General features: G+C 38.8%; 5 protein-coding genes and 1 long non-coding RNA gene across 7 annotated transcripts; 4 read left to right on the top strand and 2 right to left on the bottom strand.

The window, feature by feature from the left end:
* Nucleotides 1–798: 798 nt before the first annotated feature.
* Nucleotides 799–2,491, bottom strand: LOC134330845 (proteinase-activated receptor 3). Its single transcript, XM_063012114.1, has 2 exons — nucleotides 2,404–2,491; nucleotides 799–1,871 (listed from the first exon to the last, which is right to left on the bottom strand). The coding sequence occupies exons 1-2, from the start codon at nucleotides 2,489–2,491 to the stop codon at nucleotides 799–801; spliced, it is 1,161 nt and encodes a 386-aa protein (XP_062868184.1).
* A 12,294-nt stretch (nucleotides 2,492–14,785) lies between these two features.
* On the bottom strand, nucleotides 14,786–84,629 carry rpl35 (ribosomal protein L35). 2 transcript variants are annotated; one of them, XM_063011262.1, is made up of 4 exons: nucleotides 84,625–84,629; nucleotides 18,972–19,108; nucleotides 18,185–18,266; nucleotides 14,786–14,987 (listed from the first exon to the last, which is right to left on the bottom strand). In XM_063011262.1, exons 1-4 carry the CDS (start codon nucleotides 84,625–84,627, stop codon nucleotides 14,838–14,840), a joined length of 372 nt encoding a protein of 123 aa, XP_062867332.1. In that variant the 5' UTR covers nucleotides 84,628–84,629; the 3' UTR covers nucleotides 14,786–14,837. The 2 variants fall into 2 exon arrangements, with proteins under 2 accessions (XP_062867332.1, XP_062867331.1); XM_063011261.1 differs by lacking the exon at nucleotides 84,625–84,629 and adding an exon at nucleotides 20,633–20,696.
* On the top strand, nucleotides 22,276–26,282 carry LOC134330478 (cytochrome b-c1 complex subunit 9). The gene is made up of 2 exons (XM_063011630.1): nucleotides 22,276–22,445; nucleotides 25,994–26,282. Exons 1-2 carry the CDS (start codon nucleotides 22,305–22,307, stop codon nucleotides 26,036–26,038), a joined length of 186 nt encoding a protein of 61 aa, XP_062867700.1. The 5' UTR covers nucleotides 22,276–22,304; the 3' UTR covers nucleotides 26,039–26,282.
* Nucleotides 26,994–27,875, top strand: LOC134330315 (uncharacterized). The gene is made up of 3 exons (XR_010014995.1): nucleotides 26,994–27,125; nucleotides 27,287–27,331; nucleotides 27,791–27,875. It is a non-coding gene; the product is annotated as an uncharacterized LOC134330315 (long non-coding RNA).
* prodha (proline dehydrogenase (oxidase) 1a) lies at nucleotides 56,094–84,089 on the top strand. Its single transcript, XM_063011385.1, has 14 exons — nucleotides 56,094–56,474; nucleotides 59,855–60,063; nucleotides 63,518–63,552; nucleotides 64,503–64,652; nucleotides 65,912–65,976; nucleotides 66,073–66,189; nucleotides 67,245–67,324; nucleotides 67,413–67,494; nucleotides 67,876–67,968; nucleotides 72,181–72,327; nucleotides 74,031–74,206; nucleotides 75,155–75,253; nucleotides 78,474–78,562; nucleotides 82,370–84,089. The coding sequence occupies exons 1-14, from the start codon at nucleotides 56,136–56,138 to the stop codon at nucleotides 82,558–82,560; spliced, it is 1,872 nt and encodes a 623-aa protein (XP_062867455.1). The 5' UTR covers nucleotides 56,094–56,135; the 3' UTR covers nucleotides 82,561–84,089.
* Nucleotides 84,630–87,552: 2,923 nt separating the features above from the next.
* Nucleotides 87,553–96,280, top strand: rexo4 (REX4 homolog, 3'-5' exonuclease). Its single transcript, XM_063011548.1, has 8 exons — nucleotides 87,553–88,018; nucleotides 89,523–89,833; nucleotides 91,485–91,631; nucleotides 91,759–91,952; nucleotides 95,382–95,470; nucleotides 95,565–95,639; nucleotides 95,714–95,788; nucleotides 95,875–96,280. Exons 1-8 carry the CDS (start codon nucleotides 87,776–87,778, stop codon nucleotides 96,016–96,018), a joined length of 1,278 nt encoding a protein of 425 aa, XP_062867618.1. The 5' UTR covers nucleotides 87,553–87,775; the 3' UTR covers nucleotides 96,019–96,280.
* The last annotated feature ends 7,218 nt before the right edge of the window (nucleotides 96,281–103,498 follow it).

The following is a 103,498-nucleotide window of genomic DNA, read 5'->3' on the forward strand; positions in this document are numbered from 1 at the left end:
GCTGGAAACTGGTTTTCCTGGAGTCCCATAAAAGCAAGTTGACTTGCTTACTGCTAAAACATGTTAACTTGCATTAGGCTGCTCAGGTGGCGCAGTGGTAAAAACACACACTAGCGCACCATAGCTGGGATTTCGAATACATCGTATCGAATCTCAGCTCTGCTATCCGGCTGGGCTGAGCAGCCACATGAACAACGATTGGCCTGTTGTTCACATAGGGGAGGGATATTAAAGCCGGATAGGCACTCTCTCACAACTAATGATAGCTGGCTGATTGATAGCGCCTGCACAGAGATGGAAAACGCTGTCAGGGTGTGTCTCTCCGTACACAACGCTGAGCTGCACTGCACTCGTAAAAGTGTAGGTGACAAAATGCATACGGCTTGTTGGAGGAGGCATGGGTTAGCTTTGTGCTCCTCAATCAGAGCGGGGATTGGCATTATTGGAGAGGAAGCATGACACAATCGGGCAACTGGACGCGCTAAATAGGAGAAAACGCATAAACAAAAAATTTTAGTGGCAGTTAGATAACTGCTAAAACATGATAAAATACTAATTACTTTTATCATTTAAGGCAGACACTCCAAAGTGACTTAATAATTGTGAAGAATACATTCCAAACTATTGAGCATTAAAGGTTTTGCATAAAGGCCCAATTGTGGCAACCTCGTAGTTACTAGTCCAGTATCTTAACCACTGAGCTACCACTACTCAAATTAGTCAATACATACCCTATCTATGTAACAAAATTCCACAATTTCAAAGGAGTTACCAATTAAAAAATGCCTCCGGCGACTTTTAGGTGGAAATGCTGATTGTCTTTTCTTGATTTTCTTTTCGGGTTATGAAGTAAAGCTTGGAGCCTGCAGTCCTGGAGAGGAGGAGAAACAGAAATGGATCCAGACAGCAGTGGAGGCAGCAGAGACATGCGGCTATATTGAAGTAGACGTAGAAATTCTCCTCTCCACTTGAATAAAGCCGTATATAGTGCAGAAACTGGATGCAGCTGCTTGGGCCGAAACAGACCACGAAGATGAAGAAAACTACAGTGCTGGCCTTGATGTAGACACTCCAGTCGTGGTGCGAGCGGTTTAAATGCCAGACAATGGAGACGTAACACACCGCGGACACCAGCAGGGGGAGGAGGAAGCCTAATAACGTTAACCCTATGTTATAATATACCAGGAAGTCATACTTGTTAACATCGACAGGAAGGACGTCGTGGCACGTTGTTATCCCCAGCTGAGTAATGCGGTAGCTCTGACGGACCAGAAGCTCTGGCACCATTGCTAATGAAAACACGACCCACACAGCTAAGCCAGCCCAGGCGGTGCAGGAGCGCTTGGGAAGGCTCTTGTACAAGAATGGATGCACCACAGCTAGATAGCGCTTGATGCTCACGCAAGCAATTGTGTGGGCTGAGCAGTAGAGGTTGCCATAAAAGCAGGCGGTAGTGATGCGGCACATGGCCTCACCAAATGCCCAGTCATTTCCTGAGAAGTGGTAATGTGCTTTAAATAGCAGGCTCAGCAGGAGAAGCAGGTCTGACACTGCTAGGCTGCAACACAAAATAGCAGATGATACCATGCGCACTTTGGCTCCTACTGAGACCAGTATGGCCACATTAGCCGGAATTCCAATAACGATAGCCACTACATAGATAGCTGGAATGGCTTGTGTGCTCAGCGGACAACTGAGGTACCACACGGTGTTATTGGATAAGAGCCTTAGCACTGGACCAGGCACTCCAAATGTTTGCGTATCCGTCGAGTTTGAAGGAAGAGGAAGGTGAACAGTAACTCCTTCGCCACGGAAAAATCTTGGATTTATGCCGTTAGTGACATTATCCATGTTTTTCTTCAACTTCTTCCCTACAGTAAAGAAGAGAATATAAAACAATAATGAATATGCAAGATACATCATATGTACATTTACTTTATTTACACTGTTTTTGTTGTGCATTTGATTTTGAATGGATATAATTACAACTTTTACACATCCATCCACACTTAATCAATGCTCATTTCATTTTCATGAACCATTTTAGGTTCATGGTGGGTCCAGTTCCACACTGTGAGCAAGCATCAGTCCGTTCCAGGGTTTCGGCTATTCATGTTGTTTACAAGACCAATGACAGCCCAAGTGGCGTGCAATGTACTCCGGTAATGCAGGAAAAGTGATTCTCTGGTCTAATGAGATAAAGATTGAACTCTTTGGGCAGAAAAGCAAGCACTATGGTGAAAAACAAGCCCTGCAAATTAGCTGGCCAATACCATCCCTACTGTGAAACATGGTGGTAGCAGCATCAGTGGAACAGATGAATGTAGCCAAATACAGCAAAATCCTTGAATTCATGGGTTGTGATTTTGGGCTGCAAGTTATCTTGGCCAGTGAGCTTTGCACATCTGAACTTGGGCATTTGATCCCATTCTTTTTGGAAGTTCCTCACAAGCTTTGTAAGACTGGATGACAAGCATTTGTGCACTGCCATCGTCACATCTCTCTATAGATGTTTGATGGGGTCTGCTTAAAAACATTCAGAGACTTGCCCTGAAGCCACTCCAGTGTTGTTTTGGCTGTATGCATTGGGTCATTTCTGTGTAGAAAGGTTAAATGTCACCAATGACAGTTTACTTTAAGGCAGTTCTGTATTTGGCTGCACTCATCCATCCTCTTATTTGAACCAGTTTTTCTGTCCCTGTCACTTAGAAGCAACCCAGAACATGTTGCTTCCACCACTATATCTCATGTTCCATGTTGCACCGTGTTCCGCTCTCAGTTCTGCTCAAATTCTTCTTAGCATGTAACTAACTTTAACGACAAGCATCATTACATTGGCTTCCCACTTGGCTTCCTATTGTCTTGCCCTCTGGCATAAATGCCCAATTTAAGGAGTGCTTTAGAGATGGTTGTCCAGCAAACATATTCTCTTGTTCCAAACTATGTCCAATCAATTCCAGTTTTAGACCCATCTCCAGAATAATAAAAGCAAATTAGACCAGCAGCCTTGCAGATAAAGCCTGATAATAAACCTGTGCTGTCTTTACTTGAAAAAACAGGTCTGGAACATTCCTCTGGCAAGGGTCAGATATTCTATATATATATATAATATTTTAAATAATAATTGTAAAGAATCTTCAGAGAAGAAAAAAATAGCTTGGCAGACAGACCTGAAGGTAGATATTGCTGATAAAGAATGGAAAAGGTTGTGTCATGATTTACAATGTCACTCCATAAATTCTAGACTCAGACTGATACAGTACAAGTGGATTATGCGAGTATATTATTGTCCTTCTCTGTTGCACAAGTTTAAAGACAATAACCCGGATACATGAAGTAAGTGTGATGTGGAGGTAGGAACATTATTTTACTGTATGTGGAAATGTAGTTATATTAATAATTTTTGGAAGAGTGTAAAAGAAATTATATAAGTAATTACTTCCATTAAGTTGCCTCTCTGCCCAAAACTATGTATTCTGGGTTTATACACAGAAAATACAACAATATCGAGTGTGAACAAAAAACTGATCAATATATGCTTCCTCCATGCTAAACACAGTATATCTTGTAAGTGGAAAAACATGAAACCACCAACAGTGGGTCAGTGGTTGAAATCTCTCTCTTAGTGTATGGCCATGGAAAAAATTAGATGAAGTTGAGCAGATAAAACATGAAATATCTTGGGTTCAAACTGTCTGCATTGAAATAAAAGTCAAAGTAAATGTAAAAAACTCTGTGTTTTTTATTATTTGCATTTGATTTGGGGTTGTAATTAATAAAGACACTTTAAAAAACAAAGAGTAACATTAAAAAGTGCCTTTGTTGTATATTAACAACTAAAGAAAAAGTGCCTTTGTTGTATATTAACAACTAAAGAAAATCAGCTTTACTGGAAATGACATTTGTCTGTTATGAGTGTTTGAAACTGACAGTTACAAACTGTAGATATCACACTGTGATGTTGTATAATTAAGGTGAAAATGTCTTTTATAATCTGACTCCAGAATCCTTCTTCCTAAAGGATGGAATTTCCCTAAAGATTTAATTACACTTAAACACCTACTCATGCAATTAAACTGTGCTTATAAGTTGGGTTTACATTTGCATGTATTTGCATTAGTTGCCCATATTTAGAACAAGATTAACATAAAATGATATGCTTACATGGACAATAAAACGATTTGTGTAACTACAGGCATTTCAAATGATCTTTTAACTGTTTGTTAATTTTGTCAGCAGCAGTTCTGGTACGATAATCATTTCAAGATTAATGATTCAAGATTCATCTGTCACATACACATTTATATACAATATACACTGATCAGCCATAACATTAAAACCACCTCCTTGTTTCCACTTGCCATATAGAAGCACTTTGTAGTTCTACAATTACTGACTGTAGTCTATCTGTTTCTCTACATCTTTTTTAGCCCTGTTTAACCCTGTTCTTCAATGGTCAGGACCCCACAGGACCACTACAGAGTAGGTATTATTTGGGTGGTGGATCATTCTCAGCACTGCAGTGACACTGGCATGGTGGTGGTGCGTTAGTGTGTGTTGTGCTGGTATGAGCAATGCTGATAGAGTTTTAAACACCTCACTGTCACTGCTGGACTGAGAATAGTCCACCAACCAAAAATATCAAGCCAACAGCGCCCTGTGGGCAGCGTTCTGTGACCACTGATGAAGTCTAAAAGATGACCAACTCAAACAGCAGCAATAGATGAGCGATAGTCTCTGACTTTACATCTACAAGGTGGACCATCCAGGTAGGAGTGTATAATAGAGTGGACAATGAGCGGACACGGTATTTAAAAACTCCAGCAGCGCTGCTGTGTGTGATCCACCCACCACCTAAATAATACCTGCTCTGTGGGGGTCCTGACCATTAAAGAACAGGGTGAAAGCAGGCTAAAAAGGTATGTAGAGAAATAGATGGACTACAGTCAGTAATTGTAGAAATTTAAAGTGCTTCTATATGGTAAGTGGAGTGTAGAAACAAAGAGGTGGTTTTAATGTTATGGCTGATCAGTGTACAGCCTGCAGTGAAATGGAAAACCTGACCCAAGTCCTCAGACTGCAAAGTACAATGTAAATTATGAACAATGTAATACATGTTTTATTAAAGATATATATTTAATTAATTCAAAGTTTGATATGTTATCAATCAACACTATAAAATAGAATGTACTTACATATTGAATCATTTTTACGAAGACACTATAAGACATACAAAGTGTAATATGGCTTTAAAAATCATTTTTACCTTGTGTTGCACCCACAAAAAGTAAAGTCAGCAAAAAAAGCCAATGTATTTTTTGCATGGTTGTTAAGAGTTCGATCAGTTGTTAGAGACAAAACAGTCTTGTTGGCACTAGAGCTCCTAATCTTCAAGAAAGAGGAAGAAGAAAGAGGAAAAGCCCGACTCTCACTTATCAGCATGAGCATGCTCTGGTCCTAGACTGTGGGTCTAACGTCTGTTTTTTTCTTCTCTTTCTGTCTCTCAGACTCTGTAGTTCTCTTTCTCTCTTTACGTGCCCCCTCCCACACACACATACACATACACATACACACACACACACACACACACACACACACACACACACACACACACACACACACACACACACACATACATACGGAATTGTACTTCTAGCTGAATTCTTTAGCACTTACGTCATTCTGTCCCCCCCACATCCATCATGGCCTTTTTAGGCTTTTCTTTTTTAGGCTGTTACTTCTAAAGCTACTTTCCTTTGTACAACCCCAAATCAGAAAAGGTTAGGACATTATGGAAAATGCAAATAAAATAATAATGCAGTGTTCCTTACATTTACTTTGACTTTTATTTGATTGCAGACAGTTTGAACCTGAGATATTTCTTGTTTTGTCTGCTTAACTTGATTTTATTTATTAATATACCTCCATTTATACCTGCATTTTAGGCCTGCAACACATTCCAAAAAAAGTTGGGACGGGGGCAATTTAGGGCTAGTCCGCTGATCCCGCTCTGTCATTTTACGTGGCCTACCACTTCAAGGCTGAGTTGCTGACGTTCCCAGTTCGCTTCCACTTTGTTATAATACCACTGACAGTTGACTGTGGAATATTTAGTGGCAAGGAAATTTCATGAGTGGAGTTGTTGCACAGGTGGCATCCTATCACGGTACCACGCTGGAATTCACTGAGCTCCTAAGAGTGACCCATTCTTTCACAAATGTTTGTAGAAGCAGTCTGCATGCCTAGGTGCTTGGTTCTATACACCTGAGGCCATGGACGTGATTGGAACACCTGAATTCAATGATTTGGATGGGTGAGTGAATACTTTTGCCAGTATAGTGTGTATATATATATATATATATATACAGTATATACAGTGTATCACAAAAGTGAGTACACCCCTCACATTTCTGCAGATATTTAAGTATATCTTTTCATGGGACAACACTGACAAAATGACACTTTGACACAATGAAAAGTAGTCTGTGTGCAGCTTATATAACAGTGTAAATTTATTCTTCCCTCAAAATAACTCAATATACAGCCATTAATGTCTAAACCACCGGCAACAAAAGTGAGTACACCCCTAAGAGACTACACCCCTAAATGTCCAAATTGAGCACTGCTTGTCATTTTCCCTCCAAAATGTCATGTGATTTGTTAGTGTTACTAGGTCTCAGGTGTGCATAGGGAGCAGGTGTGTTCAATTTAGTAGTACTGCTCTCACACTCTCTCATACTGGTCACTGAAAGTTCCAACATGGCACCTCATGGCAAAGAACTCTCTGAGGATCTTAAAAGACGAATTGTTGCGCTACATGAAGATGGCCAAGGCTACAAGAAGATTGCCAACACCCTGAAACTGAGCTGCAGCACAGTGGCTAAGATCATCCAGCGTTTTAAAAGAGCAGGGTCCACTCAGAACAGACCTCGCGTTGACCTCGTCCAAAGAAGCTGAGTGCACGTGCTCAGCGTCACATCCAACTGCTGTCTTTGAAAGTTAGGCGCAGGAGTGCTGTCAGCATTGCTGCAGAGATTGAAAAGGTGGGGGGTCAGCCTGTCAGTGCTCAGACCATACACCGCACACTACATCAAATTGGTCTGCATGGCTGTCACCCCAGAAGGAAGCCTCTTCTGAAGTCTCTACACAAGAAAGCCCGCAAACAGTTTGCTGAAGACATGTCAACAAAGGACATGGATTACTGGAACCATGTCCTATGGTCTGATGGGACCAAGATTCATTTGTTTGGTTCAGATGGTCTCAAGCATGTGTGGCGGCAATCAGGTGAGGAGTACAAAGATAAGTGTGTCATGCCTACAGTCAAGCATTGTGGTGGGAATGCCATGGTCTGGGGCTGCATGAGTGCAGCAGGTGTTGGGGAGTTACATTTCATTGAGGATCACATGAACTCCAATATGTACTGTGAAATACTGAAGCAGAGCATGATCCCCTCCCTCCGGAAACTGGGTCGCAGGGCAGTGTTCCAGCATGATAATGACCCCAAACACACCTCTAAGACGACCACTGCTTTATTGAAGAGGCTGAGGGTAAAGGTGATGGACTGGCCAAGCATGTCTCCAGACCTAAACCCAATAGAACATCTTTGGGGCATCCTCAAGCGGAAGGTGGAGGAGCGCAAAGTCTCGAATATCCGCCAGCTCCGTGATGTCGTCATGGAGGAGTGGAAAAGCATTCCAGTGGCAACCTGTGAAGCTCTGGTAAACTCCATGCCCAGGAGAGTTAAGGCAGTTCTGGGAAATAATGGTGGCCACACAAAATATTGACACTTCAGGAACTTTCACTAAGGGGTGTACTCACTTTTGTTGCCGGTGGTTTAGACATAAATGGCTGTATATTGAGTTATTTTGAGGGAAGAATAAATTTACACTGTTATATAAGCTGCACACAGACTACTTTTCATTGTGTCAAAGTGTCATTTTGTCAGTGTTGTCCCATGAAAAGATATACTTAAATATCTGCAGAAATGTGAGGGGTGTACTCACTTTTGTGATACACTGTATATGTATATATATATAAAGTAAATGTAGGGAACACTGCATGTGTTTTACATTACTATGCATTTTACAATCTATGTCATGACCTTCAAACTTCCCAGAAGAGTGGAGGCTGTTAAAGCAGCAAAGGAAAAATAACCTTAAATTATTAGTCATGACTTTAAGGATGTAATGTTTAGGTGTCGACTTACTTCTTTAACTCTATTTTGTAGATTAATTTTCTTCCAATAACCACCCGTACTGGATTATATTTTAGAATTTGGTCTCTAAATGGCACATTCCCACAATCCCCTCTCCAAAAAAACAAGCCTGTGACTGAAAGCCACACGGACTTTAGGTCACTCATTTAGGAATAATAAACAAGAACCATATGGTGGCTCGGTTGATCTATCCAACCCCCACACACACAAACATTAAACGCATTCCTTCACAGCTGACTAATTCAGATCAAGTTTAAACAAATTTTTTAGGTTTTAAGGGTTATTGAATGTTTACTCTTTATTTTACATACAGAAAAAAAAAAAAAAACATAACCCATGTGGTGGTACGCTTTCCAGCCTTGTATCCACTTAAACAGACACACACACACTTTTAAACTCATTCTTTCACAGCTTAGATTCAAGTCTAAACAGGAATCTTTACTGTGATCTTGTAGTACTGAGGGTTTTATTACAGGTATGTTTTTTGCCCTTAAGGTAAGGTGCATTGGTTACTCAAACAATTTAAGTACCCTGAAATGTAACACATGAAAACAAACGAGCGTAGTTCATTACAACTTAATTTACTTGCTAATTTTAAGGGTTAAAAAGTAAATTCAGAAGCATTTCAGACTGTGTTAAGTAACAACAGTTTTCTGAAGTACTACCAAGCCCATGTGGCTATATTTATAACAGTAGCATGTTGGGTTCTCATCCAATGCCGTTTGAGGGCTTGAAGGTCACCCACATTGACCTCCATGGACTGATATTTTCTCCAGATTCTTTGAATATTCTGACAACATTATGTACAGTAGATGATAAATTATTTGCAATCTGATTCAGCTGGTTGTCAGAAAGAAAAAAACTGCTGTCCAGTTATCCATCCGTCTAAAATGATCTAGACTGTTATCTGCAAAAGGTGCAAAAACCAACCTCGGTTAATGGCATGGTGACTTGCATACGTGTGAAGGTGCCGTTGACGCTGAGACAGATATTGGGATTTTAGAGAAACACATGCTGGCACACAAAGGTGATGTATTTTTCTTAAAGTCCATGGTTATTTTAGCATGACAGTGTCATGCCTTATTCCCCATGCCCAACAACAACAAAACTACATAGACACAGAGTGTGTGTGCCTGACTGGCCTGCCTGCAGCCCAGATCTGTCTCATATAGAAAATGTATGGTGTGCGTAATGAAGAGAAGAGTTAGACACTGGCAATTATGGACTGAAAGATGTATGATTGTCTTAAAATACATTGTAAAATCGTACATAAACTACATCTCCCACAATGACTATCAATTTGTGACTCGTGAAGTGACCGCATTCTGCCACTAGATCGCGGTGTTTCCACATCAGCGTCTAACAAAGACGGGTTTCAATCAACTGATGTTGAGAAATATCTACAAATAATCCCAAAATGTCCAGGAAGAGAAAATTGAAGCAGAAGGAAGGTAATTTAATGAAAGGTTGGAAAGCAAATACAAGTTTGTGCTTCAAGAAGAAAAACCGATATGTCTTTTGTGTTATGAAGCCATGTCGGTGGTAAAGGAGTACAATACAGAAATAAAAATACCAAATAAACACGGAACTAAGTGTGCTAAATTTAGCCTCTAAGAAAAACAGCAAATTGTCCAAGAATTACAAAGCAGACTTCAATCGCAGCAGGATACGTTACGAACGGCCCTTTGAGGGCCATCATAATGCTGATGTGGTCGTCGGTGAAAATGAGTTTGACACCCCTGCTCTACACAGACAAGCCAAGTGTTGAGATGGAGAGAGGTGGATGGCAGAAGCCCTGCAATACATTGTCTCCTTGTCCAGGGTATTAATGCCATGCACCCAGTGTTGCCTGGTGAAACCTGAGATGCACAAACAAACACACACACACAGCATAGATGGAGGTACAGTGTATCACAAAAGTGAGTACACCCCTCACATTTCTGCAAATATTTCATTATATCTTTTCATGGGACAACACTATAGACATGAAACTTGGATATAACTTAGAGTAGTCAGTGTACAGCTTGTATAGCAGTGTAGATTTACTGTCTTCTGAAAATAACTCAACACACAGCCATTAATGTCTAAATGGCTGGCAACATAAGTGAATACACCCCACAGTGAACATGTCCAAATTGTGCCCAAAGTGTCAATATTTTGTGTGACCACCATTATTATCCAGCACTGCCTTAACCCTCCTGGGCATGGAATTCACCAGAGCTGCACAGGTTGCTACTGGAATCCTCTTCCACTCCTCCATGATGACATCACGGAGCTGGTGGATGTTAGACACCTTGAACTCCTCCACCTTCCACTTGAGGATGCGCCACAGGTGCTCAATTGGGTTTAGTCCATCACCTTTACCTTCAGCTTCCTCAGCAAGGCAGTTGTCATCTTGGAGGTTGTGTTTGGGGTTGTTATCCTGTTGGAAAACTGCCATGAGGCCCAGTTTTCGAAGGGAGGGGATCATGCTCTGTTTCAGAATGTCACAGTACATGTTGTAATTCATGTTTCCCTCAATGAACTGCAGCTCCCCAGTGCCAGCAACACTCATGCAGCCCAAGACCATGATGCTACCACCACCATGCTTGACTGTAGGGAAGATACAGTTGTCTTGGTACTTCTCACCAGGGCGCCGCCACACATGCTGGACACCATCTGAGCCAAACAAGTTTATCTTGGCCTCGTCAGACCACAGGGCATTCCAGTAATCCATGTTCTTGGACTGCTTGTCTTCAGCGAACTGTTTGCGGGCTTTCTTGTGCGTCAGCTTCCTTCTGGGATGACGACCATGCAGACCAAGTTGATGCAGTGTGCGGCGTATGGTCTGAGCACTGACAGGCTGACCTCCCACGTCTTCAACCTCTGCAGCAATGCTGGCAGCACTCATGTGTCTATTTTTTAAAGCCAACCTCTGGATATGACGCCGAACACATGGACTCAACTTCTTTGGTCGACCCTGGCGAAGCCTGTTCCGAGTGGAACCTGTCCTGGAAAACCGCTGTATGACCTTGGCCACCATGCTGTAGCTCAGTTTCAGGGTGTTAGCAATCTTCTTATAGCCCAGGCCATCTTTGTGGAGAGCAACAATTCTATTTCTCACATCCTCAGAGAGTTCTTTGCCATGAGGTGCCATGTTGAATATCCAGTGGCCAGTATGAGAGAATTGTACCCAAAACACCAAATTTAACAGCCCTGCTCCCCATTTACACCTGGGACCTTGACACATGACACCAGGGAGGGACAACGACACATTTGGGCACAATTTGGACATGTTCACTGTGGGGTGTACTCACTTATGTTGCCAGCTATTTAGACATTAATGGCTGTGTGTTGAGTTATTTTCAGAAGAGAGTAAATCTACACTGCTATACAAGCTGTACACTGACTACTCTAAGTTATATCCAAGTTTCATGTCTATAGTGTTGTCCCATGAAAAGATATAATGAAATATTTGCAGAAATGTGAGGGGTGTACTCACTTTTGTGATACACTGTACATGATATGAATTGTTAATGAGCTCTGCTGGGTTTAAACATGTTGTTAATGACTAACATGGCAAGACCACCCAGCCTGCGAGACCACCATCATGGATACATAAAAAAACAACACGGCAAATTTGTTTATAACAATTCCAATTCACCTCACTTGCAAGTCTTTGGACTGTGGGAGGAAACCGGAGCTCCCGGAGAAAACCCACACAGACACGTGGAGAACGTGGAAACTCCGCACAGAAAAGACCTGGACTGCTCCACCTGGGAATCAAACCCAGGACCTTCTTGCTGTGAGGCGACAGTGCTACCCACTGAGCCACCATGCTGTCCCACAAATGCTAATAGTTTAATGTAATTTAGGCCTACCTGATTATTGTGTCTTAACAGTGATTACAAAGACAATCACAAAACATTTTACAAAAGCTTTTACTAAGATGTATTTGTAATTTATTTGACTCCATCATAATTTTGTTAATCTTAAATCTTTATTGTCATTTTAATCAATATACACTGATCAGCCATAACATTAAAACCACCTCCTTGTTTCTACATTTTATCAGCTCCACTTGCCATATAGAAGCACTTTGTAGTTCTACAATTACTGACTGTAGTCCATTTGTTTCTCTGCATACCTTTTAGCCTGCTTTCACCCTGTTTTTAATGGTCAGGATCCCCACAGGACCCCCACATGACCACCACAGAGCAGGTATTATTTATGGTGTATGTTAGTGTGTGTTGTGCTGGTATGAGTGGATCACACAGCAGCGCTGCTGGAGTTTTTAAATATGTGTACTCACTGTCCACTCAGACACTCCTACCTAGTTGGTCCACCTTGTAGATGTAAACACAGAGACGATCGCTCATCTATTGCTGCTGTTTGAGTTGGTCATCTTCTAGACCTTCATCAGTGGTCACAGGATGCTGCCCACGGGGTGCTGTTGGCTGGATATATTTTTGGTTGGTGGACTATTCTCAGTCCAGCAGTGACGGTGAGGTGTTTAAAAACTCCATCAGTGCTGCTGTGTCTGATCCACTCATACCAGCACAACACACACTAACACACCATCACCATGTCAGTGTCACTGCAGTGCTGAGAATGATCCACCACCTAAATAATACCTGCTCTGTGGTGGTCCTGGGAGAGTCCTGACCATTGAAAAACAGGGTGAAAGGGGGCTAACAAAGCATGCAGAGAAACAGATGGACTACAGTCAGTAATTGTAGAACTACAAAGTGCTTCTATATGGTAAGTGGAGCTAAAAATGGACAATGAGTGTAGAAACAAGGTGGTTTTAATGTTATGGCTAATCAGTGTATAGGAATATCTACATCTCTATAAAGCCATTGTTTTTTAAGAAGAATTGATCTTAGTTATAAAATAATCAACTCTTTTTTTAACTTAAACAACACTTACAGTTAGAAGTGATACCATTCATCTTTAGCATCTCAGCTAGACTGAAAACATTCACATAAATATTAACATCAAGTGCATCCATGCTCTTACAGGTTTGTTCACGCTTATTTATTATTATGCACTCGCTCCATGTTCAGGACAGTTTTTAAAAGTACTATATGGTAAAACCATCTTAAAAGCAATATTAGCATTTTAATCAAAGTGTCAACCTCACCATGAAATGATTTTGAGACAAGAAAACTATAAAGAATATAATCTATACACAAGGATGACATTACTAAAGCAATAAGCCACGAGAGACCGTGCGTTACTGCGATTTTATCACGAGGAAGGTTGTTTTGGCACGACGCGAAGCGATACATAAATGTTTTTATTTACAAAAAAACGTACAAAAAGCATTCTTCCGCGAAATCACGTAGTCCGTTAACAGTGTTGCTAAGCAACTAAAAGTTTTATAAACAGTGAATAAAAGACTCGTCTTTTCAGGGTGGCTGCACCATTATAGGACCTGCAGTTCTGCCTTTTCCACTCTGTATCAGTTAATTCATGTTGCTTTGTAATCTCACTGTTTAAATAGGATATTGTAAGAGCTTTTTTTAACAAGCTGATAATTAAGAGCCAACCTGATGTAACTTATCTGTATAGGACTTTAGTACGGTCTCTCCAATTAACCTGACTGTATGCCTTTGGACTGTGGGAGGAAACCGGGAGAACATACAAACTGCACACAGAAATGACCTGGAACACTCCACCAAAGAACTGAACCCAGAACCTTCTTGCTGAGGCAACAGTGCAAGCCAGCAAATATATCGTGATGAAAGTTTTTTTTTGTTTTTAGTGCGATACAGCTAATCCACCAAATGGTGAATATCTTATAACCCTTTTCTACGTCTTAACCAGAGGCATCAAGAATTATGGTCATGCTTCCTCCTTCTTTGGTGGCTCTGTACACGATTTGAGGTCTGTAGTGAAACCAAGTTTGATTTGTAGTTATTCTAGAAACCTGCAAAAGATCTGAATAAACACCAGTGTTGAATAGGCGCACTAATTATGTGCCAGACCTTTTAAATGATCATTTCCCACTAACACACTTTAAATTTGTCATATGAATACACAGGGTTCGTGTTTAGGTGTCCACATACTTCTTACCAATTGCTTACATATTATACTGATAATGTCTTAAATTGTTTATGTTTGAGATTTAAAATTTATAGTTTATTAATTTAACAGTTTGTCATTGTAAAAATGCATCTACAGTATATCCTCATTACTAAATATGATTAACCACAGCTCCGACAATCGAAAGTAATCTATTAAAAAAAAAAAATTACTTCAACAATTTACTGAGCACAGTAGTTCTCTTATTAATCATCTCCCATTTACAAAAGGTGATAGTCACGAAAATCCTTCTAACCTTACACAATAAAGCCTGGGTTCACTTATAGCCAATCTGCTATTATACTATTAATCTGACCAGTCACCTGGTATTTGTTAAGCTTACATTGTAATATAGGGTGTCAAACTCCCTTTCAGGAGGGCAGCAGCACAAAAGATGGGCAGTTTCCTCTTCTAAAAAGAGCACTTGCTACCCTACAAAGCACTGTGGCCCTCCAGGAATAAATCTTGAAAACCCAGCATTGAACGAAACACACAGGACTCAACTTTTGACCAGGGATGGGGTGTTTTATTCAATAGAAAAAACAGCAACACAGCCTCAGGCCTTGACAGCGAATTTGCGAATGGAGTAGAGACGAGACCTCTTCTGCATCTTCTTGGTCATGAGGCTCTCCTCATGCTTGGTGAGTTGCCGGCGAATAGCACGAGTCTTTCTGGGCCTCAAGTCCAAAGGCTTGTACTTCTTGCCCTGAAAAGAACAATGGAGAGAAGGTACATATTAAGCAAATGCCATTATATCTTCAATGAGAATTGAGTAAAAATGAGAATTTTTACTGCAGTGTTCAGACAATTAGACAACACCTATGTTGTGAATCTGTGATACACTTTCTACAAAAAAATTAACAGCAGTTCTGACCAGTGCTCTTCAAAAACAGATATTCTCAATACTCTTTGGGCTTCTGTGCATGTTGTCAGGACTAAAATACACAGTGAATCAGATTGTAATTAATTAAAGTCCAACCTATTGCAGCATTCCCACTGATATCAGTTACCTAATATCAAGCTGGGGCTTCACTAATCATTTTAACCCAACAGCAACAGTTTAAATAAACAAATTCAACAAAGGAATACTGAGCTCTGTACAAATGTCATTTTTTTATTTAAAATAATTCAAGAACAAATACTAATTCTATGAAACAGAACTGTAGGCCAATCACTGCAGATAAATGTCACAGGGACTCTGCAGTGACTGGCCAGAATTACTGTAGCAAGAGAGTATTCACACCGTCTCCACCGATGCAGGAGCAATGCTGGGTGATCGTCTTGCGTTTGGTAAAGCCAAGGGTGTACTTAAATTAAGATCACTGTATTTTAACAAGTCAAGTGATAAAAGGCCATGTAAACACACACAAAAATATTAAATTAACTACAAATACTTCCCATTACCTAGGGCTGTCATTAATCGCATTAATTAACGGGGTAAAATTTTAATCGCAATTAAAAAATTTATCGAGATTAAAATTTTAATCAAACGATTCTTATTGGGCTATGTTTGTGCTACTTTAAACATACATCACTGTGGTAATTTGCGCTGCTTTAACACTGTTTATACTGTATAATGATAACACTGGTCTTTTTCCAATTTGCAGTCATGAGTTACAAATGACTCGAGCTGCTGCTGCTACATATTGCGAAATATAGGGTGTTTTAAATAATAATTTTTGTTTTCAAAAAGAGTTAGAAATCACTACAAGACAAAATTAGTTATTAATTAATGCCTTAATATCATCGTTGGTCAAAGCACGCCTTTGTCTCGTCAGGCATCTACGCGCACGAATAGGCATTACAAGCGAAATGAGCTCAGACTCGGTCTAACTATTTCAGATGAATTTGGATGGAAAGCCTATGAACTGTACAGGTCGTGGGAACATTACAAACACTGGTGTGTTAAATGGATCGCAATGACTAGACACTTTAACGTAGTTAACGATGTGGGTCGACATGACGTTATACGTACATGTTGCATCTAGAAATGGTTCATTGTAGTACCCTGAGCGCCTGTTTTCAGTGGCAGGATTATAAACAGGAAAAGATCCTCACTGTTGCCAGATAATGTGAACAGACTTGTCATTTTACATTTCTGAAAGATGGGTAGCTGTTAACAACTCTATATAGGTATTGGCTGGCTTTCTTAAAATAATTAGTATTTAATAATTGTATCATAATTTTATAAAAAAAAATTGGTAAACATGTTCTTGCAATAAAAATGTGCATAACTTCAAATTTTGCTTAGTTTTTTTTGCAGTCGATTAATTTTGGTTCTTTAATCGCAATTAATCTTGATTAAAACTTTTAATCGCACAGCCCTAATTTAAACTGTATATTTCATTAGTTTAATACATTTCATACTTATATTGATTGTGATCTAGTCGGTCAAATCATCTGGACACTTCTATTTCTGAAGGTCATGTTTTATTTTTTAACAGTGAACGCAATAAATGTATCTGCCCTTATACTTTAAGAAGTATAAGTAATGCATACTAATGTATACAAATACTACTGAGTTTAGGTTGTTAGGGATAAATCATTAGCCAAGGGTTAATCATCTTAAAGTAATCAAAAATAGCTTAATAGCCAATGTAGAACCATTGCAAAAAAAACCTTTGGTTAGCTCATTTAGCTGTATCAGACAGCAAGCTATTAAATGTTTTAGAGCTGTGGTGGGTTCTCAAAACTATTGCAAAGAAACAGTAATTAGAAAATGATCAGAATCCATCTTTACACTGGTGCATTATAACACATACCCAAATCAATGTCAACGTTGGCAGTTTAATAGAGATTAAAATTACTAAATTTAGTTTAGCTACATTTGAAGTGTTTACCTGTAAATCTAATGATGAATAATAGGATTTTCTATTGTCTAATAAAATGTGCAACATTTCTTATTAGGCATAAATACACAGCAGGTTTTCCTGTTCTCTTTAGGGGTGCATTTGACTAGGAGTAGTTTGTAGAACATCAGTGTTGAGTTACAAGGTAAACTTGAGCATGCACAACTGATGGCAAATCTCTGAGGTCAAATGAGTATGTTAGGGGTGCTTGTTCGCTGGCACTAACGTTTAAATTGAGGTCTGAGCTGCCGGTATCACTTGTTTAACAGCAGTTTATTTATAATTAAATTTATCGAACAATGACCTTTTTGTCAGTTAGTGGTTAATCAACCCTAGTTTACACCAACTCATTCAAAATTATTATTATAAGGACACTAGTGCAAGTAACTTGGGACTTAAAAAAGCAGTAAAAGCTTCTAACTTCAAATGTACCCTAACGCACAGCTGTTTTGAATGTAAATTATGCAGCTGCTAGCCACTTATGAATAGAGCAGTGATTATCAAGCTGCACATTTAGGCTGTGATCATCTAGTTCTACCTCTCAAATCACCACAATTTAGCTTATATTGCAAAAGAAATACTGCAGTACCAGGTTGGGCCTCTAGGTCGGTTATACACATACATGTGCATGCCATCATTATAAAAAATAGAATCGCAGCAAATTCTTCAAATTAAGACACTTGTTTTCTAATGAAGCAACATGCGTTATAAACAGGTCACTTTCTGAAATAAGAACCCATTAAGTACAAGTATGCTGTACTTCATTGGGTTAGATCTATTACTTTTACCAAGACAATACAGAACAACTACAGGCTGCGTGATTAAGAATGAGAAAATGCAATTCAAGACCAAGGTCCCATAGACACACTGTATACAGTGTATAAATAAATCTAATTACTAGAATTAATAGCCCAGTCCAGAAAGACTTAACCCTAACTGTTGAATTTTAATTCAAATACAAACAAACCAACACAAAATGGTGAAATCAAACAGGATGTAGATTTGACATCTCAGCCCTGTATTAAGTGCACTTCAACCAGACAATAGAACTTACCTTGTAGAATTTCCTCAGATTTTCTTTCTGTGTCTGGTTGATGACTGTAAGAACTCTGGCAATGGACTTGCGCACAACGCGGCTAAAGAAAGACAAGAAATATCAACGGTCAAATATCACAACCAAGATAACACCATCAAAAAGCAGAAAAGCTTTTGTATTGACAAAGATTCATACTAATTCATACATTTTATGATATGGTACATATTTGCCAGCTAAATTAATGACACTACCAACATGTCTGGAAATAAGTGTAGTACAGAAGGTTACAATTAAGGCCCTGGTACTAACCAACTAAAAGTTTACCCACCTATTAATTATTTACCTCATTAGATCCATGCAACTTGCAATTCAAATCAGTTTTACATGTAGCCTAAATATTTTGCTGTGCAGGACATAGTATAACCCATCCTTACTAACAAGGCTCACTTTACCAACAGCTGAAGTTTGGCTCTAGTGAGTAACTATAGAATTAAACACTGTATTAAGAACTTCTTTAATATAATGCACATTATAGATAAGCTAAAATGTAAGTAACTTCATTATTTAAGAGCAGTGCAATTCTCCAGCCTACTTTATGATACCAATCATAATGGTTAGATTATTAGCAGGTGTGTTACACTATCACTGTGGCCCCCGCTCCCTTCACAATGGTACAAATCCACCTGCAAAATGCAATTACTTTTCTTTCTATTGGAAAGTTAGCCAACAAGCATACAAATATAGAAACCTTATCCATCTTCTTACAGCACTAATTGACATGCATATTTACTGACTAAATACATACATCTTAGAGAGCTTGGAGGCAGCACCACCGGTGACCTTAGCTACTCGGAGCTGGGAAAGTTCCACTTTCAGGTCATCCAGCTGTTTGAGCAGCTCCTCCTTCTTCTTACCGCGCAGATCTCTGGCCTTGATTTTTGCCTGGAAAGAAGACAAGGTTATATCACTGCTCACTGTAAACTAGGAGGCACTGTTATATTTTAGCTGGGGTTTAACGAGTTTTGGGTGAATATGGAAATTACAAAAAGTGCCAAAATTGTGGATTGTGAATAATTTTGCATAAGAACAGTAAAAAAAAATAAAATAAAAAAAAGCTCCTTTAAGTGACCTAAACAATGTGGCAGCCATACATTAAGCTTACGTTTATTACTTGTCTAGCAAAAAAGCTCTGACATTTAAGCAGCAATTTAGATCTGCTTACTGGTCCAGCCACTTTCACATGGGACTGCAAAAACTGCTTTTAAAAGCAGACTTAAAAAAAAAAAAAAGATAGTCAAACAATATGACCATTATGCCACACAAACATGAGTACGCAATAGCAACATGGGGAGAGCAGATACTGATATTTTTCGAAAACTTGACATCCGCAAGGTTGATTTACATTTACGGCATTTAGTAGACGCTTTTATCCAAAGCGACTTACTAATGTGACAGTATACAGTCTAAGCAATTGAGGGTTACGGGCCTTGCTCAAGGGCCCAACAGTGGCAACCTGGCAGTGGTGTGGCTTGAACCGGCAACCTTCTGATTACTGGACCAGTACCTTAACCACTTGGCTACAGCTGTCCATACACTACCACCACACTGTGATATACTGGTCAGCAATGGCTCACACCTGAAGGTCTCAATCATACTGATCAGAAGGTTGAGTGTTAAGTTCAACCAATACCAAGCTACCACATCTGAGCAACTATAACCATGCTTGCATAGAAGTGTTAGTACTTTTGTAAAAATACATCACTTAAACTATACACGTTCCAAGACCACAAATCATTACAGTTGATTTAGATATAAACCATAAAGGGACATAAATCAAAAGGTTGCAGGTTCAAATCCTTGCTGCACTAATCTGCCACTGTTGGACCCTTGAGCATAGACTCCAATGAGCAAGTGCTCAACTATATGTAATAATCATATACAGTATACATACAGTATATGCCAAATAATTAAAATTAAATGCAAGTTGACTTTACACGTGTCGGGATACACACAGAGAAATAATAAACCTGTGCTATAAGCGTAAATTAGTATCAGAAACGCCAAATACAGGGATATGATTTTTCAAGCCTTATGAATCAGTTAAGTTTACTCCACTAAAACCCGAATAATTCTAATAAACAGGACACGTGTAGCAAATGTTCTATATTATTTCTTCTAACAGTGCTAGAATTTAATACAATTCGGGACGACATACCATCAACTGTACATACAAGTTAACGATAAATGTCTATTTGTTCAAACCAAGCTAAAGCTAATGCTAGCAGGGGTACAAGCATCCGGGGGGGAAAACATCAAAATACAACAAATTAAGTATCCGAGCTCAAAAATATCCTTGCGTACGTCTAAACACTATAATGATGTGTGTCTAAATCCATATAGTGAAGTGATTTCATGTTTTAATCGACAGGATTACTTTAGATTAAAGGTGTTGGTCAAAACTCTCACCATTTTTCTCGACGGCCTCTACAGGAAAGGAAGCAGTAGAGGTCACGCGCCAACATCTACCGGGTTATGGGTGGAACATACCATTCATTTAATCGAGAGGGGTGGATGGAGGAAACCAATAACGAACAAGCAATTTAATTAAATGTTTTAATTAAAAACGATTGTTAATTAGCAAGTTAATTACAATTCATAATATGATTGGCGGAATAGAAATTTATCAACATGTCTGAATTGTTTAAAAACAACCTTAAGGGACTTTCGTTCATCCATTCATTCATCTATTAATTCACTCAGATTTTATACATTTAGTTTATAGTCCAAATCACACCTAATTAAGCTTCTACACTAATGAATAAATCCTTCAGTGTTTAAATAGGAAAAGCTTGAACACTGGTAATCCCTTCATAAACCAGGGAGAACATGTAAAAGTGCAATGACTGTTTAAGCGTTTGTCAGCAAATGTATTTTTGTCTTAAAAGTGTCATTATTAAAAACTATGCTTATGCTTAAAGTACCTTTTAATAAAGAAGTAATACATGTAAGAATCAGCATAGTTACACACCGATCAGCCATAACATTAAAACCACTACACTCACTGTCCATTTTATCAGCTCCTCTCATTATAGAAGCATTTTGTAGTTCTACAATTACTGACTGTAGTCCATCTGTTTCTGTACATCTTTTTAAACCTGCGTTCACCCTGTTCTTCAATGGTCAGGACCCCACAGGACCACTACAGAGCAGGTGTTATTTAGGTGGTGGATCATTCTCAGCATCGCAGTAACAATGACATGGTGGTGGTGTGTTAGTGTGTGTTGTGCTGGTATGAGTGGATCAGACACAGCAGCACTGCTGGAGTTTTTAAATACCTTGTCCACTCATTGGCCAGTCTATTAGATACTCCTATCTAGTTGGTCCACTTTGTAGATGTAAAGTCAGAGACAATCGCTCATCTATAGCTGCTGTTTGAGTTGGTCATCTTCTAGACCTTCATCAGTGGTCACAGGACGCTGCCCACAGCGCACTGTTGGCTGGATATTTTTGGTTGTTGGACTATTTTCAACTCGATCAGCGCTGCTGTGTCTGATCCACTTATACCAGCACAACACACGCTAACACACCACCACCATGTCATCGTCAGTGCAGTGCTGAGAATGATCTACCACCCAAATAATACCTACTCTGTGGTTGTCCTGTGGGGGTCCTGACCATTGAAGAACAGCAGGAAATGGGGCTAACAAAGCATGCAGAGAAACAGATGGACTACAGTCAGTAATTGTAGAACTACAAAGTGATTCTATATGGTAAGTGGAGCTGATAAAATTGACAGTGAGTGTAGAAACAAGGAGGTGGTTTTAATGTTGATGTATTATATATAATACATATAATATATAGTATTATTCTGCAATATTTTTGTGTTATTCATAAATAAATAAATAAATAAATTTTAATTAATCACATCTCTATTTGTAAAGTAACTGGCACATTGACGAGTTTGAGACCCTGAAAGAGTCGGCTCCTGATAAGCTGAGCCGACTCATATGATTCCCCAATAGAAGCCAGAAGTGACGCATTCCTACAGTACCCGTATGAACCGGTCACTTTTTACCTGATTGGCTGAAACATTTAGGAGTTCCCGCCTCTTTCATCTTCACGGAACACATCGATCAACATGGCGCTGGCAGGAAGTGTCTACAACCTCCTGTTCCGAAGGACCTCCACCTTCACCATCACCATCATGGTGGGAGCTGTGTTGTTCGAGCGACTTTTCGACCAAGGAGGAGATGCGTTATTTGATAATCTAAATCGGGGGGTAAGTCTTGTTTTCTAGGAGGGTAGATTGAATCAATGCTGACCCGTGGAGCTAAAGCTAACGCTAGCACTGACCTTAATGTACTGTCAAAGGACGAGCTCGGGTTCTGTCCCAAATCGCTATCTAATAAATAAAATACACGTGTAATCATATTGTTTAAAGGAGTTAAAGATTCAGCTTAATCCTTAATTGATCTTTCTTTTAAACGCAGGGTGTCATAGTGAATGCATGATCTCTGTGATCAACTTATTCAGTACTGACTTAAAGTACGTACTTGGCTACATATCACCATATTCACACAGTACATGATCTGTATCACGATATTTAGGCTTGTTAACACAGCATCAGCTTTAACTAAGCACCACATTTAACTCCCTTAGTTTAAGAGATGGAGGTAAAAGAGGAGGAGGACGGACAGCAACACGATAGATCTATACAATTAGAGGAATAATGAATGATCCACTTAGAGCCAGGGTGTTTTGGAGAAACCTAATGTAAATGCTTGCCAGGAATCTGAACTGTACAAAAGGTTTTGAACTGAACTCCTTCACTTTACTGTAGATAGTCAGAATTGGCCAGTGTTTTGAATGTGATTCTTAGAGAGAGAGAGAGAGATGGATGGATGGATGGATGGATGGATGGATACGTTATTAATCCAGGAGGAAATTAAGGCCTCAGTAGCAAGTTACATGAATCAAAAGTAATAGTACACACAACATACAGGGGTTGGACAATGAAACTGAAACACCTGTCATTTTAGTGTGTGAGGTTTCATGGCTAAATTGGACCAGTCTGGTGGCCAATCTTCATTAATTGCACATTGCACCAGTAAGAGCAGAGTGTGAAGGTTCAATTAGCAGGGTAAGAGCACAGTTTTGCTCAAAATATTGCAATGCACACAACATTATGGGTGACATACCAGAGTTCAAAAGAGGACAAATTGTTGGTGCACGTCTTGCTGGCGCATCTGTGACCAAGACAGCAAGTCTTTGTGATGTATTAAGAGCCACGGTATCCAGGGTAATGTCAGCATACCACCAAGAAGGACAAACCACATCCAACAGGATTAACTGTGGACGCAAGAGGAAGCTGTCTGAAAGGGATGTTCGGGTGCTAACCCGGATTGTATCCAAAAAACATAAAACCACGGCTGCCCAAATCACGGCAGAATTAAATGTGCACCTCAACTCTCCTGTTTCCACCAGAACTGTCCGTCGGGAGCTCCACAGGGTCAATATACACGGCCGGGCTGCTACAGCCAAACCTTTGGTCACTCGTGCCAATGCCAAACGTCGGTTTCAATGGTGCAAGGAGTGCAAATCTTGGGCTGTGGACAATGTGAAACATGTATTGTTCTCTGATGAGTCCACCTTTACTGTTTTCCCCACATCCGGGAGAGTTACGGTGTGGAGAAGCCCCAAAGAAGCGTACCACCCAGACTGTTGCATGCCCAGAGTGAAGCATGGGGGTGGATCAGTGATGGTTTGGGCTGCCATATCATGGCATTCCCTTGGCCCAATACTTGTGCTAGATGGGCGCGTCACTGCCAAGGACTACCGAACCATTCTGGAGGACCATGTGCATCCAGTGGCGGTGCCGTGTATCAGGATGACAATGGACCAATACACACAGCAAGACTGGTGAAAGATTGGTTTGATGAACATGAAAGTGAAGTTGAACATCTCCCATGGCCTGCACAGTCACCAGATCTAAATATTATTGAGCCACTTTGGGGTGTTTTGGAGAAGCGAGTCAGGAAACGTTTTCCTCCACCAGTATCACGTAGTGACCTGGCCACTATCCTGCAAGAAGAATGGCTTAAAATCCCTCTGACCACTGTGCAGGACTTGTATATGTCATTTCCAAGACGAATTGACGCTGTATTGGCCGCAAAAGGAGGCCCTACACCATACTAATAAATTATTGTGGTCTAAAACCAGGTGTTTCAGTTTCATTGTCCAACCCCTGTAGCTTCACAATATAAGTAATAGTACACACAGAGATTCACATTATATTATGATTACAATTAAACTGATATGCTGTCATATTGTCAGATACTGTCAAACATGTTAACTGGCAGTAACAGCTTTGGCTGTTTTCAGGTTTTTACATGTTTCAGCAGGACTATATTACAGCTTAAGGCTGGGCCCAATAATAAAAGCTATAACTAGTCAATATACAACCCACCTTTCCCTACTTCACATACAGCTTATGTATAACTTAAAATATACATTTATATATATTTTAACTGGTTTTATTTGAAAGGGTATTGCAAAAATAGAACTTTTACAAAAGCATTGATGCCAATGCATCAGTAAGTCATAACATTAATATTGCAAAGGGGCAACATCGCTGTAATATGACTTTTCTTTTAATCAGGGAAAAATTTGTGAATGTCCTCAAGAAAAGGTCATGTCCTCAAATGCTTTTTACCTGGGTGGTTAGCAAACATGTTCATTATGTTGTACTATTAACAATATAGAATTGTGCTTATTCTGATGTAAACAATATCCTAAAAATGGGTAAAAGTCTGTGTCTTTAAAGTAGACAGTGTGGTGAAAGCTAACATTTTCACAGTATGATCTGTCACATTTGTTATTAATGTGTGGAGGTCCTGACTAAATTGGCAATAAACAGATTTATTATTAATAGTTTTAAATACAAACATTATGAAATTGTTAAAAACGATATTTTAAGACTTAAGTGACTACAAAGCAGTGAAGTGCACACAGACTGCATGATCTGAAAGCAATGGCTTGTATTCCATTTTTTGCAGTACAAATACTAAAATGGGGCGGCACGGTGGCTAAGTGGGTAGCACTGTGTTCGAGGTTCGATACCCAGGTGGGGTGGTCCGGGTCCTTTCTGTGTGCAGTTTGCATGTTCTCCCTCTGTCTGCGTGGGTTTCCTCCCACAGTCCAAAGACGTGCAAGTGAGGTTAATTGGAGACACTGAATTGTCCAAGACTGTGTTGGATATAACCTTGTGTGAACTGATGAACCTTGTGTAATGAGTAACTACAGTTTCTGTCATGAATGTAACCAAAGTGTAAAACATGACGTTAAAATCCTAATAAACAAACAAACACTAAATTGCAGTTTAAAAATAGTGCACAGTATAGGGTGTAATGGGTGGCATAGTGGTCTAATATGCTAGCATAAATCACCACAGAAAGCAGTATACTGTAGTGTTTGGAAGTTCTGTGAATCAACCATCCTTTGTGCTGGCACCCTAACCAGCCAGCGGAGGCTGCAATTGTATCTCAGTGTTGGTTGGCTACCGTATTAGATCACTGCATCACCTGAGCATTTCTGCCTCTGTACTAAAGAGAGTATGTATTTTTATAGATGCAGGGCAGTGGCAGCTTAATGGTTTAAGGTACTTTACTAGTAATCAAAAGATTTTAAGCCTCACCACTGCCAAGTTGTCACTATTGGGCTTTTGAGCAAGGCCTTAACCCTTAAATGTTTGAATTGACATTACGATATGATTGTAATGTTCTCATTGTAATATTGATAGCATTTATGACTGTCTTCTTTTTTCTTTAGAAATTGTGGAGTCAAATTAAACACAACTACGAGAAGGAAGAGTGACCTGGGAATGTGGTGTCGTCTCTTAACGGCGTGCCCAGTCATCACAATCAGTTCCTAAGGAAATAAACCAACTCTGATGGCACCCTTTGCTTCACCAGTTATGTCTTTGGAGTCAACACAGACTTTGATATCCTGGAGTACTGAAAAGCATCATCCTTCTCTTTACAACAGTTGTCTGTCATGCATTGTATTCCTCACATTTTGTAAATGTGTGCTTAAATTAAACCTATGTTAATGAATCTGATGTAAAGTGGCATCTGTGTTTCCTTTGGTTTTAATTCATGAGTATCTTTGAGTTTAAGACCTTTGTTTCAATCTACGGCACAATAATGTTTTGCCATTTTATTAAGTACATGTTGCGTATAGTTGTGTTCTGTAGGTACACTTACTCACTCTAGCCCAGCTGATTCTAGATACCATGTTCCGCCTGCCATTATGTCCTTAATAGAAAGTAACCACTATTGCACACTTCCAGCAACCAAAAAGAAACAAAAATCTAGTCAATAGCATCCTATGCTTTTATAATGAGTCATTTTGTAGCTGTAAGATAAAGCATATGTGAAATGTATTTGTATTTTTGTCTGTGTATGTTTTTTTTCTTCTTTAGACTGCTCCCATATTTAGGGAAGCCACAGTGGATCATTCTGGTCAGTATATGGTAGTTATAATGCCAGATGCCCTTCCTATTTTTCTGCATGACCTTGGGACCTGTACTGACTAGAGTATGTTGTCAGATTAGTGCCAAAAGTCGAGAGCACATTTTATTTGTGCGCGAGCAGGATTTTCTCTGCTCTCGCACAAATTCACCCTGCTCGTTCACGAATAAGTTGTGCTCGCGCACGAATTTGCATGCGCGCGCTCGAAACGCTGCTCTCGCGCTCAGATCGTATGCGCGCACTCAAAGCAAACTGCGCTCGCGCTCAAATATTTCTTGCTCGCTCTCAGAACTGCACTTGCCCTCGCGCTCGGAGTTTGCACGTTAAAACAGTGCCAAAAGTCGTCGACCAATCAGAATGTGTTTTCGGCCTCGACCAATGAGCTCCAACTTCCCGTTGTAAAGAGAGTAATGGACAATCAACAACCTCAGGTAAGATTATTAATTATTTTAATTTTAGACTTAGTTTAGAGTACATAAAATCATAATTTTAAAAAGTTAGAATTTGTTAAAGCTTTAACAATCAGGCATATTCTGACTATACTCATCTTTTAACCTGTATGTCTAATTATCTTAAATTTCTTGTTGTCTAGGCCTTACTAAGACAAAGCTTTGGAGGGGTAGCAGCATAAATAGCAGTATGTAGTAAGCAATCTGGCTTATGTATTAATCTGAATTATTTACATTTCATTAGCACACATGAAATGATTATTATTGATTAATTAGCGGAAAAAATTAATATTCCCGAAGATATATTAAATGCCAATCATGCAAATTAACATGTTGGTGAGTGAACATGTGGAAACCAGAATGTCATCCATCAGGGTACAGACAGTTCCACAAGTGACTGGACGCCCTAAATTAGTGAATGAAATTAAATCCATGCTAGGATTCCCACTGGCCAAATTTGGGCATACTGGCACAAATGTCCTTGATTGTCTAAGTTATACATTTCTTCAACATATATTTCCCTACACTGTTTATTGTTTCTGCATTTTAAGGCTATTGTCCTTGAATTCTATACAGCTACCACTTTTTCACAGATGTTATTCAGTCAACAAAGTATTACATTTTAAATCATTTATTTTGTCTTACAGAATTGAAAGGCTGTTGGTTGATGTGTGGACAGCTGTGACCTCCACATTTTATGATATCCTGCACAATCTTGAACAAGATGGGATGCTGGACATTGCAAATACCCTGCACCTCTTTCTGGTACATTTTGTGTTTCTTCCCCGACCTTCAGATCTTTGTTGAAGGCTGGAACCAACATCCCCTTTCATGACCCTGGAACAAATGTGGCAAATGTAACTTTTGTACTGACACTCTTCTCATAGATATTATATATAAATAAATAACAGTACACAGTTTGTTTTACTTATTTATTGAATGGGCACAAATATCCACAGACAAACCGGTCTGATGTGTTCTTGTCCTGTGAGCCATTGAAAGAATGTTCTTGGACAAAGAGAGGGCGAACCAGCTGTCTTAACCATATAGGTGGTAAAGTCTGCATTAGCCTGTTCAGAAAGAAACACCAAAAAGCAAAATAAGCATTGACTTTTGTATAGATTACTATACAAAATATTGTATAATATTGTTTCTTGTTATATACAGTGTATCACAAAAGTGAGTACACCCCTCACATTTCTGCAGATATTTAAGTATATCTTTTCATGGGACAACACTGACAAAATGACACTTTGACACAATGAAAAGTAGTCTGTGTGCAGCTTATATAACAGTGTAAATTTATTCTTCCCTCAAAATAACTCAATATACAGCCATTAATGTCTAAACAGCCGGCAACAAAAGTGAGTACACCCCTAAGAGACTACACCCCTAAATGTCCAAATTGAGCACTGCTTGTCATTTTCCCTCCAAAATGTCATGTGATTTGTTAGTGTTACTAGGTCTCAGGTGTGCATAGGGAGCAGGTGTGTTCAATTTAGTAGTACAGCTCTCAAACTCTCTCATACTGGTCACTGAAAGTTCCAACATGGCACCTCATGGCAAAAAACTCTCTGAGGATCTTAAAAGACGAATTGTTGTGCTACATGAAGATGGCCAAGGCTACAAGAAGATTGCCAACACCCTGAAACTGAGCTGCAGCACAGTGGCCAAGATCATCCAGCGTTTTAAAAGAGCAGGGTCCACTCAAAACAGACCTCGCGTTGGTTGTCCAAAGAAGCTGAGTGCACGTGCTCAGCGTCACATCCAACTGCTGTCTTTGAAAGATAGGCGCAGGAGTGCTGTCAGCATTGCTGCAGAGATTGAAAAGGTGGGGGGTCAGCCTGTCAGTGCTCAGACCATACGCCGCACACTACATCAAATTGGTCTGCATGGCTATCACCCCAGAAGGAAGCCTCTTCTGAAGTCTCTACACAAAAAAGCCCGCAAACAGTTTGCTGAAGACATGTCAACAAAGGACATGGATTACTGGAACCATGTCCTATGGTCTGATGAGACCAAGATTAATTTATTTGGTTCAGATGGTCTCAAGCATGTGTGGCGGCAATCAGGTGAGGAGTACAAAGATAAGTGTGTCATGCCTACAGTCAAGCATGGTGGTGGGAATGCCATGGTCTGGGGCTGCATGAGTGCAGCAGGTGTTGGGGAGTTACATTTCATTGAGGGACACATGAACTCCGATATGTACTGTGAAATACTGAAGCAGAGCATGATCCCCTCCCTCCGGAAACTGGGTCGCAGGGCAGTGTTCCAGCATGATAATGACCCCAAACACACCTCTAAGACGACCACTGCTTTATTGAAGAGGCTGAGGGTAAAGGTGATGGACTGGCCAAGCATGTCTCCAGACCTAAACCCAATAGAACATCTTTGGGGCATCCTCAAGCGGAAGGTGGAGGAGCGCAAAGTCTCGAATATCCGCCAGCTCCGTGATGTCGTCATGGAGGAGTGGAAAAGCATTCCAGTGGCAACCTGTGAAGCTCTGGTAAACTCCATGCCCAGGAGAGTTAAGGCAGTTCTGGGAAATAATGGTGGCCACACAAAATATTGACACTTCAGGAACTTTCACTAAGGGGTGTACTCACTTTTGTTGCCGGTGGTTTAGACATTAATGGCTGTATATTGAGTTATTTTGAGGGAAGAATAAATTTACACTGTTATATAAGCTGCACACAGACTACTTTTCATTGTGTCAAAGTGTCATTTTGTCAGTGTTGTCCCATGAAAAGATATACTTAAATATCTGCAGAAATGTGAGGGGTGTACTCACTTTTGTGATACACTGTACATACCACTCTGCAAATGTATTTAGAGAAGTGTAGTCAATCATATTTTTACAACAGCTTAAACACACACACGCTGGTGTTATTATAGCAGGTGAACGAAGCAGAATTGGAATTAAGGGCCATATTTAATGCATTAACTCAATAATTATAACGGTGTCCTAATATGATAGTATTGTCCTTATAATTTAATTATAGGAGTAATAAAAATGAAGATAATATCAAATACATTGTTATCTTTCTCCACACTAGCTGGCAAGAATTTCTATACAATCCAATAGAAAATATTTTTGACACTGAACATTAAGCCTAAATAAAAACATTAGTGTTAACAATATCAATGCACAATAAGTGCACCATATTAAATGCAGACTGGTTGGTGCTATGATATTGTTGATATTGCAGATGTTTTTACCTTACTGCTTGGTGTTCTAACACTACTTGCTTCCTTGCTGGATTCTGGTGGGGGGAGGGGAACGCTGTCATTGTATGTGGCTTTTTCTTGAACACTGCAAATGATTCAGAAACCTACATTTAAAACATTACATTATGCATGGTACATATGCAATGTTCACACTTTATATAATAGTAAATAAAGCAAAAGCCTGACATACTGTAAGGCAGGGGTGCACAACTTTTTTTTTTACCAAGGGCCGATTTCACATAAACACCTAAACCAGAGGGCCACACATTTCATTTTTACAGATCTGTCCACAAACAGTTCTTTACAGGTTTTTTTAAAAGGAACTCGAGCCTGTTTACTGTTTCCACCATATAAGTGAGTCTGTATCAGTATCTACACTGGGGGACATCGAATAAGCACTCAGCTCAGCTTTGTCCTCTTGTGATTGGGGGGTGGATGGAGGGGGCACATTGCACGTCTAACCATATGGACTACAATTCCCATGAGCCCCTGGACTGTCACGTGACTATCACATGTCCCCGGTCAGCCAATCCTGATCGCGCTCACCGTCTCCAGAGTTTTGATTCAGTTCAGCTGTGTTCGGTTCCATAAATCTTATTTAAACTCTTCTGTTTGTGTGTCTCGTTGTGAAGTTTTGCTGATCGTGTTTGTCTCCTTATTTCTGAATATAACCATTACCGTGTATAATCCTTGCTGTCTTCCGTTTCCTGCCTGTCTGTTTATCCTCTGGTTTTGGACTCTGCAGGGTTTTGTACACAGTTTTTGCCCATTTAATATTAAACTTTCCCTGATTCATATTCCGCGAGCGTCTGGTCAGTTTCTGCCTCGTGACATGTTGGTATTTTAATTAAAAGATAAAGTATGTAAACAATCGCGATTGTCACATTTCTAACATCATGTGAAAACGTTCATTCTAATTAACCGAATTAATCATGAAAATCGCCCAGCACTAAATACAGTTACATAACATCAGGTAGTTACAAGAAATGTGTTGGTCAGTGGAAGATACTGCAGCTTCTTTCTGACACCAACTGATTAATACTGCGGTAAAGTTAGTTTTATATTCGACATTCGTTTAACATTCGCCATTCCGATCTATATAAATGGTTCAAAAAACACTTAACACCTACTTATTTTACGATTTCTTGCACAGATTTAAGTATACTACATACTACAAAAATTATTTTATAATAATTTTAAGGTTAAATGTATTTATTTAAAGAAAGATTAAAATGAAACCGCTGATGAAGCTCCCACTTCAGCTAAAGCGTTAGGGAGCGTCATCAAACTAACAGAAAAACGTAGGAAACATTTACTCTGCACTTATTACAGAGAAAAAAATCCATTAAAGTCTTGTAATGTATTAATGGATTCATGTCAATCTATTTTTTATGAACACAAAATAATGTATCTCACAACCTACAAACCTTGTTTTATAGATGATACCTTTATTTTTATTTATACTTGAATGAATCAATGAATACGTAATACTTTTATATTGGAACTAAATAAATCTATTAAACTCTTGATGATTTAATATACTAAACCCAAACTATTTTTAATATACACATATTAATGTCCCTCACATCCTACAAGAGTTGTTTTTTAAATAAGACTTTTATTTTTATTTTATTTTTATTTATAATTAGAATCAGTAAACCCATAATACTTTTATATTGGAAATAAATAAATCTATTAAACTCTGAAATTATATAATATAATAAACTCAAACTATTTTTAATATACACATATTAATGTCCCTCACATCCTACAAAACTTGTTTTTTAAATAATACTTTTATTTTTAATGTATTTTAATTTATAGTTAAGAACAATGAATCTATAATACTTTTATATTGGAACTAAACAAATCCATTAAACTCATTCATGATTTAATATAATAAAACCAAACTATTTTTAGTATACACATACTAATGTCCCTTACATCCTACAAAACTTGTTTTATAGATACTACTTTTATTTTTAATTAATTTTAATTTATACTTAGGATCAATTAATTCATAATACTTTTATATTGGAACTAAATAAATCTATTAAACTCTTACATGATTTAATATACTAAACCCAAACTATTTTTAATATACACATATTAATGTCCCTCACATCCTACAAAAGTTGTTTTATAGATACTACTTTTATTTTTAATTTATTTTAATTTATACTTAGGATCAATTAATTCATAATACTTTTATATTGGAACTAAAGAAATCTATTAAACTCTTACATGATTTAATATACTAAACCCAAACTATTTTTAATATACACATAATAATGTCCCTCACAACCTACAAAAGTTGTTTTTTAAATAATACTTTTATTTTTAGTTTATTTTAATTAATAGTTAAAATCAATGAATATGTAATGTGTGTATAAGAGATAAATCTATTAAACTCTTACATGATTTAATATAATAAACCCAAACTATTTTTAACATACACATATTAATTTCCCTCACATCCTACAAAAGTTGTTTTATAGATACTACTTTTATTTTTAATTCATTTAAATTTACACTTAGGTTCAATGAATCCATAATACTTTTATATTGGAACTAAAGAAATCTATTAAACTCTGAAATCATTTAATATACTAAACCCAAACTATTTTTATTATACACATACTAATGTCCCTCACATCCTACAAGAGTTGTTTTTTTAAATAACACTTTTATTTTTATTTTTATTATAGTTAAGATCAATGAATATGTAATGTGTGTATAAGAGACAAATCTATTAAACTCTTACATGATTTAATATACTAAACTCAAACTATTTTTAATATACACATATTAATGTCCCTCAAATCCTACAAAACTTGTTTTTTAAATAATACTTTTATTTTTAGTTTATTTTAATTAATAGTTAAAATCAATGAATACGTAATGTGTGTATAAGAGATAAATCTATTAAACTCTTACATGATTTAATATAATAAACCCAAACTATTTTTATTATACACATTCTAATGTCCCTCACATCCTACAAAACTTGTTTTTTAAATAATACTTTTATTTTTAATTTATTTTAATTTATAGTTAAAATCAGTAAACCCATAATACTTTTATATTGGAACTAAAAAATCTATTAAACTCTTACATGATTTAATATAATAAACCCAAATTATTTTTAATATACACATACTAATGTCCCTCACATCCTACAAACCTTGTTTTATAGATACTGCTTTTATTTTTATTTTATTTTTGTTTATAGTTAGGATCAATGAATCCATAATACTTTTATATTGAAGATAAATAAATCTGTTAAACTCTGAAATCATTTAATATAATAAACCCAAAGTTTTTTTAATATACGCATATTAATGTCCTTCACATCCTACAAACCTTGTTTTATAATTACTGCTTTTTTTTTTTTGTAATTAATACTTAAGATCAATAAATCCATAATAAGTGGTTATCAGAGATAAATCTATTAAACTGTGTTATGATTTAATATAATAAACCCAAATTATAAACCAAAAATGAAATTATTATTTAAAAAAAACATTTTTTGTAGGATGTGAGGGACATTAGTATGTGTATAATAAAAATAGTTTGGGTTTAGTATATTAAATGATTTCAGAGTTTAATAGATTTGTATTTTTTATTTATTTATACTTATATATATATATATATATATATATATATAATGTCTAAATAGCTGGCAACATAAGTGAGTACACCCCACAGTGAACATGTCCAAATTGTGCCCAAAGTGTCAATATTTTGTGTGACCACCATTATTATCCAGCACTGCCTTAACCCTCCTGGGCATGGAATTCACCAGAGCTGCACAGGTTGCTACTGGAATCCTCTTCCACTCCTCCATGATGACATCACGGAGCTGGTGGATGTTAGACACCTTGAACTCCTCCACCTTCCACTTGAGGATGCGCCACAGGTGCTCAATTGGGTTTAGTCCATCACCTTTACCTTCAGCTTCCTCAGCAAGGCAGTTGTCATCTTGGAGGTTGTGTTTGGGGTCGTTATCCTGTTGGAAAAAGGGTTTTCGAAGGGAGGGGATCATGCTCTGTTTCAGAATGTCACAGTACATGTTGGAATTCATGTTTCCCTCAATGAACTGCAGCTCCCCAGTGCCAGCAACACTCATGCAGCCCAAGACCATGATGCTACCACCACCATGATGGGACCTTGACACATGACACCAGGGAGGGACAACGACACATTTGGGCACAATTTGGACATGTTCACTGTGGGGTGTACTCACTTATGTTGCCAGCTATTTAGACATTAATGGCTGTGTGTTGAGTTATTTTCAGAAGACAGTAAATCTACACTGCTATACAAGCTGTACACTGACTACTCTAAGTTATATCCAAGTTTCATGTCTATAGTGTTGTCCCATGAAAAGATATAATGAAATATTTGCAGAAATGTGAGGGGTGTACTCACTTTTGTGATACACTGTACTTTTATACTGGAACTAAATAAATCTATTAAACTCTGATATGATGTAATATAATAAACCCAAACTATTTTTTAAATACACATATTAATGTCCCCCACAACCTACAAACCTTGTTTTATAGATAATGCTCATATTTTTATTTTATTTTAATTTATAGTTAAAATCCATAATAATAAATCCATAATCAGTGTGTATAAGAGTTAAATTTATTAAACTCTGATATAATTTAAAATATTAAAGTCAAACTATTTTTTATTAATTACATATTAATGTCTCTCACATCCTACAAACCTTGTTTTATAGATACTGTTTTTATTGTTATTTTATTTTAATTTATAATCATGATCAAAATATCCATAATACTTTTATACTGGAAATAAATAAATCTTATGAACAATGTTTGTAGGATGTGAAGGACATTAATATGTGTATATAAAAAATAGTTTTACTTTATTATAGTAGATTATTTCAGAGTTTAATAGATTTATCTCTGATATACAATTATTATGTATTTACAGATATTAACTTTAATTTAAAATAAATTAAAAATAAAAGCAGTAATTACAAAACAAGGTTTGTAGGATATAAGGGACATTAATATGTGTTTTTAAAAAATAGTTTTATTTTATTATATTAAATCAAATCTGAGTTTAATAGATTTATCTATGATACACACTTATTATGGTTTTTTTATTATGGATTTGAACCATAAAATTAAATAAAATCTAAATAAAAGAAGTATCTACAAAACAACTGTTGGATGTTATGGACATCAATATGTGTATATAAAAAATAGTGTGGGTTAATTATATTTAATTATATCAGAACTTAATAGATTTATCTCTTGTACACACTTATTTTGGATTTAATGATCTTAACTATAAATTAAAATAAAAAAAATTAAAGCAGTATCTATAAAACAATGTTTGTAGGATGTGAGGGACAATAATGTGTGTATATAAAAATAGTTTGGTTTTATTATATTAAATCTTATCAGAGTTTAATAAATGTATTTAGTTCCAATATAAAGGTATTATGAATGTACTAATTTTAACTATAAATAAAAATAAAATAAAAATAAAAGCAGTAATTATAAAACAAGGTTTGTAGGTTGTGAGGAACATTAATATGTTTATATTAAAAATAGTTTGACTTCATTATATTAAATTATATTAGAGTTTAATAGATTTATTTGTGTCCAATGTAAAAGTGTTGAGGATTCAGTGGTCTAAAGTATAAATTAAAATAATAAAAAAAATAAAAGCAGTATCTATAAACCAATGTTTTTAGAATGTGAGGGACATTAATATGTGTTTATCAAAAAAAGCTTGCCTTTATTATATTAAATCATTTTAGAGTTTAATAGATTTATCTCTGATATACACAAATTATGTATCAATTGATCTTAACTATAAATAAAAATAAAATAAAAATAAAAGCAGTATCTACAAAACAAGGTTTGCAGGATGTGAGGGACATTAATATGTGTATATTAAAAATAGTTTGGGTTTATTATATAAAATTATATCAGAGTTTAATAGATTTATTTAATTCCAATATAAAAGTATTATGTATATAAAAATTTTAACTATAAATGAAAAAAAAAAAGAAGTATTTTTAAAACAACATTTGTAGGATGTGAGGGACATTGATATGTGTTTACTAAAAATAGTTTGACATTATTATATTAAATCATATCATAGTTTAATAGATTTATTTAGTTTCAATATAAAAGTTTTATAGGTTTATTGATCTTCATTATAAATAAAAAAAAAAAAAAATAAAAGCAGTATTTTTAAAACAACTTTTGTAGGATGTGAGGGAACTTAATATGTGTATTTTAAAAATAGTTTGGTTTTATTATATTAAATGATATCAGAGTTTAATAGATTTCTTTAGTTCCAATATAAAAGTATTATAGATTCATTGATCCTAACTATAAATAAAAATAAAATAAAAATAAAAGTATTATTTAAAAAACAATGTTTGTAGGATGTGAGGGACATTAATATGTGTAGATTAAAAATAAATTGGGTTTATTAAATTAAATCAGGTAAGAGTTTAATAGATTTTTTAGTTCCAATATAAAAGTATTATGGGTTTACTAATTTTACCTATAAAATAAAATAAAATAAAAATAAAAGTATTATTTAAAAAACAAGTTTTGTAGGATGTGAGGGACATTAGTATGTGTATAATAAAAATAGTTTGGGTTTATTATATTAAATTATATCAGAGTTAAATAGATTTATCTCTTGTACACATTTATTACGTATTCATTGATCTTAACTGTAAATTAAAATAGAGTAGAAATAAAAGTAGTATCTAAAAAACAAGTTTTGTAGGATGTGAGGGACATTAGTATGTGCATAATAAAAATAGTTTGGGTTTAGTATATTAAATCATGTAAGAGTTTAATAGATTTGTCTCTTATACACACATTACGTATTCATTGATTTTAACTATTAATTAAAATAAATTAAAAATAAAAGTATTATTTAAAAAACAACTTTTGTAGGATGTAAGGGACATTAATATGTGTATATTAAAAAAAGTTTGGGTTTAGTATATTAAATCATGTAAGAGTTTAATAGATTTCTTTAGTTCCAATATAAAAGTATTATGGATTCACTGATTCTAACTATTAATTAAAATAAATGAAAAATAAAAGTCTTATTTAAAAAACAAGTTTTGTAGGATGTGAGGGACATTAATATGTGTATAATAAAAATAGTTTGGGTTTATTATATTAAATCATGTATGAGTTTAATAGATTTGTTTAGTTCCAATATAAAAGTATTATAGATTCATTGTTCTTAACTATAAATTAAAATAAATGAAAAATAAAAGTCTTATTTAAAAAACAAGTTTTGTAGGATGTGAGGGACATTAATATGTGTATAATAAAAATAGTTTGGGTTTATTATATTAAATCATGAATGAGTTTAATAGATTTGTTTAGTTCCAATATAAAAGTATTATAGATTCATTGTTCTTAACTATAAATTAAAATAAATGAAAAATAAAAGTCTTATTTAAAAAGCAAGTTTTGTAGGATGTGAGGGACATTAATATGTGTATATTAAAAATAGTTTGAGTTTATTATATTAAATGATATCAGAGTTTAATAGATTTCTTTAGTTCCAATATAAAAGTATTATGGATTAATTGATCCTAATTATAAATTAAAATAAATTAAAAATAAAAGTAGTATCTATAAAACAACTTTTGTAGGATGTGAGGGACATTAATATGTGTATGTTAAAAATAGTTTGGTTTTATTATATTAAATCATATAAGAGTTAAATAGATTTATCTCTTATACACACTTATTACGTATGCATTGATATAAACTATAAATTAAAATAAATTTAAAATAAAAGTATTATTTAAAAAAGAAGGTTTGTAGGATGTGAGGGACAATAATATGTGTATATTAAAAATAGTTTGGGTTTCTTTTATTAAATCATGTAAGAGTTAAATAGATGTATCTCTTATAAACACTTATTACGTATTCATTGATATAAACTATAAATTTTAATAAATTTAAAATAAAAGTATTATTTAAAAAACAAGGTTTGTAGGATGTGAGGGACATTAATATGTGTATATTAAAAATAGTTTGGGTTTATTATATTAAAGCATATCATAGTTGAATAGATTTATTTGTCTCCAATATCAAAATATCATGGATTTTTTTATCTTAATTTTAAATTAAAATAACTGACATATAAAAACAGTATCTATAAAACAAGGTTTGTAGGTTGTGAGATACAATAATTTGTGTTCATAAAAAATAGATTGACATGAATCCATTAATACATTACAAGACTTTAATGGATTTTTTTCTCTGTAATAAGTGCAGAGTAAATGTTTCCTACGTTTTTCTGTTAGTTTGATGACGCTCCCTAACGCTTTAGCTGAAGTGGGAGCTTCATCAGCGGTTTCATTTTAATCTTTCTTTAAATAAATACATTTAACCTTAAAATTATTATAAAATAGCTTTTGTAGTATGTTGCCCACTTAAATCTGTGCAAGAATTCGTAAAATAAGTAGGTGTTAAGTGTTTTTTGAACCATTTATATAGATCGGAATGGCGAATGTTAAACTAACTTTACCGCAGTCTGATTAATGTGGTCGCAAGCACAGCAGACATGATGCTCGAGATCCACTTTTCTTTTTTTACTCGTACTTGGTTTGGACAAACACATGGTACCACTGAAGTAACTTGTATTTACATCATTTACTTTTCAGTCGCAAGTTCATGGAATTACCCGGTGAATTTAAAGTGACAGCATCATTTATTTAAAACTGCATCAGCACTTCATTTGGCGGGCCGGATCGAGTGTTTTGCCGGGCCGGATCTGGCCCGCGGGCCGTATGTTGTGCAGCCCTGCTGTAAGGTATCAAAAACTATCAAATTGCTGTAATAATAAAAAAGCAGCAAAACATTCAATTGTAAAACATTTTATTTAATGTGTCATGTTTGATATTCTAGTCTTGGTTGGGAAAGTGAACATAATGTTCACTATCGTGTTAGAGATAGTTCATCATATCATTTAGGTGGCTATAGCTTCCAGATCTACCCACTTTGATTTACTAAAATAGTCAATTTTTGTACTGTGGCACTAAACTCGTGAACACATTAACTTTACTGTATAAAGGCTTTACTTTATTAATTAACATGTACAATACACAAAAGCTATTTTATCAAGTTAGGGGTACCGCTTTAGTTTATATTCACATAATGACACAAAGCTAACTTTACATTCTCTTTAACACTTTTTTATTTATTAAAAAATAGTCTAAAATAAAATAATTATTAATCTTACCTGAGGTCGTTGATTGTCCATTTGTCTTCACAACGGTTCACTCTCTCCGACCAATGAAAATGCAGGGGAAGTTGGAGCTCATTGGTCGAAGCCGAAAACACATTCTGATTGGTCGACGACTTTTGGCACTGTTTTAACGTGCAAACTCCGAGCGCGAGGGCAAGTGCAGTTCTGAGAGCGAGCAAGAAATATTTGAGCGCGAGCGCAGTTTGCTTTGAGTGCGCGCATACGATCTGAGCGCGAGAGCAGCGTTTCGAGCGCGCGCATGCAAATTCGTGCGCGAGCACAACTTATTCGTGAACGAGCAGGGTGAATTTGTGCGAGAGTAGAGAAAATCCTGCTCGCGCACAAATAAAATGTGCTCTCGACTTTTGGCACTAATCTGACGCCATACAAGAGCACCTTTCATGGCTGGGCTGTTTGGTCACCATTGTTAAACTACCCATCAGTTAAATTAACAGTAAAAGTCTTAAGAGCAGTGGACCCTCATGACCATAGTTAAGAAACCTTTGTGATATCAAATAGGCATTTATCACCTTAGAGCCTATCCCAGATACACTTACTTATACTTAAGTCTAAGTAGCTATGTGTTGATTAAGAATAGAACACCTTTGTTTGTCATATATACAGATACACATGTACAGTACAATGAAAATCTTTTTCCGAGTGCAGGGCCAGCCATTGTGTGGCGCCCGTGGAGCAGACAGGGTTAGGGGCCTTGCTCAAGGGCCCAACAGTGGCTGAATGGCCAAGCTGGGAGTCAAACTCTCTTTTTAAAAAGTTTACCTGAACAGTTAGGAATGTGTTATTGGTGTGTTTGACTTCTTGGTTCTTTGTGGTATTAATATAAGGTGATGCACAGGCCTTACTCAATTACTTCAATTACAAAATGGCAATGGTGTGTATCAAACATTTGTACTCAACAGTTAAAAAATGGCACTGTAGCTGTTAAATCTGTCTTAAAGGGGTAAGTATACATCGATCAACCAAAACATTAAAACCACCTCCTTGTTTCTACACTCACTGTCCATTTTATCAGCTCCACTTACCAAATAGAAGCACTTTGTAGTTCTACAATTACTAACTGTAGTCCATCTGTTTCTTAATATACTTTTTTTAGCCTGCTTTCACTCTTTCTTAATGGTACAGAGTAGGTATTATTTAGGTGGTGGATCATTCTCAGCACTGCAGTGACACTGACATGGTGCTGGTATGAGTGGGGCAAACACAGCAGCACTGCTGGAGTTTTTAAATACTATGTCCACTCACTGTCCACTCTATTAGACACTCCTACCTAGTTGGTCCACCTTGCAGATGTAAAGTCAGAGACGATCACTCATCTATTGCTGCTGTTTGAGTTGGTCATCTTCTAGACCTTCGTGAGTGGTCACCGGACGCTGCCGCTCAGTATAGCCAGCAGTCCATTTCAGCCTGTGTGGAACATTATTACGTCACAGTAAGATGCTCTGATTACAACACTTGAACTTCAGACCAAACCCAGTAACGTTTATCGAGCAGCACTAACAACAGCAGCAGCACCTAAAAACCAGAGAGACAAACAGCGAGAGAGAAAGAGACAGAGAGAGAGAGAGAGACAGACATAGAGAGAGATGGAGAAATTAACACCTCTTCTCCCCAAGAGGAAACCAAAACAGACTCACCAGACTAGTGAAAGTCATCGCTTCTTGCCCCCCATTGTCAGTTCAAGACAATGGCTAGTCGAAAGTAACAACACTATAGAACAAATCAGGATGACTCAGGAGCCATTCAGAAGCGTTCGACAGCCACCAGTGAAGCGAATGTCTGGTGTGGACAGAGCTCACCTTCTAAAGCCATTCCAGGTCGAGCAGCCACCCAATAGCAAAGCTTATTTCAGCTTCGGCTTCACCGGACAAAGAGCAATAAAGGAACGGAAGGTCAGAGACTCTAAAACCGAGGCTCATCAGTACCAGAAGATCCACAATGCAGAGAGGAGCATAGAAAGTGTGCAGAATGGTGTTACATTTTATACATCCGATGATGAAGAGAGGGTTAATTCAGCTGGAAGCCTGGGCTCTGTGGATGAGTGTACACCTGTGTCGCTACAAGCTCTACCTTCCCTGAGAACCCCAACTACTGAGCCTCCTGCTGCTCCACCTCAACCGAGAATAAATAGAAGCAGGATGAGAAACCAGGAGACCCACAATGCAAAGAAGAGCATAAGAAATGTGCAGACTGTTGATGAAGAGAGGGTTAATTTAGCTGGAAGCCTGGGCTCTGTGGATGAATGTATACCTGTGTCGCTACAAGCTCTACCTTCCCTGAGAACCCCAACAACTGAGCCTCCTGCTACTCCACCTCAACCGAGGATAAAAAGAAACAGGTTGAGGAACCAGAAGACCCACAATGAAGTGGGGAGCATAAAAAGTGTGCAGAACGGCATTACATTTTATTTATCCGATGATGAAGAGAGGGTTAATTCAGCTGGAAGCCTGGGCTCTGTGGATGAGTGTATACCTGAGTCGCCACAAGCTCTACCTTCCATGAGAACTCCAACACCTGAGCCTCCTGCTACTCCACCTCAACCGAGGATAAAAAGAAACAGGATGAGAAACCAGGAGACCCTCAATGAAGTGGGGAGCATCAAAAGTGTGCAGAATGGCATTACATTTCATATACATGATGAAGAGAGGGTTAATTCAGCTGGAAGCCTGGGCTCTGTGGATGAGTGTACACCTGTGTGGCCACAAGCTCTACCATTCCTGAGAACCCCAACACCTGAGCCTCTGGCTACTTCACCTCAACAGAGGATAAAAAGAAACAGGATGAGACTCCAGGAGACCCACAATGCAAAGAAGAGTATTAGCTCAACTGGAAGCCTGGGCTCTGTGGATGAGTGTACACCTGAGTCGCCACACGCTCTACCTTCCCTGAGAACCCCAACACCTGAGCCTCTGACTGCTTCACCTTAACCAAGGATTAGACGAAGCAGGATGGGAAACCTGCCTGGCCTTACCAAGGGACATACTGTAGCTGTCAACACTAGAGGTCAGTGTCTTAATACTTAATACTGTGTAGTCCGTATGTAATTAAACTGTCACTGAGGTTGAGATGGATGGATGGATGGATGGATGGATGGATGGATAGATACTTTATTAATCTCGAAGGAAATTAAGGCCTCAGTAGTAAGTCACATTTATCAAAAAGTCAAAAGTAATAGTACACACTACAGAGATTCACATTATACAAACAAGCAAGTATCTGTATAACAACAACGGGACCTGGGGGTACATATGGGGATGTTAATGGTTTACATCGTAGGGTTGTTATAGATTATAAGTAATTAACAGCTGTAATATATAAATTATAAAAAGTAAAACTACAGTGCAAATTTAAGAAAATGTGCAGATTAATGTTTGTACTTAAGTTATAAATACACAACTAAATAAAGACCTCGACTTTAATTTGAGGAAAACTGTAGTAATTGAACCATGAAGAAAGTATAGGATATAATAATATAACTTTAGTGTATATTTTAGGGAACATGGCTTTTTATGCAATGTGTAGGCCTAATAAACAGTAATAAATGTAATATTGGTGGTTGCATTTGGAACTGGGTAGATTAGACAGACAGAAAATTACATGAATTCAGTGTAAACTAATAAAATAGTTATTTTTAGTTATTTATTTATAGTAATCAGGTCTATACTGATGTTTTCCTTCACCCTGTAGTCAATAAGACTTCAGTAGAACAGCCCAGAGAACAGCAGATGGAGCAGCTTAAAGAACAGCCACTGATCCAAGAGCAGCCTGAAAGGGTTCTTGCTCGAGCCTTCCAGCTTCTCAGTGCTGATGAATGGTAAGCAGCTCGAGTAGCCTAGTACAACCCCAAATAGTAGTACAACCCCAAATCAGGAAAAAGTTGGGACAGCATGGAAAATGCAAATAATAAAAAACACAGATTTTCTTACATTTACTTCGACTTTTATTTGATAGCAGACAGGATGAACCTGAGATATTTCATAGTAGATAGTTTTATCTGCTCATTCATGTATTAATAAACATCCATTTCTATATTTCAGGCCTGCAACACATTCCGAAAAAAGTTGGGACAGTAAAGCATTTACCACTTTGTAATGTTGCCATTGTCTGGTTTGGCTCGGCGTCTCTGCACACCAAACGTAAGCTACAGCGTACAGAAGATCTACACTCCTCTAGGATGAAAAAGAGGGCAAGGAAGCTTATGGCAGACTCTTCTCACCCCGGTCACTCATTTTTTCAGAGGTTCTCATCTCAGCGGAGACAGAGAGTGAGAGCATTAAAGACTCATACAAACCGCCACCTCCACAGCTTCTTTCCCCAGGCAATCAGCTTACTCAACAAGGACTACTCCCACATGCTTCCGTTTTAATAAATGCTCGTGGGTTTCACACAAGCTTCCCGCATTTTAATAGTTAATGCACATATGCACCTTATGTGTAAATAATCTCTATTGCACAATTTTTTTATCACTACTATATTGTTTATTTTATTCTATGTATATATATACCATTGTTTATTGTTTATTATATGTTTAGATATAGTGTACCTTTTACTATTTAACTTGTATGTACAGTGTATCACAAAAGTGAGTACACCCCTCACATTTCTGCAGATATTTAAGTATATCTTTTCATGGGACAACACTGACAAAATGACACTTTGACACAATGAAAAGTAGTCTGTGTGCAGCTTATATAACAGTGTAAATTTATTTTTCCCTCAAAATAACTCAATTTACAGCCATTAATGTCTAAACCACCGGCAACAAAAGTGAGTACACCCCTAAGAGACTACACCCCTAAATGTCCAAATTGAGCACTGCTTGTCATTTTCCCTCCAAAATGTCATGTGATTTGTTAGTGTTACTAGGTCTCAGGTGTGCATAGGGAGCAGGTGTGTTCAATTTAGTAGTACAGCTCTCACACTCTCTCATACTGGTCACTGAAAGTTCCAACATGGCACCTCATGGCAAAGAACTCTCTGAGGATCTTAAAAGACGAATTGTTGCGCTACATGTAGACGGCCAAGGCTACAAGAAGATTGCCAACACCCTGAAACTGAGCTGCAGCACAGTGGCCAAGATCATCCAGCGTTTTAAAAGAGCAGGGTCCACTCAGAACAGACCTCGCGTTGGTCGTCCAAAGAAGCTGAGTGCACGTGCTCAGCGTCACATCCAACTGCTGTCTTTGAAAGATAGGCGCAGGAGTGCTGTCAGCATTGCTGCAGAGATTGAAAAGGTGGGGGGTCAGCCTGTCAGTGCTCAGACCATACGCCGCACACTACATCAAATTGGTCTGCATGGCTGTCACCCCAGAAGGAAGCCTCTTCTGAAGTCTCTACACAAGAAAGCCCGCAAACAGTTTGCTGAAGACATGTCAACAAAGGACATGGATTACTGGAACCATGTCCTATGGTCTGATGAGACCAAGATTAATTTATTTGGTTCAGATGGTCTCAAGCATGTGTGGCGGCAATCAGGTGAGGAGTACAAAGATAAGTGTGTCATGCCTACAGTCAAGCATGGTGGTGGGAATGCCATGGTCTGGGGCTGCATGAGTGCAGCAGGTGTTGGGGAGTTACATTTCATTGAGGGACACATGAACTCCAATATGTACCGTGAAATACTGAAGCAGAGCATGATCCCCTCCCTCCGGAAACTGGGTCGCAGGGCAGTGTTCCAGCATGATAATGACCCCAAACACACCTCTAAGACGACCACTGCTTTATTGAAGAGGCTGAGGGTAAAGGTGATGGACTGGCCAAGCATGTCTCCAGACCTAAACCCAATAGAACATCTTTGGGGCATCCTCAAGCGGAAGGTGGAGGAGCGCAAAGTCTCGAATATCCGCCAGCTCCGTGATGTCGTCATGGAGGGGTGGAAAAGCATTCCAGTGGCAACCTGTGAAGCTCTGGTAAACTCCATGCCCAGGAGAGTTAAGGCAGTTCTGGGAAATAATGGTGGCCACACAAAATATTGACACTTCAGGAACTTTCACTAAGGGGTGTACTCACTTCTGTTGCCGGTGGTTTAGACATTAATGGCTGTATATTGAGTTATTTTGAGGGAAGAATAAATTTACACTGTTATATAAGCTGCACACAGACTACTTTTCATTGTGTCAAAGTGTCATTTTGTCAGTGTTGTCCCATGAAAAGATATACTTAAATATCTGCAGAAATGTGAGGGGTGTACTCACTTTTGTGATACACTGTATGTTGACACCTGCACCTAAAGAAATTCCTTGTACATCTGCTACTTGGCGAATAAAAAGATTCTGATTCTGATTCTGATTTCTTTTCACCACACCTAAAAGACGTTTTGGCACCGAGGATACCAAGCGATTTAGTGTTTTAGCTTTTATTTTGTCCCCTTCTTCCTGCAAACACGTCTTAAGATGTGCAACAGTACGGGGTCGTCACTGTTGCGTTTTTCATTTTAAAATTCTCCACACATTCTCTATTGGGGACAGGTCAGGACTGCAGGCAGGCCAGTCCAGTACCCGTACCCTCTTCTTCCGCAGCCATGCCTTTGTAATGTGTGCAGCATGTGGTTTTGCATTGTCTTGTTGACATATGATATGTTGCTCTAAGATCTCAATGTACTTTTCTGCATTAATGCTGCCATCACAGAAGTGTAAATGACCTTTGCCAAGGGCATTGACACAACCCCATACCATGACAGACCCTGGCTTTTGGACTTGTTGCTGATCACAGTCTGGATGGTCCTTTTCGTCTTTGGTCTGGAGCACACGGCGTCCATTTTTTCCCAAAAAAGACCTGGAATGCTGATTCATCTGACCACAATACACGTTTCCACTCTGTGATGGTCCATCCTAGATGCCTCAGAGCCCTGAGAAGTCAACGCCACTTCTGGACATGGTTAACATAAGGCTTCTTTTTTGCACAGTAAAGTTTTAAGTGGAATTTGTGCATGTAACTCTGTATTGTAGTGCTTGACAAAGGTTTGCCAAAGTAATCCCTCACCCATGTGGTTATATCAGCTATTGTTGAGTGGCGGTTCTTGATGCAGTGCCGCCTGAGAAATGAAAGATCACGAGCATTCAGCTTAAGCTTGTGCTCTTCGTCTTTACGCACTGAAATTCCTCCTGATTCCTTAAATGGTTTAATGATATTATGCACTGTAGAGGGAGAAATATGCAAATCCCTTCCAATCTTTCTTTGAGGTACATTGAGGTACTCACACATTAGTTGACAAACTGGAGATCCTCTGATCATCTTTGCTCATCAAAGACTCAGCCTTTCCTGGATGCTGATTTTGTACCAAACCATGATTACAATCACCTTTTGACATCACCTGTTTGGAATCACATCATTATTTAGTTTTTTCACCTCATTACTAGCCCTAAATTGCCCCTGTCCAAACTTTTGGAATGTGTTGCAGGCCTGAAATGCAGCAATGGACATTTATTAATAAATGAAATGAACTTGAGCAAATAAAACATGAAATATCTCAGGTTCAAACTGTCTGCAATCAAATGAAAGTCAAAGTAAATGTAAGAAACACTAGAGTCTATCTAGAGTCATACTGATCGGTCTGCAGCGGGTATTAAATAAACCCGCTAGTCTTTGATGTAATGCATGTTTGTACTGTTCTTCAAACAGGGAGCAGAAAATAGAGGGGCTCCAGTGTGTCCGCACTCTGGCTGAACACCACAAGGACATTTTGATGCCCCAACTGCATGACATCACAACAAAATAGGTAATGAGTCCCACATGAGCTTTGTCTATTTATTCTGACCAAGATAGACATACTTAATCTTATTTAAATCTGTCTCTCTCTCACTGGTGCTTAGGTGAAAAACCTGAGATCTGCTGTGTCATGTGCAGCAATGGTTGCTTTAGGCCACCTTTACGTCCACCTAAATAAGAGCATGGACCAGTATGTGAAGCGCACAAGTTCATCCGAGAAGAAGCTGAACTGGCACTGGAGAACATGGTGCAAAACTGCAGTCCCGGCCCTGTCCATAATGCCCTGCTGGACACAGGACTGACGTGAGAACACAGCCTTTAAAGGTTCATTAATATCTTTATGAGGTTTGATTTAATATCACTGCATGTGTTTTATCAGTCATCACAATGTAGCAGTAAGAAGATGTGCAGCACTGAGCTTGGAAAAACTAGCAGAGCTGATGGGACCAGCTCAAATTCTGACTGGCAAATCAGAACTGACTGGAAAGTTCCTGTCTGGCATTAGCAAGTTAGCACTCGACTCTGCCCAGGAAGTCAGGTAGCATCTTCTTCTTTAATGTTTCAGTATACAGTAGACCCTTGACTTACGAATTTAATTGGTTCCGAGGGGCTGTTCTTAAGTCAAAATGTTCGTTAGTTGAACCTATTTTTTCCATAAGAAATAATGTGAATAGAATTAATTAATGCCCCCCTTACCTAACCTTTCTAATGTCTTAAATATATATTTTCCCTTAAATCTTAAATTATAGAATAGACATTACTGTAATAAACAATAATAAACAACAATACACAGTAGTACTGTACATAAAACAACACACATCACATTTCAGTACAGTACGTGTACTGTACTATACACCATAATACATTTCCTTCTTTTTATATAAAATGTATCTACCAGAAACAACAATAACTCTCATATTTCTCTATTATTTCCTTCTTTATTTCAGTAGTGTTGTATTTTGTAGGTGTAACTGCACGAAAGAAAGAATACTTTACTGAGCCGAATTCCTTCTTCTCCCTCACTCACTGTCCCCTCTGTCTGATACACAGTGACAGCTACTGGCAGGAGTAATTATACAACAACAAAGTAATAGATTTGTTCATTTTCTCACCACTTAGCTTTCTCTGCACATTCTTTAAGGCCATTTTAATATTGAATTTACAAAATATAAAGAAAACACCGAAAAAACACTGTCCGCTGTCCGCTCAGTGTGTATTTATATAGAGAGAGACGGTCGGAGTCAACTTGTTCATGACGCCACGTGTTTCGCAAATTTTGGTTCGTAATCTGAAATTTGTTTATACGTTAAGTTGAAAAAGATCGCTCGTAACCCGAAATGTTCGTATGGTAAACCGTTCGTAACTCAAGGGTCTACTGTAATTGTTGTTTCCATTTCAAATCTTGGAACCAGGTCCATCATGAGCACACAGATGATTAGTACCGTTCTCCTTGTTTTAAAAGACACCATGCACGACATGTTCTGAAGCTTCTGGCCACACAAAAAAACTTCATGAAAATGGTGAATTTTGGAGAAATTTGTCCCACAGAGAGATAAAGCCTCCGTTAAAGACATTGTCAGCAAATAAAAAGCATCCCGTCTACTAATCAGCCAATAGAGGTAAAAGAAAAGCATGTTGATAAGACATATAATATTGCTGGTGTCCATGTAATTCAACCATTAATAACAGTTTAACTCTGTTTCATGACTTCACCCAGGACACCCAAGACCACCAGGGCCACGCTTTTTCCCAGTGGACGTCTAATTAACCATCTTTTCTCTAAAGAAATAGAAGATGACTAAAATCCTGCATTGCAGGATGGGAAAACAACAAATGTTCAATTATTTCTGTGAATAAAACATGATTTTCTGCATTATAATTGATGTGAATTTTTTATTATTTTAAGAGAACATATTTAATTAATGATTTGCTCTCAATCTCTGCTCTCAGGAGCGGTATGATGAAAGTACAACCCCTTCAAATCTGAAAAAGTTGGAACAGTATGGAAAATGCTAATAAAATAAAAATGCAGGGTTCCTTATATTTACTTTGACTTTTATTTGATTGCAGACTGATTGAACCAGTGATATTTCATGTTTTGTCTGCTCAACTTCATTTCATTTGTTAATATACTATACCTCCATTCCTGCATTTCAGGCCTGCAACACATTCAAAAAGTTTGGACAGGGGCAATTTAGAGCTAGTAATGAGGTGAAAAAACTAAATATTTATGTGATTCCAAACAGGTGATTGTAATCATGGTTCGGTACAAAAGCAGCATCCAGGAAAGGATGAGTCTTTGGCACTGCATCAAGAACTGCCACTTAACAATAGCTGATATAACCACATGGGTGAGGGATTACTTTGGCAAACCTTTGTCAAGCACTACAATACAGAGTTACATGCACAAATGCCACTTAAAACTTTACTGTGCAAAAAAGAAGCCTTATGTTAACCATGTCCAGAAGCGGCGTCGATTTCTCTAGGCTCAGAGGCATCTAGGATGGACCATAACACAGTGGAAACGTGTATTGTGGTCAGAGGAATCAGCATTCCAAGTCTTTTTTGGAAAAAAAATGGACGCCGTGTGCTCCAGACCAAAGACGAAAAGGACCATCCAGACTGTTATCAGCAACAAGTCCTAAAGTCAGGGTCTGTAATGGTACAGGGCGGTGTCAGTGCCCTTGGTAAAGGTCATTTACACTTCTGTGATGGCAGCATTAATGCAGAAAAGTACATTGAGATCTTAGAGCAACATATGCTGCCTTCAAGACGTCATCTTTTCCAGGGACGTCCATGCATTTTTCAACAAGATAATGCAAAACCACATACTGCACACATTACAAAGGCATGACTGTGGAAGAAGAGGGTACGGGTACTGGACTGGCCTGCCTGCAGTCCTGACCTGTCCCCAATACAGAATGTGTGGAGAATTTTGAAACGAAAAATGTGACAACGACGACCCCGTACTGTTGTACATCTTAAGACGTGTTTGCAGGAAGAATGGGACAAAATAAAAGCTGAAACACTAAATCACTTGGTATCCTCGGTGCCAAAACGTCTTTTGAGTGTGGTGAAAAGGAATGGCAACATTACAAAGTGGAATGTGTTGCAGACCTGAAATACAGGAATGGATGTTTATTAATAAATGAAATGTGGTTGAGCATGAAATATCTCAGGTTCATCCTGTCTGCAATCAAATGAAAGTCAAAGTAAATGTAAGAAACTGTGTTTTTTTTATTATTTGCAATTTTCATGCTGTCCCAACTTTTTCTGATTTGGGGTTGTATCAAAGCTATAAAACCTAAACACCTGATCAAATTTGTTGACACAGTTGCATAAAGATAAAACTACTTGGGCTAGAAGACATTTAGATGTGTGTGCCTGCACAGTACATACACACAAACTTGTTTAACTTGTATTGCAGGTATTATAGTAAGTAGTAAAGCCTTCAAGAAACAGTGTTGTGTAGGCAAATGTGAAATTCAAAATTGCTCATAATAAAAGCTGACATCCCTTAGAGCAACTGTCTGGCTGTATCTGTAATCTGTAGTAAAGTGAATCGTAATTTAGCTCCAAGTAATGGCTTAATAACACAGCTGCACAAATTCTAGAAACACTGTAATATAAAATATACACTGATCAGCTATAACATTAAAACCACCCTGTGGGCAGCGTCCTGAGACCACTGATGAAGATCTTAAAGATGACCAACTCAAACAGCAGCAATAGATGAGCGATCGTCTCTGACTTAATTTACAAGGTGGACCAACTAGGTAGGAGTGTCTAATAGTCTAATAGAGTGGATAGAGAGTGGACACGGTATTTAAGAACTCCAGTAGCGCTGCTGTGTCTAATCCACTCATACCAGCACAACACACACTAACACACCACCACCATGTCATTGTCACTGCAGTGCTGAGAATGATCCACCACCTAAATAATATCTGCTCTGTAGTGGTCCTGGGAGAGTCCTGACCATTAAAGAACAGCATGAAAGGGGGCTAACAAAGCATGCAGAGAAACAGATGGACTACAGTCAGTAATTGTAGAACTACAAAGTGCTTTTATATGGTAAGTGGAGCTGATAAAGTGGACAGTGAGGTGGTTTTAATGTTATGGCTGATCGGTGTATAGACCAGTTCTGCTTATCCTGGATGTTGATTATTCTTGACATCACCTTGAAATCAATGGCATGTAATTCACCCACATTTACATTTAGATCCACATCAAATATTTAGTATAAACAGCTACAGGTAAGGTCATTATTTAACTCAGTGAGACAAATATAAGCTGATGACTAGTTAGCTACTTTGTCATTTACTGTTTATATAAAAATCTTAAGTCTATTTATACTTTAATGCTGTCACTCCCTACCTGCTATGCCTACTTTAACCACCGGAGCAAGGCACAATTCACTTCAGCAGTTTTAAGAGACTAAACTTTATTGAATATTCAGAGAAAAAGTGGGACACAAAGAACAATAACACAGGGAAAAATATTTGGCCTGCTCTTGGGTTGTGATATGCTGGTGGACTGAGTAGCTGGCGTGTCCCTACATCATTGAGATTTCTCTGGATTTAATGAATCTTTTTTTTTACATTATTATGTACGGTACATGTTGAAAGACCTAAATGATCTGCAGTTTGCCCTGAGAATTATTTAAAGTTTGTTTATATTTAGTTAGTCAACCAAAACTTTAAAAGTTATTTCTTTGTATCTTTGTCACTTAATTAACAAATTGCTGATTCTTGTTTTATTACAAAATGTCAACTTTTTAAAAAAATAGGGTTTGTACTTGTAGTGTTGCTTGCAAGGAACATGATTTGCATGAAAGATTCATTATAAAAACATTGCAAATCAACATTTAAATCATAATCAATCAACACAGATGTGTTTTGGTAATGTGCAGACTACTAGGGTTAAAAATTTTTTTTCATTAAAGGCATTTCATTAAAAGCATTTAACATAACATTTAACATATTCATAAATGTAAAAGGTTACTTACAGTTTAATGATCATTTGCTATTTCTCAACAGGAAAACTATGAATCACAGTAAAAAAAAAAGAAAGAAGGAATCAGATTATCTGAACACTGCATCTTAAAACCCTGGAATTCAGCTTTAGTCCTAATCCAACAGAGCTGATTAATATAATAAGAAGCACATGCAAATATAACATTTATTTAGAAGTTTTCTGACATCAGGAAGAAAACCATGCAGGTTATACCAACATACTTTTTCAAGAAAGGTATATTAATCATATCTAAGAAATAAGCTAAATAAACATTTGCTATAAAGCTGTGCAGGTGGCTAGAGACAAAGTAACCTCTTTAGCTCAGATATCCTTTATGCCTTGTGCTTTGTGTTTGGAAATATTTTAGAATAAAGCCATAATGCAACACAAGCATGCACAGCATTGTTGTAACAAAGGGGTATGGGAGTATGCATTAGCTAAGCTGTTTTCTTCTATAACCAGTGAACCGGTCTTAAGGACTAAGACTTCGGACCACTACGACAACAAAAGAACACACATTGTAAAATTACAGTAAGACTGTGTGTTTATTTTCTCATTAAACATACACTATATGGAACTATACTATAGGGCAGTTGTAGGTTAGTGGTTAGGGTACTGGACTAGTGCTGCTCAGGTGGCGCAGTGGTAAAAGTATACTAGCACACCAGAGTTGGGGTTTCGAATACATCGTATCGAATCTCAGCTCTGCCTTCTGACTGGGCTGGGCTGCTGCATGAACAATGATTGGCTTTTGTTTATAGGGTTAGGGGTAAAAAGTTGGATCATAGGTCCTCATAACTGGTGCAACTGCCGCCCCTGCTGGCTGACTGATGGTGCCTGCACAGGGCTGAGGAATAATGCTAATGGGGGTGTGACCCTCCATACACAGTGCCCGTCGGTGTATGAACTTGACTCGTGCAGGTGAAAAATGCAGTCTGTACTGACTGTTTGTGTCGGAGGGGGCGTATGTCAGTTGAGAGGCGTCCTCAGTCAGCGGTGAAGGGTCGAATCAGTATAGAGGATGCAATCAGGGTAATTGAACACGACTAGATTAGGGGAGAAAATTGAGGGGGGAAAAGTGGGAAAAATAGAAAATTACAACAACAAAAAAAGTAATCGGAAGGTTGCCAGTTCAAGCCCCACCACTGCCAGATTGCCACTGTTGGGCCCTTGAGAAAGACCCTTAACCCTCAATTGCTTAGACTGTATACTGTCACAACTGTAAGTCGCTTTGGATAAAAGCATCCACTAAATGCTGAAAATGTAAATATGGCCAAATGTATGTGAACACCTGACCATGAGCTTGTTATTTGTATTCTAAAACTTAGGCATTAATATAGACCCCCCCTTTCCAACAGCTACAACAGTGGCTAGGGCAGTAGGCTCAGTGATTAAGGTACTGGACAAGTAATGGAAGGGTTGCTAGTTCAAACCCCACTACAGCCAAGTTGCCAGCAAGGCTGTTAACTCTCAATTGCTCAAGTTGTATTCGGTCATATGGTCTTCTGTATGGCCGCCTTTAAAAGATGCAGCATCAGGCATGACAGAAATTCTTTGTAAGGCACAAACACACTACAAACTATTTTAAATTCGAATTTTCCAGGAATTTAAATAAACCAAAAAATGAACAAAAGATTGAGGGGATATAAAGGGGGGAAATGATGACAAATGAAGCCATTCACCCACCATGTTGTACAGTTGATTTTTGTTATTAATGTCCTAATTCCCAAATGCTAGAGGTAGGGTTGTTGGTAGTAGATGTCTGTACAGGGCTGATTTTCATGTCCAGTACTTAACTCACTTTACACTACACAAGAAGGTGAAAAAATACTGTAATTGCCTTTTAAACACCTTGCTAATTGTTCTTGATAACATTGACAAGTTTGATCCTAGGCACTCATGCAGCAAATGAAGGACAAAATAAGGCAAAAGGCTTTCTAATATTATGTCATTTTTAAAACTACTACACTGTATACAGGACATAGTAAAGCCTGTGGTAAAATATTAATAGGCCTATCAAGGAGGTGAAAATAAGAAGATACTTTAATTCATTTGGTGTTTTTAAAACCATTGCTTAAAATTCTTTAACAAATTGTTGAGCAACATATCGTGCAGAGTTAAAACCTCGTCAGGGAAAGGTGCACATAGTTCCTGTAATTGTGGTTTATATTTGTTGGCTGTTATTTGACTATGCAAAGTACTTATTGGCTCTACTGATTTGCAGCAGATAGGTATTCACTCACAGATCCCCAACGTCTCCTAACTGTTGGAAGCAAAAGTGTCAGTTGATGCTCTTATTGTGCTGCTGATTGTTCTTTTCATAAACAAAAACACAAATATTTGTCCTTAATCCATATGTGCCATACCTGTTGGTACCTCTAGAAATGCCATTTTCCAGAGTCCATTGATCTAAACCTCATAGAGAACCTGTGAGATGAGCTGTAAGAGAAGAGTCCACATGCGGGGCAATCATCTGTAATTTGGATGTTCCTCATATCCAAAGGTGGCAGGAGTACACAAACCTATTCACAAAAATAATTGAAGTCAAATGATAATTTGTACTGAAGTAAATACATACATGTTCATAAAGTAACTTTTTTCTCTTTTTTAAGTTTTGAAAGATGGACTAGTAATCAAAAGATTGCTGGTTCAAGCCCCACCACTGCCAGGTCACCACTGTTGGGCCCTTGAGCAAGGCCCTTAACCTTCAATTGCTTGGACAATATACTGTCACGGTACTGTAAGTCACTTTGGATAAAAGTGTCTGCTAAATGCTAAAAATGTTAATGTAAATTTACACACATTTCATTGTGTGTGAAAGCAGTGACGTTGGACAAGAGGGCCTGGCTCACAACCGAGTTTGAAGTCAGGACTGGAGTTCCTCCACACCAAACTTGTCCAGTATTTGCTAAAACAGGAAAAAAGCCATCCCTGAACTGATACTCCAAACTCCAAAGCATACAATGTGGCTAAAACTCCTGAACTGAATTATAAGGAGGAAGATTTGCATACTTTTGGCCATAATGTTTAGTATTTATATCCTACAGTACAGCATTATAAAGTAAAAAATTAAATAAGTACTTGGAAAACGTGGACATAGTAAAATGAGGAAATACTTTAGATCCTACTAACGTCATTGTCACTGGAGTAGTTGTTCTTGTAATGTGTTTTGACCTTTATGGTCTTCCATATTGCTGTCTTCTGGCGGCGCTGCCTGGCGCGTCACAGGCGCTCTCTCTATATCACTAAAACCGGTTTGCACAAGCTCAAAAGCGCGTATTTATGTGGGTTTCTCACATAATGTTAGCATTAATACCATGAACTGTTACTCCAAATTTGAAAGCATATAGTTTATATCACTAATGTACACCTGTTAGCAAGTGATGTGGCTAAAACGCTGGAAATGAATAACATGAAGGAAGATTTGCATAAGTTTGGCTATTATGTTTATTATTTATATCATAAATACATCACTATAAAGTTATATAAGTTAATAAATTCAATAATAAAACGAGGAAATACTTTATATCGAACTAGCGTCATTGTCGCTGAGGTACTTCTTCCTTCGTGTGATGTGTTTTGATCTCTATGGCCTTCCACATTGCTGGTTTTTGGGGGCGCTGCCTTTTGCGTCACACAGACTCTCTCACTCACTGAAACCGGTTTGCGTGAGCTTAAAAGCGCGTGTTTCTGTGGGTTTCTCACATCATCCAGATCTTTATTTAACGTCCCATAACCATGTGGTGCACAAAAGTGATGCCGAATCTGGCCAGAGCCAATTCGGACAAACTGATCCACGCAAAGTTTGCGCCAAAGAGATTTCGGTCTACTGGGGTATCAAACCGACAGCTCGAGAAAAGCGAGGAGGCACAGACGGAATGCCAGTTAATTGAAAAACCCTGCGAGGTGGATCTGATCAGCCAGGCGAAAAGATATGCGGGCAGTCAGGGTAAAATATCCATCGATTTCGAGAACACACAGGAGGCTTATAAGAGCAAAGATACACTGGAGCTGCTGCGCAGTTTACTGGTTTTTAAACTCTGCACGTTCGACTTCCTTGTGGACAAGAACAAGGAGGTGAGTGAAATATTTACATTTACATTAACGACACAGTTTTGTGTAGCTCAGCTGTAAAGATCTTTATCAGAGCATCAACTTTTCAACTTCCATCTCCAGTATAAAGATCACGACAGGGCTAGGTGATGACGATACGATCTGACGATATAGTATTGCCCACTGGGGGAAATTCCTCTACCGTTACCGCCATGGACTCACTCACTTTTATTTACAAAAACAGGCAACTATTTGCTTAATTTGATGGTCTTGGTCTCAGAACTGTAATCACAATGTCTCATAGATAGATAGATAGATAGATTTATTGTCATTGTACAAACAACGAAAAACCATTTAGCACTCTAGATTGACAGCAAGTGTATTTATCCATTGAGTCACAAGGACACACAAGGTACAACAGATGTCAATGAATAAAGCTGACAGTGACTACACATATCCGATTAAATAAACAGCTGCAGTTTCATGTGTGGGGTAGAGGGGTTACGCATTTGACTGCTTGTGGGTAAAAGCTATGTTTTAATCTCTTCGTTTTTACTTTGATTGCTCGATGTCTCTTTCCAGAGGGCAATGGGCAGAACAGGTTATGTCCAGGGTGGGTGGGGTCTTTTAAAATGCAGCTCGCTTTCTTTTTGAGTCGTCCAGTGTAGATGTCTTTGAGGTCTTTGAGGTCTCATTATCTGTTTCCAGATATAAAACTCTGAAAATGTGTATAATTTTATTTAAAGAGCAACATTAAATTAACATTTTTCCCCCTCAGTATGAATGTGCTCTTTTGTAGAAAGCAAGATTCAAAAAGGCAAGGATTGATTTTAGTTTTATATGGAGGAATTAGGGTGGCCAGATTCATAGTAACAAAAAGGAGGACATTACACCCCAAAAAGCCGGACATTCACCCAAAAGACTGACCTCATATTAGGAACAGGGGGACATGATACTGCAACACACAGAATGAATCCAGAACCCATATAACAGAGTTTTTGACCAATTTAAGCAAGAATTCTATAACAAATTATTGTTTTACTCACTAAATGTTGTGTCTACTTTTCATATTTAAGTCCGTTCCTCACTGCCTGCAAAAGTTTACTTTTTGGCATTTTCACAGCGTTCCTGAGCATGAGAAGTGAGTGATTGACTCAGGTAGCGGTGTTTACAGAACAGAGCGAGCGAGCGGGCGGGCGAAATTCAACCACCCAATCACAGACTAGCATTTAGAGGGCGGACCTTCTGCGATTGGCCAGTGGTAGCACTGTAAGCACTGTAAGCAGTGAAAGGAGGCTGTTAAACCAATGAAATACAAAGCATTTGTTCTGACATGTACCTGAGCCAATGACAGATGATATTAATAAAAAATGAAACCAGTTTACTCCAAAAGGAGGATTTTTAAGTGTCCGTCCTAGCGTTGCGTGAATGGAGGACTGGCAGCTGAAAAGAGGCCTAAAACCGGACGTCTGGCCACCCTAAGTATTGCCCACTGGGGGAAATTCCTCTACCGTTACCGCCATGGACTCACTCACTTTTATTCACAAAAACAGGCAACTATTTGCTTAATTTGACGATCTTGGTCTCAGAACTGTAATCACAATGTCTCATTATCTGTTTCCAGATATAAAACTCTGAAAATGTGTATAATTTTATTTAAAGAGCAACATTAAATTAACAGTTTTTCCCCCTCAGTATGAATGTGCTCTTTTGTAGAAAGCAAGATTCAAAAAGGCAAGGATTGATTTTAGTTTTATATGGAGGAATGTCGCTGGCTTGTATAAAGAGTCCTGACCTTAACTCCATTGAACAGATTCGGTTTACTTTGTTACATACACTAAATGATGCAAACGGATTGCCAAAGATGTCCCAGCGAATAAGCCGTTACAATATAAATGTTAATGAATAACAAGTTTCCATGCAGGTTTCATTTGTGAGTCAATGAGTGATGCCCTGGTGTCTTCATTGAAGTTCTTTCCACCTTGAGCCCAGAGTTCCCAAAAGCCACTTTAACCTTGATTCAGATAAATAAAGATAACTACATGAATATATAAATGTGTGCCTTAATTAAAGGGTTTCTATTGCTGATCTTTCATATGTAACAGAATTATGGGAAAGCCTTCAAATTTCACAAAAATCTTTACTGAACCCATACTTGGTTGACAATGTGCCAGTGAACAAACTCTTAATGTTTAATACTATTATTATTAGTACCTGTTTATTTTTTAGTTTATGGTGTTCTATAAAACTAATGCAGAGAACAGATACACTGATGAGGAACAACATTATGACCACCTTCCTAATATTGTGCTGGTCCCCCTTTTGCTGCCACATACACAACAAACTGTGATGCACTGTGTATTCTGACACCTTTCTATCAGAACCAGCATTAACGTCTTTCAGCAATCTGAGCTACAGTAGCTTGTCTGTTGGATCGGACTACACGGGCCAGCCTTCACTCCCCTCGTGCATCAATGAGCCTTGGCCGCCCATGACCCTGTTTCTTCCATGGACCACTTTTGATAGATACTGACCACTGCAGACTGTCTGGGAACACCCCACAAGAGCTGCAGTTTTGGAGATGCTCTGACCCCCGACCCCCCAAGCCCAAAAAAAAAAAAAAGCTAAAAAACCTCTCGCACACACCAAAGGATATGGGTGATAACAGAACTTTTAGGAGCTGCTAACTGTTCGCGTCACAAACACATTAATGTGTACTACATAGTGCACTAGATAGTGTGAAAGATAATAGATTTATGTTCCCTACATAGTGCACTAGATTGTATATTGGATGGTGGTAGCCTAGTGGGTAGAGCTTTGGGCTATCAACCAGAAGATTGGCGGTTCAAATCCAGGCTCTGCTATGCAGCCACTGTTGGGTCCTTGAGCAAAGCCCTTAACCCTGTCTGCTCCAGGGGCGCCGTAGGGTGGCTGACCCTGCGCTCTGACCCCAGCTTCCAAAACAAGTTGGGATATGCGAAGAAAGAATTTCATTGTGCTGTACAGTACACCTGTATATGTATATATGACAAATAAAGTATAAAGTCGTCTAGCCATCACAATTTGGCTCTTGTCAAGCTTGCTCAAATCCTTACGCTCGCCCATTTTTCCTGCTTATAACACATTAACTTTGAGCATAAAATGTTCACTTGCTGCCTAATATATCCCACCCACTAACAGATGCTGTGTTGAAAAGATAATCAGTGTTATTCACTTCACCTGTCAATGGTCATAATGTTATGCCTGTTCGGTGTATGTTTCATAAAGTACCCATTGCTGTGTCAATTTACTCACAAGATCTGCCTATTATGTTCATCTGGGTGAGGGGGTTAATGATCATTAAAATCATTAATTTAAACGGTTTAATATATTAATAAATATTTCTGCTTTACTTCTATCTGCAGCTGATAGAAATGAGTAGGAAGATCCTAGGTCAGCACCTTTTCGAAAAGATGATGAAGATGACGTTCTATGGGCAGTTCGTGGCGGGGGAGGACCAGGACTCCATTAAACCCCTTATTGAAAAGAACCAAGCTTTTGGCGTGGGTTCAGTTCTAGACTATAGTGTTGAGGAAGATCTAACGCAGGAAGAGGCAGAAAAAAAGGAAATGGAGTGAGTATACAAGTTTAATACTAATATATTTAATAATTTACCTTTACAGTGTTTAGCAGACGCTTTTATCCAAATCGTCTTATGATTGTGACTGATTGACAGATCTTGAACCAACAACCTTTTGATTGCTAGCCCAGTACCTTATCCACTAGGCTACCACTGTCATATGTATTGCATATATAGTCAAGAATTAGTCAAGACTTTCAGTTCTAATATGTAATGCAATCGCCAGTGCACACAAGAAAAATAATACATTAAAAAATTTAAAACTAGGTTTTGCAGAGTGACATATCCATGATATATATTTTTTAGTTACTGCTGCAAGAAACAATTTAAATAACATGATTATATATAAATCAACACCTGCACATGCTCTAATTATACATAATACACTGTAACCATCCTTAGATAATAGTTTTATACAGTTTTTATTTATTATATTTCTACACTCAATGTCCATTTTATCAGCTCCACTTACCATATAGAAGCACTTTGTATTTCTACAATCACTGACTGTAGTCCATCTATTGCTCTACATACTTTTTAGCCTGCTTTCACCCTGTTCTTCAGTGGTCAGGACCCCCCACAGGACCACCACAGAGTAGGTATTATTTAGGTGGTGGATCATTCTCAGCTCTGCAGTGACACTGGCATGGTGGTGGTGTGTTAGTGTGTGTTGTGCTGGTATGAGTGGATCAGACACAGCAGCGCTGCTGGAGTTTTTAAATACCGTGTCCACTCACTGTCCACTCCTACCTAGCTGGTCCACCTCGTAGATGTAAAGTCAGAGACGATTATTTGCTGCTGTTTGAGTTGGTCATCTTCTAGACCTTCATCAGTGATCACAGGACGCTGCCCGCTGGATGTTTTTGGTTGGTGGACTATTCTCAGTCCAGCAATGACAGTGAGGTGTTTAAAAACTCCACTCATACCAGCACAACACACACTAACACACCACCACCATGTCAGTGTCACTGCAGTGCTGAGAATGATCCACCACCCCAGTACTCTGTAGTGGTCCTGTGGGGGTTCTGACCATTGAAGAACAGCATAAAAGGGGGCTAACAAAGCATGCAGAGAAATAGATGGACTACAGTCAGTAATTATAGAACTACAAAGTGCTTCTATAAGGTAAGTGAAGCTGATAAAATAGACCGTGAGTGTAGAAACGAGGTGGTTTTAATGTTATGGCTGATCAGTGTATTAAGCCACGTTAAGCTTTTTATTATAATAATAGGTTTAAATGGAAAGAATCGCTGAGCTACCACTTTAAGGATGCACTAAATGATATGGATATTTTGCATTATGTTCCAGTATAAAGGTAAAGATCTGGTCATCATCTTGTAATAACTACACTGAAAATGTCAGGAGCTGCTTTAACTGCATCTCTGTTATTTTCCCCCACCCCACTGAAAGGGTGGCACTAGTGTGTAACATTATACATCATAACTAGATAAGTTAGTAGCATAACATTATAAGGCAATGATTACATTTTTAACAAGCAATGTACATCCAATAAAACTGAATAACATCATGCTGTGGATCATCTGCTGCTTTAGTCTCAATTTTTTATTTTAGCTGATACATCATCACATGATTGGATTACCCTGAAAGTGGTTATAAAGGTGCATAATAAAACTAGGTCACGATAATTTTATGGACAATCCCATGGGATCATTAAACCTTTTGAAAGTGCTTTTAACACCTTGGTAAACATCTCAAATGGTTAAGGTCTTGCATCATGATATCATCTCATCATTTTTGCTCTTTAATTTCAATTCCTGATTGGTTGATTTCATAGAAAAGTGTTCACACCTCCTTCGTGTCACACAGCAGGGGACAATAGACTGTGGGAGTGCTGTTTTACAGCTCACACACCCTCTAAACAGCCAATGAGGTTCGTGTGGCGTGTTTTGGTAAGCTGAGATGTGGAGGTTTTTTTTGGTTGGCACCACGTGAAGCAGAAGCAGGAGTACACTGTGAACTGGCTTTGAGCACAGGGACCCAGTCATGCTGAATGGGTGGCATGAAGTTAAAAGCCATAGATTCATTTAATGTAATTTTATACCCCTGTTTGCAATGGATATGGCTAAGAAACCAACTGAACAACTGGGAGAGGTTGTTTTAAATAAATTTATATCTATAATGTATTTGAAAACCTCAAATACAGTTAAAACCTCTTAAAACAGATTAAGCAATGTATTATTTGACAAATTATGGATTATTTTTATATATTAACACACTTTTTTGCTGGCATTAGATCACTTCAGCCATTGACAGAGTTAGATTTATGTGGTGTCTTACTCAAAGCAATCTAACGTCTAAAGTCTTTAAAACTATTTAACATTTTAAAATGATTATGTAATTAATAAATGACAGTGCCCACAGATTAAAAATATATGTTTTAAATGAGATGTTTATTTAAATGATTATTTATCTTACTGCAGTGGAAGCAGCAAAATTTTAGCTGCTAGTATATCTTAAGCACAGTGTAGCTGTAAGAAGATATTTTAGCCCATATTATGGAGGCTTAACATGTACAAAAGCTTCTAGCCAGGGTTGAAACTTGATTAGGCCTGACAGGGTACTTAAGCAGTGCCCTAGATCCCTGTACAGGCAGGAAGTGCAAAGAGAATCCCATACTCTGTGTGTGTGTGTGTGTGTGAATGGGTTCGATATACCAGGATAGACAATTTGTAGGGATGTAACGATACACTCTACCCATGATGCAATGCGATTCACGATACTGGGTTCACGATACGATTTTTCCCGATTTTTTAAAACAAAATTTGTTTAATAATAAAAAAATAAAATAAAATACTGTATTTGTGCTTATCTTTTATTTATCTAAATAATGAATGTCCTTTTATTTCTGAGGTAGGTACAAACTATGCAAAACTATGCTGCACATTTCCTTTTTTGTGTAAAAAAAAAAAAAACTGAAATGAAATTTTAAAACAAATCCCACATTAAATAAATAAACAAATAATACAAATAAAGAAATTATCCTTACGTAAATAAATACATTTGGCTGGGAAATTCCGAACCTGGCAACCCTGTAGTAACGTCAACCAGGCGAGGTGAACAGCGCCAGTGCCCTCTGCTGTTTAAAGTGAATATCGATTTATTATACATGTAAACCGATTTGAATCGTTACACATGTGAATCGATTTTTAACTGTCTTGTGGTGCATTGTTACATCCCTAGCAATCTGTATTGTTTTTTTGCTGGTGTGCTAGTTATAGACAGTATGTCTGTTTTATGTGTTTGTCTTTCTTATTTTCTGTGTCTTAGGCTTTCTCAGTTCATTTGTGTTTTTTGTAATGTAGCACCTTCTTCCCACATTGGGTGCCATTAAGCCTGGAAAGCATCTGATACCTAAACTGACATTAAAGTTCACAAGATTGTTGTGTAATATTCCATTTATTACACCTCTGTTTTTTATTTTTTTCAGTTCCTGTGTGTCTGAGGCTGAAAAGGAAAGTCATGGTATGTAAAATATGTACTGTAGAAACAATACAATATGTGTATATGTACAGTCTTTGTTACTTTGCTCTTTTAGTTAGAGGGACGATGTCCCACTTGGTGGAACCCAACCTGCTACAACCCTGACCAGGATAAAGCGGCTGATAAAAATAAAATAATAAAATATTATAATAGCAGCCCCGGTAAATCTTGGGAGATCTACAGTAAAGTTCTACCGACTCACTAGTCTGTGTTTACTGCGGAGGCTCATATTCTGCTGCTGGCATCAGATATTATTAGACAGCCCGGACAACCGAAGTCGATCATATGTACTGATTTAAAGTGCTTATCATGCTTGCATATACTTAACTCCATTAAAACAGACCATCCCACCATTACAAAAATCCTATGATCTTCTGCTGGATTCCAGGCCAAACCACCCTTAGGGGTGAAGAGCGGGCAGATCAGGCAGCAAAGATCCAGACAGGGAAGCAAGTAATTAACTGTAATTAACTTCAAAACCCCACCCAACGATTCTAATGCTGCTGTAACCCAGTACATTAAACCCAAATGGAGTGGAACATCCAGCAAAACAATAAACAACATGAGCTCTGTCCATTTGTAGATGGCAGGCCAACCATTGCACACAGAAGCCAGAGGAACCAATACATATACAGCAGAGGCACCTATCTGCAGGACCTGCCAGGTCCCTTTAATAATAAAACACATTCTGACCAAATGTTTGAGATATCATATTTGAGATACATTACCCTTAACAAAGATAATCATCCGTCTCAAATTCCTGTCAGTGATAGACTTGAAAACCCTGATCTAGATCACTGGGCATAAAAAGGATCAGGAAACAATCTGGAAACAATGACACAGACCCACTCAGTCTGGAAAGAACTACTTTTTCCCGCCATAAAAATGACCCACAGGTTAATAACATAAACACAACACTTCCTTCCACACAGGTATTGATCACAGAGAGAAGAAGTATAAGGCCCATCGTCAGTTTGGAGATCGGCGAGGTGGTGTGATCAGTGCCCGTACTTACTTCTACGCAGACGAGGCCAAGTGCGACCATCACATGGAAACCTTCATCAAATGCATTAAAGCATCTGGTTGGTTTTTTTGTTTGTTTGTTTTTCAACTGTTTATAGGTGATTAGAATGAAACAAAGCGAGCGCTCGGGTGGCGCAGATCTTGAGCTCTCGAGTTATGCCTAGTTCACACTACACGATTTTTGCCCTGATTTTCGCTCACCGACTGGTCGCCACTAGATGTGGCAGCTCGGAGGCAAATCGGCGTTGGCTCAGGGCTTGAAAATTGGCTCTCGATCGCTATGGGTGAACTGTTCAATGACTCGATCCAAGCAACTTATATAAATATCTAGCATGTTAAATATGTGGACCTGTCGGCGATCTAAAATCATGTAATGTGAAAGGTGTTATGATCAGGTTGTGATTGTTGTGAATGCAAGATACAGAGGGGAAACCCAGGGGAGGAGCTGTAAATGTATGCAGGGGCATAATGTAGTTTCTATCAGAATACATCGGCACACACACAAGCTTTACAGTATTTGTGACTTATCGTCCACGCGTAACCATAATACCAACGCTGCATTGCAAACAATATTTATTTAACTTCCAACTTACTACAGAACAGACAATCCTTGCTGGCCGCGTAGCCTGATCCACTCCTTCACCCAGATTCATTTATTTTTCCTACTTGCTTTTACGCTACACATCAGCGCACAAACAACTTTGATCACCAGCTTCTTGTTAATGTGCATTTTTGGACAGTGTATGATTAAACCCCTTGTCACTTATCGCATATGTTTTCGTGACAAAACGTATCTTGGGAGAGCAGATAGATTCTTTAGAGATTCCTCCCGGTGATGGATCGTGTAGTGTGTGACCCACTATCGCCGATCAATCGTGTAGTGTGAAAACCACAACAACTTCAAAGACTCCTGATTACAAAAGATCCAGTTGTGTAGTGTGAACTGTACAGCGATCTGAACACCTTGAAAGTCGTGTAGTGTGAACTTGGCATTAGAATCTCAGCTCCGCTATCAGCCAGACGGGTGCTTACACAGACACACGATTGGCTGCGTGTCTGTACAGGGCTGGACTAGGGCTGAACAGGGCTTCCTCATAACTGCTGCTATTGTGGCCTCTGCTGGCTGATCATCAGACGGTGGATAATGGGGGTTGGTGCGTGACCTCGGTCAGGAGTTGAGGTCTGCAGCAGTAGAGACAATACAATCACTCACGTATTTGGATACAGCTAGATTCAGGGGAAGAAAGCATAAATAGAAATAATCAACAACCAAGCACGGTTTGCACTGCTAAGGTTTGCTTGTGTGTATGTATTACAGCTGGCAGTTCTGTAGACGGATTCTCTGCCATTAAGATGACAGCACTGGGTCGGCCTCAGTTCCTGGTAACGAACTAATTTCCATTTATTTATTTTTCCATCTGCTCATTTTTCCAGTGTCCATCTCTAAATCCAAGTGTGGATGTTTGTGTGTCATTGCAGCTGCAGTTCTCAGAGGTCCTGGTAAAATGGAGGCGTTTTTTTAATCTGCTTGCCACACAGCAGGGTATGGGTGGAATGACGGTGCTGGAACAGAAACTTGATCTTGAAGAGCTACAGGTATGCACACATTTAAAGAAATGGGATTAAAAAAAACTATTAATGTTTTGATTCTAGTAAAGTGGATGAAGATGGCTTAGATGTAGAAGTGTAATCATATTTTCCAGTAACATATATTGCCTCCTGAGCTAAGATTGTCAGAGGACAAACAACAATTATAATGCAGTATATTGTATGTATTATCCAGTTTAACTTAATGCAGTGTTATCATTAGACATTCCCCAGGAGCATTACTGTAGTGTACAGCATTAGTGAATCATGACCCAAACCTTGGCCCTGTGACCACAAACCAGCCTAGTTCACTGTGTCTTAAAGAACATAAATAATTAAGGGTATAGTTTAGCCTCAGAAATGCAACAAAGACCGCTCAGGTGGCGCAGCGGTAAAACACGCTAGCACACCACATTTCGATTCGAAACTCGGTTCGAAACTCAGCTCTGGGCAGCTACATGAACAGCGATTGGCTGTTGTTCATACAGGGTGGGAGCCGGAGCCGGGACCTCATAACTGATGCAATTATGACCTCTGCTGGCTGCACGCACGTTCGAGGAATAATGAGTTGATCAGGGTGTGACTCTCTGTACACAAAGCTGATCAGCATATGAAAAGATGCAGTCGGCTACTGCGCACGTGTCGGAGGGGGCGTGTGTCAAGCTCGCTCTCCTCAATCAGGAGTGAAGGTCAGCATCAGTACAGAGGAAGCGTGAAGCAATCGGGTAATTGGATACGACTAGATTGGGAGGAAAATTGGGAAAAAGGCAAAAAAAAAGAGACGCAAACAGCACAGCTAGGGTTATCACATCATTTAAATAGCTCATTAAATAAAATGCAATTCCTCCTTACATACAATTACATTGTAAAATGGTAGGTTCACTGGATTATATCAATGCCCAATCAAACTAGGTTAGATGTCTACATACTTTTGGCTATATGTTTCAACATATTAACTATAAACAAATATTTGTTTTATCAGCCATTGAGATTCTTAAATTTTGTATTCGTGCTGTGTGAAAATTACCGTTTAATATTGTTCTTTATGTATCTTCCTTCTTTAGGACACTTTAGCCAAATTGGGTGTGGCAGCTAAGAAGGACATTGAGAAGTGGATCACTGGGGAGAAACTGGGGTCTTCTGGGTAAATCAGCTTTTTGCTATAGCTTTTATAGTGACCCAGGGTGTCTGTGTGGTTATTCATTGCCTTATATTTGTGTGTGTGTCTCCAGGACTATTGATTTGTTGGACTGGAACAGCCTCATCAATGACAGAACAAAGATTTCCAACCTGCTTGTGGTTCCCAACATGGAGGTGAATATTTTTTGGCAACAAGCACTCAGGGAACTCAGAAACTAGTTTGCATTTCATTGACTATTTTATTAAACCAAATTCAGCGGTTTCTAACTAACTCAACTAGTTACATAACGATTTGGGGAAGGGGGGTCATAGGTTAAAAGGACATAATAAATACCACCACAAGTATGCCCTCTAACTAGTAGCCTTTGAGCTATCCTTCAATTTCCTCTTACCGGTACAACATTCACCCAAACCACACATCACACATACCACCTGCTTCAAATAACACACAGTAGTATCACAAAATAGCATAAACATTTTGTACATATGACCACGCCCATGTGTTCTTTAAAAACTTAAAATCAGTTAATTGGTGAATGTTGTGTGTGTTTTTAGACGGGTCATTTGGAGCCTCTACTTAGCAGATTTACTGACGAAGAGGAGCGACAGATGAAGAGGATGCTGCAAAGAGTAGACATACTAGCCAAGGTAAAACATTGCACATTTTATAATACAAACCCCATTTCCAGAAAAAATGGGACGCTTTCTAAAAATGCAGTAAAAATTACAATTTGTCATTTGTTAATTCACTTGAACCTTTATTTTGTACAAAAGGACAATGACAAACTTAATTCTGTTTGTTAAATATAAACAAACGAGGAAAAGACCAAGGGTTAAATAGACACACTGATTGAACAGTTAAACCCACTTAGTAAACCCTCTAATTTATCCACAAGACATAAAGCTGCCATAGCAACCCATGCAGTAATGCTCAAATGCAGCATAATTACATAATTGTGTTATGTTCCTAATATAATGCAAGAGTTGTTATTGACCAGTTGAGTTTGTTTCTGGAAGTTTTAGCAACAATGATGTGCACACACCAGGTTACTTATGCTATATTTAAATACAGCCAGCATGGTGATTATATTTTAATATTGTATACAATTACCTGTTACCAGCACATGCACCCTTTAAGACGTGTGCGTTAACCGGGCCGCTTCTTTTTCACCTGATCGAGGCGGTTGCATCAGTTATGAGGTATCCTCCCAGCATCCAACCCGATGTATGAGCCAGTCATTGTCCGTATAGGCGCCCAGCCTGCCGGTAGCAGAGCTGAGATTTAAACTTACAAGTTTAGGGTGTAAGCTCTGGTGTGCTAGCGTGTTTCACTTTTATAGATTCATTAATTTCTTTGAATAATTGTGTCTATTATCTAAATACAGAACACAAAGAAAACTAAGGGCAAATTTGCTAATTGGATACCTCTTATAATTGTGGGCAAGTTCTGCAACATGCAAAATACAGTATGTCCAAATATGTTCTTTCTGGACATGTTTTGAACCTAAACATAAGTTATATTAAAAATAACTAATATACTTACTTGCTTATTAAATTAATACCTGCCCCTTATACCCTTTATATAAACAAATTCACTTTTGTGCTTGATAAAAAAACTTGGCCGTGTTTGTTCTTTTTTTATATAATAAAAAGCTGCAAACAAAAGCCTGAATAATATTTTGATTTAACATTAGATGTAAGCTAAATATAGTGTATATCCACAACCCTGTTTTAAGAAATCAGACCGATTTTTACATAAATGGGTTACATCGTCTGATGACTAAATAAATACATTTAGGCCGCTCAGGTGGTGCAGCAGTAAAAACACGCTAGCACACCACAGCTGACATTTCGAACTCGTCAGTTTGAAATCCATCCATCCGGCAGGCTGGGCGGCTACACGAACAACGATTGGCTGTTGTTAATACAGGGTGGGAGCCGGAGCCGGGACCTCATAACTGATTAAATTATGACCTCTGCTGGCTGATTAAAGGTGTCTGCACAGAGACGAGGAATAATGCGTTTATCAGGGTGTGGCTCTCCATACACAAAGCTGATCTGCTGAACTCGCTTTGTGCAGGTAAAAAAGATGCAGTCGGCTACTGCACACGTGTCAGTCTCGCTCCCCTCAATCCGGAGTGGAGATCAGGAAGGTAGAGAGGAAGCGTAATGCAATCGGATAATTGAATACGATTAGATTGGGAGGAAAATGCAACAAAAATACATTTAACTGTTTTATCAAACTTATTTATGACTATTATTTTAATATATAAATATTTTAATATGTCGACCAGCCAGCTGTCTCTATCACTATTCTATCACTGTAGAATCTAAGTGAATAATCCTAAGGATGCCAGGGTGGTGCAGTGGTCTATTACTCTATCCCACTACCACTAATAAGCAAATATAATGAGCTTCCTGAATCGGATGCATCCCTGGCTAAATTTTTTTATAATGTCTTCATTCGAACTCAACACCCCTGCCGCAGGATTCGGTCTGTCTTAATGGTCAGCTCACAGACATTGCTGTTGTGTTATGATTACAAAAAAACAGGAAACTGGCTTTTAACTTAAATATTTTTGGGGGGTATTTTTTTATTCAGAAAGTTCATTCACTCAGAATAGTGTGTTTGATAGCCTAATAGTTGTGAAACGGTCTGAATTGCTTTGTTTATTTAGTGCATTAATGATTGACAGATGAACATCACAGAGCTTTTTCGGGGTGAACATCATCAGATCTGTGCGTGCGTGCGTGCGTGTGTGTCTTTGTTTGATATTACTCTTCGTTGACTGATTGCGTCTTGATGACCTGTGCACATTTGGTGTTTGACGTAATAGTGTGTGTGTTCTTGTTTGCACTCCGTGAGTCATATCATTAAAACCACCTCCTGTTTTCTACACACACTGTCCATTTTATCAGCTCCACTTACCATATAGAAGCTCTTTGTAGTTCTACAATTACTGACTGTAGACTGTCCATCTATTTCTCTACATATCTTTTTAGCTTGCTTTCACCCTGTTCTTCAATGGTCAGGACCCCCCAGAACCACCACAGAGCAGGTATTATTCAGGTGGTGGATGATTCTCAGCACTGCAGTGACACTGACATGGTGGTGGTGTGTTAGTGTGTGTTGTGCTGTGAGTGGATAAGACACAGCAATGCTGCTGGAGTTTTTAAATACCGTGTCCACCCACTGTCCACTCTATTAGACACTCGTACCTAGTTGGTCCACCTTGTAGATGTAAAGTCAGAGACGATCACTCATCTATTGCTGCTGTTTGAGTTGGTCATCTTCTAGACCTTCATCAGTGGTCACAGGATGCTGCCCACAGTGCGCTGTTGGCTGGAAATGTATGATTGGTGGACTATTCTCAGTCCAGCAGTGACAGTGAGGTGTTTAAAAACTCCATCAGCATTGCTGTGTCTGATCCACTCAAACCAGCACAACACACACTAACACACCACCACCATGTCAGTGTCACTGCAGTGCTGAGAATGATCCACCACCCAAGTAATACCTGCTCTGTAGTGGTCCTGGGAGAGTCCTGACCATTGAAGAACAGCATGAAAGGGGGCTAACAAAGTATGCAGAGAAACAGATGTATTACAGTCAGTAATTGTAGAACTACAAAGTGCTTCTATATGGTAAGTGGAGCTGATAAAATGGACAATGAGGTGGTTTTAATGTTATGGCTGATCAGTGTATATGTGTGTGTGGGAAGAGTATGAGGTAAAAAACACAAAACTCTCCCATATTCTCTGTGGATGTTTAAAAAAAATTTAATAAATCCAATACATTTCAGTCCTACATCCTACATATCTGTTCTGTGTCGCCGGGTGTATATCCATTCTCTTAAACTGTGTGTGATGGATATTTATAATAATAATAATAAAATAATAATACATTTAATTTGTAACACACTTTACATTTGTGTTTATCTGCACCTAATCTGCACTTGTTTGTTTTTGTGAATGGATTTAGTGTTTTGTCTGCATGCATGATGTACCGTGTGTGTGTATTCTGTCCAGTTGTGCATGCCTAAGTCTTTTAAGGCATGTACCTGAGTGTGTAATCTGACTTATCGTGTGTGTGTGTGCACTGACCACTTCAAATGCTTTTACCCAGCTCGGTTGTTATGATCCAGACTGCTGAATAGACTGGAAAATGTTGCATGCATTTTCTCTCATGCTTTTTGAAACGACATTGTGCAGTCAGCAGCACTTTGCTAACTCTATCATTCGAACACTGTTAGAATGTTTACTTTGCATTGCATTACCAGGAAAAGCAGAGAGATTTGCGTGACTAATCATTTCAACATCACAGGATTATTGCATTTGCAATCAGTGTGCCATGTTTAATCAGATTATTTTGTATTTGAGCATGTCTCATGCTAACAGGCAGCTAATTTCTGATAGTCTGTATGAGTAGTGTTAGTCAGCACTGCAGCCTTGTTCATAGGTTTAAATCAAATCCTCCTTAAATGTAGTTGTACATTGGTGCTGTGAGACTGTCCCTAGGAGAACTAGTATGGGATAGTCCGTCCCTAGGAAAAAACTGTCCATATGAGAACATTTTCAACATATGTTTTGTTTCATTCAGGCAAGGCTGTAAAGCTAAAATGTTGCGTGGTGTAAAACCAAAAACCCCTGTGCATGCAATTTAATGGTCAACACACGCTGGACAGGACACCAATGCATCGGTCATACTTTTTTTTGTATTATCAATACTATTTTAATAGCCAGCTTCATATTCTGAATCATTCAGTTCATCTGCCATCCAGTGATTACTGAGAATGTGTGTAAGGAACAATGGGGGAGGCTGAACCCATGTTTAATTGTGTGTTTGGATTTGTGTTCCAGCATGCTGTTGAGAATGGGGTGAGGTTGATGGTGGATGCTGAACAGACATACTTCCAGCCAGCGATCAGCAGACTAACACTAGAAATGCAGAGGATCTTCAACATGCACAAACCCATCATCTTCAACACCTATCAGTGTTATCTTAAGGTATGATAGACATACATATGTACATAAATACACACTATATGGATTAGTATGTGGACACCTAACTGTGAGCTTTTTAAATCATGGGCATTATGGAGTCCACCAATCCATTGCTCTAACCTTTACTTTTTTGGTAAGGTTTTTTCATATTATTTTGAAGTGTGTTTGTGGGAAATTGTGCCAAGGACTGATGTTGGACAATAAATCTGATGTTTGGCCTAAATCGTGCCAAAGGGGGAGTAATTGGGTCTTACTTAAAGCATGCCTTTATGGAACTCTCTTTGCACAGTTATGCTGGAGCAGGAATGAGCCTTCCCCAAACTGTTGCCACAATTTTAAAAACATTTTATTTATTTTATTTAATATAATCGAGATTAGTATTACATTACCATATAGTCAACATACAGCTGTGGTAAACATTACTGGTATATTTGACATTACTGGTATATTAAATACACCGTGTAAAATATCTCCTAAAATAAAATGCTTAGTAAAAGTGCTTGGCAGTCTAAAGGGTACAAAATTAGTTCCAAAGACCTAATAATGATACTGGCTCCATAAGTTCAAAATGGTATCAAGAGGTTTGCTGCTCATGGAACAGTGGAACAGTCAAGAACCTTCCTAGACATTGTAAAAAGAGGAAAAAACAACATCCAAAGAATTTCATGGCTCAACCTGAATTATGGGTTCAACCTGTGCCGGGGTTCAATGGGCAGAGGCCAAGCCCCACTTTTTAATGAAAGGCACAAAAAAGAGTGACTGAACTAGACAAACCACAAGCTTTCGGTGAAAATTATCTATGGGCAAATAAAACCAAACTAGAGCTATTTGGCAATGTATACCAGCATTATGTTTATAAACGATAAAATAAAGCCGATAAAGAAAAGTGCACCCTACCTACAGTGAAACATGATGGAGGATCCATAATGTTGTGGGGCTGCTTTGCTTCCTCTTGGACTGGAGGTTTTGAACATGCTACAGGGACAAAGAAATTAGAGGACATGCTATTCAAATAGTCTAATGATATAAAGTTGGTACATATCAACTTATTTCTGTAGATACTGCCTTTTTTATACTAATGTTGTACAATGTTGACCACAACTGTATAATACAAACCTGCACACACATGAACATAAGTAACCACCTGTTTTAGGCCGAGATTTAAGAAAACATTACATTAGATCTTTTGAATAATTATATATTTATATCTGAATAGGTCACAGACCATGCAGTAATTGAATTGGCTGCTCTTAGACCTGAGATGTTATTTATCCAATAGTTTTATGTGCATCACCCTGCAATTAACTAACGCTTTGCCATGGTTCTATTTAAATACTAATAGATCTGGCTCAAATTAGCCTTAGTATGCATGGACGTAGAATGTATGTCCATGGTATTGTAGTCTTGTCTTTAGAATAGTAATTTCTGCATTTTATGCTGTTATTCAAAATAAAAATATAATAAAAAGGATTATAATTGGGCAACTTTTACCTACAGTAAAAATGTAGCCTCAAATGAACAACAGCTACTAATAGTAGTTTAAAATATTGAAATTAATTATTAAGCATGAACTATTTAAATGTACTGATCATCAAGCCACCTTCCTACACCTCCTAGGCCTTAAATTGGTTATACACCTATACATTGTTTTTATTAATACTTATAATAATGGCAAATAACCGAACCTTATTTTTAATGGTGTCTAGGAGGCTTACGATAACGTTACCATGGATGTGGAGCTGTCACGGCGGGAAGGCTGGTATTTCGGAGCAAAACTGGTCCGTGGTGCTTACATGCACCAGGAAAGACAAAGAGCAACTGAGATCGGATACGAGGATCCAATCAACCCCGACTACGAGTCCACAAACATGATGTACCACAGGTTGGTTTTCTTTTCTTTTTTATTGTACACTTTAACTATTAATTTTAATCAGTGTTTCATATAAGATATAATTTCATGGACCGGCGGGGGCAGGAGGATGTAATAATATTGCTCACAAACGCTGTAAAATGAGCTTTCTTTGCTGCAACGAGACACTGCTCCCACCTAGGGGTGACAATAAGACAATAATCCCCCGAAATAGAAGCAGTGAAAACTGCTTCATTCTTGAAACTATTCATTCTTTCTGTGTGGCCCAGTAATAAATAGCCCAAGGACCGGTACCCGGTGGTCGGGGACCACTGAGCTAGCACACCAGAGCTGGGATTTAGAATTCATGGTATCGAATCTCAGCTCTGCCATTTGGCTGGGCTGGGCGGCCACATGAACAACGATTGGCTGTTGTTCAGGGTAGGATGAGCCGGACCACAGTTCCTCATGACTGGTGCGATTGTGACCTCTGCTGGCTGATTGTTGGCGCCTGCGCAGAGTTAAGGAATAATGATGATCAGGGTGTGGCTCACAAGGCTGATCTGCATATTAACTCGCCTCGTGCAGTTGAAAAGAGGCAGTTGCGAAGCTCCTTAGTCAGCAGTAGAGGGTTGAGGTGAAGCATGACTCAGAGTAATTGAATACGACTAGATTAGGGGAGAATATTGGGGGGGGGGGAAATCAGAGAAAAAGAGAAAAAAATATATGGTAAATTCTGCAAATAAATAGTGCATATTTAGGGAAAAATCTCCATAAAGGATGTGTAAATTTACTTTCCCGTCTAAAATCAACAACATATGCAGTATGACCTGAGGTGTCCTAATTGTCACAGACTGTGAGAGAAATTTGACAGACATGCATTAGTTTTAATTGTTTTTACTATGCGTTATAAATGTATGCGACTATTAAAGGCATAGAAGCAGACGTTGGTTATGAATGTGTATGTCTGTGCGTCGTCAGGTGTTTGGAGTTTGTGCTCGAGGAGATCAACAACAATAGGATGGCCAATGTCATGGTGGCATCACACAATGAGGATACTGTCAAGTTTACACTGGAAAAGTGAGTCAAAAGCAAACAGGCAACACACACATCTACACTTAAAAAGAAATAGCACTCCCTGACAAGGAACAGATGGTGTTTTTTATGCAGTTTGTGTACTTACTAACACTAGAAACATTCTTCCTATTGGTTGCCTCATGTCGCCCTTTAGTCTGACACTTTAGCCCAGCACACATTACCCAAAAGCACTAACACATAGTGTAACATTGCAGGTTAGCAGAGTTATGAAAAACACAACATTAGGTAATCAAATGCTCCCCTATTCCCTAAAATAACCATATACTTTAAGGCAGTGGTTCTCAATCAGGGGCCGAAGCTTAGATGGGGGTCCCTTTGCATTTAATTGATAAGAGTAAAAAATGAATCAGTGATGGAACAGAAAATTCAATAGGCTTTTGGTCTAATGTCATATAGATCTACAGGTCCTTCTCAAAAAATTAGCATATTGTGATAAAGTTCATTATTTTCCATAATGTAATGATAAAAATTAAACTTTCATATATTTTAGATTCATTGCACACCAACTGAAATATTTCAGGTCTTTTATTGTTTTAATACTGATGATTTTGGCATACAGCTCATGAAAACCCAAAATTCCTATCTCAAAAAATTAGCATATTTCATCCGACCAATAAAAGAGTGTCAACCTTCAAATAATTATGTTCAGTTATGCACTCAATACTTGGTCGGGAATCCTTTTGCAGAAATGACTGCTTCAATGCGGCGTGGCATGGAGGCAATCAGCCTGTGGCACTGCTGAGGTGTTATGGAGGCCCAGGATGCTTCGATAGCGGCCTTAAGCTCATCCAGAGTGTTGGGTCTTGTGTCTCTCAACTTTCTCTTCACAATATCCCACAGATTCTCTATGGGGTTCAGGTCAGGAGAGTTGGCAGGCCAATTGAGCACAGTAATACCATGGTCAGTAAACCATTCACCAGTGGTTTTGGCACTGTGAAAAATGGTCGTGCTGAAAAATGAAATCTTCATCTCCATAAAGCTTTTCAGCAGATGGAAGCATGAAGTGCTCCAAAATCTCCTGATAGGTAGCTGCATTGACCCTGCCCTTGATAAAACACAGTGGACCAACACCAGCAGCTGACATGGCACCCCAGACCATCACTGACTGTGGGTACTTGACACTGGACTTCAGGCATTTTGGCATTTCCTTCTCCCCAGTCTTCCTCCAGACTCTGGCACCTTGATTTCCGAAAACAGTACTTTGTACCACTGAGCAACAGTCCAGTGCTGCTTCTCTGTAGCCCAGGTCAGGCGCTTCTGCCACTGTTTCTGGTTCAAAAGTGGCTTGACCTGGGGAATGCGGCACCTGTAGCCCATTTCCTGCACACGCCTGTGCACGGTGGCTCTGGATGTTTCTACTCCAGACTCAGTCCACTGCTTCCGCAGGTCCCCCAAGGTCTGGAATCGGCCCTTCTCCACAATCTTCCTCAGGGTCCGGTCACCTCTTCTCGTTGTGCAGCGTTTTCTGCCACACTTTTTCCTTCCCACAGACTTCCCACTGAGGTGCCTTGATACAGCACTCTGGGAACAGCCTATTCGTTCAGAAATTTCTTTCTGTGTCTTACCCTCTTGCTTGAGGGTGTCAATGATGGCCTTCTGGACAGCAGTCAGGTCGGCAGTCTTACCCATGATTGCAGTTTTGAGTAATGAACCAGGCTGGGAGTTTTTAAAAGCCTCAGGAATCTTTTGCAGGTGTTTAGAGTTAATTCGTTGATTCAGATGATTAGGTTAATAGCTCGTTTAGAGAACCTTTTCATGATATGCTAATTTTTTGAGATAGGAATTTTGGGTTTTCATGAGCTGTATGCCAAAATCATCAGTATTAAAACAATAAAAGACCTGAAATATTTCAGTTGGTGTGCAATGAATCTAAAATATATGAAAGTTTAATTTTTATCATTACATTATGGAAAATAATGAACTTTATCACAATATGCTAATTTTTTGAGAAGGACCTGTATAACTGAATTTAGCCTATGTTGGGTTTTTGAGATTGGACACATTGTTAATTTGCCCACCACAATAGTGCAAATGTCAACATGCAGCGACTCTAAAGATTCCGATTCAGTTGTTAATGCAGATCCTGCTGAAGTAGACCAAGGTGACGAAGCTCCCACCACCAGGTCATCTGAAGTAAACCCATTACATTAACCAACTTAAGAAAATAGCAAGATAATATTCCTTCATCCAGGATTCATAAATTTGAATTTCCCATGAGCAAGAACACGATACCTTTTGTCATACTTGCTGAAAACGCAAGTTTTTAAACACAGTGGGGTAGGATATGTCCATCCTGTTTATATATAAATATGACAAAACTGCTCAAAACATGATCGATTAGTTTTGTTATAGTTTTGTATATACACTGATCAGCCATAACATTAAAACCACCTCCTTGTTTCTACACTCACTGTCCATTTCATCAGCTCCACTTACCATATAGGAGCACGTTGTAGTTCTACAATTACTGACTGTAGTCCATCTATTTCTGTGCATGCTTTTTTAGCCTGCTTTCACCCTGTTCTTTAATGGTCAGGACCACCACAGAGCAGGTACTATTTAGGTGCTGGATCATTCTCAGCACTGCAGTGACACTGACATGGTGGTGGTGTGTTAGTGTGTGTTGTGCTGGTATGAGTGGATCAGACACAGCAGCACTGCTGAAGTTTTTAAATACCGTGTCCACCCACTGTCCACTCTATTAGACCCTCCTACCTAGTTGGTCCACCTTGCAGATGTATAGTCGGAGACGATCGCTCATCTATTGCTGCTGTTTGAGTTGGTCATCTTCTAGACCTTCATCAGTGGTCACAGGATGCTGCCCACAGCGCACTGTTGGCTGGATATTTTAGCTTGGTGGACTATTCTCAGTCCAGCAGTGACAGTGAGGTGTTTAAAAACTCCAACAGCGCTGCTGTGTCTAATCCACTCATACCAGCACAACACACACTAACACACCACCACCATGTCAGTGTCACTGCAGTGCTTAGAATGATCCACCATCCAAATAGTACCTGCTCTGTGGGGGTTGTAACCATTGAAGAACAGCATGAAAGGGGGCTAACAAAGCATGTGGAGCAAGTGGAGCTGATAAAATGGACAGTGAGTGTAGAAACAAGGAGGTGGTGTTAATGATATGGCTTATCATTGTATATCAAGGGTTACAAATTGTGATCTATGCTTTATGTTTTTCATTGCACAGGATGAACGAGATGGGGCTCTCACCCAGAGAGAATAAAGTCTATTTCGGCCAGCTGTTGGGAATGTGTGACCAGATCAGCTTCCCTCTAGGTGAGAACTGTGATTGTGTTTGTGTTATTTGTTTTACCTTTAAGCTATTTAAAAACAGAATGTTACATTTTCAACTTAAGTTAATCATATCTGGGTGGATTTTATGTATTTAAACTCTTTTTACATCAAAAAGAATCAGAGTACATTATCAAGAAACACAAAGCATTTTTATATATTACAAATCAATTAAAATCTGTGTGTTTACATTTATATTGTATATAATTGATTCAATGATTCAGAATCGATTTAGAATTGATTCAGATTCACTATTTATTAACAATCGTTAATAAATACAATCCAAGCAACTGAGGGCTAAATGGCCTCTCTCAACTGCCCAACAATGGCAACCTGACTGCAATAAGATTTGAACCAGCAAGCTTCTGATTACTACTTCTTTAAAAAAGTTTTAATTCATTTTCAAGAGACTTGAAAGTCTTGATAATCCTTTAATTATCAAGTTTTTTTTTTATAACTTATTCTGTGAACAAATGAGCAATACATTTGACTCTTAGAGTCTACAGTTCCTAATGATTATGATTAGCCACAACTAGCCACTTTACTGTGTCTACAGGTGCTGGTCATAAAATTAGAATATCATGAAAAAGTTGATTTATTTCAGTAATTCCATTCAAAAAGTGAAACTTGTATATTATATTCATTCATTACACACAGACTGATATATTTCAAATGTTTATTTCTTTTAATGTTGATGATTATAACTGACAACTAATGAAAACCCCAAATTCAGTATCTCAGAAAATTAGAATATTGTGACAAGGTACAATATTGAAGACACCTGGTGCCACACGCTAATCAGCTAGTTAACTTAAAACACCTGCAAAGGCCTTTAAATGGTCTCTCAGTCTAGTTCTGTAGGCTACACAATCATGGGGAAGACTGCTGACTTGACAGTTGTCCAAAAGACGACCATTGACACCTTGCACAAGGAGGGCAAGACACAAAAGGTCATTGCTAAAGAGGCTGGCTGTTCACAGAGCTCTGTGTCCAAGCACATTAATAGAGAGGCGAAGGGAAGGAAAAGATGTGGTAGAAAAAAGTGTACAAGCAATAGGGATAACTGCACCCTGGAGAGGATTGTGAAACAAAACCCATTCAAAAATGTGGGGGAGATTCACAAAGAGTGGACTGCAGCTGGAGTCAGTGCTTCAAGAACCACCACGCACAGACGTATGCAAGACATGGGTTTCAGCTGTCGCATTCCTTGTTCCAATCCACTCTTGAACAAGAGACAGCGTCAGAAGCGTCTCGCCTGGGCTAAAGACAAAAAGGCTGCTGAGTGGTCCAAAGTTATGTTCTCTGATGAAAGTAAATTTTGCATTACCTTTGGAAATCAAGGTCCCAGAGTCTGGAGGAAGAGAGGAGAGGCACAGAATCCACGTTGCTTGAGGTCCAGTGTAAAGTTTCCACAGTCAGTGATGGTTTGGAGTGCCATGTCATCTGCTGGTGTTGGTCCACTGTGTTTTCTGAGGTCCAAGGTCAACGCAGCCGTCTACCAGGAAGTTTTAGAGCACTTCATGCTTCCTGCTGCTGACCAACTTTATGGAGATGCAGATTTCATTTTCCAACAGGACTTGGCATCTGCACACAGTGCCAAAGCTACCAGTACCTGGTTTAAGGACCATGGTATCCCTGTTCTTAATTGGCCAGCAAACTCGCCTGACCTTAACCCCATAGAAAATCTATGGGGTATTGTGAAGAGGAAGATGCGATACGCTAGACCCAACAATTCAGAAGAGCTGAAGGCCACTATCAGAGCAACCTGGGCTCTCATAACACCTGAGCAGTGCCACAGACTGATGGATTCCATGCCACGACGCATTGCTGCAGTAATCCAGGCAAAAGGAGCCCCAACTAAGTATTGAGTGCTGTACATGCTCATACTTTTCATCTTCATACTTTTCAGTTGGCCAACATTTCTAAAAATCCTTTTTTTGTATTGGTCTTAAGTAATATTCTAATTTTCTGAGATACTGAATTTGGGGTTTTCATTAGTTGTCAGTTATAATCATCAACATTAAAAGAAATAAACATTTGAAGTATATCAGTCTGTGTGTAATGAATGAATATAATATACAAGTTTCACTTTTTGAATGGAATTACTGAAATAAATCAACTTTTTCATGATATTCTAATTTTATGACCAGCACCTGTATATGAACAATTAAAAAGTACATAGAATGGGGGAACTCCCTACATATTTATTCATAGAACAAGTGAGTCCTCATACAACATAAGCTGTTGCTGCAAAATGTAAATACTTTTTACTTGTACTTACTTAGTTTATTCTATTTTATACTTATCTTAATTTATTCTTATTTCATTCATGTCACACACACCGAGGCCTGGGTAACTGTGTTTCGTTCTATCATGTATGTGGTTGAATGACAATAAAGCTGAGTCTGAGTCAGAGGACAGGATGGCATTCCCGTTTTCCTTTTCTATAAAAAAGCTCATAGGGTATTTTTTCCCATAAGCATGTATGGGAAACCTGTTAATGCATTCCATGGTCCCGTGGAACTGCATATATTTTAGGCTTATGTAAAAATAATGAGGTTGTTTTTGACACTTATACACTGAAAATAACACAAATATAATATAAAAACACTGAAATACAATTGAAAACAGTTAAAAATCAATAAAAATACAATAAAACCTGCACTTTATCTTTACTTTATTGTTTCCTTATGCTTCTCAATCGTGGAGATGTGTGATCTTGGAATACCGTATTCCATTCAGTAAAGGCGCATTCTTTTTTATAAAATGTCACGTTAAGCTTTTTTTTTTTTTTTTTTTTAATAAGTGCTTTAGACTCTCGGAAATGCTGATTCTTACAATTACAATTTTACAATTAGAATCCCCCGAGCTATAACACAAGTTTAAAAGTGAAACAGGATAAACATCCAGCTAAACACAGATACATGTGGAGCTTTCAGAGTGAATCTGATGGTTATTCCACACAAATGCAGATTTATCTTATATTTGCACTTTGATGATGTTTTACTGCACCGCTCCAGCCAAGCGCTGAATTATCATTGTTAATTTGAAAATACAGCCAAGCGCTGAATTATCATTGTTAATTTGAAAATACAGCCAAGCGCTGAATTATCATTGTTAATTTGAAAATAAGTAAATACATAAAAAAAAAAAAAGCTGAACATGTTGAGTTTAAGGGTTTCAATTTCTCGACGAAGGGTGTCGAGTTTCAAAGATCTTAAGGTACCACTGCGGCACGGTGGCTAAGTGGGTAGCACTGCTAGAAGGTCCTGGGTTCAATCCCCAAGTGGGGCGGTCCGGGTCCTTTATGTGTGGAGTTTGCATGTTCTCCCCGTGTCTGCTGGGGTTTCCTCCGGGTGCTCCGGTTTCCTCCCACAGTCCAAAGACATGCAAGTGAGGAAAATTAGAGATACTAAATTGTCCATGACTGTGTTTAATATAACCTTGTGAACTGATGAACCTTGTGTAATGAGTAACTACCGTTCTTGTCATGAATGTAACCAAAAGTGTAAAACATGATGCTAAAATCCTAATAAACAAACAAACAAGGTACCACTGTATTTACTTATTCACACCAAGGGTTAATTTGGTATCCTATCTACCTACTGCCATGTAATTATGGGGTAGAAGGAAACCGGAGTACCTAAAGAAAGCCACAGGGAGGTCCATAACTAGGACCCTGATGATGTGTGCCACTCTACCTGCTGCACCACCGTGCTGTACTTTGTTGTTTTTTGTGCTTATATTTTAATAGTGTTCTTTAATCTCATAAGTATGTACATGTGTGTGCAGGTCAGGCTGGATTTCCTGTGTATAAATATGTGCCTTATGGCCCGGTGAACGAGGTGATCCCATATCTGTCTCGCCGAGCGCAGGAGAACCGCGGCTTTATGAAAGGCTCACAGAGAGAACGCACGCTGCTGTGGAAAGAAATGAAACACCGCCTATTCAACGGCCAGCTGCTTTACAAGCCCGTCTACTGAGTCTCTGTCTGTCTACTCCTACTAGAGAACAATGACATGATGTTTTTGCATACACTCTCCTCTGCCTTAATGCTGTATCACAAAAAGCACAAGAACCTTAGTCTTTCACAATTACCGCTCTATGCATGTACCAGTAATGTATTACTATAATAGTATAACACTGGATTTCATTTTTAGCAGTAGAATCAGATTTTTAAGGGTAGGTAAAATTCTGGCTGAGAATTTACCCCAACATTATCACAACCGTGCAACACGCTATTTATTGGACTGACTCCGACAGAACAGCCACTGGAAGAAAGAAATCTGATGGGTGCAAGTTTTAGAGAGAGTCTAGTCTCTCACTGTGAAGCTGTACTCAATACGGAGGCTGTCATCATTTGCAATAAGAAAGCAATAAGTGCCTTTTTGACCTATCACTGTATTTTAGGTATTTTTAAATTGGTCTGTTTATTTATTTCTGTTCATGTTAAGAAATGATTGATTAGAATCTAGAGAGGCTAATTAAATTAATAATGAATGAACTAATTCAAAGGTTTTTAGATGTTAGATGTTTTGAATTTTAATTCAGATTTATTCAAATAATGGCAGATAATTATAGCAATTTATTAGTCTTTCTTTAGTTTTCAAAGCCAGATGCACAGTGTTGGAGGTTTCAGGGTTTAGAACTAGTTTTGTAATTATACATCGATCAGCCATAACATTAAAACCACCTCCATGTTTCTACACACATTGTCCATTTTATCAGCTCCGCTTACAATATAGAAGCACTTTGTGGTTCTACAGTTACTGACTGTAGTCCATCTGTTTCTCTGCATGCTTTGTTAGCCCCCTTTCACCTTGTTCTTCAATGGTCAGGACCCCTACAGGACCACCACAGAGCAGGTATTATTTAGGTAGTGGATCATTCTCAGCACTGCAGTGACACTGACATTGTGGTGGTGTGTTAGTGTGTGTTGTGCTGGTATGAGTGGGTCAGACACAGCAGTCACCGTCACTGCTGGACTGGGAATAGTCCACCAACCAAAAAAATATCCAGCCAACAGCGCCCCGTGTGCAGCGTCCTGTGACCACTGATGAAGGTCTAGAAGATGACCAACTCAAACAGCAGCAATAGATGAGCGATCGTCTCTGACTTTACATCTACAAGGTGGACCAAATAGGTAGGAGTGTCATAGTAATAGAGTGGACAGTGAGTGGACACAGTATTTAAAAATGAACAGTAAGTGTAGAAACAAGGAGGTTTTAATGTTAAGGCTGATCGATGTATACCAACAGTGTTAAAACATAGTGTGGTGCTTAGCCATTCAGCTGGACCACAGCAAATTCTTAAAAAGTTTTATGGACTGCATGCATGCAGTAGTCTGACATTGTACAGCTGTATACAAGTGTAAACGGCTCTTCACTGTACACAGGTTAAGAGCTATTACTGTTCTTAAGGTTTTCTATTGTAAAATATTATGGAACAATAAAAATGCTGCTTTTTAATAAAATCTATACACATGGGCAAAGCAGTAACCTATTAATAATTAGATTTTTTCATGTCTTATTTCTGCTGTTGATATTCATTAGTAATTTTAGAATTGTATTAAACTCAATGCTGCTCCTTTGTGTACATGATGTGTGCCTAAATTGTTTCTAATCAGTTGTGTCATTAAATAATTACTTAGTAATGTAATAAATAATTATGAAATTCATGTTGTGGTGAAAAAGCTCACACCAGGAAAAGAATTAACCAATTTTACATCCAATGAACATGGTAGTGCTTTTCTGACAATTATTTTATTGCAGACAGTATGAACCCAATATATTTCATGTTAATGTGCATCAGTTCATTTCAGGGTTGTAATACACCAAAAAAGTTAGGACGATGCAATTTGTAATGATTAGTAAGGTTAAAAAAACTGATTAATGATGTGATTTTTAAACAGGTGATCGTAATCATAATTTGGTACAAAAGCAGCATCCAAGAAAGGCTGAGTAGCAAAGATGGGCCAGTTTATCAACAAATGCATTATTACAATTATTAATGACAATGATTCCCAAAGAAAGATTAGAAGGGATTTGCATTTTTCTCCCTCTACAGTGCATAATAGTATTACACAATTAAAAGAATCTGGAGGAATTTCAGTCTATAAAGGGCAAGGGCACAAGTCTAAGCTGAACACAGGGCCAGGGCCAGTGATAGCTCAGTGGATAAGGTACTGGACTAGTAAACAGAAGGTTGCCGGTTCAAGCCCCGCCACCACCAAGTTGCCACTGTTGGGTCCCTGAGCAAGGCCCTTAACCCTCAATTGCTCATCGTGTAAGTCGCTTTGGATAAAAGCGTCTGCTAAATGCTGGAAATGAAATGAAATGAATGAACACCTGTGATCTCCGATCCCTCAGATGGCACTGCATCATGAACCGTCATTCAATAATAACATCTGGAATGGATCCTGGCCAAATGAAGAAGTGTTCCAGATCATTTTAGAAGAAATGGATGCTGTGTGTTCCGGACCAAAGACTAAACGTCCTGTTCCAAGGCCACGGACATTAATATAGTTCTAGCCCCTTTTCGCAATACTAAACTCATGTACACAAAACTGGTTAGACACTGTTGGCAGGTGAGAAGGTAACAGATATGGTATGGGATAGATTATCAGCTCGTAAGTGTGCATCGTTTGCATAGTCAAAAATGGCTGCCCAGGCAGTAGGTCATCCGGGTACTTTTCGCATCCTTTTTAATATATACTACGTATTCGGACATACTAATCGCTCTCGCGTACTGCTTTCGCGTACAGTTCAGTATGGAAGTATGCGATTTCGGACGCAGCTCAGGAAAAAAAATCTCCCACATACTCACTAGCACAATAGCAGGTAAAATGCTTCTCCGCTAATGGGAGATATTGTCTAGGGTTGCCAACCGTCGCGTAAAATACAGAATCGTTCCTTATTTGGAAACTAAATGTCACGTTCCGTATTGAACTGATACGGGACGCACGCGCTTTGTTCCGTATTTTTATCAATAGGAGAGAAATGCTGCAGATTAGACTGAGACAGGGTGATATGTATGACACAGAAGGAACCTGCTGCTACCGTGGGAATTAGAAAGCGTTCGGTTATTATTTTAAGTATAATTCACTTTTAGTCTTAGTAACACCATGTGTGCGCAGGCATATCAGCATAACAACCTGTTTATTACTCCCCCGTTTGAGTAGCAGAGTGGCAGAGCGCAAGGCGCACATTTTTCCGCCCTAGGTTCGAATCCAGCTTAGGGCGAAATTAAAGAAACACAAGCAGGGCCGGCGCTATGGCCGTAAGCAACGCAGTCTAGAACCGGGGCTACATGTCAGTGTGAAGATGGATTATGTAAAAATGTTGTTTGCACTATTAGAAAAAAATGTTACATGATGTTCTTTATGCATGTTGTTTTGCCTAAAATATGGTTCTGATTTATTATTCTAAAGAATGAAAAGAATATATGTTAAACAGTTTAAATCAAACATTTTGATAATGTATGACGGTGTAAGACCCGTTATATTTTTGGCAGATGCTATTTGCACCCTGGTGTAAGCACCAAAGTGTACAGTGTGCACGCTGGTGTAAACAGCAATTTATACTATTTACACCCGGTTGTGAAAACAGCATTAGATACTATTTTACCTGGGTGCATACGCAAGAAGGTCCTGGGTTTGATCCCCAGGTGGGGCAGTCCAGGTCTTTCTGTGTGGAGTTTGCATGTTCTCCCCGTGCATGCGTGGGTTTCCTCCGGGTGCTCCAGTTTCCTCCCACAATCCAAAGACATGCAAGTGAGGCGAACTGGAGATACTAAATGGTCCATTACTGTTTTTGATATAACCTTGTATGAACTGATGAATCTTGTGTAATGAGTAACTACTGTTCCTGTCATGAATGTAACCAAAGTGTAAAACATGACGTTAAAATCCTAATAAACAAACAAACAAACAAACCTGGGTGCATACAACCAACAGATGCTATTAGCACCCTTGTGTAAGCAGCAAAGTGTACAATGTGCACCCTGGTGTTAACAGCAATTTATACTATTTACACCCAGGTTTTTATTGGCAGACTATGAACAGTTTGTCAACATTTCTTAGATAACAACTTTAATGTGTTGCAGATGTCACTTAGTTGTCTAAACTGTACTGTTAATGCACTTGTGTTAATGCGCTTGTGTAGGCTTCAACATCCAACATTATGAGAAAATTCTACTCACCGTTCACCAAAGAGCTTTTGTTGGAAGTGTTCGAAGTGGCGCCTTTTCTGCAACTCCGCCCTACTGCAGAGCAGTTGTTGGTAGACATGTGCGGTTGAGTTTGTTTGCTCTTTTTCTTTTTGGGGTACAAATAGCTTTACTGTGTGGGGAATGCTATGTGTACCTGTGTGCAAATAGACACTACGTATATTTTTTGTAGGTGCAACCCTAAACAGCCCACCCACCCCCTCCCGCCAACCCAGAATATGCCTTTCGCCAACCCGCCAGCCCAGGGTGTTCCTTATTTCCAGTTCTGAAAGTTGGCAACCCTAGCCTGGGTTACCTTCGTTCTCCTCAATCAGAGCGGGGATCGGCATTGGTGGAGAGGAAGCATGACGCAATCGGGCAATTGGACGCGCTAAAAGGGAGAAAAAGGGGAGAAAATGCATAAACAAAATAGTAATAAAAAAAACCTTCCTTTTTTCTCATTACTTACTCTCTCTCCCTCTGTCCTAACTTAAAAATGATTATTATTATTATTATTATTATTATTATTAACTGAAGTGGGTTTTTTTTTCATATGTTGGTCCTAACAACTAAATTATTACATACAACTAATTTTTTTTTTTTTTTTTCCTATTTCATTTCGCGATATGCTAAGATTATTAAATTAGCAAACAGAAACGACCGCCATTTTAGTAGTTCTCAGTGTCACCCGGAACCAAGACGCAAAAGTCTGTCTTTTCCAGCCGGGCGGTTTTTAATGTTACACAAAACCCAGTAGGGTTGACAGCATGGTTGTTGCATGCTGTGTGGATGATACACATTTAACTCAACTATAGTTTACTGATTAAAGTAGTTTAATATATACAAGTATATCAGTGTAAACTAGACTAATTTCTCGTATAATCGGCGATCGTCATCTAAACTAATGCTTGTTTAGATAAATGTTTATGTTAGCAATGTAGCTAACCATCACACTCTGCAAACCACAACGTATCATCTAAATTGAACAGACTGATGATTTTGGATCCAGCTGCAAGCCTACACATGTCTAAAGAAAAGCTAAAGCAGCACAAGTCTTCTGATGGTGCTGAAACACAACAGCAGGTTAAAGACGGTGTGGGAAAAACCAAAGCAGGTAAGAAAAGGAAGTATTTTTATGAGCACCAGCAGAAGAAACCAAAAGAAATGAAGATGGGCTTGTTTAGTCCACCAACACAAGCTGAAGATTTCTCAGCCAACTGGAAAACTCTGCTGGGGGTGAGTATAAAGTTTTTATAAAGTTTAACAAGCTGTCATCAGAAGGTTTGGGTAGATTGGTTGGAATATGATGAATGTAATGCATTTTATTAATGTATTTTCAGTATAGTCCAGCTAAATCTGGCATCAATTAAAAGAAAAATAACATACTGGAATGGGTTTTGAGCTGATGTACATACTGTGATACAGCAATTTAAAATGGCCAAAATATACAGACATTGGAGTGTGTATACAGTTTTTACAGATATGTCAACCAGCATCTATGTAAAGTAAACTGGATATTTGATTTACACATATGCTGGTTTACTACATCACACAGAGTACAGCAAACCTCTATAAGTACACTGTACAATGAGACGGTGGTAGCCAGGTGGTTGGAGGTTCTGGCTATCAGAAGGTTGTGGTTTTGAATCCTGGCTTTGCCATGCAGCCACTGTTGGGTCCTTAAGCAGCTTCCTAACAAGCTGGGATATGCAGAAAAAGAATTTCCGTATTGTAATACTGTACACATGTATGTGTACACCGATCAGCCAAAACATTTAAACTACCTCCTTGTTTCTACACTCACTGTCCATTTTATCAGCTCCACTTACCATATAGAAGCGTTTTGTAGTTCTACAATTACTGACTGTAGTCTATCTGTTTCTCTGCATGCTTTGTTAGCTTCCTTTCATGCTGTTCTTCAATGGTCAGGACCCCCACAGGACCACCACAGAGCAGGTATTATTTAGGTGGTGGATCATTCTCAGCACTGCAGTGATACTGACATGGTGGTGGTGTGTTAGTGTGTGTTATGCTGGTAGAAGTGGATTAGACACAGCAGCGCTGCTGGAGTTTTTAAATACTGTGTCCACTCACTGTCCACTCTAATAAACACTCCTACCTAGTTGGTCCACCTTGTAGATGTAAAGTCAGAGACGATCGCTCATCTATTGCTGCTGTTTGAGTTGGTCATCTTCTTGACTTTCATAATAGTCAAAGGTCGCTGCCCACGGGCCGCTGTTGGCTGGATATTTTTGGTTGGTGGATAATTCTCAGTCCAGCAGTGACAGTGAGGTATTTAAAAACTCCATCAGCATTGCTGTCTGATCCACTCATACCAGCACAACACACACTAACACACCACCACCATGTCAGTGTCGCTGCAGTGCTGAGAATGATCCACCATCTAAATAATACCTGCTCTGTGGTGGTCCTGGGAGAGTCCTGACCATTGAAGAACAGTATGAAAAGGGGCTAACAAAGCATGCAGAGAAACAGATGGACTACAGTCAGTAATTGTAGAACTTCAAAGTGCTTCTTTGTGGTAAGTGGAGCTGATAAAATAGACAGTGAGTGTAGAAACAAGGAGGTGGTTTTAATGTTATGGCTGATCGGTGTATATATACAGCAAAACATAAAAACAGTTAGAAAGACATTGGACGATTATACGAAATGTCTAATACAAATATGGAGATGTGCCAGTGTGCATTGTATAATCTGAGGCTTTTACTTTGTGTTGCAGATGCTCAACTCAACTGAAAAGACTTCCAGTTCCAAGAAACCCGAGTCACATCAAAATAAAGAATCACACAAAACTGTACATAAAGAAGCAAAAGACACTAAGAAACAGACCCAGAAATCACATAAAGACTTATATAAAGCTTCAGAAAGAGTAAAAATACCAAGATCACAAAAGGCACAAGAGGAACAGAACGGGGACGGTTCCAAACAGCATAAAACTGAGAAGAAAAGAATGAAGGATGGCGAAAGAGGACGAGAGAAACAAAAGAACAAAGGAAAAGACATTGAAACTGTGGAAAAGAAAACTACAGAGTAGGTATCAGTGCTAAAAGCATCAAATCCATGTGTGCATTTTATTTCAGAGCCGTGAGCATCCATATAGAGTTTGTTGATGCCCTAGGAACACCACACTACAATGTCATTACCATCATCTGGTCAGCCGGGGTCCTTTTCAGTTAATAAAAGGGGTAAACAGGGTGCTATGTCCAGCTTTAAAATAATCGGGTAATGTACATACCTGATGGGTGTACCTAATGAAGTGCTCTGGGATTGTATGTACACTTATGAGCCAAAACGTTAGGACCACCCAGTGGTGACCAACATGCTGACTAAACAGCTCTGACCTGCAGAGACATGGACTCCACAAGACATCTGAAGTAGTTCTGAGGTATCTGGTAAGAGATCATGACCAGCAGGTGCAACTTGGTGCCATCTCTTTCATCGGTAAACGATTCATACATGACTGGATGGCCACATGATCTTAAAAAAAAAAAAAGGATTGGTTGGACAAGTTGGCCCTTTAGTTTACACCTGTATGGATTAAAAACATACAGTGACATGGTGTTCTCTTAAACGTATGAAAATACACCCATCAGTCATAACATTAAAACCACCTCCTTGTTTCTACACTCACTGTCTATTTTATCAGCTCCATTTACCATATAGAAGCACTTTGTAGTTCTACAATTACTGACTGTAGTCCATCTGTTTCTCTGCATACCTTTTTAGCCTGCTTTCACCCTGTTCTTCAATAGTCAGGACCCCCACAGAGTAGGAATTATTTAGGTGGTGGATCATTCTCAGCACTACATGGTGGTTGTGTGTTGTGCTGGTATGATGGATAAGACACAGCAGCGCTGCTGGAGTTTTTAAATACTGTGTCCACTCACTGTCCACTCTATTAGACACTACATCTACAAGGTGGACCAACTAGGTAGGAAAGTCAGAGACGATCGCTCATCTATTGCTGCTGTTTGAGTTGGTCATCTTCTAGACCTTCATCAGTGGTCACAGGACGCTGCCCATGGGGCGCTGTTGGCTGGATATATTTTTGGTTGGTGGATTATTTTCAGTCCAGCAGTGACAGTGAGGTGTTTAAAAACTCAAGCAGTGCTGCTGTCTGATCCAATCATACAGCACAACACACACTAACACACCACCACCATGCCAGTGTCACTGCTGTGTTGAGAATGATCCACCACTGAAATAATACCTGTTTTGTGGTGGGCCTGTGGGGGTCCTGACCATTGAATAACAGCATGAAAGGGGGCTAACAAAGCATGCAGAGAAACAGATGGACTACAGTCAGTAATTGTAGAACTACAAAGTGCTTCTATATGGTAAGTGGAGCTGATAAAATTGACAGTGTGTGTAGAAACAAGGTTTAATGTTATGGCTGATCATTCCATTCTCAGTTGTGCTATCAACCATCTGTGTGCCCACATGCAGGCATCCTACACTAGTGAAGGATGATCTGGGGAGCTTAGCCTTTCTCACTGAGCAAGATACAGCTCTCTCTGAGGCTTCATCGCACTTGTCAGATGGTGCTTGTTTAATTACAAGCAGTACAAGCAGCATGATTCTAGCAGGATGGAATTGGAGACTAAATTTGGGAAAGGAGTGTGGTTGGGGGGTAAGACTTATGTGCTCCTTAAAAGTAATGTCAATCTATTTTTTTGTTCAGGGCAGATATCTGGTTTGATGACGTCGACCCTGATGACATTGAGGCTGCCGTTGGTTTGGAGGCTGCTAACATTGCAAGGAAGATGAGTGGCAAAAGTGCAGAAAGGAACACGGAACAGTTGCTGGTCAAAGAGAATTCTTGCGATGGGTATGAAAGAAAAATGCCTCTATGTTTTCAACAGGCTACTTTTGATTTTGATGTTTTGGATTTTAATCTAATTGGATGTAACATGTTCCTTTATCTTTCTGAATTGCTCCTCATGATGCTTCAAAAGATTGACGCGTGCTGTTGCGATGGACTGCGAGATGGTGGGCGTGGGGCCTGATGGAGAGGAAAGCATGCTGGCGCGCGTCTCCATCGTCAACTACTTCGGCAAGTGCTTGTATGACAAATACGTCAAACCCACGGAGAGAGTCACAGACTACAGAACAGCTGTGAGCGGGATCCGACCTGCTGACATTAAAGACGGTAAGAGGGGGAACATTCGGAGGGTGGGAAGTTCATTTATATGCATTACATGGGCGGCACGGTGGCTAGGTGGGTAGCACTGTCACCTCGCAGCAAGAAGGTCCTGGGTTCAGGTCCTTTCCGTTTGGAGTTTGCATGTCCTCCCTGTGTCTGCATGAGTTTCCTCCGGGAGCTCTGGTGTACTAGCGGAATATCCTGCTGTGCCACCTGGGCACCTACAAGCCTGTTTTCTGATAGTAATTACACATAAATAATAAACGTTGAACTGTATTGCTTGTATGGCTTGTTGGAGTTTCAAAGTTATAAGCCAAAAGTTTAGTAAAGTAGCAAAAAGGCTTAAAATTGCTTTGACATAACATGCTATGCACTCTTTGTTCTTCTACCACTTCTGCCAGTGCCTCAACCAGGCAGCTGCAAAAATATGACTAGTAGTCATATTAGTAGTAGGTAGTGCCACTCAGACTTAAACTCTGGTCTTTGCTGCTATTGAGCAGCTTCATTGGCTGTCCATTAATAAGCGTGTACAATATAAAATTTTGCTTCTCACATTTAAGGCACTTCATGGTTTAGGTCCTGTTTATTTGTTGGACCTTCTCATGTGCTACACTCCATCCCGGAATTTAAGGTCATCAGATGCTGGTCTCCTGGTAGTTCCCAGGTTCACGCTGAGTACTATGGGTGGTCGATCTTTTAGTGTTGCTGCCCCTTTGCTCTGGAACTCTCTTCTTTCCTCTCTACGGTCCACTTCTTCTCTTTCTGAATTTAAAGCTCTCCTCTCTTACTTTTCGTATGTAAAGCGACCTTGGGTTTTGTGAAAGGCGTGACCCGGTGGTTAAGGACCATTGGGCTACAGCATCAGACTGCTGGTCCACCCGATCGCCCATAAAACAGTTCTTTGTCCTAGATTAAATACTTTTACTGTACCATGCACCGATCAGCCATAACATTAAAACCACCTTCTTGTTTCTACACTCACTGTCCATTTTATCAGCTCCACTTACCATATAGAAGCACTTTGTAATTCTACAATTACTGACTGTAGTCCATCTGTTTCTCTGCATGCTTTGTTACCCCCCTTTCATGCTGTTCTTCAATGGTCAGGACCCCCACAGGACCACGACAGAGTAGGTACAGTGTATCACAAAAGTGAGTACACCCCTCACATTTCTGCAAATATTTCATTATATCTTTTCATGGGACAACACTATAGACATGAAACTTGGATATAACTTAGAGTAGTCAGTGTACAGCTTGTATAGCAGTGTAGATTTACTGTCTTCTGAAAATAACTCAACACACAGCCATTAATGTCTAAATAGCTGGCAACATAAGTGAGTACACCCCACAGTGAACATGTCCAAATTGTGCCCAAATGTGTCGTTGTCCCTCCCTGGTGTCATGTGTCAAGGTCCCAGGTGTAAATGGGGAGCAGGGCTGTTAAATTTGGTGTTTTGGGTACAATTCTCTCATACTGACCACTGGATATTCAACATGGCACCTCATGGCAAAGAACTCTCTGAGGATGTGAGAAATAGAATTGTTGCTCTCCACAAAGATGGCCTGGGCTATAAGAAGATTGCTAACACCCTGAAACTGAGCTACAGCATGGTGGCCAAGGTCATACAGCGGTTTTCCAGGACAGGTTCCACTCGGAACAGGCTTCGCCAGGGTCGACCAAAGAAGTTGAGTCCACGTGTTCGGCGTCATATCCAGAGGTTGGCTTTAAAAAATAGACACATGAGTGCTGCCAGCATTACTGCAGAGGTTGAAGACGTGGGAGGTCAGCCTGTCAGTGCTCAGACCATACGCCGCACACTGCATCAACTCGGTCTGCATGGTCGTCATCCCAGAAGGAAGCTGACGCACAAGAAAGCCCGCAAACAGTTTGCTGAAGACAAGCAGTCCAAGAACATGGATTACTGGAATGCCCTGTGGTCTGACGAGACCAACATAAACTTGTTTGGCTCAGATGGTGTCCAGCATGTGTGGCGGCGCCCTGGTGAGAAGTACCAAGACAACTGTATCTTGCCTACAGTCAAGCATGGTGGTGGTAGCATCATGGTCTTGGGCTGCATGAGTGTTGCTGGCACTGGGGAGCTGCAGTTCATTGAGGGAAACATGAATTCCAACATGTACTGTGACATTCTGAAACAGAGCATGATCCCCTCCCTTCGAAAACTGGGCCTCATGGCAGTTTTCCAACAGGATAATGACCCCAAACACAACCTCCAAGATGACAACTGCCTTGCTGAGGAAGCTGAAGGTAAAGGTGATGGACTAAACCCAATTGAGCACCTGTGGCGCATCCTCAAGTGGAAGGTGGAGGAGTTCAAGGTGTCTAACATCCACCAGCTCCGTGATGTCATCATGGAGGAGTGGAAGAGGATTCCAGTAGCAACCTGTGCAGCTCTGGTGAACTCCATGCCCAGGAGGGTTAAGGCAGTGCTGGATAATAATGGTGGTCACACAAAATATTGACACTTTGGGCACAATTTGGACATGTTCACTGTGGGGTGTACTCACTTATGTTGCCAGCCATTTAGACATTAATGGCTGTGTGTTGAGTTATTTTCAGAGGACAGTAAATCTACACTGCTATACAAGTTGTACACTGACTACTCCAAGTTATATCCAAGTTTTATTTCTATAGTGTTGTCCCATGAAAAGATATAATAAAATATTTGCAGAAATGTGAGGGGTGTACTCACTTTTGTGATACACTGTATATTACTTGGGTGTTGGATCATTCTCAGCAATGCAGTGACACTGACATGGTGGTGGTGTGTTAGTGTGTGTTGTGCTGGTATGAGTGGATTAGACACAGCAGTGCTGATGGAGTTTTTAAACACCTCACTGTCACTGCTGGACTGAGAATAGTCCACCAACCAAAAATATCCAGACAACAGCGCTTCGTGGGCAGAGTGCTGTGACCACTGATGAAGGTCTAGAAGATGACCAACTCAAACAGCAGCAATAGATGAGTGATCGTCTCTAACTTTACATCTATAAGGTGAACCAACTAGGTAGGAGTGTCTAACAGAGTGGACAGTGAGTGGACACGGTATTTAAAAACTCCAGCAGCGCTGCTGTGTCTGATCTACTCATACCAGCACAACACACACTAACACACCAGCACCATGTCAGTGTCACTGCAGTGCTGAGAATGATCCACCACCTAAATAATACCTGCTCTGTGGTAGTCCTGTGGTGGTCCTGACCATTGAAGATCAGGGTGAAAGCAGGATAAAAAGGTATGTAGAGAAATGGATGGACTACAGTCAGTAATTGTAGAATTAAAAAGTGCTTCTATATGGTAAGTGGAGCTGATAAAATGGACAGTGAGTGTAGAAACAAGGAGGTGGTTTTAATGTTATGGCTGATCAGTGTATAGAAGTAAATGAAATTTACTTCTGGTGTTTATTTCCATAGGCGAGGTCTTTAAGACGGTACAGATGGAGGTCGCTCAGATTCTTAAGGGACGAATACTAGTAGGACACGCCATCCATAACGACTTAAAGGTGTAGTACATTGTGTTTCAGTTCAGTGTCAAGGTTATACATACATATAAAGTTAAGTCATAATATAAGATCTGTATTTCTACTTCTTATGTAGATTTTGTTGCTGGATCATCCAAAGAAGAATATCAGGGACACACAGAAGTACAAACCTTTTAGGAGAATTGCAAAGGTAGAGCATTTTTAAGATATTACTTATAATATTTTTATATAAATACATACTGAGACGTGTGCGTGTGCTCTCAGAGTGGACGTCCAGCATTGAGAGTTTTGTGTCGAGAGATTCTACACGTGAAGGTCCAACATGGAGAGCACTCTTCTGTATGTATCTTTCTGATTAATCATAGACACAGTGTCTAAAAGTATATACGGTGCTATATGTATTCAAATGATGTATATTTTTATAGGTCCAGGATGCTCAGGCGACCATGCGCTTGTACACAATGGTGAAGAAGAAGTGGGAGGTGGAAATAAAAGCCAGCAAGGGGCAGACCAAGGGCCAGAAAAGCCCACGCCAACCCAAAGTTAAAACTGATTTAAATAGATCTTAAACCCGTTACTCACATGGTCAAAAACTTTGACTGATGCTGTCTGATTTTGGGTTGTCTTGAAAGATCACTGTTTTATACACATCTGCTGATTATCAGGTTTTATTGCATATACAATTATATATGTATGATGTGTATATTAAACCCCTGTTGGCTAAACTGTGTATGTTCCTCACATACAAATTACATTTTTATGAGACTTTAATGCAGTTCCAGTGTTAAGAACAACATATATTTGTTTTTAGACCCACTGGAACATTGTCAGCTAAGTATATTCTAATAAAAAGATATGAAATCTAAATTCTCTGTAGTAGTCATACAGACTTGTCTATGTAAGGTTGACACATCAAAAAAATCCTTTCTATCTCTCCCAGGACCACTACAGAGCAGGTATTATTTGGGTGATGGATCATTCTCAGCACTGCAGTGACACTGACATGGTGGTGGTGTGTTAGTGTGTGTTGTGCTGGTTTGAGTGGATCAGACACAGCAGCGCTGATGGAGTTTTTAAACACCTCACTGTCACTGCTGGACTGAGAATAGTCCACCAACCAAAAATATCCAGCCAACAGCACCCTGTGGGTAGTGCCCTGTGGGCAGCATCCTGTGACCACAGATAAAGGTCTAGAAGATGACCAACTCAAACAGCAGCAATAGATGAGCAATAAATGGTCAGGACCCCCACGGGACCACCACAGAGCAGGTATTATTTCGGTTTTGGATCATTCTCAGCACTGCAGTAACACTGACATGGTGGTGGTGTGTTAGTGTGTGTTGTGCTGGTATGAGTGGATCAAACACAGCAGCTCTCCTGGAGTTTTTAAATACCGTGTCCACTCACTGTCCACTCTATTAGACACTCCTACCTAGTTGGTCCACCTTGTAGATGTAAAGTCAGAGACAGTTGCTCATCTATTGCTGCTGTCTGAGTTGGTCATCTTCTAGACCTTCATCAGTGGTCACAGGACACTGCCCACGGGACGCTGTTGGCTGGATATATTTTTGGTTGGTGGACTATTCTCAGTCCAGCAGTGACAGTGAGGTGTTTAAAAACTCCAGCAGCATTGCTGTGTCTGATCCACTCAAACCAGCACAACACACATTAACACACCACCACCATGTCAGTGTCACTGCATTGCTGAGAATGATCCACCACCCAAATAATACCTACTCTGTAGTGGTCCTGTGGTGGTCCTGACCGTTGAAGAACAGCATAAAAGAGGGGGTAACAAAGCATGCAGAGAAACAGATGAACTACAGTCAGTAATTGTAGAACTACAAAGTGCTTCTATATGGTAAGTGGAGCTGATAAAATGGACAGTAAGTGTAGAAACAAGGAGGTGGTTTTAATGTTATGGCTGATCAGTGTATTTAAGTCTGACAAGTTAGACATATTTCTGTCATTACATTACACAATTAAACAGGTACAAATTCATGCATGAGTAGTACAGAACATAGAAAAGAAACTGTTATTAATGTTATTTTTTTTTATTGACCCACATATAAAGATCTTTTTACTAAACAGGGACAGTGAATACCATGAAAGGTTTTAGCACAGTGTCTTAGCTTCTGTCCATTGTCCATTTAGCCACATTCTAATTGTTTTTGCATGATACAAACTTTATATGGAACAGTCAGGACTAAGCACTAATATGACTTTCAAAACACAGAATGAATGCCCTAATTCGCTTTATGCATAGAGAATAAACTGTTACACACACTGTACTACATGAGACTTGATTTGCTTTTGGTTAAATGCACTACACTTTTAGATAATGCAGCATTCATCAGATTTCACAGTAGAATCAATGGCATGCCATTCACCATCCCAGTAATGTTCTTTATACTCTTGGTTGGAAGGGCCATATTCCAGGGCCACGCCTGACGAGCTTTATTTTTTTCTCATTTTGTTATACACCGATCAGCCATAACATTAAAACCACCTCCTTGTTTCTAAACTTACTGTCCATTTTATCAGCTCCACTTACCATATAGAAGCACTTTGTAGTTCCACAATTACTGACTGTAGTCCATGTGTTTCTCTACATACTTTTTTCTCTCTGACTTTACCATGTAGATGTAAAGTCAGAGATGATCGCTCATCTATTGCTGCTGTTTGAGTTGGTCTTCTTCTAGAACCTCATTAGTGGTCACAGGATGCTGCCCACGGGGCGCTGTTGGCTGGATATTTTTGTTTGGTGGACTATTCTCAGTCCAGCAGTGACAGTGAGGTGTCCACTCATACCAGCACAACACACACTAACACACCACCACCATGTCAGTGTCACTGCAGTGCTGAGAATGACCCACCACCCAAATAATACCTGCTCTGTAGTGGTCCTGTGGGGGTCCTGACCATTGAAGAACAGGGTGAAAGCAGGCTAACAAAGCATGTAGAGAAACAGATGGACTACAGTCAGTAATCGTAGAACTACAAAGTGCTTCTATATGGTAAGTAGAGCTGATAAAATGGACAGTGTATGTAGAAACAAGGAGGTGGACATAATGTTATGGCTGATCAGTGTACTGTATATGTCTGTTTTAATGCCCAACTAATGAATACATTCATCCTGGACAAAAAACAGAGTCTATGAACAAGCGATTTGTTTCATTTTCTACACCCAGTATGCCAATTGCACACCCCACAAATCTCATTTTCTTTTCATCATTAACAGTTTATATCAACAATATAATATTTTCAGATTAGCAACAGCCTTTCTCAAAAAAAAGTACAAGCTTGCTACACACGTTACATAAGTAGCTATCTGATTTTGAGGTCATTGTGTTTGTTTACAATCGTACCAGTCAAAACCTCGTCTAAAATGTGTAGTTTTATCAGAACAACGGTGCTGTTTTCGGAACCACTATATCACTGATTTTAAAGCACTACAGACAAAGAACTTAAAGTGTGAGTAATACTACAATTCAAAGAATTAATATGTTAACATGTTTTAAAACAGATGCTGGTTTAAGTCTTGCTGGTATAATTGAGAGATAGGGGGTTGGAGAACATTTTCCATTTCCTTTTATTAAGACCTGTTTTATTAACAAGAGGTATCTGAAGACTGGTAAGAGATGTTGAGCTTGGACCTGAGGAAGAAAGCAATATACTATCATCACCCGTTGCCTCAGAATGAATTCTAGATGCAAGGCTTATTTTAACTAAGAGATGAAATACGTTTTTACATAAAGTATAACTCTTGCTTACATCTGGACACAGCATACAAAACTTTTGCCTAGGTCATAGTTAAAGTATGAGCCCTTAAGAGAAAAAAGCTAGAGTTTCAAACAGTAAAGCCTGTTTTATGTTTGATTGGTAGGGCTACTCAGAGCCACACAAATAGAAGTCAGTCATATTAGACAGTCTGTTATTTATCAGATTATTGATAGCCTAGTGGGTAGAGCTTTGGGCTACCAACCGGAAGATTGGCGGTTCAAATCCAGGCTCTGCTATGCAGCCACTGTTGGGTCCTTGAGCAAGGCCCTTAACCCTGTCTGCTCCAGGGGCACCGTACGATGGCTGACCCTGCGCTCTGACCCCAGCTTCCTAACAAGCTGGGATATGCGAAGAGAGAATTTCATTGTACTGTACACCTGTATATGTATATATGACAAATAAAGTATATCTTATATCAAGACGGTAGTAAACTAAAAATAGTTATTTTTGTTGTTTTTACAATTAAAATGCTAATATGCTTTAACAAAGTCAAGAAGTTGTAGTTTTCTGTGAAAGACAGAATCAAGATACAAGGTGATACAAGTACCACCCAATTGTTGACTCTACTTACTAGGTAGGGCGGCACGGTGGCTAAGTGGGTAGCACTGTCGCCTCACAGCAAGAAGGTCCTGGGTTCGATCCCCAGGTGGGACGGTCCGGGTCCTTTCTGTGTGGAGTTTGCATGTTCTCCCCGTGTCCGCGTGGGTTTCTCCGGGTGCTCCGGTTTCCTTCCACAGTCCAAAGACATGCAAGTGAGGTGAATTGGAGACAGTAAATTGTCCAAGACTGTGCTCGATATAACCTTGTGAACTGATTAATCTTGTGTAATGAGTAACTACCGTTCCTGGTAAAATCCTAATAAACAAAAAAGGAACTCCTAGTTTGAACACTGGGGGTCGCTATAAACCGGTTTAAACCGCTCCTTGTTTCATTCCTATATAACAAAACGTTAATTTATAAAACGGATAGTTCCGGTCCTAAAATCTGATTGGCTGAGCCGCGTTCGAAGCCGTTGTAAAATCCCAGATAAACGCACACCTATGACCACCTCACATCATTCCATATTAATACGCCACTGAAAAGAAAAAGTTAACGCTATGTTCGCCCTCATGTTGCCTAGCAACACTGTTAATCGAACTACCTTGCGTCGCGGAAGAATGCTTTATTGTAAGTTTATACACAATAAATACATTTAAGAATTAAACATTGTTGTATTTATTGTATTTTATGTTGACCGCCGTTTTATAAAAGCAATAAGCCACTTGAGACCGTGCGTTACTGCTATGATTTTATCATGGGGAAAGAAGTTTTAGGCCCTAACGCACAGTCTGTCGTGGCTTATTGCTTTAATTTAGACCTACATTAACGTTCCTGAACATGGCGACTCCAAGAAAACTCCACAGAAGATGTTCGGGTACGATGGGGAAAATTAACATTGTTTTAACTGATTTCATATGAAATTCAAGTAATATTTTATGAAATTCCAGGTTCTAGAAGTAGAACATTGTTCTAGAAGATTCCACATTTCTCTTCAGTGTTCGCTACATTCTTTACAAAATGTTCCATATAACAAAAGAGCATTTTTGTTTAAGTAGCTTTGTTGTTGTTTACCATAAACAGGTTGTTATTAAGTGACCACCTAGTACTTGTCACTAGAGGACAAAAATATACAAAACAAAAGTACGTTTTTACATACGTTTTTAATAAATAATGTAGAATGTTATGTAGAGACATGTTTTAAACTGTCCGTGAGGTATTGTACAAATTAAATAACGTTAGCCCGCTTATTAAGCAGGTTTAAAAAAAAGGAATTCCTAGTTTGAACACTGGGTGTCGCTATACTATGTATGCCGTTACACTTACACCGATCAGCCATAACATTAAAACCACCTCCTTGTTTCTACACTCACTGTCCATTTTATCAGCTCCACTTACCATATAGAAGCACTTTGTAGTTCTACAATTGTTTCTCTGCATACCTTTTTAGCCTGCTTTCACTCTGTTCTTCAATGGTCAGGACGCCCACAGGACCACCACAGAGCAGGTATTATTTGGCTGGTGGATCATTCTCAGCACTGCAGTGACACTGACATGGTGCTGGTATGAGTGGATAAGACACAGCAATGCTGATGGAGTTTTTAAACACCTCACTGTCACTGCTGGACTGAGAATAGTCCACCAACCAAAAATATCCAGCCAACAGCGCCCCGTAGGCAGCGTCCTGTGACCCTTGATGAAGGTCTAAAAGATGACCAACTCAAACAGCAGCAATAGATGAGCGATCGTCTCTGACTTTACATCTACAAGGCGGACCAACTAGGTAGGAGCGTCTTATAGAGTGGACAGTGAGTGGACACAGTATTTAATAACTCCAGCAGCGCTGCTGTGTCTGATCCCTAATACCAGTACAACACACTCCAACACACCACCACCATGTCAGTGTCACTGCAGTGCTGAGAATGATCCACCAGCTAAATAATACCTGCTCTGTAGTGGTCCTGTGGGGGGCCTGACCATTAAAGACCAGGGTAAAAGCAGGTTAAAAAGGTATGCAGAGAAACAAATGGACTACAGTCAGTATATGGTAAGTGGAGCTGATAAAATAGACAGTGTTATTACAAACAAGGAGGTCATTTTAATGTTATGGCTGATCAGTGAATATAAAATTGTTGAACAACTTTTGGATTGACATGGTGGCTTTAAGAAAACTTTAAAGAAAAGTAATATTGTTTCAACTGATTTCATATAAAATTCATGTAACATTTTATGACATCCCAGGTTCTAGAAGTAAATTATTGATGTAAAAGATGCCATGGCTGTGTCCAAAATAGCATACTTCCTTACTGAGAACAGTACGCGAAAGCAGTATGGGTGAGTTAGTGTGTCCAAATACGCAGTATACATTAAACAGTAGGCGAAAAGTACCCGGATGACCTACTGCCTGGGCTGCAATTTTTCAGTATGCAAACGATGCACACTTAATGCTCCGATAATCTATTGCATAATTAAACTGGAGCTGGAAAGGCCCCAGCATTGAACCCAATAGTAAGTAGTTCGGGTGCTGGAGCTAGACAGTCTAAAGTGTTGTAACGCTCATTGCAGTCCTGACTAAACAGTTAAGGTGAACTCTACCTTGTCGTGTTCCAAAATTCCCACACCTCCACTACAGCACAGAGCAAAAGACACGTAGCATCCCCGCCGGACGAGCAGCACTCGCAGCGGCTAGGTGTGCCGACCCTCTACAGTAGCAAGTGGCTAAGTAAAATATCAAAATAACTGAAAGACAATGAAATATCAGAATACATGTAATCAAAATATAGAGTAAGTGAACAGCAAGAGATTTGGGGAATCTGTGTAACCTGATTGACGTTCTTATATATATATTTTTTCCCATACTGCACACTTGCATACTGAAAGAGCAAAGCATACTGCCTCCAATCTAGTACGTACTGTTTAAGTATGCAATTTCGGACGCAGCCCATTTTTCTAGCCGGTGTTCACCACATTCTTTATATTGATGTTTACTGTGTTCAAACAGATACTTTGTAAAAGCTGGTTGGGGACAAACACACAACACACACTCCTGAGTAATAACCATGCAGCCAGGTCCCTATTCAGTGACCACTTATATATACCAAACAAAAGTACAGGTAGAACGTTTTTTTTTTATATAAATCGTGTAGAAAAGGGGCGCGTCAACTGAGGCCCTTAACTGCGACATGTCTAATTATGTTGAAGTGCAATTATGTCTAATTAAGGAGGATTTTAAAAAGCAATTCCTAGTTTGAACGCTGGGTGTCGCTATAAACCGGTTTAAACAATGCCCATCAACTTTCCCCATAACTGTACACATTGAAGACGTTGCACCTACATTAATGTTCCTGAACTTTTGGATAGACATACTGGCTCCAAAGAAAGATTTCATGATTTTGAAGGAAATTAAAGTAACATTTTATGAAGTTCCAGTCTTTAGAAGTAGAACGTTGTTCTAGAAGACTCCAGATAACTTCAGTGTTAGCTACAATCTTTGCAAATGTTGTATATTATAAAAGAACATTTCTGGTAAAGCAGCTAAAGACACATACATTCTTTTTTGTTGTTTACTGTGTTAAAACAAAAGCTTAAAACTGTACAAGCTGGCTGGGAACATGCACTATATTGCCACAAGTATTCGCTCGTCTGCCTTCACACGCATATGAATTCGAGTGACGTCCCATTCTTAATCCATAGGGTTTAATATGTCAGCCCACCCTTTGCAGCTATAAC

Source organism: Trichomycterus rosablanca, chromosome 16 (genome assembly GCF_030014385.1).
Source record: "Trichomycterus rosablanca isolate fTriRos1 chromosome 16, fTriRos1.hap1, whole genome shotgun sequence".
Lineage (NCBI taxonomy): Eukaryota > Metazoa > Chordata > Actinopteri > Siluriformes > Trichomycteridae > Trichomycterus > Trichomycterus rosablanca.

Coding starts and splice junctions, on each gene's coding strand:
- rexo4 (XM_063011548.1), top strand. CDS start 87,776: ATGATTTTGGATCCAGCTGCAAGCCTACACATGTCTAAAGAAAAGCTA. Junction 88,019..89,522: donor ACTGGAAAACTCTGCTGGGG/GTGAGTATAAAG, acceptor TTTGTGTTGCAG/ATGCTCAACTCAACTGAAAA. Junction 95,471..95,564: donor CCATCCATAACGACTTAAAG/GTGTAGTACATT, acceptor CTTCTTATGTAG/ATTTTGTTGCTGGATCATCC.
- LOC134330845 (XM_063012114.1), bottom strand. CDS start 2,491: ATGGCAGTGCACAAATGCTTGTCATCCAGTCTTACAAAGCTTGTGAGG. Junction 1,872..2,403: donor TCAAATGCCCAAGTTCAGAT/GTGCAAAGCTCA, acceptor TCTTTACTGTAG/GGAAGAAGTTGAAGAAAAAC.
- rpl35 (XM_063011262.1), bottom strand. Junction 18,267..18,971: donor GCCTCCAAGCTCTCTAAGAT/GTATGTATTTAG, acceptor GTCTTTCTTTAG/CCGCGTTGTGCGCAAGTCCA. Junction 14,988..18,184: donor ATCTGAGGAAATTCTACAAG/GTAAGTTCTATT, acceptor TGTTCTTTTCAG/GGCAAGAAGTACAAGCCTTT.
- LOC134330478 (XM_063011630.1), top strand. CDS start 22,305: ATGGCGCTGGCAGGAAGTGTCTACAACCTCCTGTTCCGAAGGACCTCC. Junction 22,446..25,993: donor TTGATAATCTAAATCGGGGG/GTAAGTCTTGTT, acceptor TTTTTTCTTTAG/AAATTGTGGAGTCAAATTAA.
- prodha (XM_063011385.1), top strand. CDS start 56,136: ATGTGGTGCACAAAAGTGATGCCGAATCTGGCCAGAGCCAATTCGGAC. Junction 63,553..64,502: donor GGCTGAAAAGGAAAGTCATG/GTATGTAAAATA, acceptor CCTTCCACACAG/GTATTGATCACAGAGAGAAG. Junction 66,190..67,244: donor TTGATCTTGAAGAGCTACAG/GTATGCACACAT, acceptor TTCCTTCTTTAG/GACACTTTAGCCAAATTGGG.